Source organism: Pseudophryne corroboree, chromosome 7 (assembly GCF_028390025.1).
Source record: "Pseudophryne corroboree isolate aPseCor3 chromosome 7, aPseCor3.hap2, whole genome shotgun sequence".
Lineage (NCBI taxonomy): Eukaryota > Metazoa > Chordata > Amphibia > Anura > Myobatrachidae > Pseudophryne > Pseudophryne corroboree.
The window spans coordinates 53162236-53306414 of NC_086450.1; the positions used below are offsets into that span (position 1 = coordinate 53162236).

At 44.8% G+C, this 144179-nt stretch overlaps 1 protein-coding gene, 1 non-coding gene and 1 pseudogene across 6 annotated transcripts; all 3 read right to left on the reverse strand.

The window, feature by feature from the left end:
* Nucleotides 1-12681: 12681 nt before the first annotated feature.
* LOC134946948 (U6 spliceosomal RNA) lies at nt 12682-12788 on the reverse strand. The gene has a single exon (XR_010182494.1). It is a non-coding gene; the product is annotated as a U6 spliceosomal RNA (small nuclear RNA).
* A 3431-nt stretch (nt 12789-16219) lies between these two features.
* On the reverse strand, nt 16220-86293 carry FN1 (fibronectin 1). Of its 5 annotated transcripts, none has more exons than XM_063933161.1 (46): nt 85960-86293; nt 79243-79371; nt 78227-78364; nt 76497-76628; nt 75247-75384; nt 74117-74275; nt 73537-73704; nt 73138-73317; nt 71852-72028; nt 70115-70267; nt 66020-66148; nt 61378-61518; nt 59973-60094; nt 59267-59441; nt 56893-57066; nt 55812-55940; nt 55513-55602; nt 55207-55401; nt 54229-54501; nt 53721-53987; nt 52162-52256; nt 51004-51172; nt 46366-46452; nt 45275-45466; nt 41753-42025; nt 40075-40257; nt 39051-39140; nt 36465-36734; nt 36260-36376; nt 34964-35128; nt 34724-34879; nt 34359-34472; nt 32463-32732; nt 31532-31719; nt 31122-31209; nt 30676-30852; nt 30470-30559; nt 30169-30348; nt 29493-29582; nt 28412-28839; nt 27545-27683; nt 27275-27442; nt 26902-27021; nt 18969-19075; nt 18558-18659; nt 16220-17964 (listed from the first exon to the last, which is right to left on the reverse strand). In XM_063933161.1, exons 1-46 carry the CDS (start codon nt 86093-86095, stop codon nt 17884-17886), a joined length of 7344 nt encoding a protein of 2447 aa, XP_063789231.1. In that variant the 5' UTR covers nt 86096-86293; the 3' UTR covers nt 16220-17883. The 5 variants fall into 5 exon arrangements, with proteins under 5 accessions (XP_063789231.1, XP_063789232.1, XP_063789234.1 ...); XM_063933162.1 differs by having other exon boundaries at nt 28412-28695; nt 85960-86292; XM_063933164.1 differs by lacking the exon at nt 41753-42025 and having other exon boundaries at nt 85960-86292.
* A 46211-nt stretch (nt 86294-132504) lies between these two features.
* On the reverse strand, nt 132505-132577 carry LOC134946713 (U2 spliceosomal RNA; annotated as a pseudogene).
* Nucleotides 132578-144179: the final 11602 nt, after the last annotated feature.

Below are 144179 nucleotides of genomic sequence, written 5' to 3' on the forward strand. Positions count from 1 at the left end.
TCCTGTTGGAGAAAGAGCGCTATATAAATAAAATTATTATTATTATTATTATAGACAGTCTGTGGTGCAACGTGGTGTTGGTGGATGGAGCGAGACATGATGTCCCAGATGTGCTTAATTGGATTCAGGTCTGGGGAACGGGTGGACCAGTCCATAGCATCAATGCCTTTGTCTTGCAGGAACTGCTGACACACTCCAGCCACATGAGGTCTAGCATTGTCTTGCATTAGGAGGAAACCAGGGCCAACCGCACCAGCATATGGTCTCAAAAGGGGTCTGAGGATCTCATCTCAGTACCTAATGGCAGTCAGGCTACCTCTGGCGAGCACATGGAGGGCTGTGCGGCCCCCCAAAGAAATGCCACCCCACACCATTACTGACCCACTGACAAACCGGTCATGCTGGAGAATGTTGCAGGCAGCAGAACGTTCTCCTTGGCGTCTCCAGACTCTGTCACGTGCTCAGTGAGAACCTGCTTTCATCTGTGAAGAGCACAGGGCGCCAGTGGTGAATTTGCCAATCTTGGTGTTCTCTGGCAAATGCCAAACGTCCTGTACGGTGTTGGGCTGTAAGCACAACCCCCAACTGTGGACGTCGGGCCCTCATACCACTCTCATGGAGTCTATTTCTGATCGTTTGAGTAGACACATGCACATTTGTGGCTTGCTGGAGGTCATTTTGCAGGGCTCTGGCAGTGTTTCTCCTGTTCCTCCTTGTACAAAGGCGGAGGTAGCGGTCCTGCTGCTGGGTTGTTGCCCTCCTACGGCCTCCTCCACGTCTCCTGATGTACTGGCCTGTCTCCTGGTAGCACCTCCATGCTCTGGACACTATGCTGACAGACACAGCAAACCTTCTTGCCACAGCTCGCATTGATGTGCCATCCTGGATGAGCTGCACTACCTGAGCCACTTGTGTGGGTTGTAGACTCCATCTCATGCTACCACTAGAGTGAAAGCACCGCCAGCTTTCAAAAGTGACCAAAACATCAGCCAGAAAGCATAGGAGCTGAGAAGTGGTCTGTGGTCACCACCTGCAGAACAACTCCTTTATTGGGGGTGTCTTGCTAATTGCCTATAATTTCCAACAGTTGTCTATTCCATTTGCACAACAGCATGAGAAATTGATTGTCAATCAGTGTTGCTTCCTAAGTGGACAGTTTGATTTCACAGAAGTGTGATTGACTTGGAGTTACATTGTGTTGTTTAAGTGTTCCCTTTATTTTTTTGAGCAGTGTATTTATAATTTTTTTTGCATAAGTCTTTGCTGTGTTTGGGGAATACTTGCCTTTCTACTAGGGTGTGGTCTAAATTGAGAGTTGCAGCTGAACAAAAAGCCAGAAGACTCCATGACAGAGGTAACTCCAAGTTGCACCTACACCACATGTCCATATTCTCAGCTCTCCAGGGTACTACAAAAAGCAATTTGGGACCTAAATACAGTACTAAGTGCAGTCTAGTGACTTTAGTCTACAGGTTGGGTATGGGTAACCAGTGATTGGGATCCAGTCAGTCACCATACAGATGCCAGGATCCCGGGGATTAGAATGCAGGTAGGGTGTGGGGCCATGAGCATAACGAAGCCTTTTGTGGGCTGAGGGAATGGTCCCTGTTAGTTGGCATGCTGAGGGGGCAGGATGTAGGTGCCAGTATTGTGACTGGTGGTCTCATAACTACTTAGTGTAGATCAGTGATTGGGCACTGACAGCAAACTGTGTGGAGTTTGTATATTATCCCTGTGCTTGCTTGGGATTCCTCCCACAATCAAAAATATAATTTGTAGGTTATTTGGCTCCAAATAAAATTAACCCTAGCATGAATGTGTACATGTGGTAGGGAATATAGATTGTAAGCTGCACTGGGGCAGGGACTGATGTGAATGGCCAAATATTCTCTAAAGCGCTGCAGAATATGTACGCTGTATAAATAACCGATAATAGATCTGAGATTTTATTGATGTCCGTACTTTGCAGTAATCACTGCACATGGTAGACCTGCAGACAACCTTCTTGGCGAATTGTTCACAAGTTCCTGAGCAACAAGCGGTATGCTGTGCCATGCAGCCTTATCTACAGGGACCAACAGCGGTCGAGTTCTCAATGGGGGTTAAGATCTGGACTACCAAATTTTCTGTATACCAGTCCTGCATCGCCCTGGAAACATGACAGTGCGCAGGCTACAATGATCCTCTTTTCAAACTCGGTTAGCGCTTTCCAGCAAGCCATTTCTAATCGGTACCCCTCTACTCGTTTTATACATTCACGAACACGTGTCTGTTCCAGGAGCACACCATTTCTTCTGTGTGTGGTTGGGGGGTCCAATCCCTTGTCTACATAGTATACAATCAAGGGAACATTAGTGACCAATACACAAGTCAGAGAACAGTCTAGGGCAGAGGTTCCCAAACGTGGTCCTCAAGGCACCCCAACGGTCCTGGTTTTAAGTGTATCCATGCTTGGCCACAGGTGACTTAATTAGCACCTTAGTCAATTTGCTTTAACCATCTGTGCTGAGCCATGGATATACCTAAAACCTGGACTGTTGAGTTGCCGTGAGGACCGCGTTTGGGAACCTCTGGTCTAGGGACCTCTATACAACACGGCATATTAGTGACTACTATTTGCTGCCCTTTTACTGAGAGCCACATTAAAATGGGATGGCATTAATATTCACCTGTACTGTGAAGTACAACCCTTTCTTATATTAATTTTAAAAAAAACCCACGTTAGTTGACGGGTGCATGTGCACACGTGTGGGAGAGTGGTGCCTGTGAATGGGGAGCGGGTGCCTGTACCAGAGAGGGTCTGGTGCTGGTGCTGAGCGGAGCAGCAAGAGTAGGAGCTGCTGCTACAACCTTGAGAGTGTGATGGGCTGTGATATTGGCCCGAGTTGATCGCTCGCTGGCTACTTTTTGCAGCCGTGCAAACGTATAGTCGCCGCCCACGGGGGGGGGGGGGGGTGTATTTTCGCTTTGCAAGTGTGCGATCGCATGTGCAGCCGAGTGGGACGAAAAAGTTTTTTTTGCAGTTTGAGTAGGTCTGAACTTGCCCTTGCGATCACTTCAGCCTGTCCGGTCCCGGAATTGACATCAGACACCCACCCTGGACACGCCTGTGTTTTTCCAACCACTCCCAGAAAACGGTCAACTGACACCCATAAACGCCCTCTTTCTGTCAATCTCCTTGCGAACGGGTATGCGAATGGAATAGTTGCTAGAAGCATTGCACAGCAACAGTGCAGTTTGTACCCGTACAACACGCATGTGCATTGTGGTGCATACACAGTAGTAACCTGATCGCTGTGCTGCGAAAATCGGCAGTGTGCGATCAACTCGAATTGAGGGCCATTGTGTGAGGGGCTGTCTTTGTGTGTGTGGGTGAGGGCCTGCGTCTCTTGGGTGGGTTGAGGGGCTGAGATAGTGTGTGCGCGTTTTGGTTTTTGTGTAAGTGGCTGCGATTCTGTATGTGAGTTAGGGGCTGTGTTTTTGTGTGAGTGTGTACTAGGGGCTGCCTGGTGACGCTGCTTCGGCTGAGCTGCAAATTGCTGCCCCCAAAGCCTGCCTGAGGGATCAGAACTTATTACTGCTGCCACCAGTAGGAGCTGCACAAGGGGACCAGAGATTGCTGCTGCGGCTATCCGAGAAGCGTGACGGAGGGGACCGGAGACTGCTGCCGCTGCTACTACTACTTGAGGAGCTTGCTGCAGAGAGCCGGGGACTACTGCTGCGATAAAGAAAAAGAGCAGGGGTCGCACAAGGACAGATAAGTATAAAGCTTAACTACATTACTGTATAAGTGACTGGTTTTTATTTCTCTGACGTCCTAGTGGATGCTGGGGACTCCGTCAGGACCATGGGGATATAGCGGCTCCGCAGGAGACAGGGCACAATAATAAAAGCTTTAGGATCAGGTGGTGTGCACTGGCTCCTCCCCCTATGACCCTCCTCCAAGCCTCAGTTAGATTTTTGTGCCCGACGAGAAGGGTGCAATCTAGGTGGCTCTCCTGAGCTGCTTAGAATAAAAGTATAAGTTAGGTTTTTTATTTTCAGTGAGTCCTGCTGGCAACAGGCTCACTGCTACGAGGGACTTAGGGGAGAGAAGAAAACTCACCTGCGTGCAGGATGGATTTGCTTCTTAGGCTACTGGACACCATTAGCTCCAGAGGGAGTCGGAACACAGGTCTCACCCTGGGGTTCGTCCCGGAGCCGTGCCGCCGACCCCCCTTGCAGATGCCGAAGTTGAAGAGGTCCAGAAACAGGCGGCAGAAGACTTTCAGTCTTCTTAAGGTAGCGCACAGCACTGCAGCTGTGCGCCATTGTTGTCAGCACACTTCACCAACAGTCACCAACTGTCACTGAGGGTGCAGGGCGCTGGGGGGGGGCGCCCTGGGCAGCAATGTATAATACCTTTTTATGGCTAAAATACATCACATATAGCCCTTGAGGCTATATGGATGTATTTAACCCCTGCCAGATCTCACAAACTCCGGGAGAAGAGCCCGCCGAAAAGGGGGCGGGGCCTATTCTCCTCAGCACACGGCGCCATTTTCCTGCTCAGCTCTGCTGTGAGGAAGGCTCCCAGGCTCTCCCCTGCACTGCACTACAGAAACAGGGTTAAAACAGAGAGGGGGGGCACTTATTTGGCGATATGATTACATATATAAAAATGCTATAAGGGAAAACACTTGTATAAGGGGTTGTCCCTGTATAATTATAGCGTTTTTGGTGTGTGCTGGCAAACTCTCCCTCTGTCTCCCCAAAGGGCTAGTGGGGTCCTGTCCTCTGTCAGAGCATTCCCTGTGTGTGTGCTGTGTGTCGGTACGTGTGTGTCGACATGTAGGAGGACGATGTTGGTGAGAAGGCGGAGCAAATTGCCTGTATTGGTGATGTCACTCTCTAGGGAGTCGACACTGGAATGGATGGCTTATTTAGGAATTACGTGATAATGTCAACACGCTGCAAGGTCGGTTGACGACATGAGACGGCCGGCAAACAAATTAGTACCTGTCCAGGCGTCTCAGACACCGTCAGGGGCTTGTAAAAACGCCCATTTACCTCAGTCGGTCGACACAGACACAGACACGGACACTGACTCCAGTGTCGACGGTGAAGAAACAAACGTATTTTCCTTTAGGGCCACACGTTTCATGTTAAGGGCAATGAAGGAGGTGTTACATATTTCTGATACTACAAGTACCACAAATAAGGGTATTATGTAGGGTGTGAATAAACTACTTGTAGTTTTTCCTGAATCAGATAAATTAAATGAAGTGTGTGATGATACGTGGGTTTCCTCCGATAGAAAATTATTGGCGGTATACCCTTTCCCGCCAGAAGTTAGGGCGAGTTGGGAAACACACCTTAGGGTGAATAAGGCGCTCACACGCTTATAAAAACAAGTGGCGTTACCGTCTCCAGATACGGCAGCCCTCAAGGAGCCAGCTGATAGGAAGCTGAAAAATATCCTAAAAGTATATACACATATACTGGTGTTATACTACGACCAGCAATCGCCTCAGCCTGGATGTGCAGCGCTGAGGGGGCTTGGTCGGATTTCCTGACTGAAAATATTGATACCCTTGACAGGGACAAGATTTTATTGACTATAGAGCATTTTAAGGATGCATTTCTATATATGCGAGATGCGCAGAGGGATATTTGCATTCTGGCATCAAGAGTAAATGTGATGTCCATATCTGCCAGACGACCGTGGTCAGGTGATGCAGATTCCAGACGGCACATGGAAGTATTGCCGTATAAAGGGGCGGTCCATCGGACCTGGTGGCCATGGCAACAGCTGAAAAATCCACCTTTTGTTACCCCAAGTCACATCGCAGCAGAAAAGGACACAGTCTTTTCAGTCTCAGTCCTTTCGTCCCCATAAGGGCAGGCGGGCAAAAGGGCCAGTCATATCTGCCCAGGGGTAGAGGAAAGGGAAGAAGACTGCAGCAGGCAGCCCATTCCCAGGAACAGAAGCCCTCCACAGCTTCTGCCAAGTCCGCAGCATGACGCTGGGGCCGTACAAGCGGACTCAGGTGCGGTAGGGGGTCATCTCAAGAGTTTCAGCACGCAGTGGGCTCACTCACAAGTGGACTCCTGGATCCTACACGTAGTATCCCAGGTGTACATTGGAAATTCGAGACGTCTTCCCCTCACAAGTTCCTGAAGTCTGCTTTACCAACGTCTCCCTCCGACAGGGAGGCAGTATTGGGAACAATTCACAGGCTGTATTCCCAGCAGGTGATAATCAAAGTACCCCTTCTACAACAAGGGAAGGGGTATTATTCCACACTATATTGTGGTACTGAAGCCAGACGGCTAGGTGAGATCTGAAATATTTGAACACTTACATACAAGCGTTCAAATCAAGATGGAGTCACTCAGAGCAGTGATAGCGAACCAGGAAGAAGGGGACGATATGGTGTCACTGGATATCAGGGACGCTTACCTACATGTCCAAATTTGCCCTTCTCACCAAGGGTACCTCAGGTTCGTGGTACAGAACTGTCACTATCAGTTCAGACGCTGCCGTTTGGATTGTCCACGGCACCCCGGGTCTTTACCAAGGTAATGGCCGAAATGATGATTCTTCTTAAAAGAAATATGGACGCTTTCCTGATAAGGGCAAGGTCCAGAGAACAGTTGGAGGTCGGAGTAGCACTATCTTAAGTAGTTCTACGACAGCACGAGTGGATTCTAAATATTCCAAAATCGCAGTTTTTTCCGACGACACGTCTACTGTTCCTAGGGATGATTCTGGACCCAGTCCAGAAAAGGATGTTTTCTCCCGGAGAAGAAAGCCAGGGAGTTATCCGAGCTAGTCAGGAACCTCCTAAAACCAGGAAAAGTATCAGTGCATCATTGCACAAGGATCCTGTGAAAAATGGTGGTTTCTTACAAAGCGATCCCATTCGGTAGATTTCACGCAAGAACCTTTACGTGGGATCTGCTGGAAAAATGGTCCGGATCGCATCTTCAGATGCATCAGCGGATAACCCTGTCTCCAAGGACAAGGGTGTTTCTTCTGCGGTGGCTGCAGAGTGCTCATCTATGAAAGGGCCGCAGATTCGGCATTCAGGACTGGGTCCTGGTGACCACGGATGCCAGCCTGAGTGGCTGGGGAGCAGTCACACAAGGAAAAAATTTCCAGAGAGTGTGATCGAGTCTGGAGACTTCTCTCCACATAAATATACTGGAGCTAAGGGCAATTTACAATGCTCTAAGCTTAGCAAGACCTCTGCTTCAAGGTCAGCCGGTATTGATCCAGTGGGACAACATCACGGCAGTCGCCCACGTAAACAGACAGGGCGGCACAAGAAGCAGGAGGGAAATGGCAGAAACTGCAAGGATTCTTCGCTGGGCGAAAAATCATGTGATAACACTCTCAGCAGTGTTCATTCCGGGAGTGGAAAACTGGGAAGCAGACTTCCTCAGCAGGCATGACCTCCACCCGGGAGAGTGGGGACTTCATCGGGAAGTCTTCCACATGATTGTAAACCGTTGTGAAAAACCAAAGGTGGACATGATGGCGTCCCGCCTGAACAAAAAACTAGATATTGCGCCAGGTCAAGGGACCCTCAGGCAATAGCGGTGGACGCTCTGGTAACACTGTGGATGTACCAGTCAGAGTATGTGTTCCCTCCTATGCCTCTCATACAAAAAGTACTGAGAATCATAAGAGGGAGATGAGTAAGAATGATACTCGTGGTTCCGGATTGGCCAAGAAGGACTTGGTACCCGAAACTTCAAGAGATGTTCACGGAAGACCCGTGGCCTCTACCTTTAAGAAAGGACCTGCTCCAGCAGGGGCCTTGTCTGTTCCAAGACTTACCGCGGCCGCGTTTGACGGCATGGCGGTTGAACGCCGGATCCTGAAAGGGCATTCCAGATGAAGTCATCCCTACCCTGGTCGAAGACAGGAAGGATGTAACCGCAAAACATTTTCACCGCATTTGGCGAAGATATGTTGCGTGGTGTGGGGCCAAGAAGGCCCCTACAGAGTAATTCCAACTGGGTCGTTTCCTACATTTCCTGAAAACAGGACTGTCTATGGGCCTAAAATTAGGGTCCATTACGGTTCAAATTTCGGCCCTGTCGAATTTCTTCCAGAAAGAACTGGCTTTAGTGCCAGATGTTTGTAAAAGGGGTACTGCATATACAGCCTCCTTTTGTGCCCCAGTGGCACCTTGGGATCTCAATGTTGTTTTGAGTTTCCTAAAGTCACATTGGTTTGAACCACTCACCACTGTGGACTTAAAATATCTCACATGGAAGGTGACGATGCTATTAGCCCTGGCTTCAGCCAGGCGTGTGTCAGAATTGGCGGCTTTATCATATATAAAGCCCTTACTTAATTTTTCATTCTGAATTTTGTAATACAAATTCAGTTTACACATTCTGTGGCAGGCCTGCCACAGCCAAAATCGGTAAAAGCCCATTCCAAAAGGAAGGGGGCTCATCTTGGGCGACTGCCCGAGGGGTCTCGGCTTTACAACTTTGCCGAGCAGTTACTTGGTCAGGGGAAAACACGTTTGCTAAATTCTACAAATTTGATACCCTGGCTGAGGAGGACATGGAGTTCTCTCATTCGGTGCTGCAGGGTCATCCGCACTCTCCCGCCCGTTTGGGAGCTTTGGTATAATCCCCATGGTCCTGACGGAGTCCCCAGCATCCACTAGGACGTCAGAGAAAATAAGATTTTACTTACCGATAAATCTATTTCTCGTAGTCCGTAGTGGATGCTGGGCGCCCATCCCAAGTGCGGATTGTCTGCAATACTTGTACATAGTTTTGTTACAAAAATCGGGTTATTCTTGTTGTGAGCCATCTTTTCAGAGGCTCCTTCGTTGTTATCATACTGTTAACTGGGTTCAGATCACAGGTTGTACGGTGTGATTGGTGTGGCTGGTATGAGTCTTACCCGGGATTCAATATCCTTCCTTATTATGCACGCTCGTCCGGGCACAGTATCCTAACTGAGGCTTGGAGGAGGGTCATAGGGGGAGGAGCCAGTGCACACCACCTGATCCTAAAGCTTTTATTATTGTGCCCTGTCTCCTGCGGAGCCGCTATATCCCCATGGTCCTGACGGAGTCCCCAGCATCCACTACGGACTACGAGAAATAGATTTATCGGTAAGTAAAATCTTATTTTTTTCTGTCCTTCTGTATCTCCCCTTGTCCTTGATTACATTATAGGGGCTCACCTATTGGACGCAGAGCACCGCCAAACTACCCCAGCCATACCATCCCAAGACAGCACACAAAAAGGATAAAAGTTAGAAATCGGTGTTAGCAGCTTCTTTCATTTGTCTGAGTGTTAGAGGACAGCAGTAAGGTGTCAGAGTGTTAGAAAGTGAGGTTAGCTGATCAGTGTTACAGGTGTAAAAGATGGGTGAGAAAATAGGATTTTGGTACTTACCAGGTAAATCCTTTTCTTTGAATCCATAGGGGGCACTGGAGTACTCTTGGGGATATGGACGGCGTAGCAGAAACAAAGGCACTGAATATTTAAATTTAGAACTCCCCACCCCTCCATATCCCAGAGTACCTCAGTGTACGACCTCAGTGTTTTTTACTGAGCGAACAAGACTATAGAGAGGTTGACAATGGAGAATTCCTATCACATAACGGACAACAACAAAGTTGACCCATAACGTTACTGTCAACTAAACAGTTGACCCCATAACCGATAATTTGAACCAATCGGTGAAAATTTCTTACCATAAGCTCCTCTGAGCTTAATACAACCCTGGTAAACTGTGTTACCATAAGCTCCTTTGAGCTTAAACCAACCCAGGTAAAACTGCTCTGGGTGGGCGTCCAGTGCCCCCTATGGATTCAAAGAAAAGGATTTACCTGGTAAGTACCAAAATCCTATTTTCTTTTTCATCCACTAGGGGTCACTGGAGTACTCTTGGGACGTACCAAAGCTTCCCTCGTGGGCGGGAGAGCTGTTTGACACCTGTGACAGTAGACGGCCAAAGCTAGATGCTGATGCCGCAACCGTTTCATAACGTGTAAACGCGCACAAACGTGTGCACTGAAGGCCATGTATCCGCGTCGTAGACGCTGCACGACCAGCTGGTCATGACATTCCCACAGAACCTGTGGGATAAGCTATTACTGACGTAGGCGACTGTAACTTAGCTTTAAAGTAAGCGTGACTTGTAGTCATTTTTATCGAACTAGATAATGTTTGCTGAGAACCTGTCTAACTCCAGTTGGCAGCATCATATATAACAAACAACGTATACGTATTACGTACTGTATAAGCTCGGGACATATAGACGCGTAATGCGTGTACCACATTCATAATTCTAGAATGTGCTGTCAACACAGGAACCACTATTGGTTTATTGATGTGAAGAATAAGAAATCGGAATTGGTCCGAAGTTCTGCTTTGTTATGATAAAACTCAAATACGGTGGCTTGGAATACAAGGCACCGAAATATGAAAACAAACCCCTTGCCGAAGCTACGGCTAGAAGAAAAAACGTTTTCCAATTGAGAAACTTAATTCCCATTTGTTGTAAGGGTTCAAAAATATGAAAACTGTAAGAAATCTGAACCCAGCTTCAAGTCGCCTGGCGCTGTAGGTGGGATAAATGGAGGCTGCACTTTGATGACACCTTGTAGAAAGGTGTGTACCGACGCAATAGATTCAAACGTCTGTGTAAATAAATTGACCACACAGATACCTGCACCTTTAGTGCAGATAAACGCAGTTCTCCATCCCACCCCGTCTGTAAATAACAGAATACGGGTAACTTAAAAGATGATGTCGGAAACTTCTGAGCTTCACACCCACCTATATAGGCACACCAAATTGTGTAATAATGAGCTGCCGTAAGCGGGTTCCTAGCTCATAACATAACATGGTTGGTATACGAATACTGTAATGCCCTATGTATTTTCGTAAGAGGGTGGTCTGAACCCCCACCCCATCAACCGCAGCCGCGGTACATGAATAGGGGTCAACGAACGGTCCCTGTTGTAACAGGTTGGACGTATTATGAGGGGCCCAAGATCGTGTGCAAGTATTCTTTGGAGCTTCAAGAAACAAGCTCTCCGAAATCCATGAGATATCACTAGTATGACTGTGACGAACTGTCTTATGATCCGTTTTAGCAACGGAGAGAGAGAAAAAGAGCAGAGGAAAATGGTGGAGGCAGATACACGAAGCTGTATGACCACACGAATGCGAGACCTCCACTGCCACTGCTTTTGTGATCTTTCGCTCTGTACACATACTGAGCGTTTGTAATTGTGGCGAGATGCCATCATGTATACCTGAGGATAACCCCACTTGTGGATTCACCTATGAAACACCTGTGGATTAAATGCCCAGTTTTATGGATAAAAATCCCGAGGGGTGAGATCATCTGTCTAACAGATGTCCACTCCCGGAATGATCCCCGTAGACAACATCACCTAATGGTGTTCTGGGCAATTTGAGGATTCGAACTACCTGCCGTATTGCCATGCGGCTTCTCGGTCCTCCCTTGTATGCAACTCCCGTTGCGTTGTCTGACTGCACTTGGACAGACTGAAAACGAAGCATGTAGTGCATTGTAAATTGCACGGAGTTCCAGGACATTTATAGACCGCAATCTGTCGTGATCCGTTTTAGAACCCCTGTCGCTGATCTTTGTCACTACAACTCCTCAACCTCTGAGACTCTCGTCCAGAGTACAGTATATACACCCTCGCCCTGAAAACCCAGCGAACTAAAACGCTGTGAAAAAAAAAAAAAACATCATTGTTGCAGCGCTTTGAAAACACATCATTGTTCCTAATAGGCGAATACACCAATGTACCGCTAGTGTGCGTGGCTTTTGCACGAATTGTACTAGCTGGTATATTTGTTCTTGCTGGTGTAGTAGGTAAATCTCTTTGATTTACCGTATTTATAATCTTACCTACAGGTAGGACTGAAGTCGTTTAGACGGAATTAGATGCGATTGTTTTCGAACTTGACCTGCTACCGTGGTGTACGTTAGTAGCGCAAGTAAGATGAACTTCTGTTGAGACAGAGTTCTTATGAGCAGATCGTCTAAATATGTAACGATTGTCACCGCTAGGGCTCTGAAATGAGCTATTGCCCCAACATCACCTTGGTGAATACCCGAGGCGCTGACAATGGGCCAAACGGTAGAACCTGAAATGGATAATGGTTGTGGCGTATTGCAAAACGCAAGAACCTGTGATGCGGTGACCAACCCGGAAATGGGTAAATACGCATTGTGAAGATCAAGCATAATCCTGCAATCTTGTGGCTTCAACTATGCAAGTACTAACTGCAGTAAATCCATTTCCAACTGTAGTAAGTGACTTGCTGATTGAGACTGCGACGGAGCCCTTCGGCCTCGCTACCCCAAACAGAGGGGAATAATTAACCCTGACTCTGTTGGTGTACCTGGTGTTGAAATAAAACACAGCTGAAACCAGCAGATGTAAGTAGCTGATACATCCATGAGTGGATGTTTGGAAACCCGGCAAATGTCACGTGTAACGGCGCGCTTCCACAATTGGAAATGCTAAATGACCTAATGCTAAATGACCTAAGAGGCCGTTAAGCCACTGGCTTGTTGACCTTAGCACCATGTCGTTACAAGTCGTGACTGTTTTTGTACCACAGCCTTGAAAAAAAAACTGAAGTCTAAAGGAATTATACGTCGGGTAATATTTTGTTATGGAACGCTTCACGAATTTGCGTGTCATCCTTGCGCAGGGGCTATGCTAATATTCTCTGTAACGTTCCAATTTTAGTATATGTGCTGCCGAAGCGAGCACTGTGAATATCAAATTAGCATTAAACAAGTTCTAGCCTTGTTTTGGTGAAACTAACGACGATGAAAAGCTAGATTCGTGTTAGCCGAAGCTTTACAGAGATACTCTTTTATTAACAGTGATCGTCATTGTTTAGATACATAAAGCGTCTAGTGACCCATGTTTATAATGTTTGTCACAGACGAATTCACCAATGACGTATTGTCCCATTTAGAACGGGTAAATAGAGTTAACTGTTAGTCAGATATTTTAACTAATAACTCATTGAAAATCTGTTGTTTGGGAAAATCGACAGATTAGATGTTAGTCTTCTGCTATTAGCAATGTATGGTTGTCAAACCCCCGCACTATCTGACTGCTGGTTTAATGTACCCTTCTCAGTGGTAGGTACCGCTGTGAGGTTTGTATAATTGTCAGATTAAATTATAAGACCATATAAAGTAACAGGACTGAAAATCCTTTGTTAGAGCTTGCGGAGTAACTTTGGAGACTCCGCTCTTACCGCTCGTCGAGATTATGCTTAACATAGGATCTGATTGGACACGTACAAACCAACAGACTTTGCGGTAGATTTATGTACCGATATTATAGTAAACCTTATATTTAGTCTGTGTTGTATGCTTATACAGACAGACACCACAATAGCCAAAGGACAGACTTAAAGTACGTAATATCTATATATATATATATATATATATATATATATATATATACATACATACATACATACATACATATACACACACACACACACACACACTTATGGATAAATATATTTATGGCTAAATACAGTTTACATGCCTATGTGAAACCTGACCCAAATTTTTTTCCACTAACACCCCTGCGCCTCCGGTGGCGAAGAGATGTAGTGTAGGAATGTTCTGGAATTATGGCAGCAACAGGAAACATGATTAAAAATGGCCCCCATGCCATGCTTCCCTTGTAATTCATAGGAGAAAATACAATATCTGCTGCCCATGATAATCAGTCTAATATACACTGATAATCACAGCACATGCAGGTTACAAGAACATCACAGGCAGATGACCTTTAATATAAGCCCTGCCTTTAATATGTTAATATTAATAACTTTTATACATAAATATATATATATATATATATATATATATATATATATATATATATATATATATATATATATATATATATATATATATATAGGCTCAACAGCCTATTACACTTATTGCCTCTGGCAGCTGCAGCCATGCAGTATCTGCCAGGTCCCCCACTCCCTCCCCCTTCTCCTGTACTCCCTGTAGCGCTGTGTCTCAGCGGGGAGCTGGGGAGTTATTGCAGGGAGGCTAAGGACCATAACACCGGGCAGCAGAAATCGGCTGGCCGGAGTGTTGCTAGGCAAGCTGCCCGGGTTTCTATGTGAGAGCCCCGCTGACTGGGTCTCCGTCTCTGATGTTAGCGGTGAGCTGGGACGCTCACTGCAGGGAGCGATGCCGGCGCCCTGTTGGCGCTGTACTGAGCGGTGTAACGGACCCCACCGCGAGAGAGCTGCGGCGGCCGGCGGCCTCTGAGCAGATCAGCGGGGGCCTGCACTGAGGATTTCACCGACTGCTGAAGACTGTGGCCGTGCTGAATGGGGAGACCAGCGGCGGAACGGGCGCTAAGTGGAGCAGCGGCGTGCGCTAAGCGCTACAATGTCCCCCCACCTCGGGCGGCAGCGGGAGCTGACCACCCCTTTCTGAATCGCACACCACACAGCGGGGCGGCCGCCTGCGCTGACCGCCCCGTTTTCCCCAGCATACCTTATGCGACGTCTAAGTTCAGAGCTCTCCGGGCGTAGCTGCGACGGGGCTTCTATCTGTAAGCTCCGTCCAGCTTGATCCTTTCATGGCTGTGACGGGGCTTCTTTCTGTAAGCTCCGTCCAGCTCTTTGATCACTTTTTTATGGCTGTGACGGGGCTTCTTTATGTAAGTTCCGTCGAGCTGTTGCAGGCCAGTGGGCCTGTGAGGGTGCGCTTTGTGAGGACCGACACGCCATGCGCTGTTGCAGCGGCACTATCCCGGACCCATGTTTTTCAATAAACTGGGAAGGGATGTATAGTAAAATAAAAATTAAAAAATAAAAATGAAAAATTAATAAAAAATCTTCCACCAAGTGTGGGAATCCCACAAGCCGTTGTTAGTGCTTTGAGCACGGAAAAAACACTGGGGTCGTACACTGAGGTACTCTGGGATATGGAGGGGTGGAGAGTTCTAAATTTAAATATTCAGTGCCTTTGTTTCTGCTACGCCGTCCATATCCCCAAGAGTACTCCAGTGACCCCTAGTGGATGAAAAAGAAATGCTACATAAATAGAAAACACACAGTCCAGGCCCCCTCTCCACAATATATTCTATATTATGTGTATACACACCTGAGGGCTTGGGACACCCTCATTCTGGATTTGCACCCTACTCCCTGGCTCTCAGGCTTTTTAAAACAGGGAACTAGCACATGCTGACTGCACAAAAGCCGTAGGTAAAATCCTTTCAATTATATAGAAAGGAAGTTTGGGGTGAACTTTTGGGGCGTGGGGCTCCTTGGATTGCTCTGGCTGGACCACTTTGGGGCATCACCACCTTAGTTATTTTTAACACGTTTAGTTATGTAGCATTTTTCACACATCTTTTACACTTGTAACACTGATCAGCCTGACTGATGCCTATTCACCAACCTCCTGCACGCAGCTGTCCAGTCACCTCACTTCCAGCATGAACTCGCAACACAAACCAATGCAACGGCCACTCACAGGCATCCATGACCCCTGATTTGTCAGAGCACAGCCAAACAATCCGCCCCACACCCAGGTGATTAGCATGGCAGGTGAGTGGCTGTTCAAACCCGCTCAATCTGCCGGGTACTCGTGTGTGATTGGCAGACAGTTACTGGCAGATCAGACTCCAGACCACCCTTATACCCCTTTCACACCGCAGCTTTAACCCGGTAAATTGCCGATTTTTCAGCCTTCCTAAACGGTTCTAGCTGCGGTGTGAAAGGGCCACCTTGAATTTACAGTTTTCAAAATACTGGTATTTTGAAACGGTTAAAAAGCAGGGTCCTACCCGGTTCAGAACCGTTTCACTGCAGTGTGAAAGGCTCTGAAACGGTATTTCCAAGCCACAGGAGGTGATAGGCTGTCTCCATGTGTGATGTCACCAGGCAGAAGCAGGAAGCTGGAGGAAAAACACATGAGACACATGAGAGTGGGTTTAGAAGCGTTTTCTTACTGCAAATATATTATACAGTGGCAACTTGGAGTGATGAAGAGGTGAGGGAGCTGCTAAGAATCAGAGGGGATGAGGAAATCTGCAGACCAATAACTGGGACAGTGAAGGATGCACTCATATATAAAAACATGGTTAAAAGGCTTCAAGCTGCTGGGTTCCATCGTACTACTATCCAAATTATTAATAATTCATTATTTAATAATTAATAATTTAATAATAATGTGTGGGCCAGAAAAGTCCATTTATAATGACAACCACTGTTTTCTATGAGTGAAACGGGTTCAGTGTGAAAGGTACCAAAACGGTAATGAAATGGTAATATACTGGTTACAACATGCGATGTGAAGGGGGTTTAACTGCTCAGACCCGTTTTAAGAACCGTTTAAAGAACAGTTTCAAAAGCAGGTTTTGCGATGTGAAAGCAGCATTAGTGACCGCAGCCACCTCTCCCCACTAAACCAGGACATTTGGGTGTCCCAAAGAATGCATTCAGGAGACAGACCAATTCCAGTACAGTCCCGGGTAACTGGCCATTTTAAAGAACCGTTTCTTTACAGCAGTGATGGGGAACCTTTGGCACTCCAGCTGTTTAACTACATATCCCAGCATGCCCTGCTACAGTTCTGCAATTTGGCCATGCTAAAACTGTAATAGGGCATGCTGGGATGTATAGTTCAACAGCTGGAGTGCCAGAGGTTTCAAATCACTGCTTTACAACATGGGTCTTCAACCTGTGGCCCTCCAGCACCTGGGTAACCACACATTCCAGCATGCCATGCCTCAGTTTTACCATGCCTTAATAGCAAAACTGTGGAGGGCATGAAGGGATATGTAGTCTTGCAGCAGCTGGAGGGCCACAGGTTTAAGACCCATGCTTTACAGTGTGTAGAGATAAACTATGCGGTTTCCAGAAAATTTGGACTCAAGAAAATTTATGAATTTGTATCGATATTGCATAAAAACAGACTAAGCACAGGTGCAAGAAAAGCATCAGCTATGAAAGGATTTAACATTTATGCAGAAGTATCTGTGTGGAAATATACAAGCATTGTAATTAGCATATTTAAAAAAAAAAAAAAACCACTACACCAGTAGTTTTAAAGATTTTTATTAAAAGAGTAATCTTTCCACAGTAGTAAAAGCTTTGGCACACAGTAAAAAAAAAAAAAAAAAAAAAAAAAAAATTATCGGAAAAAAAAAATAAAAATTAATTACATCAGATTCAACTGCCATCACTTTCTAGATTTCAGAATTATTTTTCCATAGTAGAGGAGAGAGAATCATTTCAAAGATGCAGCAGACATTGATAAATAACACTGAAGGAAGGTCAGGTATTAGTAAGGATTGTGCAGGGGGGAGGGGGATTTTAAAATTGTGCATACGGTAAAAAGACAGTGTCAGAAGCAGCAAGTTTTATGCCGCACTAGTAACATAAAATATGCAGAATTGGTCCCTTTTGGCTTATGGCATCTTTAACCCCACCGATGCCAAAGCCCCTTGCAGTGCATCAACCACCGGAATACACTGCAAAATTCCCTAGATTAAAAAAAAAAAAAAAAAAAAAAGGGGCACGTTCACACAGGATCTTTTTCCTTCTTGCCCAGTATTAAAAACACAATAAAAACCATTTAACAAAAAAAAAAAAAAAAAAAAAAAAAAAAAAACACATAGTATTTCCCTTTTGTTTCCCAGATCAGTTTAAGCAAAAACATTACAATCATTAAATACTGAACGGAATGAAGTACTTCCGATGAATTTTGAAGCGTTCTGTATTATTTGCCAGTCAGAGGAGGCATCCAATTTGCTGCTCCGCTAGGTCAGCTTAATGCATTCTTTTGTGGTATGAGACGGCAACTTAGTTGTTGATCCTCTTGGAATGTTCTGCATCTGCTTGGAGGCCGAGTGGAAGGAAGCACTCAATGGGACATTTCACATTCTGCAGGAGGAAGATTGGGACCAGGACAATTAAAAATTTAAGAGAAAATGTAACAATGTCACAACCTCTTTTAAAGAATAGTAGGCCTCATGTCAAGCAGAAGCACAGAACTGAGAAGTGAATAGTAACGGAAGCAGAGGATGAGGGAGAGTCCTTTATACTATTCAAGTCCTCCTCATCTGATAAGAGAAAAAACGCCTCCATATAAAATGCTAGCTCACTTTTCCTTCTGAGATGTGGCCTTACTTAGATTACCTGCATAGCGTCTGTATAGCAGGATCACGTCAACACATCTCATGCACTTATGCCGATTTTGGCAAGACAGTCCCACGCACAGGTCGCAATGTCCCGGCGATGGGGAATGGGTGGGGGCAGTTGTGAGACCCTCTCTGACTGAATAGACAAGACGCTGTGTGCATGCGAGAACGAGGAAGTTCTGCGACAGAGGGCCACGTCCCCCAAAATTCGTGAGCACGACTTAGGCATGTGCATTGGTCACTCCTCCCAGCCTGCAAAAGTTGTGAGGTGTGCGGTGTGGTCCCATGGGATGAAAACGCAGTGATTAAGGTCTATAATACTCCAGTAATACTTACGTAGTTTGAATGGAATGTTTTTGTGAATTCTGAAACGGTGTGCCCAGCAGTATTGGGAGTAACTGCGGCACCTGGTCTTCGGCAGTTATCACAGCGCCATCCCTGTTAGAACAAGCAAAAAAAGGTTTCTTTTAAAACCAGTGAATCAGCCTTCTAGCAGGTCATCCTCACGACAGCAGTTAGGATTGGAGATTAACAATGCAAGAACGTAAGCAACAAAAATATATATATATATATCTTTACTCCAATGAGAAAGGCTGAGGCTCAGGATGCGCTTTAGGCGTCATTCTGGCTTCACTGCAACACTGGAGACCATACCTTGGCCAAATGGACCCGCACTGCTCACAATTGTTTGAATAGAAAAGAATGCAGCATTTTATTATACTATTTATTCAAGTGCAAAACACTCACCTGTTGTCCTCCGTAACAAGTACATGAGCAGATCGCACCCAGGTATTCCTTTTGCCACTGCTCCCCAACATTATACATTTTCCCTTCATCATAGCAGGTAGCTTCATCTGTAAGTGGAAGAGACAGGAAATAAGCTCTCTAGTAAGGAGTTACAGGCAGGAGCACTCAGAGTGGTCACAGGCATATACTGTGAATATACAGAGTGGTCACAGGCATATACTGTGAATATACAGAGTGGTCACAGGCATATACTGTGAATTTACAATCTACCTATTTCAGACATAAGCCAAAAAAAAAAAAAAAAAAAAAAATGGGTTTTCGCACCTGAATGCACATCCACCCAGCGCCCTGGTCGCTATTAGGATTTTTCCAACGACTTACAACCAGTCTTAAATGGGTGGTCTTCAGTATGCCAGCTGTCCGTATCCCGGTGCACAGTATACCGGCGCCTGAATCCCGACAGCCGGTATACCGACACTTATTCTCCCTCGTGGGGGTCCACGACCCCCCTGGAGGGAGAATAAAATAGCGTGGCGCGCGCCACCGTGCCCGCAGCGTGGCGAGCCCGCAAGGGGCTCATTTGCGCTCGCCACACTGTCGGTAAGCCAGCGGTCGGGCTCCCGGCGCCGGTATGCTGGTCGCCGGGAGCCTGACCGCCGGCCTACCATACTAAACCAGTCTTAAATATGAAAGGTGCGACCCAAGTCTTGATGGCAAAAAAAAAAAAAAAAAAACACACAACAACCCTAAAAGAAAAGCATTGGCAGGGAACAGTAGCGCTTGGAGATAATTTAGGGGTATATTTACTAAGCCCTGAATGGAGATAAAGTGGACGGAGATAAAGCACCAGCCAATCATAAGCTGTGTTTGAAAAATGACAGTTATGAGCTGATCGGAGATAAAGTACCAGCCAATCAGCTCCCGTCATTTTTCAAACACAGCTCATGACTGGCAGTTAGGAGCTGATTGGATCCAGATAAAGTTCCAGCCAATCAGCTCCTAACTGCCAGTCATGAGCTGTGTTTGAAAAATGACAGGAGCTGATTGGCTGGTACTTTATCTGGATCCAAGGCTCAGTAAATAGACCCCATAATCTCCAAACGCCCACGTAAAGCTGGAAGACTAGGGTCCGGTGTGAAGGGTGATGACCCCAGTGTGTAAAATGACTTAGTTGTCCAGCTTTATTTGTATAGAGTCACAGTTGTGATTGCAGACACGCATGGAATAGTACATTGAAAATGTACTGTGTATTCCCGGTTGTTGATTGGGAGGTGGCTAAACACACAGACAGGCTGCCTTATGGTAGTGTCTCTAAAAAGTCTATTAAAAAATAAATTAAAAAAAAACAACAACAACAACAACAACAACAACAACGTGACATGCACCCTAGCTGCAACTCAGTATGACTCAAAAGAGAAGTCAACAAATCCTGCTAGTGTAATACACAATGTCCCTCTTACTGTATCAGTCCCAGGAGTTGTGTCAATATCCTATATTCTCCAAGGATATAGCAGAGGATATTATGCTACCAGAGATCGGGACTGCTCTCCTTTCTTTTTTAAGTGTCTCTACAGCCTTTGCATACACAGACACTTAATCGCTCACCTAGGAGGCCACAATCCAAGAGAAAATCTCCCCCTGCCATAAGGCTGGCACAAGTGTGGACATGGCATCTAAAAGATGCACCAACTGGTATTTCCACGGACGTTGGAAGTGGGAGACATGGATGTACAGAGAAAGGCTTTGCTGCGGCGTTTGTATCAAGTCACAGATGTGCGTCTGGCAAAAGACACTTCCGCATCAGACTCCGAAACGAGCTCCTAAAGTGCTAAAATACCAATGGCTTTTTTATTGCACCTTGCAACTAGGCACAAAGCCTGAGGAATAGTTAAACTTATGCCTGTTTGAAGAGGGGAGTTAGCACAGCGCTAGAAAAAATTGGGATTTTTGTTTACTTACCGTAAAATCTCTCTCGGAGTCCATCTGGGGGACGCTGCGCCGTTACTTGTGGGTTAGAGGTGTGTGGTAGTGGAGTTTGGCACAGAACTATCAAAAGCCGACTCCTCCCCCCTCTAACCCCTCCCATCTCCTTCCTGCTCAGCCCTGTTCAGTTAACGTTTAGCCAAGCCAAAGGAGATAGACCAGAATAAAAAATTAACCAATTAAACCAGACAAACTATGGGAGGGATCGCAGCGTCCCCCAGATGGACTCAGAGAAAGAGATTTTACGGTAAGTAAACAAAAATCCCAATTTCTCTGTCCTCCATCTGGGGGACGCTGCGCCGTTACTTGTGGGACTTCCCAAAGCAAGCTAATGAGAGGAGGGAGACGTTGACGGCATAGCCGTCTGTAAAATACGACGCCCAACAGAGGCAGTCTCCAAACCAAAAGTATGAAACCGGTAAAACTTTGAACGTATGGACTGACGACCAGGTCGCCGCCCTGCATAGTTGCTCAACAGATGCACCACTGCGAACAGCCCAAGACGCTCCAACTGCTCTAGTCGAATGAGCCCTAATTGAGTCAGGAACCGAAACGTTTGAGGACACGTAAGCCTGTCTGATGGCCGAAGTTACCCAACGGGCCACAGTGTTCTTAGAGGCAGGCCAACCTCGTTTGGGAGCATCAATCAATACCAGCAAGGAATCCGTACGACGGAAAGACTCCGTGCGAGACAAATAAATACGTAAGGCCCGAACAACATCCAAGAGAGCCAAATGGGAATCCTCCCCCTGAGATGACGACGGATTAAAAGCTGGAAGAACGATGTCCTGATTTAAATGGAATGCTGAAACAACCTTTGGAAGAAATGAAGGCTTTGTCCGCAGCACCACCCGATTTTCATGAAACACTAACAAGGGCGGCCTGCAAGAAAGAGCCGCCAACTCAGACACTCGTCTAGCTGAGGCAATCGCCAAAAGAAAAACAACTTTTTGTGTTAGATAACGTAGTTCCACAGATTCTAGAGGTTCAAATGGAGACTTTTGAAGAGCCTTAAGTACCAAGTTTAAATCCCAGGGAGGAATCGGAGGAACAAAAGGTGGTTGAATTCGAAGTACTCCCTGCAGGAATGTTTGAACCTCTGGGATGATTGCTAATTTCTTTTGAAAAAGGACCGACAAGGCCGAAACCTGACCCTTCAGGGAAGAAAGTTTTAAACCTTTGTCAAGACCCTCCTGGAGAAAGGAGAGCAGGCGAGGAAGTCTAAACAAATGCGGAGTCAAGTTCCTTTTCTCGCACCAAGCAATGTAAATACGCCATACTCTATGGTAAATGCCAGAAGTCACCGGCTTTCTAGCCCGAGTCATTGTCTGAACAACCGCACGAGAAAGACCCTTTGCCTTCAGAATGTTGGATTCAAGAACCAAGCCGTCAAAGCCAGCCGATTTAAATCTGGGTGGCGACAAGGTCCTTGAAGAAGAAGAAGATCTGGTCGCAGAGGGAGGCGAAAGGGATCTCCGACGACCATGCTGCTTAGAAGAGTGTACCACTGTCGGCGCGGCCAATCCGGAGCCACCAGAATTACTGCAAGGCCTTCTCGCCGAATGCGTTGGAGTAGACGTGGGCGCAGTGGAATTGGTGGGAACACGTAACCCAGCTGAAATTGCCACGGAGCTGTTAGTGCATCGATCAGAAATGCTTGAGGATCCTGAGTTCTTGATCCGTAAACCGGAAGTTTTTTGTTGAGGCGTGACGCCATCAGGTCTATGTCTGGCATTCCCCAGCGATCCACTAGAGAAAGAAACACTTCCTGGTGAAGTTCCCATTCTCCCGGATGAATCGTGTGACGACTCAAAAAATCTGCTTCCCAGTTTTCGACTCCCGGAATGTGAATTGCTGAAATCACGGGAATCCAATGCTCCGCCCACGTGAGAATCTGAGCAACCTCTCTCATTGCGGACCAGCTGCGAGTTCCTCCCTGTTTGTTGATGTAAGCCACTGCCGTGGCATTGTCGGATTGCACCCGAACTGGATGGCCCTGCACCATGGTCTGAATCCGAATGAGAGCATATCGGATCGCTCTCAATTCCAGAATGTTGATTTGTAGTTTTGACTCTTGATTGCTCCAGCGCCCCTGTAAATGATGAGTCTGGAACACTGCTCCCCAACCGCTGAGGCTTGCGTCCGTGGTTACCATCATCCAAGACCAGACCGTGAACGGCGCACCCTTCCTCAGATTGTGACTGTGAAGCCACCAGTAGAGCGACTGACGAGTTCTTATCGACAAGCGTATCAACTGCAGTTCGAGACGTGAATCCGTCCGAGTCCAACAGTGGAGAATCTGAGCTTGAAGAGGTCGGGCGTGGAATCTGGCGTATGGAACTGCCTCGAATGAGGACACCATCTTGCCCAGTACCTGCATGCATCCGAGGACTGACACTGCCGGCAATTTTAACAGGGTTCTGATTCTGGCTTGTAAGTCCTGAATCTTGTCTGTAGGAAGAAACACCTTCTGGCTGTTGGTGTCGAATAGAAGACCCAGAAAAACCATTTTCTGTGACGGGAGTAAAGACGACTTTGGAAAATTGATTATCCACCCGAACGACTGTAGAGTCTCTATCGTTAGACGCAGGTTCTGAGTGAGAATCTCCGGTGACGGGGCCTTGATCAACAGGTCGTCCAAGTATGGGGTGATGTTGACCCCTTTGCAACGGAGAACTGCGACGACATGACCCAGGACCTTCGTAAAAACCCGGGGAGCCGTAGAGAGACCAAAGGGAAGGGCCCGAAACTGAAAATGCCACGGACCTACTGCAAATCTCAGAAGGGATGGATGTCCTGTCCAAATTGGAATATGTAGGTATGCGTCCTTTATGTCTATTGAAGCCAAATATTCCCCTGGCTCCATGGCTGCGATAATGGAGCGAATGGATTCCATCCTGAATTTTTGGGATGAAAGGTACGGATTGAGAGCTTTTAGATTTAGAATGGGTCGAAACGAACCGTCCGGCTTGTCTACGAGAAAAAGACCCGAGTAAAAGCCCCGACCTCTCTGAGGAGCTGGGACCGGAAGGATTACTCCATTTTGTAATAATGTTGCTGTTGCCTGAAGGAGAGCTTGACGTCTGGAGGGGTCGTCTGGGAGAGGTGTGACAAATAGTCGGGTTGGGACTGTCTCTTCGAAATCCAACATATATCCTCTGGAAATGACCCCTATAACCCACCGATCTGGTTTCGATAGGAGCCACACTTCTCTGAAGTGAAGTAAACGAGCCCCAACCTGTATTGATCCCTCCAGAGGGCCCGAAGCGTCATGCCTCAGGCTTGTCGGCAGGCTTACTGGCCGGTCTGCGAGTAGCCTGAGATCCTCTACCTCTGAATGATCCCCTCCGTGGAAATCTGGAGAAGGGTCGAAAGGACTGGAAGTTACCTCTGCCCTGCGTACGAAAGGACCGAAATCTTGTAGGTTTTGGTTTGTTAGGAGCCGACGGAAGGAAAGGGCTCTTTCCTCCCGTAGTATCTGAAATTATCTTCTTTAACTGATCCAAAGAGAAATTCGCCTTCAAAAAGGAACTGCCGTCAAGGTCTGCTTTGAGTCCGAATCAGCATTCCAAACCCTAAGCCAAAGAGATCGTCTTGCGGATACTGTTAAGGCAGAAACACGGGACTGTAGCGCCACCGAATCCAATAAGGCTTCACCCACGTAAGTAAGGGCCTCAGAAATCTGTTCTGCTAATTGAATGGCCTCCGACGGATCGTCTGACTGCATCCCAGATACAACCTGTGCAAGCCACTCATCAACGGCTTTAAGCACCCAGGCACTCGCCAGAACTGGACGGAGAGAGACACCTGATAAGGAAAACATAGATTTTAGTAATGCTTCTATCTTCCTATCGGTAGAGTCTTTTAAAGTCACAGACTGTACTGACGGAATAACCGTAGCTTTTGCTAAATGCGAAATAGGAGCGTCTACCTTTGGGGCAGTTTCCCAAAATTTTGTATCCTCCTCTGTAAAAGGATATAGAAATTTTAACTTTTTAGGAGCTTGGAAACGCGAATCCGGTTTTAGCCAGGGTTCTTTTAAAATATCCGCAAAGTGCGAATAAGAAGGGAAGGCAGTAACCTGTCTCTTCTGTCGTTTGAAGAAAGAGGAAGAAGTCTCGGCTACTGCCTCATCCTGAATATTAAGGGTCTGACGAATGGCTTCGATTAGTAGCCTAACACCTGAACTAGTAGATAAATCCTCATCTTCCCAAGCCGAATTTTCGTCCCATTCAGGATCTACCTCCCCTTCTTCCAATGGAGATGTCAGAGTATCCAACTCCTCTCCCGGAAATGCAATAGCGGGCAACGGCTGCGTTCGCTTAGAAGCCGCCGAACTACTGGCCGAATTTACAAATTTATTTACAGACTGAGTCAAATCAGTGAGACACTTTCCCATATTCTGGGCCCACAGCGGTTCCACCTGAGTCTGGGCCAAAGCTGCTTCCGACCTTGACGGACGCAAATCTGAAATTGCATCCACCATGGCCTTGACCCAAGGGGGCATTGACTGATCTGTGGATCTGGCCTGCTGATCTGCCGCTGGTGCACCCGAGCATGATGTACAGAGGGTCCCTGCATCAGCACTCCCCTTAGCCAGCTTTGTGCCACATTGTGAACATGAGAAATAAACCACTGAGGTTGTTTTTCCCTTTGTAGGTTTCTCTGGCTTGCTGGTCATCCTTTACTCTGGTGTACTATGTCCTGTCCCCCAAGTTTGTTAACAAATATCTCTGAGATTCAAACCCACGAGAATGTGCTTATGTTTCTGTTAACATGCTGCTTTAGCCCACCGGACTAGAGGAGACACTGTGATCCCCCCCCCCTTTTATACTTGCGGTTTTGTGTATGTAATCCCCCTCCGTAGCACAGCGTCCCCCTGTCTGCAGGCAGAGAAGATGGCGCCGTGACCAGCAGCGCGCGGGCAGAGCTGAGCGGGAAGACGGCTCTGCCCGCCTGACATCACTCCTCTCACTCTCCGTCAAAACCGGAAGTTCGGCTCCCGTGCGCCGCTACACAGAGCGGTTGTCACGGCAGCACAGCCACGGTCCAGGGAGTGAATAACACCCTCCCGGACCTAACCACAGTCCTCCACATCACATTCCACCCCAGTTCAGCCATCCGGGCTGTCTGTGGATGGTCGCGCGCTCCGGTGGGGGGGGGGGGGGGGGGGGGGGCTGGTAGCGGCGGGGGAACAATGTTTAGATAAGAATAAATTCTCCATTAGTAATAGGAAAATAGGGACAGCCCAATACTGTCAATGACAGATTGTGGCTGTCCAGTACCTGATGCTGCTTTCTTCTCTCTCTGAAGGCCCCAGTGACCAAGGTATAGTGGCCTCCATGCAGCAGTCTGGAATGGGATACTAACCCCTTCCACTGTTATACCCGTCACCTGTAAACAGGGACTAGGTATTTGTGAAAAAAAAAAAAAAAAACCTAAAGAGAAATAAAAACTGTCTGTACCCCACAGGCACAAAACTAAAACTGAACAGGGCTGAGCAGGAAGGAGATGGGAGGGGTTAGAGGGGGGAGGAGTCAGCTTTTGATAGTTCTGTGCCAAACTCCACTACCACACACCTCTAACCCACAAGTAACGGCGCAGCGTCCCCCAGATGGAGGACAGAGAAAAAAAGACAGAAAAAAAGAAAACGAAAGAAAGAAAAAGAAAAAATACCCCAAACCAGAAACATACATATTTCAAATCACATCTACTTAACTGGATTGTAATGGAGAGATTCTCATAAGCAAAGCTAAGGCAAATGTGGGTTACTGAACGTAAAGCTGGACATAAAGAAAATAAGCCTGTTTGAAGATCTATCTTCAATGGTGACTAGTAATAAGCCAGAAGCATCTCCAGATTCATAGAACTCCTTGTTCCTGTTTAGGCTCCCTCTGTGCAATGTACTGTATGCCCGATTTATAACACTGCGTAGTGTTCAATTACTTACGAGGTTCACAAGTGGATTTTCCGTTTCCATGGCATGTGCAGCTCATCATCTGTCCGCTCTCTGCCTGGCGGTCCCATTTCTCCCCAATCCTGTAGTTAACGCCATTGTCATAGCACCATTCTGAAACAATGGCAGCGGTTTAAGGTGTTATATTGATAAAACAAAGTTCTTTCTCCAGATCATGAGGCACAAGTAAAGTGTATTACAGCAGGTGACGTTTGTCTTCTCGCTCTAGAAGCCACATCATCCATTTTGGATTGCTAGGATTTTCACATCAGGAAGACCAAGTCATCATTATTTAACGTAGGGTACCAGTTGACAGTGCTATGTACAGTTCAGCAAAGCATGATAAAAAACAGGCTCTCATACTCACTTGATGAATCGCATCTGAAGTGTCCGCTTCCGTATCCCAGACACTTACACCACAGCTTAAATCCAGACTCTGACATTCGTTCCCACTCCTGTCCGACTGAGTAATAGGCCGTACTGAATGGGTCGTAACAGGTATCCTCAACAGGTTGCAGTACTCCATCGGTGACAACTGATCCAGAACATACAGTCAGGAGATACATCCTAATCAACAATTGTAACCTAAATACAATAGCAGCACTTCTACTTTAGAACCAATTCCTTATATGCTTACCAACATTGCCAACCGTCACCAATTCCTCCAAAATCTTGTGCCTATTTAGTCCTTTCAGTGCCTCCACAATAATATTATATGTTGATCCACGGGTGAGACCATTCAGGGTGGCACTGGTGGAGGTACCAGGGACCCTAAACTGTAAAGACAAACAGGAATGTCAATATTTCACTGGCACAGGGTCACATAGGCAAAGGGTCAGAACTTTCTACTGGATGCAGTAACTGCAGACTGGGTTCTGTTGACCCAAGTGGCATATGTGCCGATATGAGAAGTCTTAATATCAAATCTGCCACTTGGACTCTTAAATAGAAGATGTAGTAAGCCTTGGAGAGAGGCAAATAACTTCGAGAGAAAGTACCGGCTAATTAGCTCCTAACTGCCATGTTACAGGCGGTGTTTTAAAAAGGACAGGAGCTGGTTGGTTGGTTTTTATCTCCCTCCAAGGCTTAGTACATCTGCCCCTAAACGTACTACTGAAGCTATATACTGTAGCATCACTTGTCTGGCTAGCACAATTTCTTGGAGGCAACCCCCATTTTTTTACGAAACTGGTTTCCGTGCCCAACTTATGACTTCTGGGAAGAAGGCAAAAAAAATAAAAATACACACCACACACTCTGAAGGGAAAAAAAAAATCAAAACTAAAAAATATGAAGTTTGTGACAGGAGTGTTCTTGGGAGTGCCTTCTCTATGCCTAGGTTGTGCTTGACCTAGTACACCCTGCCTTAATGAAAGAGAATACATTTTGTCCAGAATCATCCTCAGGTCATTTAGGACCAGCAAAAAAAAAATCAATAAAAATTGTACAGCATTATTGAACAGTGCTTGTGATCTGTAGGTCACTTATACGCAAACAAAATTACCTCTAGAGGAGCTTCTTCATGACCTACAGGATGGCAGGAGATGACGTATTCAGATGTCTCCAGCAGGGGTCTCCATGAAATAGTAGTTTGTGATGCCACCTCCTGTATTCCAGTGTCATTGTGCAGAGGTCCAATACTATGAGGGTGATGTCCATCCATGTCTCCTCTGTTCACAGGGCGTCTACCATCCACATGTCTCCCGGGCACAGGAGTTGTGGGCACCAAAGGTCTATTAGTGTAATATTCCTCAATGATTTTCCATTCTTGGTCGGTGCTGGGTGGTCCTACAGAGCCAGGAAGTTTGATACCATTACCATTGTCAAACGTTGTCTGGGAGATGAATGGTGTTCTCTCTACTTCCGAGGGTACATCGAGAATTTCGGGGCCTTGGCCAGGGTGAGGGAGGGTTACCAGTAGGGGAACCTCATCTAGCCAAAGCGTTAGGAGCGATAAAAGCAAAGCATTAATTAAAAGCATGCAGAAGCAATGATTTGTTGTATGCAAACAGTTGATTCCCTGGCCTTTCAAAATCTATCCCCTAGGAAAAGTCATGTGCAACATGTCAGTTACTTAATGGTAATTGATCCTTCAGATGTGTAAGCACAAATTAATATTTAAAATTACAGTGAAATAAAGCAGTTAAAAAAAATATAAGTTACTTCATTAGAAAATCCAGTTTAGTATTCCGCAATGTATTAAGTTTCATACAATTGGAAAGAATGGCCTTTTTTTTTATTTTTTAAATGCTTGGTTTCTTTATCAGAAGGAAATTATTCATGACTTGTCTACGTTTCCATACCAAGTTATGGAATCCTTTAGAATAATTAGAAAATGTACTCCTGTAGAAGCAACATATTTTAACTATAGTCTTTCCTTTAAATACATATAAGCCATCATTACATAAAATTAGGTAGCAAGACACCACACACATCATTTGTTTTATGTTCAAAGCCGATTGGTGCATGAGTTAAGAAATTAAACCACAAGCTGTAGCTAAAAGCGACTGCAGTTCTTCAGGAGTATAGAAGTAAAAAAAACAGGTTTAATGAAGGGAAAATAACTTCCTCCTATTATAGTATACCTGTCCTTTTCCGTCCAATCAGAGGCTCACTCTTCTGGTTATTCCTCACAGCAATAATATGAATTATGTATTCTACACCGGGCTCCAGGTCTAATGAGAAGGAAAAAGAAAAAAAAAAAAAAAAGAAGGATGATGATTGTAAGCATAAGACAAATGTAATACGTCAATGCAGCTCCTGTATGTTTGGGCTAATAAAGAACATACATTGGCAGCGATCCGAAAGCTAGTGCCCGTTTGTTGAACTTTTGCAACTAGCATCGGAACCGCACACATTATCTGGTCAGGATAACCTTGCACTACTAATTCCTCTTGTACACTATACAGGTGTTAGCAAGTAGTGAGTGAGGTTCTCTCCCAGAATAAACTGCAATTTAGGCAGCATGAGGTTCCAAAAAAAAAAAAAAAAGTACAAAATAAAATACAAATTATATATATATCTATCTCACAACCTGTCCCCTGACCCCATTGTGCAGATCACAATATGGCCACATGTAAATGGTTTTAATAAGAGTATCTGATCTCTTGCCGTTTAGTTTCTGTACTTTATGCCATTCATTATATAGTAGAGTCACAAAAAAGTTATGCTCGCATAATGAGCCAGCCCAATAAAGTCTGTTGATGCACAGACACAATGTTCCATACAATGTGTGTTTACTAGCAATCCTAAAGCACTCACTGGTGATTGTGGCTTCAGTGGTTCCCGCTGGTAGGCGGGGCAAATGTTCTTTAGGCACGCCTCCAACTCGCTCATACTTAATGATGTAGCCTGTAATACGGGAGCGGGGAGGTTGCCAGGAGAAGAGCAGGGAGTTGGGTGTGCTGGTCAAGAAACGCAGGTTGTAAGGGCTGTCCACAGCTGGAAAGATGAAGAGGATAATGATAGGGTTTTAAACAAGCAAATATAGTGTAATTCGCAAGACATATCCACCTTAATGTAGAGGTCTGCAGTACCCCCCTGCTTATAGTGAGACATTTACCTGTGGATGCATCAACTACAACAGGAGAGCTGCGTGTGTTGCCATTCAGTGTGTACAGAGAGATCTTGTAATCGGTTCCGGGCTGCAGACCTGGAAACACAATAGAGCGTATTGTAAGCCAGGGACATCTCTATAGACCCAGCAGTACATCTGGTAATCCTACAAGTGTGATGGTGTAGAACGGTTAGCGAAGCTTGCAATCCTACCGGTGACTGTGAAAGTCCTCACATCCGGTTGAATCACTCTTTGGATGGGTGTCTGCCCCCCACTGGGAAGAGCCTCAATCAGGAAGCCAGTGATAGTTTCTGTTTTTGTGCGCCAGGTAAGAGTAATGGTGGTCTCTGTAACATCTGTGACACGTGGACGGCGAGGAGGGCTTACATCTATAAGAAGTCCAAGAGGCCAGTAAGACAATCATGGATCCATTCACAACAGGAACATAACTAATTATGGGGGGAGAACCCCAACCACCAGGACTCTGCCATCACCCCCTCACCCCCCCCAATAAAAAAACAAATACACACTACAAAGGCCCCCCCCAAAGAAGTACTTTCCATACAGATCTATTTGAAGGCTCTTCAAGTCCAATCAGGTCATGAAATGTCTTGAAGCAATGCGTTATGAATTATTATAACTGGTGTCTGTTACTTACTCTCGCTGGTAGATATTATGCCTTGCAGTGGTGGACTCATTAGGCCATCCTTTACAGCATATACAGTCACATCATACTTGGTGGCAACCTGGAGAAGAAATCGGTACACAATGTATTTTAATATATATATATTTGGTTGACCTAGATAGAAATGGACCCAAAATCTCCCCAAGTCTACTTTCAGTTTGTATAAGTGCAGGTGGTCTTAGAGGTTCGTTTCTGGGCATTCCACCCCCTGTGCACATGCACTTGTGTCCTTATTGGCATATAAGGAACATACATAATGGAAAGGAGCCTTGCTAAAATTTTTGACCCCCCCCCCCCCCTCTTCCAAATCAAACAATCTGTACTCTGTTAGACTGGTCATAAATGCACATTTTGTTCTAACAAGACTTCCTACTGGCACTCACCATCAGGCCAGTCATGGTGGTGACAGTTGTTCCAGGTAGTAGATCAACCTCTTTCATGGGCCCAGTTTTCTCCTTGGGGCTCACATGCACACGGTAACCAGTGAGTTGTACGGTTGGTGCGTGCCAGCTCACTGTAAATCCACTGGGAGATATCTGGGTGAACTGTAGATTTGTTGGAGCAGGAATTGCTGCAAGAAGCAAAATCATTAACAAAGATACCAGAGAATTAAAAAAAAAAAAAAAAAAAAAGCCAGACGATCCAAGTAACGGAGTGTGAGATTTGCGCAGTTTAATGCCAATTTTTTTGCAGTGGAAAAACCAGGTTGCTTTTGCTTTGCAAAAAGATTGGCACTATATATTAGTCTGTAGCAAATCGAATAGAGAATATGTGGACATGCATTACACAAGACAAAAAGCGTAATATACCATGCAGTGAAATTCCAAATGGAATACACAGAAAATATAGGTTCAAGGAAGCCTTCAATAATGTTCCTTCAGTTATTTGATACAAGTTTGATGGGCAGACGTACTAAGCCTTGGAAAGTGGTAAAAAGAGAGAGGGGGAGAGAGAGAGAGAGAGAGAGAGAGAGAGAGAGAGAGAGAGAGAGAGAGAGAGAGAGAGAGAGAGAGAGAGAGAGAGAGAGAGAGAGAGAGAGAGAGAGAGAGAGAGAGAGAGAGAGAGAGAGAGAGAGAGAGAGAGAGAGAGAGAGAGATTCAGCGCCTGTCATTTTTCAAACACAGCCTGTGACATGGCAGTTTGGAGCGAACTGACTGGTACTCTCTCTCTATGCCTTAATACATCTCGTCGGAGGAGGAAGGAAGAAGAAGGAATATGCAGAGATAAAAGGGCAATTGGACACCAGTGAAGACATTTAATATACACGACCTATAAAAGGTGATGAAAAATGATCGTGCCATGCGCCCCAGATACCTGTACTGTGGACTCCAATCAGGGGCTTGCTCTCCATGTCATCGTGCAATGCCACGATGCTTACAGTGTACTCTGTGCCTGGCCTGAGGCCATGCAGTTCCGCAGTGTCATCATCTCCCTCTGGGGCAGGAAACAACTCTCGGATGCCATCCACGGGGCTGGAGTAGGTCACTCTGTAACCAGTAACCTGCCCCTCTGGGATTTCCCAGGCCAGTCTAATTGAATCAACACCCACTTCTGGGAATGTCAGTCCTTTGGGTCGGTCAATGTCTGTTAGGCAAATTAACCATGAAAGCAGTTAGCGGCAAAGACAAGCAGCAGAAGCGGCAGCAGGGAAAAGTGGCAACGCTTTCACAACCAGGGGGCACGGCTAATACTTTGCTCGGCCTCCTGGCAGTGAACAGGTTCCACCTTTGCTTAATCAGCTTTTTAGGATAGACATGAAAGCAGCGTTTAGAGCAAATTTGGCAAAATCTCATTTAACCCCTCCAAATCCTGATTACACTGCACAAGGTTTCCGTCCGTGTGCCGTACTTTTTCCTGTAAAGCAGGAAGACCATAAGAAATGGAGGAGTTAAATAACCTTATCATTCGGGTGCCAGAAAAGCAATCTAAGGCTGCTTAAAAAATCAATAAAACTAGAGATTAGAATCACCGACTAAATATTCGTTGCAAGCGCTCTAGAAGAGTTCAGTCAAACACGCCAGCTGTTGCTCTAAACCAGTGTATCCAGGTTCCGTCCTCGGCACCCCCCCCCCCCCCCCCCCCCCCCCCAATACACCTTTTACACCACACAAATAATCCGGCATGGACACTGTATATTGCCGGGTCGTCGCTAATCACTGTGCGGTGTGAAAGGGTCAGTCCCAAATTCCCAGGTCGCCTGACCTGGTAATTCAACCCGGGAATAAAGAAAGGTTATTCCTGGGCTTTTAACCGGGTCAGGGGCAGTGTGAACGGGTTTCCTGGGTTGATTCAACACGGTACCCGTTCACATCATAGAGAGAGGCGGTGCAGAGATGATTTCATCTCCTGGGGCCACTCCCGATGACATCACGGTCCCTGCCACCGATGGCAACCAAACCAGCAATATGCCGGGCAGCGAGTTCTCAGGGTCCAACGCCAGGTCGCACCCGGGAAGGACCAGTTTCCAATTCCCGTGTGCGGCCCAGCATTACAGATCTGAAAGCGGTGCAGGTCCGGATCTTTAGCACAGATCACTTAAATAGTCGCTGTCATTTTTATTTAAACATCTGTGCTCAAACAAGAACTGTTAGGGGGCCCTGAGGACAGTTTGGGGAACCCTACTCAAAACCTTCCAAGCTAAAGGAGGCGTCTGCAGTTCAGCAACAGCTGGCTTGTCAAACACCCAAATAGTTGATTAAATCCAGAACAGCATCAATACTGAATGCAATTAGCAGCTATATTCAATGAAGCAAAGACAAATTAGTTTGTAGAAAGCAACAGCTAGTACTAACCAGAGCTTGGACTACAGTGTAATAATTGGAGATTAGCGCACAGAAGACAGCTCAATCTATTGAGACCTGCCACACCAATGGCTTTGCCATGTAACTAGAAGCATTAGCGAGGACGTGGTTTCATTGATTAAGGCAAACTTATAAATGTATACCAGAAGGCTGGAGAGATCTCCATGTGAGGGAGGAGTGGCAATGCATGTTTCATAAGTGAATTGCACACACGTCTCAGATACTGTTTTTGGAGAACAAGGTCAGTTTCAGAAGGCTGGTCTATTATGCTCAGTATCACTGTTAAGAGAATGTCATTTTATTCCATCTGGAGGTAGCTAAATGTGGAAACCTTATCCTAGATGACAATCAAGAATATAAAAAAAAAAAAAAAAAAAAACACCCATCCCCAACAGGGAGGCAAACGTACTTGTGACAGCAGTTTCCACTAGTGGCTCACTCTCTCCATTTGCACCTTGTGCGTACACGCTCACCACATACTCAACGGTTGGCTGAAGTCCCACAATGGTCATCTCTGTTTGGTCTGTGAAAGAGCAGAGAAAGTCCATATTAGGGGCTCTTTCCCCACAGCTTAACTGCTTTGCATTTAAAAGATCACTGTATTGGTTTTGTGAAACTCAATTCCTGCACCTTTACAAAGGACCAAGAGACTAAAATGATCTACTGGCACCAGAACTTCTCCCCACTGTGAAGGACATGAGTGTCAGGCCCTCCCGTGGAGACACAGGAAGCCCATCTCTGACCAACACGCACACAAATATACTACGTACTTACCTGAAGGTACAACATGGGTAACAGTTTCTCCATAACCACTTTTGGGTACACTAGTGACCCTATAACCAGTGACTGGGCCTTGGGATGGAGTCCACTGGACGTGGATGCTTTGATCCTGAACTTCAATCACCTTCATCTCAATAGGCTGGTATACTCCTGTAGAAAGTGTAGCCACATTTAGGACATTTTACTTCAAACAGAGGTTCCAGGTCTGCAAGGTACATGCTTGACCATATCTACCTGTGGAATAAGTGATCGTGACTGGCTTGCTTGTGGCAGGACTATCTCCTCGGCCAGTTACAGCATATACAGTGATTGTGTAGTTTATGCCTGGTTTCAGATCTTTGATAGTTGCAGTGTTGACAGTCCCGGGCACTGTAAACTCCTCAACTGGACCGTGACCATCTGTATATAGAACGAGATCAAAACATAAGTTTCAGGTATATAATTTTATAAAATCAGAATAGGATATTCATGTCAGGGCAAGTCAATCAACATTGTTGTCAGCATCAGGTGCCATTTTGATGGAGTTTGAGGTGTCACAATATATCTTAACAAATGGAACTTGGTTTTTGATTATACAGTAATGTATAGGCACAATGTTAACTATTGTGGTGCATCGGGGCAATATTAAAAAGCTGGAACTGGAAGGTACCCAAGGCAGATGCAACAATCATCTCTCTGAAGTGACTGCATATATTTTGAATGTGAAGCCATTTTGGGATAGTTTATTCTTTTATACATAAATATAAACTCGCTCAGGCTTCACAAGGTTATAAATTGATAATATGTTCACTATATTCTGATAATCTGTTTGAAATCCCTTTTGTTTGTATTGTTATGGCATCCATAGAACCTTCATAAACCCTGATCTGTTTAGCTGCGATTGGATGTACAATTAGCCTACTAAATGCACCAAGATCAAGGAACCATCCCTAACAACCTTGCTGGGCAAAACTCGTTGGTGGTAGGCTCCATCTTCAGAGAGGTACGTCCACTTGGAGCACGCATCCGGAACCAGATGAAGTGCTGACTGTCCACTTTCCATCAGTTTACTAGAGGGTCCACCAAACAAGCATTAAAGACTTATATTCCTTTAAATGTATGGAGTAGTGATCTGTATGTAAATTGAATCATTTCATTTTAAGTTGCTACACTATGGAAGGCTTTGGGACTCTTCTCTTGGTTACTTTTTGGTGCCTGGTGAGATTTCAGTAACAAGGAGGGGGAGGAGGATTTACCACGCTACCTGCTCCATCCTTGGGCCAAAGTGATTGGAGGAAGAAAGCCATAAGTCTGATTATTTATAGAAGCTCATTTAGTCTTGTTTAAAGTGAGCATAGTCAAGGTTTTCCATAAACGGAGACATGACTCCTACACTACATAGCACCTTGCAGAGAGAATTATCAGTACTCATTTTTCAGTTCTCGAACAGCTTGAGATTTGCCGGAAGAGCTGCTGATTTAGTTGGTTGACTCAGTCACAATTTACAGTGCAATGAGGGCGTGTTATGTTTTAAATCTACTGTTGGCATACCTGTCTCCGAAGAAGTGATTCTATAGTAGCGCACATTAACTGCAGGTGCATCCCAGGTAATGGTGATAGAATTTGGGGAGGTAGACGACACATGTAGATCAGTTGGAACATCAGACACTAAAATTAAAAAAATAGTCTCATTAGGAGATGGAAGACTGGGACCATGGAGAAACCATCCATGGCCACCATATAAAGCCATGCATACCTGTAGCTTGTTGGCCTACAAGCGGTAAGCTCTCCTGAGGACCACTGACAGCAATGATGCTCACAACATACTCTGAGCCTGGAACAAGATTAGTAAGGGTGATAGAGTTCCGTGAAGGGGGGAGTTTCTCCTCTCTGGGTCGTCCAGCTCCACTCTCCAGCTGGTAACGGATTTTATATCCACTGATGGTTGCACGGGGAGCTATCCAGTGTACAGTGAAGGAGGTTGTTGTGATTTCAGAAAAGTCAATTCCAGATGGGGAGTCCAAGGCTATAAGAAATACACATACTTGTGTTACTATTCTTTAATTGTAATAACCAAATAAAACAGCAACTAAAATAAAAGTCCCAGTGAGGCTAAGAAAATATTTCTGAAACTTCGATTTAATGCTCTAGGTCACAGCCAGCCATTCACTGAGATTATAGCCTATCTGAACTGACCCTCTCCGGTCAGATTATGGTACCCCACTTTTTTTGCTCTCCCATCCCCCATTCTGTATGAGCCCCTTAACTGGATGGATGGCTACCTGGAATCAGAATACTCCAGTTTTGCAGAAATTTCACAAATATACTTTGCATAAAGTAGGACGCCTTTTCAAGTATAAAAGGGCAAACCTTTATGGAGGAATAACAACGACTGGGGGGATGGACACTACGCACAACCTACACTAAAGGTACACCTTTTACTATCTAACTTTTCACAACCTGCACTGCGTGAAGTTATCTTTAAGGCCAGTACTCCCTGGCCGATGTGGGAGAGATGTGTGCTGAGCGAACCGCTCAGCACAGCGCGATGTGTGCTGAGCGTACGGGGGGGGAGACGGGGGGGGGGGGGATGGATGCACGGCAGGCCAATCTAGCACCAGCCATGGGGATGCACATAGCCATCGCTGTAGGGGGTACACACGGAGCGATCAGGTCAGATTGCTTAGATTTTAAGCAGCGATCACTCTGTGAGTACCCCCCTTTACACTGCAGTTTGGGTAAAATAAACAAACATTCTCAGAAGAGAAAGAATAAAGTGGTTCATTGAATTTGGAGCAGTGGCGTGTGGTGGGGTGAGGCAGAGCCTTTCCTGTCATATTAACGTTTGTGCCAGAGTTTTTACTGTATAAAGTATATGAAAAATGCAAAGAAGATATTTCAAACATATTCTTTGTATTATTCTAATCATTTTTATAGCCAAAACTCTGGAGGAAACAGTCTATGACAGGTGAGGCAGTGCCCCCACCCTCCCTATCTTTTCCTCACAACTCTGACCAAAAATCACCAAATTTACATGAGTTTATACAGCTGCACCTTTGCATACTGCCCAGAGCAGGGACGTGCGGTGAGCTAAAAGGCTCCAGAGGCACTGGCTAGCGCCAGAGACAGATTTACACGCAATATATGAGCCAAAGCGTACATCTGGGCATTATACACAGGTGTAGTAGTATAAACTCCTGGAACTTTGGTGAGTTTTGATCAGAGATGTGCGGAAAAGATTGCCAGGTGAGGCACTGCCTCACCCGCCATAGACTTTTTACTCCAGAGTTTTGGTTATAAAAATTATTAGAATAATGCAAAGAAGATATTTCAAACATATTCTTTGTATTTTTCATATACTTTATACAGTAAAAACTCTGGCACAAACGTTAGTATAACAGGAAAGGCTCTGCCTCACCCCACCGCACGTAACTGGCCCAGAGGTACCCCTTAGCTCATATTGCATGTAAATCTGGCTCTTGTGCTAGCCAGTGCCTCCTTGCACGTTCCTGATTTGGAGTGTAACTCCTTTAAGGAGGATTGTTGTGTAATACACTGGAATGTTTTCCCAGTTTTCCCGTAAAGATTCACAATCTAGAAGTGCTCTATAAACAAAAGACGATGTAGATTGCAGCTTCAGAACACTAGACTTCTGATAGAAATGCAGGAATCTACAGCTCCCAGGAATTCAACTACCGGTTGGGAGCCAACATCCGTTATTTTGCGCTGGCAAGAGGCAGAGGGACAACCAGCTCTGTGCAAATTACAGACAGCAGCAGCTGTTGCCACATCAAAGCAATGTGTAGGCATCTGGGCACAGATTAACCCTGGATACAAATTAGACAGATTTTTATTTTATTTTTTACATTCGATTGACATAATGCAGTCTTACTAATAAGCATTCCCTTTTTAGAATTCATTTTCCATTGATAAATCCAACCCGGATTTGCCTTTACATGAAAAGTGGAACATGGGTGTCATGATTACATTTCAGTAACCAGACTGCGTTCACCTGGAGATTAGTATACTCCTACCATATTATGCAAAGAGCTACATTTACCTATGGAATGATCCACATGGTAAGTCTAACTGGCACATATACTGTCCAAGATATAAGAGGCATAGCGGTGCATTGATGGTTCAAACTTATCTACACAGAAAGGATTGTGCTCGAACAGTTATTTTACAGTATATAAAAAAAAAAAAAAAAAAACCCAACAACAAACAAAAAAAAAAAAAAAAAAAAAAAGGCTTATACTGGCCATGCTGCAAGATATTAATTTATAATCCATTTTGTTCGGAAACAGGTAAGCTGGAAGAGCCGACAGATGAGAATACTCACTAGTCCTTTGTACATCAGTAAGTTCAGTGCTCTCCCTTTCTTCATAAACAGAGTAGACATTAACCCGATACTCCGTAAATGGCAAAAGATCTACAAAGGGAAACCATAGATATATATATGCTTGTATTTTAATATTTATATTTATTACGTTTATATTATGCAGCATGTTGTAGATTATATGTTATCATTCACATCAATCCCTGCCACAGTGAAGCCTACGGCAGGATTTCCCAAACTTGGTCCTCAGTCCTGGTTTTAAGGCTAGCCATGTTTAAGCACAAGCAACTTAATTAGTATCTCAGCCAATTTGGTTTAAAAATCTGTGATTAAGCATGGATATCCTTAAAACCTGGACTGCTATGGTGCCTTGAGGACCGAGTTTGGGAATCCTTGGTCTAAGGGATAGATTAAGCTGCTGCTTTCGCAACCCATTGCTTTTCAGATGGTCTGGCCTCAACATTTAAAGAGACACTAATATGATGCGCAAAACACGCCAGTCCTTGTAATTAATATTAAATGCAAATTTCAAGTTTGGAGGTCAAAGCCTCAGTTATAAAAAAAAAAATATACAAAAATAGTACCCCTAAATTCTCTACCACTCATAGTAGGGTTAGTTTACCCTGAAGACCATTTCCCCAGTGGGAGAGAACATGAAAACCCCAAAAAGGGACTCAAATGTCCTGGTCCATATAGCCCCATTGCAACAGCAATGAGGGTGGTTTCAAAGCAAGCAGTGGGGTGGAAATAAAAATTCAGCACAGAAGTCTGGGGGAACAATGCAACAATTTCTCCCGTTTCTAGTGGCTAACCCCACATGTTCAAAGGTCCACCACCAGGGAGAATAAAAAGAGTAATCTAAAAGCATTCAAATATACAAATGTTAAACTTGCTAAAAGGAACGTTAAATATGAAACAGATCATAGAACATTTATATAGAACCAGGTCTCATATTAATGACCTAAACAAGCCATCATGTGTTAGGGTCACCCAGTAATATCCATTTCTATACCAGTTCCAGTCTTACTTGTTAGAACAACCATATTGTCTGTTGGGGATATGGTCAGTTCGGTAACATCATCTGGCTTCTTCACGGGGAAATAGCGCACAAGGAAACTGGACAGTTCCATAGATGTAGGTGGAGCCCAAGTGATGCGCATACTGTCCGAGCGAACATTGGTGAAACGCAAGTTTGTTGGTGGTGGAACAGCTAAAAAAGGACAACAGTGAAATAGAATGTTACATTAAGTTAATATTCCAGACAATATCCATGCACAATTCAATACATGCATAGACACAGCAAAGTATGGTAGTCCAACAGGAAACCTACTGTAGTAGTCAAATGAAACTGCAGTAAAAAGTGCCAAACTACGCTATATAAAGCTACTTTGGTAGAACATGTTAGGTCATATCTTAAACCAATCCTTGAGTCAGGGCAGCTAAGTAGGATTACAACAAAGTGAGCTGTTCTAGGACCTACTTTTTGGTGAACACCTGATCTATATGAATGTACTTAATGGTTTCAATTTAGCCACTCAACTCATCAAGCTATAGAATTTAATTATTTTTTTATTTATAGACACAAGAGATGGAAATGGTTTTGTGATGATCTAATGAATGGACAAAGATCTCGTTTAGAAATAGTGTTCTGAGCTCCAGGTATTTAGACATCTGGCATTCCTACTTTGTACTTGGGAAATGGGACAGTAAGACCTCATTAATGAACTCACATGATCAACTGAGATTTAAGGGATTAAAGGTCAGGGAAGCCTACGATTAGCAAAGCTGTCTGAACATGGATATATGGGATCATTTAAGAACCACGGTTTGTGAAGCTTGTGAGAAGGTTTTTGGGTGACGCAACTGGGGGATAACTAGTTACCATACAACCAGATATAGTACACATTTTAAATTAAAATCATCATATGCAAATTCAGTATTCCAAAATAGGTTTGTATATATACACACACACACTATAGCTTGCATTTAGAGTAACACAAATACTCTATGCAGTTAAATACTTTATCCAGAAGACAGCAGCTAGCATTATTCCAAAGAGAGGCATGCACGGCAGAGAATGGACAGCGCTGCAAGCAAGTCACCAGCAGCAACACTTGTGCAAGACACGTAAAGGGCTATAATTTGTACAAGTGTTGGCAGCCTATGAATAATCAAAATTTTACAATTTTAAACTTTTTTTTTAAATTTAAATTGGTGGAAGACCACACAAAGTCTTAATTTCAAGACACTGTATAAGCATTCTGAAATTTGCTAGGCACAGCAATCAGATGACCGTAGCATAAGATAACAGCTTTCTTTAGGAGCTTCTTTTATATACCATGCTCTGGATAATAGGTTTATCTATAGGGCGATTGAAAAGTCGCAGTACACCCTTTCGTTTCAAAAACTGTACAGTAAATGGGAAAACGGACTTCGATTTAAGATGGCCGATTTCAAGATGGCACCCATATTCTGTACATACTCTAAAAAGATAGCCCACCTCACCCATACCTTACTGGAGTATTCAGTTTCACCATTTCCTGCACAGTTTTTGAAACAAAAGGGTTTACTGCGACTTTTGAATCACCCTGTATAACCAGGCCCCCTGATACCAAGTGATGAGCCCGAATTACTGAGCCTCTCCTGCTGGTGAACACCTACAGCGCAGTCCCACCTCTATGAAGTGGCAAAGATTGTACAATCACCCGTCTGTTGCACGATTGTGGTCGGCGCACTCTCTCCACCATTAATGAGCGTTATCACGCTGATCTCGTAGTCAATGCCGGGCTCCAGTCCTGATACCCTGTAATACCCCTGTGAGGGGTGCACAAACTCCTCGTAGACGGGGACAGACTCTCCTGCAGCAACCACCGTGATTCGGTAGCCGATAATGGTGGTGGAATTAAGCGGCGTCCACCTCAGATCAATGCTCGAATCGGTTACGTCGACAAACTTTAGGTCAGTGAGCTGGGGGATCTCTGGCAGGGCGACGCAAGGAAGCAAGGAGTATGGAGCAGGGGGGGGGGAGGAAGCAAAGCATGTCAATTAAGGTTTGCACAATCACCGGTAATTACGAGAAAGCAACACAAAATTAAAAGCACTTGATACTCAAAGTGTGTCTGATTGAATTAACACGAGTGGAATTGATGATTTACTGCGAACAGATTGGCAAAGCTTGCCGAGAGTTCCCATGCAGTGAACAGCTGCCACCAATGTGCCCGGTTAGCAATTGGTATCGTAGAATCGGTTATCAATTGACATCTTGCTGCAATTTGTAGCCCATGTCATGTTCAGTTTGGCAGGACAGAAGGCTTCGAATGATGGTTTCGAGTAGAACCTTCTCCTACACATTGTGAAGGCAGCCCTTCCGTAGGGGATAGATAAGTATATTGACATTCATAGCGTTAAAAAGAGAAGAAGGAGACAGCAGTATGATACCAAGATGCCGACATGGCTGTAATGTGACGTAGGGAAGCACAACTGTGGCAGTTCTAGGAATTTAAAGCAGTCATTGAGAGGATGCTTTACATCACATTACGGCCATGTTGGCATGCTGGGTCGACATACCACTGCCCCCCCTTCTCCCCATCTACATTCTCAATGTAGATAAGCCAACTATATCCCTACTGAAGGGCTAAACCAATATTCAGCCTGTACTAAACGCTTAGGAGTATTGGTGCAGTTCCCAAATATTGGTTCCTCCACTGAGAAAGTAGGTATTTTATCAATTAACCAACATGGTAAAATACTGACATTTTGTAGACCCCTTCAAACAGGATGAACCGTCCTCTGCACAGGCTGTGGAATAGCTATGACCATTACCCATAGTCACTGCAATACTTCTGTGCATCAACCTTAATATACATTAAAATCTCAATAGGAACTGCACTGGGACTTGCAGGTCAAGGGCTGACAGTGGTAATATCCTCTAGCCCAGGGGTAGGCAAAAGGTGGGCCCTCCAGATGCTAGGGAACTACAACTCCCAGCATGCCCCATTACAAACTTCTAATCAGAGCATGTCAAAAATGTGTCAGGGAATGCTGGTAGGTGTAGTTCCACAGCAACTGAAGTGCCCATGCTGCAGCTAAAACTGCTGGTTACCTTTTTCAAGATCTATCCTTACTCATCTCTAATATAGTATTGTAGCACGTTCCAAAACTTTTTTTTTTTATATGTTATGTTGTACATGTACACAATGCAGATTAAAAACATCCCGTTTGTTGAAGAACAAAAAAAATAAAAAAAATCTATATTATAATAGAAAATAAATAATTAAAAAAATAATAATAAAATAAGTGTGTGTGTGTGTGTGTGTGTGTGTGTGTGTGTGTGTGTGTATTTCTGCAGAGGTTATGTTGTATCATTTGCAGGTAGATTTGTATTGTACATATTAGTACAAATAGAACAGCTATTCTGCCTCTGCCAAGCAAGTTGCGTAAAGCACTAGGATTGCAGCAGATGAGGGATTATCTCTTAGGGTTAAAAAAATAAAAAATCCAGACACACGTTGGCACATTTCAGTTTGCAGAAACGCAGCAGCAAGGATTAGTAAGGTACATCTTTTTTAACAGTAAACGTCAATTTTTACCTAAAAAAAACAAAAACCATTTTAGGAAACCTGCCCCCTTCCCAACTAGGACACACAGAGCTCCCCTGCAGTTCAGGAGAACCCTCAACCTGTCTCCCCAGCACTGTAACGTATATAATCCAACAGTGAACTGTCAAGGAGAGCCAGCCCCAAAAGCGCTACAATTAGTTTAGATCAGAGCTGCAGGATCAAACCAATCAGCATCTTGTTAGGTACTGACACAGCTCATACCAGTATGTCAACGCAGAGAGAAGCCATTATAGAGCTTGCAGGGTTATTTCTTTAACTACAGGGCCCATCTAATTACCACCACCCTCAAAACATACAGGGAAAAATTGTGGGATAAACGCTACAGTGACCATTACATGTAAATTTCATAACATTGATGAACGAGAATCTAGGAGACATTACACAGTCACACCAAAGAGAGACTACACAGTGGCACAATAAGATACAGCGCCACCTTCTGTCCCTCCTGTAGAATTTCTCAAATAATGCTTAGCCTGTAGCCGTTCTACTACCAATACTTATCAACTAGAATCCACCTTTCTAAGCAAGCAGGATTGCATCTATAGCTGCGGGCTCGAAGGCTCACTGTCCTCGCCACAGGACCTTTTCCCACTCTATGGGTGTCGTGGACACCCACGAGTGGGAAAAGTCATGTTTTGCTGTGATTCCAGCTGGCGGCATTGCTGGCCGTCAGGATTCTGGTGTCGGTATTCCGACAGCCGGCACACTGAACAGATCCCATAGCAAGGGTTGTCAACAAGCGACACTCCAGCTGCTGTGGGACTACACATCCCAGCATGTTCTGCCATCAGGGCCTGCTAAAATGGGCAGAGCATGCTGCGATTTGTAGTTCAACGGTAGCTGTAGGGCTGCTGATTGCCCACCCCTGATCTATAGACGTCGGGATTCCAGCGTCGGTATCCTGACCGCTGTAATACAGTCAGTTGGCACATTGAACGGATCCCATAGCAAGGGTTAGCAACAAGTGACCCTCCAACTGCTGTGGGACTACAGATCCCTGCATGTACTGCCATCAGGGACTGCTAAAATGGGCAGGGCATGCTGCGATGTGTAGTGCAACAGAAGCTGTAGAGCCGCAGATTGCCCACCCCTGATCTATAGACGGATGCACTACATTTTATCAAGTAATCTATAAAAGATTGCTTGCTCACAGGAATATAGAAAAGCCACCCCTCTACAAAGACTATAAACCCAGGAACATTGTAGTTTGGATAAAATAGGGGCTTAGAACTGTAAAGGGGGCAGGGGGAGGTTAGGTCTGATGAATAAGACGTGCTCATTTGTGCAAGGCAGATAGTCTCTGTAAGACATGTTATATGCTTTGAGAGCTTTGATACTGCATCAGTCTATTATTAGAAAGTGACTATGGTCAGTATAGATGCATAGTGCAGATACAACATATTTTAAGCAAAATGAGAAAGCACTGAGCAAAAAACGATGAAGTAAAAAAGACATTTGTTAATATCTGACAGACTTAGGACCAGGACGAGTTTCATGTTAGGAGCTGCAGTAAACAGACCATCAATACCAAGGGCTATTCATAAGTAATTATAGAGTAGATAAATAAAAAAACATTTTTTTTTTTTTGACAGGGCAGTGCATGATTACCTTGCGTGATTATCTTAGACAGGGGTGTACTCTCGTCATCTCCTTTAACTGCGTATACGCTGATATTATATTCCACACCAGGACTCAGACTCTCAAAAATGAAGGAAGCCTGACTAGCGTCAACGTCTTCCTCGGTGGGAAATCCCAGCAGCCTGTCTGTGGGTGTGGAGGTTATTCTATACCCTGTAACTCCTGGAAAGAAGATTGGGTACATATTGTAGATCATGTTTTCCAAGCAATCATATAAGGACGTCTGGCAACTCTGCTCTTTTCTCAGTAACATTGATCAGCCCTGCACACCAAACGCCTCACCAGCTATCACTATACTATAGGTTCCTACACCACAAGCTTCAGGTGACCTGTACGTGGTTTCCATTCAGTTTTAGGTTAGCCACTTAACTGGCAATTTTTTTCTCCAAAAACTGCTCATAAATGGTCAGGTTTTTTTTGGTGAATTAGGTCAAGATCATTTACTTAAATATCTAAAATGATTGAAAAATATATATATATATATATATATATATATATATATATATATATATATATATATATATATATATATATATATATATATATATATATATATATATATATTTTTTTTTTTAAACATTGGAACACTGCATTCCCCATCGGCCCATGGGGGCTGAGGGGGTCCTGCCGTGCTGACCGGTGATTGGCAGCACAGCAGCCACTCAGGGAGGGCGCAGGGATGCAATGGGACCAGGAGGTCTCTGTGGCTGGCAGCTGCTAGAAGAATATCTTCCGGCTTCTGGCCACCCTGTGTTTACGACCGGTCACACTGTTTTCAAAGGGATCAGATAACATACAGACTAGTGTGGTTGCAAATGATGCAACCAGCCAGGCAAGTGGTTAAATACATTTATAAAGAATCTATGATCATAGTCGCAAGCAAAGTGGCTGTAGTTGTGGTCATCCGTGGAAAGCAGATGTACTACCTTACACTAATGCAAGCATCTATTCAACTAATGCAGGGGTTTCACACAGAAACCAAAGATCTGGGGGTCTAAAAATAAGCCCCACAGTGCACAAAATTAACACAGGAGTGCAACTGCTGAAACTAAACCCATTACCTGGAGATGTACTTTTGTCCCAAAAGATTTTCAGAGTGACAGAATCTGGGTTTTTGACCAGGCGCAGGTTGGTTGGAGGGGAGAGCACTGGAACACATTAAAGAGACCGTTAACATTAACATGTGAAGAGACTCTAAAGAAAAGTAATAAAGCACCAAAACCCAATGTGAAGCAATACGAATAACGAAACACGCCACCAGAAGCTCAGCATTACCTGGACCCAATAGGCATACACATTTATTTAAAAGCACCAACATGAACATTTTGCCGAAATAACTTCTCAACCAGAAGAAATGTCCAGTTGCGATTCCCTGCAGTAAACCAGGACGATGGGGGAATCAGAGATCCCCAGGCAGTGGGGAGAGACGCAAAGAACTTTACAGATGGCCAAGCTCCTCCACCTTTATACTGGCACGGAGTTGGGGGACGGACTATTGCACTAGTACATGCCGATCATAAACAAGGGGCTGATCAGAGCTGGTCCCTGGCAGCGGATCACAGATCACACTCTATCGGGGGTACAAAGCACTGCAGACACTGAAGCTCCAGGACACCATCACAGTCACAGAGATCCAGCTATGAGAGTATCCATGACTCCCCTCAACTTTTTTTCACTGGAGGCTTATATTTAATGCCTACTTTAGGAATATGTTACAATGACTGCAGATTCATTCATTCATTATTTCCTTAAGCCAATGGTCATCAGGCTTGATTATAAATCACACCAACAATTTGACTATAATTGAGGAGTCCGACTATTATTGATAACCGCAGAAAGTATTTTACCATCACCAAATAGATTGTTACAGTACCATAAACCACGCAACTTTCCCAAGTACATGCATATAACATAACTACACAGGCAACATTAGAAGACTTTTCTTCGACTTTTGAGTACAGTGTGATACCTGCAATATTGATATACAGTAATTATACAGCGATTACCCGTTTATTAATACACCTTATTTTATTTAGATTATAAATCATGATCATAACATTTGTTTTAGAAGTTTTACGTGACTCAAGCATGGGTTATTCGACTGACCAAGTAGAGCGTGGATTTTTTTTTTTTTAAACTAACTTATTTGTTCAACGAAACTGTAAAAAGCCACATCTTTACTTATTTAGATATATTTGGGTCAGTTACAGCTGCCAGACATCACATTTTTCTGCTTAGCGCCCAGTGAATTTTTTAAAATTTATTAATTTTTTTTTTTTTAGACATGGGGATACAGAAAGGTGCCAAACAAAATCCAATAAACCAGTCCTAAACATAGACCTGGGACTGTCTAGTCAAAAGCCAAACCAACCTGCTTTTAAGAATATGGACCAATACCCTAAACCTCTACAAATGCATACATGGTGGCCCAAATTTAGTTACCGATAAGCTTTAGGAGCTGGTGTGATTTGCAGATTTAGCCGCTAGCTTTAAAAGCCTGGTACCTAAAACTAAACTTGCAGGATATAACACTTGTGCCACTGACTCCAGAATGAAAATAAAATCCACGGACATGCAGGCAATTCTGACCACCATACCATTCTAATCCATAGACGCACAGATTTACAAAAAATAAATAAATAAAAAATAAAAAAACACAAAACACATTTTTTGTAACCTAAAAAGGGCAGATACCCCATCTGCCCTTTTAGGTTACAAAAATGTGTTTTGTGTTTTTTTTTTTTTTTTTTACTTACTACTAAAATTTAGTCATTTCATAAGGCGCTTCAGAATTTAATTTAGTTCTTTTTATGTATATGAAAGAATAAATAAATAACTTTTTGGGAGTCCGAAATCAAAGTATTTTTAATCCCGGCAGGGAGTAAGAGGTTTTTTTTTTTTTTTAGGTTTTTTTTTATTTATTTTAATTGTAAATATGAGCTCAGACTTTATAAATTTGTGGAGTTTAATTATTATTATTTTTTTTATGTGATTTGTTTAAGCTTATGTGCTTTAGGTGAATTAATAAATAAAATTATTAACGCCAGATATGGTGATACATACTGCGCTCTTTATAAGGCCATTTTTAAACCTTTTCTATTGTGTATCTGAGTAATGTAGAGATGCTCATCGTAAGCGCTGCAGTTCTATATAAATAAGTAGATGACTGGGAACTTTGCTTATGTTTATTAGAAATGCAGTTTGTTCCCGAATAGCTATATTTTATTTCTGTTTCATAAGGGATTTTGGAGAACGCAGAATTCAACATGGAAGTTTTTTCTTCAACCTTAATACCCAATAACCACAAAACTAGTGTAACCCCCCTTCTAGGATATGGCGCTTGTATAAGGGATGGGTACTTATTATATGGGCCTCCACCCAGACCTTGTGTTGTATATAATGAGTATCTAGGAGTGTCTGGGTAAGCTTCCTATACCATGCATTAACAGTAGTATAGTTATGCGGTCGCCTCTATACTCCTATACCTGTTCAGGTTATCCTGATCTGCTCCCTCACCAGTCCGGTAGATGTAGATGGCAAGTATAACTTGTTTATTATATCACTGAATAGGTATGTAGTACAGGAACTACTTTTAACAATTACCTTTACAGATAAAGTCTTGCAGATTTCACAGTACACCTTTATAAAATAGGGCCTATATATTACTTAGGCATGCAATACAAAAAACAAACAAAACATTTCAAAAACAAACCTTTTACAAGTTAAAGTCGCCCAGGTACTCGTGTCTTTGTAGTGCACTGTTGGGACCCTTTAACACCAATAGTTAATAACCTGATAGTAGGGACTGAGTCACTTCCCTCTAGGTCGTAGTCCTAGCGTCCAGTATGCCCTATGCTGTAAAATGTCTTCTTTAGCCCCTCTCTAACCGGCTCTAATGCTGTAGTCTTCTGCCGATTGCCCTTCATCTATACAAACTTTTATTTGCATCACTTGGCAGTAATAGATGAATTACATTTCCTGTGTTGCAGACACATTAATCCACTGACTTCCTAAATTACCCTTACAGTGGGTAGACAGTGGCCGATATATCGGCCGTTCTCTGGAACGGCCGATATATTGCGGGTTCGTCGGCCGATATGTCTGAACTCAGTCATTCACAGACATATCGCGTCGGCCCCGCAGCACAGCCGACGGCCAATATATCTACTGATATAAATATTGGCGCGTCGCTGTGTGTGTACGGGCAGTCGGCCGACCGCCCATACACCTGCTGCGGCAGCCGGCGGTGATTGACAGCTGAACTGGGCACGCCCGCCCAGTTCATGACGTCAGTCCCCGACTGATCGGCCAGTGTATATACTTAACACACTGCCCGATCCGTCCATAGATATATCCGCCGATCAATTGATCGGCAGATATATCCATCAGTGTGTACCCAGCTTTAAGGTGTTGTAGATCTTAATTCTCTTGTAATAGACTTATACAGTTTCTATTAATTAGCTGTTGCTGCTGCCCATGGGTGATGTTTCTCAGAGCTCCTATCCTGTTTAGGCAATTGATACAGTATCTATGTCCAGCAGTCCGACTAAGGGGCAGATGTATTAAGCCTGGAAAAGTGATAAAGCAGTGATAAGTGCAAGAGGATAACGCACCAGCCAATCAGCTCCTGTCAATTTACATATTGGAGCCGACTGGCTGGTGCGTTATCACCTTGCACTTATTTTCCAAGCTTAATACATCTGCCCCTAAATTACTGCTTAGTTGTAGCATACAGGGAGATTGCGGTCACGAGCCTAAACCTCGAGAAAAAAAACTATTAAAGGCCATAGTAATATAGAGCATAAAAGCCAATCCTATCTTGAATGAGATTATACTATATCAAGCATATAACAGAGTGGGTTACCTGCTTAGCATCAGTCCCTGCTACGGTATATTTCCATATTAGTCAGAGGAAGTTCTTGGTTAGAGAAATTTACCATTTAAATGGTAACAGTTCTGTACCATTTACATGCAGGGAGCCTACGTAAGCTCATCCACTCATCCTCTACTCCTGCCAGGTTATTCCCGCCTCCGGTACCCCTCTGAGCTTTCTAGTCTGCTTGACTCAACCTCACACTGGCAGCATAATATTAATGGGCAACTAGAGCTGCCTACAGTCACTAGGAATCCCACCTGGGTCTCTTACACTGCACAGCGCTGGGAGTATAGTCTGTTGATTATACTAGCTTCGCAGTGTATGGGTTAGAAATAGCACTTACTCCCTCTCCATCGCTGCATCATTATAACACACTCCCGACTCCTCCTCCGCTATCTAGTTCATTACGACGTCCCTTTCTCTTTCCAGTGACGCGGCCTCCTGCATCCAGAGACCCAGCTCTGCTTTCCCGGAGACTCCAACGGCCGTCACAGCAGCCCCTGGACCTTGCCACTAACAGCGCTCCCTCTGCCGCTTACTAATCCGTGGGAAGCCTTTTCTTACACTGGTAAGGCTGCGCTTCAGCAACTTTCACCGTTTTACCCGCAGCGGTCGTCCGTAATCGGCCCTACGTCAGAGAGGCAGCGGAGAACGCCCTCGGTCCTTGCACTCCCCAGCCCTCCAACTGTCACTGGGGCCCTCTCTCCCTCCCCAGTGAGGGTGCTCGTGGCTCTCTCCTCCTTTCCCCAGCCATTTACACAGGAGCATGGGGGTACCCTGGGGTAGATGCCATACGCAAAAAACAAAAACAAAACCCACTTACATGTTGTTACAGTCTTTGTTATGGGAGATTCGCTTTCTTCGCCATCCTTAAGTACAGAGATGCTGTAAATATATTGTACACCTGGTGTAAGGCCAGAGATCACAATGCTACCAGATTCGGAGATTACTTCCCTGGGTGCTTCCCCGCCTTGACTTGGACGCACATCCAACTGGCAAAGGAAAGGGGGGAAAAAAATAAATATATATAATAATAATAATAATAATAATAATAATAATAATAATAATAATAATAATAATTTACAAATGAACAAACCCCTTTAAAAGTGTAAAACACTTTAACCACCAGACAAATGTGAAGGTGTAACGCCGTACTCACCATCCTCCTAGACCAGAGAGCGTGAAGAAAAGAAGCACTGTGTAATTATTGCAGGGATCTTACATTATTCCCAAAATACCTTTATAAATGTTTCACTATGAATTGTATATAAACTATGGGGGTCATTCCGTGTTGATCGCTAGCTGCCGTTGTTTGCAGCGCGGCGATCAGTCTAAAAATCAGCATTTCTGCACATGCAATGCGCACGCGCAACGTACGGGTACAAAGTCCTTGTGTGGTTTTGCTCAGGTTCTAGCGAAGCTTTCAGTCGCACGGCACAACGCAGGAAGATTGACAGGAAGGGTGCGTTTCTGGGTGTCAACTGACCGTTTTCTGGGAGTGTTTGGAAAAACGCAGGCGTGCCAGGGAAAACGCAGGTGAACGCTGGGCGGGTGTGTGACGTCAAAAGCCAACCCTTTTGGCTTTAGACGTCACACACCCGCTAGAATCAACGCACACGAAGAGTAAGTACATGGCTGGTCTTGTTTTGCACAAAACGATTTTGCAGGCGCACTGCTGCACATGCGTTCACACGTCTGCAAAGCGAAAATACACTCCCCGGTGTGTGGTGACAATGCGTTTGCACGGTTGCTAAAAACTGCTAGCGAGCGAACAGCTCGGAATGAGGGCCTATATGCATTGATCATATGTCACGAGGATGGATTTATACACCTCACCATCATACAAGGAAGATTGCAGTAGACAAGTGAATCCTCAGAAGCCCACCTGCCCTGGGCCTCACATGGCTGCCTTATGAACTTAGACTGGCCCCAAATGCTACACACAGATCCTAATCTATTTTAAGAAACATTTAGTCTTTACCTTGAATCCAATCCTGGGCACAGGAGTCCATGTTATGACTATGGTGCTTTCTGTAACATCTGTGCTATAGGGAGGTATTGATCCAACAGGTTCCACTAAAATAAAATAAAGGGGGATACAGTAAGAAAGTACAAGTATTCATTATATAAAGGACACAAGTGTTTCTGCAATACAAGGTATTTCCCACTGCAAGATGGCCAGAACATAACATCTGTCTAAGCAGGAAACCACGGTGCAACCTTTGAGAATTCTAGGAGACCACCGATGCAGCCTGACCTCAGAAACTTGTTCCAGGGTCTGTGCTCGCAACCTCACAGGAACCGAGTTCAAAACGACGGCAGTTTGCCGAACACACATCCTTGCAGACTGCTTGAAGTGGTTACACAGCGGCGGCCAAGATCACATGAATATACTGCTATGGTTTGCACTTCCAACAGACCTTGCAAATATGTAACCTGTGCAGCTATTTCAAGTAGTCCGGTGGCGTTTAAATAAATACTCCATCCTCCCAACTACTAATTAACACATTGAAGATGAAAAAATAAAATAAGGGAGATGTTTGTTTCTTGTTAGAAGACCAAAAAGGACTTGTGAACACGTAGCTGGACAGTGATACATTCCTAGAATGCAGACTGCTTTAACCTATTCGCTGACCATCTACCATAGCAGTGGGATAAGAGGAGAGTAGGGAATTCATAAATGGGCACAGGATAGGATTTGTGGTAGGTTTATCGGATTAAAGGAATATTAGAGAAAAATAAATCTCAAACATTCCATCAAAGCTTGGAGAGATAAAGTGGAGATAAAGTACTAACCAATCTTCCATCATTTTACAAATGGTTTGATAAATGACAGTTGCTAAATAAGGGATAACTACGCCTGCTCTAAAATGTATTAGAAGGTTGTCCATAAAGAAATCAGATTTCACCTGTGTAAAAAAAATAAATAAAGTGTGATGGGGCACTTACTATAGGAAAACAAATCTGCACTTTTGTCGCTTGTTCCGACACATGACACCATCTGAGGCTGCCACTATGTGTCACTAGTCCCGCTGCCACTTCCTGAAACTCTATGCGCATGTGCAATCAGTCCAGAATAAGATCTTGTGGTTCCACCAGATCTCACGCATGTGTAGCACAACTGCTGGAAGATCATCTGTATCACACCAGCAGTAGGCTGAAGGGATACAGGCAGGGCAGAGAACGCTGGAGAGGCGGTTTATCGTACCGCCTCTCCCGTGACTCTTTAATACTCAGAGTGCCAAGGCATCCTGCTTTGCTGTGCTAAGTGCCATGATGACACATCTCCCCCAAATGACAACACATGTATTTCTCTGGTAGGATAGAGGGAGATCAAGGAACATATTTATCAACGCTTTAAATTTTTAAAAAAAAATAAACAACCAACAAGCTGAGGTGTAACCCGTAACAACCAATCAGATTTAAGCTATCATTTTATAGAAAATTGGATACAAATAAATACTGTAGCTAGAATCTGACTGATAGCTATTGTCCTCTTAAGAGGGAGATTTATCAAACCTTCTGGAGATCTTAACTTACAGGTTGAAAACACTTCTGTAGTTGGTTTACTCTGCTGGCTTCCTTTCAGGGCAATCAGAGAAACTGTGTATTCTGTCCCAGGAAGAAGGTTCTGAAGTTTGTAGCTTCTGACTGTGGAATCCACGTGAAACTGGCTGGGCTGCCCGCCACGGGTCTGACCCACCGAAAGAAGGTAACGGCCAATCTTTGATTGGGGTGGTGTCCAGACAATAAGCACTGACGATTCAGTCAAATCCTTAAACTTCATGTTAGTTGGAGAGTCCAATTCTGGGTAGAAAGAAGGTTACATGCTTAATATGTAATATTTTTCTCAAATGCTTTACACTGTACTGGGCAGATTAACTGGTATATATTGTGCAATGCCTTAAGTCCATCCTGTGTTATGTAAGAATGGTTATTAGTGCAAATATATGCAAACAATATATCTGTACGCTTGGCAACTTTAAAAAATAAATAAATAATGGGCTTGCAATTTAGCAATAATCTAATACATGAAAGCTGAACTTACTTGTTGGGAACTCTCCTACCAGAGGCTGGCTCTCTTGTCCACGGCTGACAGCATAGACTTCAAATCTGTAGATGGTGCCAGGGTGCAGATTAATGACCTCTGCAAAGGTGCTTCTGCTGACTGGCAGATTCTGAGTGTCACGGCCTGAGGGCGAGACTGGCGTCACCACAACACGGTATCCGGAGACCTCACTTGGAGGAGCATTCCATGAGATGGTGATTTTTATGTCAGATGCCTCGATCAATTGCAGTTCAGTGGGAGGTGGAATAATCACTGTGCAAAACATAAGAGACAAAACCATATTATGGATATCAGTGTGTGCAGTACAGCGGAACAGTAGTGCAAACTTAATATACCTACAGAAGACAAACTAACCTTATGGGAGTAGACAAGATAGACAAAACTTCACTAATTACTCAGCAGAACATTTACTTAGCAATAAGACAGGCCCCTGTAGTCAGCCTCAAGTTCTTTGCCAGGGACAATAACTTCACGCAAGAGTTATAAACACATAGTCAAGACACAGAAGCGCTCATCTCTTTCCACCTCGCCATGGACTAATAAAAAGGCTAAGCATTCATCTTACAAGGATTTTCCCTTCATTACTACAGAAACTCGTATATAAAAGTGCAAGAAGTTCTGCAACTTTTCAGCCACCACAAACACAGGAAACAGAGGAGAGTTGGGGCAAGCAGCCAAATACAATAACGCTGAATAGAGGTCCTACGGAGCGGTCCCTCAAATCCTTCTCCTGTTTTGGAAAGGAATAGGATAGAGAAGTATTTAAGAAAGTTACACCACACACACACACACACATATTGCAGAAACCTTTATATGTAATGAGCCAGAAAAAAAAACAACAACCAGATCTTGGAGGGCAAACACCACTGGGTGGAATGTTCTACCTATGATGGATTCTAGCTTTAGGCGCTTGCAGAATTTAGCATTATAGGTGTAATAACCTCCCTGGTCTTTTACCCATTTGTGGAGTCCCAGTGGTTTCCTTCTGGATGATGATAGGCGTACTCTCTTGGCTGTCTTCTACGGCGTAGATGGTTATGTTATATTCCACACCTGGGTAAAGGTCTGTGAGGGTCACTGAAGTGGCAGTATGAGGGAGAATAAGTTCCGTGCTGGTTCCTTCTACTGTAGGAGTATAGACAACTCTGTAGCCTGTGGAAGATTAAAGAAACATGATCAAAACTATTCAGAAATTCCTTTAAGACCAAGGACAAAAGAGAGAGGTGCAAAAACATTCTAACAGTAGGCTTTCAAGATCCTCACCTGTGATGGGAGCTTGAGGTTTGGTCCAGGAAATCAAAAGAGAGGTGTCATCAACATTTTCTATGTTATATTCTGGAGGGGTATCTGGTGCTAGAGGACAAAAAAATAAATACAAATTAAACTGCAAATCAGACATTATATTAACCCACCACCAGCCCCCCAATCCCAACTGTTCCTTTTAAGGTTGCAGCATCTGACTATCTGTTTACCACCACACACAGCTCCTCAATCACCGAGCTACCCGAATAAATACACACATCGCATTGGCACAAATTGTCAACCTGACTGGTCACACTTACCGGTTGTCTGAGACGTGGACAAGATCAGGCTCTGCTCTCCTTCCTGAGTGATCTCATAAACATTGATGTTGTATTTACGGCCTGGCAGAAGGTCTGGGATACTAACCGACGAAACACTATTGGGAAGATCTGAACAAAAAAAAAAAAAATTAATGCACAATCCGAGATCTTAGACTGAAGGACTGATGTTCCCTTAGGAATCTTTACATCCTAACATTACAATGGCTTTCACCCCAATTGTGCCCTCAAGTCAAGACCAGGTGAGCAAGATCATGACTGAGGTCCTACAGCTCAGGGACGTGCGGTGAGCTAAATGGCTCAATAGCCACCGGCTAACCCCAGAACCAGATTTGCATGCAATATATGAGCCAAAGGGTACATCTGGGCATTATACACAGGTGCAGCAGTATAAACTTCTGGAAATTTGGTGAGTTTTGATTAGAGATGTGTGGAAAGGATACACAGGTGAGGCACTGCCTCACCTGCCATAGACTTTTTACTCCAGAGTTTGGGCTATAAAAATTGTTAGAATAATGCAAAGAAGATATTTCAAACAAATTAGTATTTTTCATATACTTTATTCAGTCAAAACTCTGGTTTAAACGTAAGTATGACAGGAAAGGCTCTGCCTCACCCCACGTCACTGCTACAGCTAGGCAAGCCTTTCTGGCACTTGAAGTCTATCAATTCTAGGGGGGGTGGGGAGGATCAGAGGCATCAAACCTTTTAGAAGACTAGTGGAGATGTTGCACATTGCAACCAGATGATTCTAGCTATCATTGATCAAGAAATTTATGAAAGCATAGCTGGAAGCGGATTGGTTGATATGGGCAACTTCTCCACCTATCTTTAGAAGGTTCTCTCACACGAAGAATTGAAGCAAAGCACTGTCATTGTAAGGAGCTTAAGACACCATATAAAAAGGTCCTTCAGGGATGCAGATGGAAGGAAATGTATTCGTACAACATTAAATCCCCTCCCACGTGCAGTTTCTACAACTATGAGGTCCGTTATACCAGCCAGGAACATGTCACACCACTAGTCTGGCTGTAATGCTTGGACATCAATTGCCAGCACTCACCCAAGTAGCGCTTCTCATCTCCTTCCTCGCTGAGCTCATATTCCACACGGAATCCAGAAACAATGTCAGATGCGGAAACCCAGGACACTACAAAGCTGCTGGAGGTGATCTCAGTCACAGACTCAGACGTGGCCACCAGCGGTGGAAGACGGGTCTCTCCAGTCTCCGTGTGGGCTGTAAAAAAAAAAAATATATATAAAAAGGGAGCAGGAGTTCATTAATGCACATAAACATAAATGTAGGTTACTGCAATTTGTTCTAGACAAGTTTAGTATGCAATCACTTTTCCGTCCCAATATTTGTGGGTTAGGGAGAGCTGAAAATTAAATAGAGAGGATAGAGCACTCAAGGGGATATGTATCAAAGCGTGGATGCAGCAGTCAAACTTCCAAAAAATAAGTTTTCTGAATTTGGCAGCTTCTCATACACACCACGCTCCAGAAGATACATTCTGGAGCTTTGATGTGGTTACCCTATAGAAGACAGGGGGCTTCTATTCACATTTCCCCCTGAAAGGGATCCAATCGGATAGAAAACCAAGGCTATGGTAAAAGTCCCCACTTGTTCTATTAAGAATGTTTGATACAATTCCCCCTTGGACCTTACAATCTAGAAAGATAGAATGGGGAAAACCAATAAAAACCCCAAGTTGATGGAACACATCACATGTGATAAAACATCCATTTGAAAAGTCTGTATACACTGTTCAGCTGCCTTGGTTAATAAAGGTGGTTGTATTTATAATCAATTTCAGTGGTTCTCAACCTCACCCTCATGATGTCCCAGCAGGTCATGTTTTGTGGATTTCTGTCTGTGGATACAGGTGGGATAATTACTGACCCAGCAAGCTAGAATACCTCACTTGTGCATGATTTCAGACATCCAGAAAACATGACCTGTCATTGGTACTGGAGAATCCCCCTGATCCACTTGGTTATAATTTGGTGCTTCGGCTATGCACTGACATTATGCATAGTAAGAAAATAACTTCAACAGCACTGCTGAAGGAGTTAATGTAAATATTTATCTCCCTATCATAGTTTCTCTCCAATCATACACAGGGGTGTGTGGGGGGGGGGGGGGGGGGGGGTCGTGGTTTGAGCAAAAGCCAGCTTAGCTCCTTATCTGCAAAGCAAACATTTAGACAGACCCTATCTGTGACAGGCTTACCAAAGTGAATTCCTTCCCTGAAAGCTATAAATTATTCAACTCTTTGATGGTTGCTCTATGCAACTGCATGTCACATCAGTCTTTGATCCAAGTACCTTCAACCCAAGCAACTGCTTAATGACCTACAGAGTTGTACACCAGTGCTCTTTCATAACATGGGGAGCATATAAATGGAGAAGTGTGCCCCAGTGTTATGGACTTTACCACATTCACACAATGTAGCTCCACAACAAATGTCAAGCCACACTAGAAGACAGATAGAAGCAGCTGGCAAGTGTTCACTTTGCGTCCTATTGCAACTGCAAATCAGCAGATTGGCCAACTGAACATAAATTGTTTTTTTTTCCGGCTCTGATCAAGCGACTGGCTCAATCTGTGTTGCCACTAGATCAGGTGTTTCCAACAATGTTCTGCAAGGCATGCTGACAGAGCAGCTTTAAGAATACTCTTAATGGTGTAATGGTTAGCATTACTGCCTCACAGCACTGAGGTCATGGGTTAGATCCCACCATGGTCCTAACTGTGTGGAGTTTGTATATTCCCCCCATGCTTGCGTGGGTTTCCTCAGGTGCCCCAGTTTCCTCTTACGAACCAAAAACACACCGGTAGGTTAATTGGCTCCCAACAAAATGAGTGAGTGAGTGAGTGAGTGTATGCACACACGTGGTAGAGAATATAAGCTCTACCAGGGCAGGGACTGATGTGAATGGGCAAATATTCCTATGTGGTGTGTGTTCTATAAATAACTGGTAATAAATACTTGAGCACATGTGACCTAATTAGTACTTCAGTTATGTTCAAGCATGGATATCACCAAGACCTGGACCAAGGTTGGGAAACCCTGCACTCTCCTCCCCTCCCCTTAAATCAGTGAAATTGTTATATCAGGTATGCCCACATATGATAGGAAGACTGCCACTATTGACCCATGTCCGATTATGTACTGACTGCTCTATACCAAACCCCCCCACCACCACGCCATCTGGAAGAGTTACTACTGCTCAGTCCAGGTGTCTACCAGCCACCCGTCAGTGCCTACATGTAGTAGGTAGGTAGATACAGCAATTTGGGTGCACAGGTCAGCAGTCTTGTGAATGGCCACTTTAGACCATGCAGAAGATTTGCTAGGTCCTGGAGGCAACATCCATACCGGGGGTATCCAATTGGCCAATAAAAACAGAAAGAATGGAGGAGGAGAACTCACTTCCCAAGGTGGTGGAGGTAGTGGTGAAATCAAATCGGGTGACCTCCTTCTGACCATAAAGCAGAATGCTGATGAGCTGTCCCTCATAAACCACTCCAGGCTTCAAACCGGAGATTGTATAGGAATTAAGGTGCCCTGGAACGGTTGCTTGTTTCCAACTGACTTGCTTATTTTTCTGAGAAAAAAAAAAAAAATAGTGACAAAATATATGCAATCCATATATTACACACACAAGGACACAAACTACAGCAGACATCCAATGTTTGACCTTGTGTTGCCTCTACAACAACCCCAAAAAGTATTCGATTGGGGTGATCTCAGGCCATGTTACCTTAATTACGTTCCTATGATTTACCAAATATGCATAAATATTTTTCTTTCACCGTAGACACTACAAAATTACGCCTTTTATAAAGAAAGGTCTTTACATAGCGTCAGGAGAAGTACGTGGCATGCCACACACGATAATGCCTGTTCTAAACTCATTTATATGCTCCTAATGACCTGCAAGCATTGACATCTGTCCATCAAGTCATGCTACATAAAAAGTGATCTTATACATTTGACTATTGGTCTATAAAAGAACTTCAAAATAGATTGGGTTCATCTTTCCAAAACACATCTAAACACATTATAGTTATGGAAACACCATAGTTCTTTCTTTGTATCAACAATTCTGAAGAACAAGCATGGAGGCGAGACTTACGGGCTTCCAGCGCAGAATGTACTGCTTGACGTGGGATTGCTGAGGTGCAGTCCATTGAATAGGGTGAGCGTTTGCATTGTTGGAACTCTCTGTGATGATCACCTGCACAGGTCCGGTTCCAGCTGTTTGAGAGAATAAATCCCCCATGAGTCCTTAAGCATATATTATGTTGGAAGCTCAACTAGAAATCAAGCAATGTCAGAGAAAACATTAAAGAACATTTATATGCCAATTGTCCCTTGGTAACAAGAAAATTGTAGACACTAAGCTGAAAGCTTTGTTGGGACAATAGTGGTTGGTAGACACTAGCTATGAGAATATGGATTCCAACTTCTTTAAGAAAGCGGTGACTCCATAGTTACTGGATAAGTTATGGCTGTAGTATCAGCATTTGCTTTGAACCCAAGTGCAAAGAACAGACTTCTGTCCATTATGAAACAGGCACTTGCACCTCTGAAGGATCTAACATGCCATAAGAGCATGTAACGAAGGACACGTTAACTGAAGGTTTCTTTAAGAGTCAATGGGATGTGCAAATGACCAAGCTGTGAGACTTGAGATAGACCAGCTTGTCTGGATTACATTACATTCATATATAACATTCTGTGTTAAGGTTCTTAAAAACACCCCTCATTCACATAGTTTAAGAACGTCATTTAGACAGACCAGGAGAAGAGTCAGGTTTATGGCTTGAGTCATGGGTTTAGATTTACAAGAGACACGTGTTTCATACATCGATTGCTGGACTATTATAGGGCAACACCTGGAGACTATAGCTACAGACACACAATACTGTCTGGTGTTCTATCATGCTGCTTTCACACAAGCGACTGGGAAATTTGCCACGTCTAGCAAGTCGGCAAATTCCTATGTCTCAGCTACATGACCCTGGTCGGGAACAAGGTTCTGGACCTGGGATTTAGGTTAGTGTTAGGCTGCAGGTAGTTAGGGATTGGAGTAGCATCCTTACCCAATAGGTGTTGGGATCCCGAGCATCGCTATGTCACCATCTGTATTCTGGCTGCCAGCATCCAAGCTGTGGGATCCTGGTACCATTCCTTACTTTGATTAGACTACAAAAATCCCTTCTCCATATTTACTCAAGGAGACTCAACAGCTGCCATATTAGCTCATGAAATATATTACGCGATACTTTTGGGCTCTGATGAAAACATTAATGGATGACTAATTGTGTCAGTTTATACAAAGCAAAGAGAACAAGGTGGGCAGCTATGTGCAAATTTGGTTTACAAGTTCCTGGAAGCACTGATTGCAAAGCAGGACAATAACCTGAACTTTGTCCGTTAGTTACAGCATCAGACGTGCAAGTTAACTACTGTACAGTGCCAGTTCTGAGAAAATGTGAAGTTGTAAAAATATGCTTATCCCCTTAGAGATTAATTACCTGGGGAGGATTGAGGCTGGCAGTGCCATTCACCAATTCCTTTGCCGTAGCAATAACACTGGTAGCTTACACCGTTAACATTCTTCTCCCAAGAATCACCAATCTGGTAGAACTTTCGAGATTCGTTCTCTTGGCACTGATCTGAAACATCACAAACACCAGGGTTAGACTTTCCTTATACCATTATCTGCATTTCTGTAGCAGAGCTGGATGTACACAGTGCGGGTTCAACACTACAGCAAGATTGTGTTGTGTGCAGCCAGTTGCTGGACATTACTTGGACCTGACAAAGAACATGGCAAATGACCTTCATGAAGAATGCACAACGAACACTGGGACAGTCCTTAACTTAACATGGGAGTGCAGTCTTCTTATAGCCAAGTGTTATGGGCCCTACACACTTGCCGATGTTTCCAATTTGGACGATGGTTGATTTCAACAATTAACAACCATAGTCCAAATTGTCTTACTATGCAGAATGAGAGGGAAAACCAAACGATGAACAACCACTGGGATGCACATTGTTGGTGCATACACATTGAGCGATATGAAATTGTTCATTACTGAACGAGATCGTTCATATCACCCACACATATCGGCAAGAGTGTAGGACCCATTAGAGATACTTAAAGGATAATTTATACCCATATTGCAGTTTGTTATATCGGTTCACAACATGTTTGCTCATATGGCTAACTACTGGTGTATCAATCGTAAAATAGATGGTCTATTAGTTGGAACCATGGCTTTGTGCATCGCCTTTTAGCTATGCTAACCATGGAGCAATTCTAATCCTATACCTTGCGTTGGATGCTTCCACTGTTGACTTGCGAGCTGTAAGTGAGCCAAAGCTTTCTAGGACCTCAGAAGGTTCTTCTGTATAAATTCACATCTACTGGAGCGGTCGTATTATTCTGTTCATTGTGTTAGGCAGATTGTGGCTGCACTTCCGCAGGCTGTGAGCAGAATCAACCTCTGTCCGTTAATGTGCAGAAGCGGTCAGAACAGGTTCCAGAAGCTAATGGAATCTATCCTTAGCGTGGCTTTTATTTGAGAAGTACTTAATGAAAGATGCAGAGTGCAAGAGTGCGAGGTAAATTTACTAAGGTAGGAGGTTTTTTTTAGAACTGGCGATGTTACCCATGCAACCAGATTCAATATATTATCTTCTAGAAGCAGCCAGATAAAGGTTTAGTAGAATGTGATAGGTTGCTATGAGCAACATCTCCAGTTCTAAAATACTGCCACCTTAGTAAATTTACCCCTGTATACGGGTGTGGGACGTTGGATCGACAGTAATTAGGTCAAGTGTCATTAGTTTGACCACTATTGGGCAACAGCGATTCGATCGACACATAAAATAGGTCGACACATTCATTAGGTCGACATGGAAAAAGGTCTACATGGGCAGTTTTTTTTTTTTTGAGGGGGGGGGTGGGGTCCTGTTTGCAAAGTGACCAGGAACCCCAATTACTGCACAGTGTCCCCTCGCATGGCTTGCCATGCCTCGGGCAAGGTGCCTCGCTCCACTACCGCTGTGCTCGGCACAGGTTACTATTCCCAATAGTCGGCCACGTGGATCATAAAGTATGAAAACGTTCAAGGGAATAAATAAAATAGAAAAATAGATGTGAAATACTCATGTTGACCTAGTGACCATGTCGATCTAATAAGGTTTTCGACCTTGGTGTTGTGGACCTAAAGACCGGATACCCTTTATACACACACACTTCAGGACTGATAGAGTTGATGAATGCCTTTTGTGAAGAGCAGTGCTTCCCAAACGCTGTTCTCAAAAAACACTATGGCTACACCTCAGAACGATGTGTAGCCGGCTTATCCGGCAAGCGGCATGACCTTGCATCAGCGAGTGCATACACACTTACCAATGCAGGGGGTGGTTGAGTATGCCCTGGTGCATTGCCAATGTCATCTTCTGGTTGACCCTGCAGCAGGGACAACCAGAAGACATTAACAACTGTGGGAGCGTGTAAAACAAGGGTACACATTAAACGATCTGACCGGAAACATCCCGGCTTTAGCCACACCCTCAGTGCCCAAACTCGCATCAGCTTGATGGCCCTGCAAACCGTAACCAATAAACATCTAGCTATCATTTATCTAGCAGTCTATAATGATAGCTAGAATCTGACTGGCTGTTATGGGCGACTTCTCCACTTGCCCAGTTTAGCAGGCATTGCTTGGCTCCACTACGTTACGGACCATTAGTAAAAAGGTAGATTTAAGCATTTTCTAGTCAACTTGAGAAAGTAACGTGTGTCCATGAAAGTTTGTTTCTAAACACTTTTAGCGGCCTCTTTGTCCTGTGTACCGAGAGAAACAAACTCTCTGAATTGAAGCCAAAGAAAACAAACTGAAATTCAGAGTTTAGCAAGCTCCGATTGAACAAACAGATCAGGACCTTATCAGAGATTGCCCTCATCCACCCCAGCTGTGCAGGGAGACGCCACCTAAATTATTCATCTTCAAACATTTGAATGAAAGTGCACTGTAATTGTACTTAATGTACCAGAAGCATATAGGAAATGCACATTAATGGGCAGCAGCTACTTAGCAAAAGGGGTAATTCAGAGTTGATCGCAGCAGCGAATTTGTTAGCAGTTGGGCAAAACCATGTGCACTGCAGGTGGGGCAGATATAACATGTGCAGAGAGTTAGATTTGGGAGGGTTATATTGTTTCTGTGCAGGGTAAATACTGGCTGCTTTATTTTTACACTGCAATTTAGATTTCAGTTTGAACACCCCCCACCCAAATCTAACTCTCTCTGCACATGTTATATCTGCCCCACCTGCAGTGCACATGGTTTTGCCCAACTGCTAACAAATTTGCTGCTGCGATCAACTCTGAATTAGGCCCAAGGACATAACCAGGTTGGAGACTGTATAAAAACATTCTTCAAGTAGATATTTATTAAAAGACACCTTGTTTTATACAAAGGCTTGTTTATGAATCTTGTGGGGTCTAAGCCTTGGAGAAAAGCGCAGAGAGATAAAGCACCAGACAATCAGCTCATAAATGCCATGTTACAGGCTGTGTTTGAAAAAGAACAGTTAGGAGCTGGTTGGTACTTTATCTCTGTCCAATGCTTAGTACATAGACCAGTGCCTGCCAGATCCAACATCCCAAGCTCCGACTATGGGGTACATTTACTAAGCAGTGATAAGAGCGGAGAAGTGAGCCAGTGGAGAAGTTGCCCCATCAACCAATCAGCACTGAAGTAACATCTATAATTTGCATACTATAAAAATGATACAGAACTGCTGATTGGTTGATGGGGAAATATCTCCACTGGCTCACTTCTCCGCTCTTATCACTGCTTAGTAAATGTACCCCTAAATCCTTACATCTGTGTGATTGCTTTAATCTGCCAGAGACATGTGCCACTCACTTCTTACAATGCTCCTGTACAGCCACTTGAGTTACCCAGGAGAGCCTTGATCTGGTGTGTATATTCTATACGTTCTCACACCTTATGAGGTTTGTGTGGTAAACAATAATCGGAGACTATGGGGGAGATTTATTTAGCCTTGGAGAGCAAGTGCAGAAGTTGCCCATAGCAACCAGCCAACATCTAACATTCATTTATCTAGTGTAGAAATTACAGTTATAAGCTGACTGGTTGCTATGGGCAACTTCTCCACTAACTCTCACAGAGACTTGATAAATCTCCCCCTGTGTACTCTAAATACTAGCACTGTACATATATAGAGACAGCACAGGACTTCGGTGGAGATGTACTATGCAGTGAAAAGAGTGGACAAGTTGCCCATGACAACAAATCAGGTGCTCTGTATAATTTTATATTATGCAAATTATAAAGGTTACTTCAATGCCAATTGGTTGCCACGGCTTAGTACATACCCCACTATACAATTATTCCGGAGTTCGACAGTTATTACTTGGAAAGGTCTGCCATTTTAATGTGAAAAATGAATAAAATGAAAACTAAAATAGTTAAAATGAAAACATCCTTCATGATATTTAAAGATTTACTAAAGTTAGCGTTCATGTGCCTAACAGAAATGTGCAGTTTGCTTCCACACCCAGCCGGTTTTGTGCATCCGAACCAAACAGACTGTCCAGATCATTCAGAGGTTCAGATTTTAAATCAGAATTTTGGATTGAAAAATAAATAAAAATTGCATGATTTTATCCATTGTCAAGATATCCAAAACCAGAAATGTTAAATCTGAATACAAACCAAAACAAGACTATGAAGTTAGAACCATAACCCTATACTCCGCACACATTACTACTAATGAAACCAGATTCTGTATAGAGCTAAGGGGCAGCAAATGGACAGGAAAGTAATTATCGTAACGGTCATTTTAAGGGATGCGGTCAACATCCCGCTGGACGGGATCCCGGCGGTCGAAATACAGACACCGGAATCCCGACCGCCACAATCCTGACATTCTCCCTCCGTGGGTCTCCACGACACCCATAGAGGGAGAATATAATAGTGTGCCAAGCATAGCGAGGCACTGTGCCCGCAGTGTGGCGCGCGAAGTTAGGAGCGGATTGGTTGGTACGTTTTGTTTCCAAGCTTTGATAGACCCCCCACCCCAATCCCCCTCTCTCCTTTGATCTGTTCAGGAACCATTAGAATCCTTTCTTACCAACGGCATCGCACTTCCACCTGCCACGCCCCTGGCCAAAACAGGTGCAGTTCATCAGGTGCCCCTCCTCGTGATATTTGTTGAAAGATTGGTTGACATCATATGTGGTGCCGTCCACAATACACTGATCTGTTAGGAGAGGGAGCAAGAGAAATAAATATGAGCATACATTACTTTAAAATACCTGGAAAGCTATCGGGGAAATGTGTTAACATTTCAATTAAATCTGCATGAATACATCCCGTTTCACAGCTCAGAGACGTAGGAAGTCTTAGAACCGCAATACATTAAAAAAAATAAAAATAAAAAAAAACACACACCCCACCACACACACCAACCAACAACCAATAGAGCAAATAAACTGCACAAGAAGCACTTGGTAGCAACGCCAGAACATTTAAGCAAGCATGGTGTGATCTAACGGGAGCCAATGGTGTGTAATATCTGGGTGCAGCAGTTACACGCCAAAACAGACCAGACAGAGGCAGAACTACCGCCAGTGCATTGCACTGGGGCCCGCCACTGTCCAGGGGCGCCAAGCATACGAGTCAAACCGACTCATTACATGCCGCTGTGTGCTGTGGGCAACCGCTGCCCGCAGCACACAGCCACCCGCAGGACACAGGATTCGGAGAGGAGCGCAGCGCATCGGTCACGGGAGTAAGGAGAAGGAGGAGGGAGGTGGAGGAGGGAGCCGCAGCAGTGCTTTGCTACTGGTTGAGGCACTGCTGCTGCTGTCCCTCTGCTTCACTATAGGCTGACTTCCGAGAACAGCCTATAGTGAAGCAGAGGGACAGCAGCGTCTCCACTAATAACACAGCGCTGCTGCGGCTCCCTCCTCCACCATCCTCCTCCTTCTCTCCTGCCCGGGATCTCTGCCAGAAGCTTCACAGAGGAGCCTGAGCCAGCGGAGAGGGCAAGTATTATTCTGTCTGTATTTCCATGTGCAACAAGGGCACGCTGCCTGCCGCTATGTGCAACAAGGGCACGCTGCCTGCCGCTATGTGCAACAAGGGCACGCTGCCTGCCGCTATGTGCAACAAGGGCACGCTGCCTGCCGCTATGTGCAACAAGGGCACGCTGCCTGCCGCTATGTGCAACAAGGGCACGCTGCCTGCCGCTATGTGCAACAAGGGCACGCTGCCTGCCGCTATGTGCAACAAGGGCACGCTGCCTGCCGCTATGTGCAACAAGGGCACGCTGCCTGCCGCTATGTGCAACAATAGGAATCTGTCCGCCGTAAGGTGTAAAAGGGTCTCTACCTGGTGTAGTGGTGCTACTGTGCGGCGTAATTTGAATAATGGAGACTACTGTGCACCGTTTTATGAATTGGTATTATTTTGTGGCCACACCTCTTCCCCACGAAGCCACGCCACTATGTATTTTTGCACTGCCCCTGTTTTGCATGCAGGGGTGGGGCTCAGATGACGTTTCTTGCACACCGTGCTAAAATGTCTAGTTACGGCACTGTTGCTAGGTATCCATTTCTCTGGCCCTGAGCAGGTCCCCCCTCAGCAGATCCTCTCCAGGGGTGAGGGGACTTGGATGGGATTGGGGGGGGGGGGGGGGGGGGAGGGCAAAGCATTTTGTCGCACCTGGGCCCACCGCTCACTAGTTCCACCACTGAGACAAGCCATCAACAGAACAGCGTGTTGGTGGCTGCAACATGCACAGTTGAGACCAGGGACATTGAGGAATGTAACTCTGAATGGAGTGAGGTGCTGCATGTCTGCTGAAAGAGTCAAGAGATTTTGCACAATGTTCTAGCTGAAGTGGCGAACGTGACCTAAGCCACTGGGTACCCGCTGATGGTGCGCTAATTGACTGCTGCAGAAATGCCAGAAGAGACAGAGCCATAGAACGGATGTCAGCCCCGGGAGCTGCTGCAGAGATCTGTGGTGGCTGTGAGCGAGCAGAAGAGAGTTGTAAAACATCCAGATACTGAAAACTATTGACAGATACTGAGAATTCTTGAGATTCTGAGATCTGCTAAGACACTGAAAGCATATTAAGAAGCATGTTTTAAGTCTGTAATCCTAACTTGTGCAAGAGACTGTAGACAAACCAATATTAATTTTGTTTGAGCTATTAGTGCAACAGTGTGAGTTTACCAGAGCAAAATGCGGAAACAATTTTGTATTAATTGCAAACTGATGTGAGAGCAATGTGGGAATGAATTATTGTACTGAGAGGTGCTGAAGAGAATTGCCATATTGAAGGGGGAACGGTTTATTGTGCCTTATTGAGAATCCAAAGCTATTGTTCCCTGGAAACCAGAAAGAACAGCGTTCAATGCTAAAATGAATGCCATCACCTAAGTTGAATTGCACCCTCAGATGGCACTGTGTGTTATTAGGCAGGTGATGAAGCGTCAGTCATGTTTCCCCGCCATAGAAATTTATGGTGCTGCTGGAGAAAGCTCAAATGTCTACTTGGGCTGCCTTTTACTACATTTTGGGGAAGCAATAGTAAGCTCTGTTTTCTGCCAAATACATCGGGGGAGGTGGGGGTCATCTGCTTGATGCATTGACCTGACACTTTTCTATAGTGTAACCCATGGCTCCTAGTTTTGTAGCAGTGAGCTTTGGGGTCCTAACTGAAAACATGGAGTGCATGCCCTTTAGGCATTTTTGGCATAAATAAAGATTTAAAAAAAAAATAAAAAAAAAAATAGTAGCATCCCAACAGGATGTTCCTGCCAATTTCAAGGAGACCCAGACTGATTTACACATTAAAGTTTTACATGGAGCATAATCTGGTCCAGCACATAAATCTTATGCCAATCTCTACTGCTTGTACGTCTCTACATAAGACTGCCAGCATTTTGTATAAACAGTTCTTTCAAGTGGAATCTGTTCCTGCCAAATGTTATGTTATTTGTAGGAGAGGAGCCAGGATATTCCTCATACCCAACGCTGACAAACTCCGAATTAAAACATATTGAATTTGGCTACATACACATCACTAGCAAGGGAATAGAGATTTCTCTGGAGAAATCAGAATGTGCACCATACATTCGTCATGATCAGCCCAAAATGCATATTTCAGAAGGAAACTGCTTCCATTTCTGCAGCTTTAGATATTCTTAGGGGTATATTCAATTGAAGTCGGATCCATTCTGACATTCATTTGTCAGAATGGATCCGACCAGGGCTATTCAATGCCATCTCAATTTGACTTTAAAAAAAAAAAAAAATATCGAATTGAGATTTGGGAGCCAAGACGTGGGAGAGCAGCACCACAGCAGCGGCTACAGCAGTGTAGCCGGAGGATGTGTCACAGCCGCCGCTCACAGCAGCATCCACCCAGCTCCAGCAAGCGAGGTCTCACTTGCTGGAGCTTGGTGGACACTGCTGTGACATCCTCCGGCTACACTTGCTGGAGCCGCTGCTGTAGCGCTACCCTCCTCCTCCACCCCGTCTGTGCTCCCGCATCTCAATTCGGCTTTTAAAGTCGAATTCAGATGGTCGAAAAGGGGGACAAAACGGACCCGTTTTTGACAGAAGCACGCGGATTGGCAGCTATTCCGCCAATCCACGTGCTTTTCGACAGGTCGAATGCCTCGACTTGTAGAATAATTTGGGGTTAGACTGAATAGGTCAGAACCCCTTCAGACCTAAAAAATGTGAAAACTGTCGTCTTTTCAACTTCAATTGAATATACCCCTTAGAGTCCTATTGAATGAAGACGCATATTAAAATAAAAAAAATAAATAAATAAAAAAAACCACCACACACAACCCCGCACAACTCAAATCAGGTCAGCCAGGGAAGCAACACTAAATTCAATCCAGATGCTCTTCCACATACTTCTCCCTTATCCGAATGATTGCTGGGAAAAGCTCTGGTATGTCTATTTATAATGGCAACCAGCTTGTGATTTGAACAATGCTGCAGGAAATGCACTGAATAGATGTCAAATTCAGTTGTCTGAGCTGCTGCCTATAAGACTCCATAGAGCGAAAAGGAAGGGAGTATAAAGTAAAATCTTTGAGCATAAGGCACAAGATTTAGCCAAATTTAAAAAATAAAATAATCAAGATTAATACATAGGCATTTACATATATACAAGCAATCATAATAAACCTATAGTTACCTTTGAGCTGGGAATAAGCAATGCAGTTCCATTCCCCACGGCCATTGCCAACACAGGTGCACCTCATCATGTGTCCCTGGTCATGCATCTTGTCCCACTGATCACCAACGCGGTACATAACACCCTCATTGGTTGTGCAGATTTCTTCATGAGCTATAGTTTGGGGGAAGGTGGGGAGATGAATATATACATTACACATACTGTACACAAAACACACAACTGACAGGTTGTGGCAACTAGATACCAGTTAGAATACATGGAATACCAGGCAGTAAGTGCCATTGCTTGTATAAAACAGGACCATCAGTGATAGGCTGGGTGTGGTTCATCAAATCGACAGTGTCTAGGTCGACAATGTTTAGGTCGACCACTAAAGGTCGACAGTCACTAGGTTGACATGGATGGAAGGTCGACAGGGTTCTAGGTCGACATGTGCTAGGTCGACAGGTCTAAAGGTCGACATGAGGATTTTTTTTGTGTGTGTGTCATTTTCTTCGTAGAGTGACCGGGATCCCAAATTAGTGCACCGTGTTCGCTCGCCATGCTTCGGGCATGGTGCCTTCGCTCCGCTACCGCTTCGCTCGGCACACTTTACCGTTCCAATCGTAGTCCACGTGGATCGTTAAGTATGAAAAAATTCAAAAAAAGAAAAGAAAAAAAAAAATGTGAAAAACTCATGTCGACCTTTAGACCTGTCGACCTAGAAACCCTGTTGACCTTCCATCCATGTCGACCTAGTGACTGTCGACCTATACATTGTCGACCTGGACACTGTCGATCTTCAGACCGGATCCCTGTTTGGCTATAGGAGCGATGTGTTCATTAAGCAGATTTTGACTCCATGAGATCACACATTAGCATCATGAGATCTCTGCCTCATACTAGAACTATTGGGATGTAGTCATCTCAATTATCACAATGTCAGTCAAAAGGTCACCATAATATTAAGTCAACAGGGTTAAAATATCAGCTTCTGCAAAAATGTAGTAGGCATTTTTAGAGGTTAGGGTCGGGGGTTAAAATAGGGAGTTGCCATACTGGCTGGCGAAGTTTTTAACATCTTGATATTTTCTCAAGGTGTCTATATAATGACCTCCAAACCTACAGAACTAGGCTACATAAGGGAGAGGGAGAGGGAGATCAAGTAACAGCCAATCAGCTCCTGCCATGTTGCTGGCTAGGTTTGCAAAATGACAGTTTGGAGCCAATTTGTTGGTACTTACCTCTTTCCAAGGTGTGCTACAGCTCCAAGGTCTTATGTTATTTTAGCACACAGTGCAAGATAACACAGGGGGTATATTTACTAAAGTGCAGGTTTACAGAAATGGAGAAGTTGCCCATAGCGGATTCTAGCCATCATCTTCTAGAAAGTGCTAGATAAATGAGAAGTAGAATCGGATTGGTTGCTACAGGCAACATCCCCACTCCTATAAACCCGCACTTTAGTAAATATACCTCACAGTGCGGAATGCAAAGTCTCTCTAGGTTCTCAGATACACATCACGTCCAACCCAGGCTCCATTTACAGCATGGGGAGATCCAGATTTCCTGGTACATGGAGAGGAGGTCTTCTCCAGGTGCTGGCAGAAGGATTCCACTGCACACTGGTACAATGTGAAGGGCGCCGACCTGGTCGGTGCCATGATGTGAAAGGGGTCTGTCCTGGTTTGGAACAGTGTTCCAAATCCAAGGTCAGATCCGGGACTTTGGTGTAAAATGGGTTCAAGGAGTCCTCACCTGCCATGGGGCAGAAACCAAATTTCTGGTCCACATCATAGTTTGACGTAGTCCCGCACCACTTCATGTTGTCACGACGTCCCTCTGATGTGCAGTCAGTGTAGTTCCGGTTATTATACAGGAACGGGAAGTAGCAGAGTGCACCATTGGAATTACCACCTCTTGTTTGAACCATTGCTAAACATAAAATAAAACAATAGAGTTAAAATAAATAGATGCACAGGCAGTCATTGAAGATAGAGATTTATTATTAGGTGTGCACTCATTTATTTACTTACAGTTTCTTATATAGCGCAGCAAATTCCGTTGCGCTTTACAATTGGAAAGGATAACAAAATTGGGTAATAACAGTCAGAGGTAGGAAGGCCCTGCTCGCAAGCTTATAATCTATAGGGAAAAAGGCATGGATACACAAGGATAGGTGCTATCTATTGCCCAGATTGCAAAGGTTCTTGGTGGGCTATATGATATGGGCATACAGCAATAATGAACAGAGTTGAGAGGAAGGATGAGAAGACCTGTGAGGATCTGTGTGGACTGTGCAGAGTGGATGCGATTTGATAGGAAGGTTTATGAAAGTTATGTGGGCGGTTCTGAATTTGATACGCTTGCCTGAAGAGGTGAGAGTTTTCAGGGAACACTTGACGGTTTGAAGACTAGAGGAGAGTTTTATTGTACGTGGTAGGGCATTCCACAGAGTGGGAGCAGCCCGATGAAAGTCCTGCAATCGTGAGTGGGAGCAAGTAATGAGTGTGGATGAGAGACGCAGGTCTTGTGAAGAGCGAAGAGGTCAGGTTGGGAAATATTGAGATAAGCGAAGTGATGTACATGGATGTAGTTTGGTTAATGGCCTTGTGTGTGAGTAAAAGTATTTTATATTGAATACGGTAGAATACAGGTAACCAATGGAGGGACTGCAGACGATGAACGTCTAGCGAGGAAGATTAGCCTTGCATCTGTATTCAGAATGGATTGTAGTGGTGGGAGTCTCGTTTTGCGAAGACCAGTTAGGAGACTATTGCAATAATCAATGCGGGAGATAATGAGAGCATGGATTAGAGTTTTTGCTGTGTCTTGTGTAAGGTATGGTCGTATTTTGGATATGTTTTTTTAGATGCATGTAACATGATTAGGAGACAGATTGAATGTGGGGAACAAAGGACAGATCAGAGTCAAGGATGACACCTAGGCAGCGGGCTTGTGGGGTAGGGTAGATTTTGAGGGAGTGTAGTGCTATGAGGTTGTCTGCTCATCACCTGAGCTGCCGGTCTATAGGCCCCACTCACCACGCTGTTCTGTGCAGAAAGAATACTTCTTGTCCTGATCATAATTAGAGGTGGTGGCACACCAGAGCTTTCCATCCTGACGTCCTTCTGTTGTGCAGGAATAGTAGGTCCTACCGTCGTGTATGAACGGGATGGCACAAGAGTCACCATTAGAATTTCCTCCATATATTCCAACGGCAACTGTTAGCGAAACAAAAAAGTCCGATATGCAAGATATCAAGTTTGATGAGAAACAAAGGGGCTATGTACTAAGCCTTGGAGAGAGCTAAAGAGGACAAAGTACCAAGCAGTTTCTGTCATTATTCAAACACAGTATGTGACACAGCAGTTAGGAGCAGATTGGCCAATACCATCTCTGCCCACTTTCTCTCCCCCCTATAGAAGAGTAGATTTACTTACCACTTTCTTCGCAGCTGACACCATTGCCCAGACATGTGCAGAGCATCTGCTGATTGCCCTGGGCTTTGATCCATTTCATGCCCATAGAGTAGAGGGTGCCACTATCCGTGACACACTGCTCAATGTCTGTCGTCAAAGCTGGGAAGATTTGTATTTGGGCACCACCTCCTACAACGAAATAATAAATCAATTAAGTATGGCTATAATGTCTAGTTACACATCCTGCCATATTCTGGATCCTATAAACACATTTGTAAGAGAAGACCAAGGGAGATATTTAAATAAAGTGGTGGTTCTGCCCACAAGCTTTAAAATGCCAACATTAAATGCCAGGCTTTGTATTTAATATTGCCATTTTAAATCCCGCAGCCAGATAAGCTGGAGCTTTATGAAGCCTCCGTTTAGTCAATATACCCCCAAAATTGTATCAAAAGCAAGTTTCAGCCACTGCACGGACGCAACCCTTCGTAATGCCAACACCAAGTCCGTTCTTAATACATTTAATATTTTAACGAATGGCAGGTCCATGAATTACTATAGAGCAGATGGCTCTACAAGTGGGATGTCCCACAGATCTCACCTGTACCAGACGCAACTACGGAGGAGTGTCGCTCGCACTTCCACTCGCCACGACCATTGCCGGTACAGATGCACTGCAACAAGTTGCCCCTTGAATCAGTCTTGCTCCAAGTATCTCCAATCCTATAGGAGGTTCTGGTGTCCTGGTCGTTACACCTGTCTGTATGCGAGTAAAAGGACAGAAATCAGGAATGTTGGTCATGGTGTCTGTATACTTCACAATACAGGCACGTACATAAAAGACAGTTTATTAATATATAAACTATATATAATTTTTTTTTTACATAAATAAATAAATGTAGTAGTGAATGAGACCCATCGTAACAACCAATAGGAAACCGCTTCAGCAAAGAATATATTTTGCAATGCAACAGGGGTGGCGGGTTTACACGTAATCAGTACACCGTCAACAACTGTAACAGATCCCAATTCCCTGGGGATCATACAGAAGCCTCTACGACTGTACTAGGGGCTAATTCAGACCTATTCGCTTGCTAGTTTTTTTTTGCAGTCCTGGTTCGCAGAGTCGCCGCCCACAGGGGAGTGTATTTTGGCTTTGCAAGTGTGCAAACGCAAGTGTAGCAGAGCTGTACAAACCGATCTTGTGGAGTCTGAGTAGCCCAGGACTTACTCAGCCGCTGCAAACACTTCAGCCTGTCTGGGACCGGAATGGACATCGGGAACCCTGCCTGCAAACACTTGGACACACCTGCATTTTTCCAAACTCTTCCAGAAAATGGTCAGTTGACACCCACAAATGGTTTCTTCCTGTCAATCTCCTTGTGAACGCCAGTGCGAATGCATTCTTCGCACAAACCCATTGCTGAGTGGTGTTCCGCTTTGTACCCGTGCGATGCGCCTGCCCATTGCGGTGCATACACATTTAAACTCCAGGGAAACCATTGGCACTCTAAATGGTTTGCAACGGTTATTGGAAGCTTCTAGCCAAAGTTATTTCTGCCATACAGCTGTAAACGTGCAGTCATGTCGGAGTGCCAATTAATTGTTGTATTTTTAAGTCTTATAATTCCCTACATCCTCAGGGATCCAACTGGCCAAAGAAGGGTTGTTCAAGTCCATTGTCGGATCACGGTACAGTATGTGCTTTGGAAATGCCACAGTCAAACTTACTTCTAGAAGAACATGTAATGCGTCCACTGCCTTCTCCCAAACAGGTGCAGTCCACCATCATCCACCCCTGGTATGGCTTCTCCCAGGTTTGTCCCACCACATAGGATGTGCCAGCTGTATTGTCGTAACATCTCTCAGCTAGCCAGATGGAAACAATGCAGATTTAAAGTTAATGCTTTCAGTTCTGTTAAAATAGTTGTTCTGTGATATCTATCAGTGATGGTTACTGTAGACAACGCGTTTCACTTCCCTATGTGCTGGGAATACTAGGTTGGTGAATTATCACCGGTTAGTTAAGAAAGGTTATCTATATCCAAAGCTGGCTAATTCAACAGTCAGAGATGACTACTTAGCCGTCCTACATTTAAATCTGGTTTTCATTAATTGCCTATAGCAACCAGATTTTCAGATTTATAGCAGATACCAGATAAATGATCGCTACTATAGAATCTGATAGTTTGCAATGGTGATCTTCTCCACTTGTCCTCTGTAAAAGGTTCAATACATCTCCTCCTCAGTCATTTAAAATGATCAAACTAAAAGTAATACAATTGGGAACATGAATCGTGTTGCAAGCTCATTTAGAGTGCAAACAGACTGTCAAAGCCTAGAAAATGTAATTCTAACATGGAATGTTTCAAACAGAACTAGGCTACACTCCAAAGGATATGAATCTAAAAAAAGGTTTCCAGAGAGGTCTTTGTACAGCTGACGGATTACACTATACATTACATACGTACAGTGGGGGTTTCAGAGGTGGGGCTGCAGCACAGTCCAAAATTCAGATAGGGGAGCTACACCAACTGCCAGTAAGTCCCGGCCTTTGATGTTTGGCAGTGTTTGGGGTGACCGTTGCTGTGGCTCCCCTATTTGAATTTTGGACTGCTCTGGAGCCACCACTACATACGTCGTTTGACAATTGATCTATCCAAGGCATGTTTAGCAATTTAAGCACTCCCTGCTTACGAATCTAAGCCGCTTGAACAAACAGAGGTCATTGGGCTCCCACCATTATAATAAATAATTTTGTAATCTTGACAAACCATGTTACATTGCAGGTGGGGCAGATTTAAAATGTGCAGGGAGCTTTACAGCTAGGATGGGGTGTTTCCTATATGAATTCTGTATTCAGTGTAAAAATAAAAACTGCCCAGTGTTTGATCACTGCCTGCAAAAGTTAGTATTAACCCTGCATGTAACAAAAAATAGAAAATGATGCATTTATAAAGCTTCTTTTTGAACACACTTACCAATAGGCTTACAAGTCCATTCTCCTTTACCATTACCAAGACACACACATTCTAACATATAGCCGCCAGTCTCGTGAGGCCTGCGCCAAGTGTCTCCGATCTTATAGGACTGTCCTCCTTCATGACATCGATCTGTAATGGAGGTAAAATTAATGGCTGACCACTTCGTAGCCTTCCACCGCCAGCACACACAGACATACGTTTATCTTTGAAATGACAAAAGGTCTCCAGAGTTAAGTGTGGTTTATTGGCATTCTACTAAGACTTCCAAAACACTAGAAACAAAATTCCGGTTTTACAGAGGTGTCTAAGCCACCACCCTGAATTAGACGCCCCCCAATAACTTCAAACCATCCTAGCCATTTCCGGTCTAGATTTCCCTTTTCTATATACATTCATGAACCAGCTCATAATTTGGAACTGTAAATCCTACCTAGCCAGCCGCTGTAGAGTGAGCCAATTTTAATCACATTCCATTTGGCACAGCCAGCTAACCTTACTGCAGTTTAACAGCAATTAGTGTTCGTCAAACCTTTAACTATCCCCGTGCAAATTAGGGTGTTTTTATAAACACAGCATCTGAATCAAACCTGGCAAATGAAACTGTTGGCTGTGAAACGAATCTAGTTAAACCTCTGTTACAGTTTAAATACAGTACAATGGGAGACGTATGAAAAAGGTTAAACTTCTCTGAAGTGTGTGGAGGAGGTGTGTGCGTGTGTGTGTGTGTGTGTGGGGGGGGGGGGGGGGGGGGGGGGGGGGGGGAAGTGTTGGGGGAAACATTTTCCACCTTCCAATTTACACTATATCGGCACTTGTGGCCACAATAAGAAAAGAAAAATATCTTGTTGTACAAATATAAAAGCCCATTTTACTTCCCCATTAGAATTTTTATTTAAACCACACCCTGTGTGCATGAATATAATCAGATAAGTATAATGAGCTGATGCGTATGTAAAATGGTTTAATACATCGCATGAATTCACTCCATATAAGTTCATATGCGGACCATAAGATATACAGCATGTTGACCGCGGCAAATCACTTATCTTGGCGATATTGGAGTCATAGGGTTTAAGTCAATGACATGCAATGTAACGCTGAATGTCACAGTGCAATGTACAGAGCACATGATACATAAGGTAACCTGATATTGTGCATTTTACTGCACAACCCCATTAGGGGGGTGCGACGCAGGGGCACTGAAGGGTGCCTTAATCTGCATTTTAACACCATCATAATGGCACATTGCCTGTATCACAATTAAATCACCCCCATAACATCAGCTGACGCTTTAGTCTATCATGTAACCATGCTTGAAACCTCACTATGTGACGCAAGATCATAGACTGCAATAACTGTATTTACTAGAGTCCAAGAGAATAAACATTTGGCACGTTCTATTTGCCAGTTATTGGGAAAGTAGATCATAAACAGACTTGTGTCCTTATTCCAAGTCTAGTCTGTCATTTCCGCAAACACCCTCCCCCTGTAGAGAAGAACATCTGCTTTCACCCCTTAAAATTGGTACATTAACACTTATGCTCTTGGCTATACAAAAGGACCCGATTTACATGTGACACAGGAATGCCTTGACTTGCATTTACATGCAGAAAGAGGAACAAATGGCTAATGACACAAACAGGCAATAGAGAATAGAGGATTATCCAGAATAAAAATAAATAAAAAATAAAATAAAATATATGATTGAGAGTATGAAGGGTCATTACTTGCAATCGTGCAGCTAATCCGTCCTCTTCCAGCTCCAATGCAGGTACAGTCCCAAATCATACTATCTTTAGGTCGCTCATAAGTTTCACCAACACGATATGTGGAGCCAGTGTACTTGTCAAAACAAGTCTCTTCCGCTGTTAAGGAATCAAAACAAATGCATAAGTCATCATCTGAAAACAAAACACATGTAAGCGGGCCATACCCTAAACTAAGGGAGGCAATTCTTGGCAACCGTACCACAAAGTAGCGCTCAAGCAAGTTTTGAGTGGCACCCGTCACTCTCCTAGGAGCACACTGTGCTGGCCCCTTCACTCACTCATGAAAACCCTTCTAGGGTGCTATTTACTCTCCAAACTATGGGGCGCCCTGCACTGCCAGTGAAGCCTGGGCTTCTAGCAAGTGAACCCTGCCACAGTTTTAGTTCTGCCCATAAACCAATGACAGTGAAAAGTTCTGAGTTATAGCTTCATCTCAGAAATTATCAACCTTACCAAAGCAAAGTAACTAAAGGACATGAAAGCCACCAATCGTTTCAGCACCCATCTATTGCTATAGTAAATGATTGTTTGGTGTATTGGTGGTCTCTCTGGAAACTTTTTTTTGGCCTGTAATGCTGACCGTTTGGCACTCAAAGAGAAAAACTTTATCTACCCCTACGCTAGAGCAACTTTCTTGGAGCCATCCAACTTGTTTGTCTAACTAAATGGACTGAAGCTCCGCTTACTGCCAATGAAGGAACCTCATTTAATATGATTTATACAAGTACTTGCTAGATAGAAGAAAAAAAAAGAAAGACAAAAAACAGCTTTCATTCGGAATCACACCACAATAAACATTTCAGCCAATTCCCGAGACATGACTATAATAAGAGCACAGTAAATCATGTTACTGGACATTCTCAAGAGTGTCTCCTGGTCTGAAAAAGGTACTAAAGGGGCTTCTTTCTGGTAGAAGACAGACAAGTCAACACACTACAACCCCAGACAGAACACGTCCCTGTCTATATACCCACCTTCCGGTTTACTTTCACAATTGAAGCCTCGCCCTGCACCATAGCAGGTACACACCAGTGTGTTGCCCAGGTAAGTCCGTTCCCACTGTTGCCCAATGCTGTAAGTCTTTCCTTTATCAAAACAACCACCTGTTAAAAGGAAATGGTTAAATGTAAGACACACATAGCACACTGAACAAGCAACGAAAGGATTCAGAATAAATATCCTTTATGAATCTGGGTATACACTATACAATTATCGGGCAGATCAAAACTGACAAAAACTGTTGTTCATACAGATTGGTTAAGTCCATTTTTCAGTGTTTCGGAGCAAATGGTCAATTGTCATTTGCTCTCATCCATTTCCAGATTTTATTCAAACCAGCCAGATCTGGCAGATGATCTGCCAGATCACTGTATGTCTAGTACTTTAATAGACGTATTATTCTAGAGACACCAAGGTATGTTATAATAATTAATAATAATATTATTTATATAGCGCTCTTTCTCCAATAGGACTCAAGGCGCTTAACAGATACATAGCATAATATAGTACAGAAAATAATGAAGTACAGAATATCTTTTCATAAAATACAGAAGCATGGAGATCCTAAAGGGACAATTATGGGAATGCTTGAGTAAAAAGGAAAGTCTTGAGTCTACTTTTGAAGGATTCTATAGTTGGGGCCTCTCGCACTGTGCGGGGAAGCGAGTTTCATAGAGCCGGAGCCGCATTACTAAAAGCTCGAATTACAGGAGATTCTAGATACTGCTAAAAGTCCTTCATCTACAGATCGCAGTAACCGAGTGGGGCAGTATGGGGTCAATAGCTGCTTCAGGTACCTTAGGCCCTGGTCATGTAATGCTTTGAAACTCAGTAAGCCAATCTTGAAGATGATTCACCATCTTACAGGCAGCCAGTGAGTGGAGTAGAGTATGGGTGTTATGTGGCTAGAACGGGGCTGGTCGGTTAACAGCCTGGCAGCTGTGTTTTGTGTTAAGCGGTGCAATTCTTTTGCTGGGAGACCAAGGTAGAGGGCATTACAGTAGTCTAATAGAGATGATACAAATGCATGGATGACTTCAACAGCAGGGCTGGCCAAACAGGCCCCCAGATCTACCAACAGTTCACATTTTCCAGACCACTTAGCTGCTGCACAGGTGCAGTCATTATTACCCGTCACATTTTCAGACATGTGGGGCATTCTTTCCTAACAGACATTCTAGATATCCACAGGTGGCCTGGAAAACATGAACTGTTAGATCTGTTTGGCCACCCCTGTTCTGCAGTCTACAGCCTCAAGGATGTCAGTGAGGCCACAGAAGGGACATTTACCTGCAAGAGACATTGAGATTGCAGGTGGAAAGACACCTCACACAGGCCAACAAAGTGGTCAACTAGACCACTGAAAAATACCGATGCATTTTAGCATTACATTTCTGGACAGGTAATTTATTAACAGGCTGCGTTTGAAAGCCAGTTCTGAGCCAATTTGGTTGGTACTTGGGGGGTCTATTTACCAAGCCCTGGATGGAGATAAAGTCTATGGAGATAAAGTACCAGCCAATCAGCTCCTAACTGCCATGTTATAGGCATTGTTTGAAAAAGAGCAGTTAGGACCTGGTTGGCTGGTACTTTATCTCTGTCCACTTTATCTCCATCCAAGTTTTAGTTAATAGACCCCCTGGTCTCTACTTTCTCTCTTTTTAAGCTTTGCTAAATCTCCTCCATAATATGAAACCACTCTGCTCCCAAGAACAAAGGTCAGTTGACATCATTCTTTGGGCTCCGGATGTCAAGATTACCGGCTGATAGACTTCTGTCTAAAGAGATCGGGTGGTGCTGGCGTCCTAACTATGACGGCTAGACCAATTCACCTGCATCCAGTCAGAAGATTGATGTGCCTTTACAAAATGATGTCTGTAAGCATTATGAAGCTCTGTTGGCACTGGATGTGCTAGGCATATTCCTGTAAGTGTAGTAGGCAGGCGCCTGCAGAAGGCCTCTATAGACCTATGCATGAAGTAACCTAACAAAACATTCCAATGGCACCAGTGACCTTGCAGTCTGCAATCAATCATACATCACTCACGAGCAGATTTAACGTTGGTCAAAGCAATTAAACGATCTTGAGAGCTTTCAATTTCGAGTGTACACACTAATCATTTATCGGTCCATTCCGAATGGTTATGTCCTTCACTGTCACAACGGTGACAATGAACTTTCAGCGGGAAGGTTGGACAGACGATCGGACATTCTTACAGAAAGTGTGTACAATACGAACTCATCGTTTTGGACAAACGTCGCACAGCAGCTCTGATCCAATCAGATGATCTGACTGGTTTTGGAACGATTAATCGGCCCAGGGTGCTGCATACACCTCAAGAATTATCGGCTGATCGGCTCGATTATTGCCTAGTGTGTATCTACCTGAACATTCATAAGACAAAGGGCAGGATGCATCAACAACAAAAAAAATGCAAGTCAAATGCCATTTTACGGGTGTTTGACAGCATTCCCTACACTACAATCCCTAGGTCTTCAGGACACAGCAGTTTCTTGGTTCTCATCCTACCTATCTTATCGCTCTTTCAGTGTCCATTTCTCTGATTCCACCTCCTCTTCGCTACCTCTCTCAGTTGGAGTACCGCAAGGCTCAGTCTTAGGTCCTCTGCTTTTCTCTATCTATACCTCATCTCTTTGCAATCTAAACAGCTCTTTTGGATTTCAGTATCATCTATGCAAATACTCAAATCTACCTATCCTCCCCAGATTTGTCACCATCTGTATAAGGCCGTGTCACTGAATGCCTTTCTGCCATTTCATCTTGGATGACATCTTGCTACCTTAAACTTAATATTTCCAAAACAGAATTAATTATATTTCCACCGGCCAATAATAGTTACCAACCTGATATCTCTGTAACTGTTGATAACTCCGCAATCATCCCTACCACACAAGCTCGCTGCCTAGTTGTCATTCTTGACTCTGAACTGTCCTTTGTTCCCCACATTCAATCAGTCTCAAAATTCTCCATTGGTTAATCAGTATTCTACCGTATTAAATCTAAAATACTTTCTTACATACAAGGCTATTAACCAAACTGCACCAACATACATCTCTTCGCTCATCTCAAGATATCTTTCTAACCAACCTCTTCGCTCTGCACAAGATCTGAGTCTTTAATCAACACATATTACTTGTTAAAACTCAAAATTACAGGACTTTATCCGGGCTTCACCCACTCTGTGGAATGCCCTCCCACGCACAATAAGACTCTCCTCTAGTCTCCAAACCTTTAAAAACTTTCCCTGAAAACTCACCTCTTCAGACAAGCCTACCAAATTCCAGACCCACCCACATAACCTTCAATGCTTCCCTATTTAATTACATCCTCTCTGTACAGTACATATAACATCACATATCTTGTCTTTCTTTACTCTCACACCCTCCTGACCCTTTGCCAACATTGCGGGGTGATCATATCATATAACCCATTAAGAACCTAACAATCTAGTGCACCATTATGCAATAGGTAGCATCTATCCTTGTGTATCAATGCCTATTTCCCTATAGATTGTATGTTTGCGAGCAGGGCCTTCCTACCTCTATTTCTGTCTGTCTTTACCCAGTTTTGTTCTATTACGGTTGTTCTAATTGTAAAGCGCAACAGAATATGCTGCACTATATAAGAAACTGTTAAATAAATTCCCCACAAGCACCAAGCTCCGGAAGACAAAGCTTTCTGGACCCATTAAGCAGTGTCATCGATAGATGGCGTCCCCTGATAACGGCCTATGGGCTTCTCTCCGCATTGTTCCTTAAGCGGGATCCAATCTGATCTCTCGCAGTTTACCTCACAGGTCACATGCGCTGAAAAACGGCCCACATATGCGCAGTTAGACTTCCGAGTCATAAACCCCGAAGTTTTTATATCACAAAGGACCGCTCTTATCAGGAGAGCTGTCCTTTGCAATTTTACTCGCAACTGTACAAGCATACACAGCTTGTAAATGCAGCTAGGCTTGTGACCAGTGGCGGGATGTATTGCATTCAAAATGCAAAGTTTGATGGATCCAGCCCAGAGTCGAATTCTTCATTGGATGATGCGGTTTCAAATAACCTCCAGAGAAACACTTCCCAAACACTTTATAGACTGCACTTCATAAAGGACTGCTTTAATTTGACTGCTAGGGGTAACCCTTCCACTTCTCAGTTTTAAGTTTAATAAATCTCTCCATATAGGGGCAGATTTATTAAGTCTGGTGAAGTGATAACGTGGAAGGTGATAACACACCAGCCAATCAGCTCCTAACTTCCATGTTACAGGCTGGGTTTGAAAAATGACAGTTAGGAGCCGATTGGCTGGTGTGTGATCACCTTCCACGTTATCACTTCACCAGGCTTAATAAATCTTCCCCAAAGTCTCACACTAACTTATTTGTTGAGATCATGGTCTTAGACTACTGGGTGTCTTCACTAGCGCACTAGCCACTTCATGTAGAGGTATTGGGAGTGGGGGAGGGGGGTGGGGGGTATACGTAACAACCAATAAGATTATAGCTAACATTTTATAGTACTAGATAAAAGGACACCCAAAATTGGATTGCTTGCAGTGAGCAATAGCTCCACTAGCCCACTTTCAAACTTCAATAGATCTCCCTCAAAGAGCATTAAAAAAAAAAAAAAAAAACCACACACCTTAGGATACAACCTCATAAAAGTAGAGATCAGTCATTTTTATTTCCCCAACAGACAGATAAATTGGCTCTTTGTATTATATCTAGTCTACTCATTATGTCAAATTAAGAGGCGGCTTTGGTGAAGTGGTGAAAGAACAAAGGGTTTACTTGAATTTCAGCGCCTACTTTGTAATTACATTTAAACCTGGTGTGTCGAAAGACAAAAGGTGCAATAAGTAGCAGACTTTAGCTAGCCTCAGGTTATAGGGAGCAAATGACAGGAGAGCGGACAAAGCGGTTTATAGCTGCTGGCTGCCACTCCACTACAGTCAGCAAAACAGAAAGGATTTCTAGGGTTTTTGTTTGGTCTTACAGCTTTCTGTTAACTGAGGTCCCTCCTTAAGCAAGTTTCCTCCTAGAGTAAAGGCATTTGGCAACTGCTAAAGTCACAAGAAAAGTAATGAAGGGCGTGGTCTATAATTTAGACATTTGGCGCACCATTAACCATTTTATCCTATATAATCTAGATCACCATACGACCTGGCACACCATCAAACAATAGGAATATCTAATATCTGTCAGGACAGCACATTAGTGTCGGTTATGACAAGAAAACCCAAACAGGATGTAGCAATAGCCCTGTGCTGGAAAGATAAAAGCAATACATTGGTATTTAAAGATCTATATATAAATAGCCCGTCATGTTCAGAGGATAAATGCGGTTAAACCAAAAGTAATTGGCCAACATATCAAGCATTAACCCATCCCTTAGGCAACTAGGAACAGTCATTAGATGTCTAACGGCAACTTCTATTAGGACAATTACTATAAGTACAGGCTACTAATTACTAAAAGTACAGGCTACATTATTATATTCTGGGTGTAACAACTCTGATCATTATATTTGCTAAATTATCTCCGATGCAAAATTGCCAGAGATAGGTATTCGTCATAAACACAAACAAAGTGATACATGATCTGAGAGAGGGATCACCAGCCACAGAGAACAAGAGGTCACTAGAGAGCTGAAACAATACAGCTTTCGAGTATAAAAGCCACATCAATTTGAGTAGGAGTGCTAAAACCAATTGTTTCCGGAACACAATACAAAATGATGAGTGGGGGAGCCTGATTATTAATTTTTATTTATTTATAGGGTGCCACAAGTGTTTTGCAGCACCGTACGTATTATAATGGAATGCAATACAAGTACAATGTGTGATAGAGACCAAAAAGGCTCAAAAACACACTCATAGGAGCCACAAATAAATAAAAAAAAATACAATAGGTCCCTAATCAGTATTACTACATCAGGGCTTGCAATACTACAGAGTGGTAATCTGTAGACACAACTATGACTAATCAGCCCAATGTGTTCCACACAAACGCTAACTGGTTGTACAATATTAGGACAATAATGGATGATATAATCCTATAACACTGTACTCCATATAATCAGTGGGGGATGGGCAATGCAGACACCAATTTCTATCCTGGGGAAATTCACCTATTCAGCCCTGGACAAAACAAAATAAAAATGACGTAATTAGGTCCCCCTAGCTGTTCCCAGATCAACTAACACACATTCCAGAGCACAGTAAGGAGCAGACCTGGGAAGTGACGCACAAAAATAAAAACCATAATATTTAAAATGCAAAAATAAACACATGCAAATTGATCTAAATCAGCTTGATGAGACCCGAAACAGATCATTCCAAACCAATTCTCAAAAATAACCCCAAAAATAAACATCAATTTGCATAACCCCAGTATATATATCCATGTGATATGGAATATAGATTGTAAGCTCCACTGGGTTAAGGACTACTGTATGATTGACAGTCTCTGCAAACAGCTGCAAATCAAAGTGTGTGTGATAATAATAATAATAAATAATAATAATAATAGTTAATAATCTTGCCATGTCTGGTTGCAGAGCTTACAATTGCTCGATAGTATGATATATGTTTTGGGGGACACAGACTAGATGAAAGAGCTGGCCCTACTGTAGGATACAACCCCAAGCTGCAAACAAAAGCCACAGCCCATCCTTACCGTGAGAGTTGTCCACGGCTACCGTGACCGCTTGCTGCCCCTCAGTGAAACTTTTGGTCTGGTCAGCAGGATCAGCTTGCACCGCTGCGCTGGCGCACAGGGTCAGGAACAGCCCTGCCAGGGTCCCCCGGGGCATCTTGGCAGAGATGAGGGGGGTTAGTTAGTGGAAAGGAGCAGAAGCCTCGATGCGTTTAGCAGCAGCCGATCCCTAGCGCATTTCCCGATGGAGACTGTAGTGGGGAGATCAGACGCGGGCGAGGGAGCGTCAGCAGTGTAGCCAGGGGCTGCGATATCGCAGCGGCGCTGTGCAGGAGATGATAGGGAGCGCAGAGCAGGCGTGCAGAATATATATACACACACACTCCGGAGAGTGGCCGCTGGGGGAGAGGATTGGCTGATGGCGTCACTACTTCTCCCCCCCCCTGCTATATAAGAGGTGGGAGGTGCACGGATTTTGGGATATATGGTCAGGGGAGAAATGTGTGTGCAGCATCTGCCACAGGCTTTGCCAGCTATAGATTCCGAAATTGCTGGGTTCTCAGGAAGCACCTCCGCATAGCGTTAGCAGACTTCTTTGGAAATGTATCAATTACTCTGTGGAGTGGAGTTCTTCTGCATGCAATCTACTGCAGTTGTTACTTTATTCCTAACGAATATTGTCCTTCTATTTTTTTTTTATTGTTATTTTCTTTCAAATACTCTTTTTTTTTTTCTTCTTCTTCTTTTTTTTCAAGAAGAACATACTAAAGAACAGATGTTACCAAACCCAAATTGCCCAGGAGATAAGTGTAATTAGCAGAATGGGGATCAGATGGGTTTTATTTATTTTTTATTGATCTATCTAGTAACTTGATGTAGACTGACACCTCTTTGTCATTGTGGCTGTGTTATACAGTATATAGGATGATGGACTTTTACAGAGTTTGGTGTTTGTTTGTTTTTTGTTATTGGAAACTTGATTAATGATTATCCTGTAAATATACATGTTGTGGAATCCTGTCATAGGTTATGTTCCAGCATTAAACAACAGGTCAAGGCTTTGCATTCTTGCCCCAGAGTACATACTGCATGCCTCTGAAGTTTGTGGGCTATACACCAGTGTTGCTAATGTGTTCCTCATCTGCATGGCATTCTTAGGACTAATCACACTGATTGCTTATTGTACCATTCAGCAACATGTTCCTAAAGTAAGTGCTTCAACGTTTAACAAAACCTTATTGCAGCCTCTTATCAGCATCTACTCATAGATCAAGTTATTATTGTCCTGTGTTCCAGTGAAATCTGGGTGCAGTGGTGGCAAAAAAAAAAAAATAACCGCATTCCCTGAAATGCTCATAATTATTTGTCTGATAGTTACTGTGCACAGGAGAGCTCACAGCCTGCAACTCTAATGAACAGCAAGGACACAGACCCAAATTGATTGGGAAATACCAAAAGTCCCTCTTTACCGATCAATTGTCAGTGTGTTCTTGCCTGTGCTTCAGTGGGGCAATCCTACCCCCCTTCCTTACTACTGATGTTTACCATGTAGATATATGGGGGGAGATTCAATTCTTTTCACCCCTTTTCACACCCACTCTGTTTCTGCCCTCAGGGGCGTGGTATCATTATTTCAGCTTGCTACCTTCGGAGTAGGGAGGCACCCAACCTTTTACACAGCTAAACCTGATCACTATGGGCGCAATATGCGCAATAGCGGAGATCATTTTAGAAGGAAATTGGGCGTGATATGTCATTTGAATCTCACCCATGAAGTGAAATCCGTGAAGTAGACTAGGGCAACCAATCAGATTCTACCTATCATTTTATAGCATGTACTTAATAAATGTTTTTCTCTGTGCTGATTGGTTGCTATCGGCAACTTCTTGTCTGGTTCACTTCTCTTTTCACGGTTTGATACATCAGTCCCTAATAATCTATCACTGTCTGGGTGGCTAGTATTGCAATTTGACTGAATTGCCTAAACAAAAAAACTGCAGTGACTACAGTATTTGCTGCATTCATTTCCAAATAAAATGCAGATTCTGAACAGTATTATAGAAAGGGTGTGGTATGGAAGGTAGATAGTAACTAGGTCGACAGTGTCTAGGTTGACCACTATTGGTCGACAGGGTCTTTAGGTTGGCAGGTCAAAAGGTCGACATGAGTTTTTCATGTTTTTGGTGTTGTTTTCGTCGTACAGTGACCAGGAACCCTACTTAGTGCACCGTGTCCCCTTGCATTTCGGGCAAGGTGCCTCGCTCTGCTACCGCTTCGCTCGGCACAGATTACCGTTCTAATTGTAGAAAAGGTTCAAAAAAAGAAAAAATTGTGAAAAACTCATGTTGACCTAGTTATTGTCGACCAATAGTGGTCAACCTAGATAGTGTCGACCTAGAGACCGGATCCCTCCTGAAGTGATACCCACTCATGTCTGACACACTGCCTCAGTGTTTATACCAAGGATCATGTATAATTGCTGCTAAGACGTAAAAATAGTGACATCGATCCTTAATATCACACCTCACAACTGTCCCAATTTTTTGGGACTGTCTTGCTGTCCCACCCTTGGGCTGCAGCGTCATCCCTATTAAGCCACACCCCTTTCCATGGGGCTACACCCCTTTTTGGGTGCTGGTGCGAATATGTCGTGCAGAAGTCCCAATTAAGCAATGTAGGAAGGTATGCCTTATGATTGGATGTTGCATATCCTCAAGTGGATGATGGGCAATACAATCAGCATACTGTTGAGGATGATGGAACATTCTTTGTAAAGTGTTATATAACATTGGCACTATATAAATAAAGAATACATTTAAATAAAAATAATTATTTATTAAAACCTTCCAGCGCTCACCCTAACTCATTGTTTGCTGTTTCTCCCTTCTGTGTTAGCCCTGTCTTTCTGTAGGGGGCTTTATACACCAAGCTTTTGATCTGGGTTATTGCTGTGTCTACAGCTTGGTGTAAAAGGGTCCTTCAAAATAATACAGGACGAGTGACCGGGGAATCCAATCCTGGTAGCGGTGCAGCAATGCCGGGTCACACCCGGGAATTGGAAACTGGTCCTTCCCGGTTGCCAGCTGGACCCTTACACATTGGATTCCTGACCCGGCAATATGTTGGGTCGGGTTGCCACCGGGGCGGGGACAGCGACGGCAGCACTGGGAGATGACATCATCTCCGCACCGCCTCTCCCTATGCAGTGAACGGATCCTGGGTCATATTGAACCGGCAACCCGTCCTCACTTCTTTGTTCCCGGGTCACACCACACAGCAACCCGTGTTAAATGGGTATAAATGGAGCTGACCCAGGAATAACCCAGGACCAATGTGCAGTGTAAACAGGGTCTGACCCAGGTTGGAACTGTGTCCAGAAACCTGGGTTTTTGGTGTAAAAGGGGGTAGATTGTAAACTCTCATTGGCAGGGCTCTCTCCACTCATGTTTTCCCTCTCTCACTTATACCTAGGGCTGGGCAAAGCAGTAAGCATGCGTATGCAGAGCTGGCCCTAACCAATATGATACCCTAGGCAAGATTTTGGCTGGTGCCCCTTTGCACAGACGCTAGTTCCACCTCTGAGCCTTCACCCCTTTCCCAGCACCATCACACCTCACCCATAGCAGTCCTCATTTTGGTGCTCCTACCCCCTATATTTTCAATAGTAACACTGTGCACATTCGGTGCACAGCCCAAAACGGGGCGTGTTCTTGCTGGGAAGGGGCATGGCCACACAATAATACCCCCAGTCGAAATTATGCCATACAGTACTGTAACTTTATTCACATTATATCATGCAATAGTGTCTCTTATTCACGTTACATCACACAGTAGTACCATATTACTCCTCACATTATTCACATTACACCACACCATATTGCTCTTTATTCCCATTAGACCACACAGTAGTGCCCTTTCTATACGTTATGCCACTAAGTTCTGTAGTACACCTTATACACATAATGCCACACATTAGTAATGCAATTCGTATGCAGATACAGCTGCAGTCACACACAGAATATAGGCATGCCACATATCATTCACACATCTGGATTATACTCATCACCACCAGTGCCATTGCCATGTGGTGTCCCACAAGGTTCTATACTATCCCCCATGCTTTTTGCAGTATACATGCTCCCATTGGGCGAAATAATCAGGCGCCATGGCCTGGTCTACCACTGCTATGCAGATGATACACAACTGTACTTGTCCTTTGCTCCGGGCACTGATAACCCAGTAGCAACCCTGAATGGCTGTCTAGCTGAACTACAGGAGTGGATGAGCGCCAGTTGGCTGCGACTGAACCCGGATAAAACAGAGGTCCTTATAATACGACCGCAACATCAAAGGACAAGACTGCAGCATAGCCAACCAACTGGTCTTACACTCGGGGATTCAGAATTACAGACCAGTGATCATGTGCGGAATCTTGGCGTTGTCCTGGATGATGGCTTGACACTTAAACATCAGATATCAGCCACAATCAAATCCTCATTCTTTCACCTGAGGAACATAGCCAGAATCAAGCACTTAATTCCCTCAGATGATATGCCAAAAGTCATACATGCATTTGTATCATCTCGATTAGACTACTGTAATGCCCTCTACCTTGGTCTACCAGCAAAAGAATTGCAACGCTTACAGCTGGTGCAAAACACAGCTGCCAGGCTGTTAACCAACCAGCCCCGTTCCAGCCACATAACACCCATCCTCTACTCCCTTCACTGGCTGCCTGTAAGATGGCGAATCCTCTTCAAGATTGGCTTACTGAGTTTCAAAGCATTACATGACCAAGGCCCAAGGTACCTGAAACAGCTTCTGATCCCATACTGCCCCACTCGATTACTGCGATCTGTAGATGAAGGACTTTTAGCAGTACCTAGAATCTACCGTAATTCATCTGGGGGTCGAGCTTTTAGTCATGCGGCTCCGACTCTATGGAACTCACTTCCCAGCACAGTGCGAGAGGCCCCAACTATAGAATCCTTCAAAAGTAGACTCAAGACTTTCCTGTTTACTCAAGCATTTCCATAGTGTCTCTTTTAGTATCTTCATGCTTCTGTATTTTATGAAAAATGTACTTCATTATTTTTCTGTACTATGCTGTGTATCTGTTAAGCGCCTTGAGTCCTATTGGAGAAAGAGCGCTATATAAATAAAATTATTATTATTATTATTATTAATCAGCAGAAACTGCTTGTGCCCCTAGGCATACCAAATGCCCTAGGCATGTGCCTAGGGCCGGCTCTGTGGGTATGCACTGTGGTGGGGCACCTGGACTGGAGCGGTGCCTTCTCTGCTGGCAGCCAGCTATCCACTGTTGCTGCCCTGCCGCATTGTATGGCAGGTAAGGTTCATGGATCCCTTCCCCTTATCTGTGCTCACCAGCCATCTGCCTCCTCTCCACTTAGTTATTAGGTAATCTTAGCCTTCTCATATGCCACTTTATATCATAAACTTTTAGGATTAGGGAGACTATTTCATTATTATTATTATTATTATTTATATATATATATATATATATATATAATTTCATTTATAATATTTACTATATGCTAATCACCATACCCACAGTATTCCAAAATTGGGCGCGAGGCCTGCAAGGTTTTATCACAGGCAAAACCTTGTGCCTAATTGGATACCCCCTTAGAGTAAAGGGCCCTACACATTAGGCGACATCAATGAAAGATATGAACGATCTCGTTCATTAATGAACGAGATATCGTTCAAGTCTTTCAGTGTGTAGGCACCAATGATGTGCAGCCCCACGCTCGGTCATCGTTGGTGCCATGTCGCACCACATACACGCAGGCCAATATGGACAATCTCGTCCATATTAGCATGCATTGCTATGGGGCCGGGTGACGTCACTCCCCCTCCCCCCTCCTCTGCCACCGGGTCGCCCGCTGGCCATATCGGCCGTCAGGCACCTCGGCGGCATATCGCCTAATGTATACGGCCCTTTAGCTATCGTTCATATCGTTCAGTGTGTATGCACCAACGAACGATGCGCAGCCCCGCAATCGTTCATCATTGAATGATCATAGTTTGTACATGCAAGCCAATTTGGTTGATATCAATGTATGTAATGTCATATTGTCCAAATCGGCCATAGTGTGAATGCAAAAAATCAGTGCCGTAACTAGGTATTTTAGCGCTGTGTGCAAGAAACGGCATTGGCGCCCCCCCTACACAAGATAGGAGCAGTGCACGTCGCAGGCGCGCAAAAAATGTATTGGGGCGTGGCTTCATGGGGAAGGGGCGTGGCCACAAAATAATGCCAATTCATACTACGGTGCATTGTAGTCTCCATTATTCAAATTACGCTGCACAGTAGCGCCACTACACCAGGTAGAGCCCCTTTTTACACATTATGGCAGACAGCGTCCCCCTTTTTACACATTACGTCAGACAGCATCCCCTTTTCACACATTTTGGCAGACAGCATCCCCTTTTTACACATTACGGCAGACAGTGTCCCCTTTTTACACATTTTGGCAGACAGCGTCCCCTTTTTACACATTATGGCAGACAGCGTACCCCTTATTACACATTACAGCAGACAGCGTCCCCCTTTTTACACATTACAGCAGACAGGGTCCCCTTTTTACACATTATGGCAGACCGTCCCCTTTTTACACATTACGGCAGACAGCATCCCCCTTATTACACATTACGGCAGACAGCGTCCCCTGTTTTACACATTACAGCAGACAGTCCCCCTTATTACATATTACGGCAGACAGCGTCCCCTTTTTACACATTACGGCAGACAGCGTCCCCCTTATTACACATTACGGCAGACAGCGTCCCCTTTTTGTACACATTATGGCAGACAGGGTCCCCCCTTTTACACATTATGGCAGACAGCGTCCCCCTTATTACACATTACAGCAGACAGCGTACCCCGTTTTACACAATACGGCAGACAGTCCCCCTTATTACACATTACGGCAGACAGCATCCCCTTTTTTACACATTACAGCAGACAGCGTCCCCTTTTTACACATTATGGCAGACAGCGTCCCCTTTTTACACATTACGGCAGACAGCGTCCCCCTTATTACACATTACGGCAGACAGCGTCCCCTGTTTTACACATTACAGCAGACAGTCCCCCTTATTACATATTACGGCAGACAGCGTCCCCTTTTTACACATTACGGCAGACAGCGTCCCCCTTATTACACATTACGGCAGACAGCGTCCCCTTTTTGTACACATTATGGCAGACAGGGTCCCCCTTTTTACACATTATGGCAGACAGCGTCACCCTTATTACACATTACAGCAGACAGCGTACCCCGTTTTACACAATACGGCAGACAGTCCCCCTTATTACACATTACGGCAGACAGCATCCCCTTTTTACACATTACGACAGACAGTGTCCCCCTTATTACACATTACGGCAGACAGCGTCCCCTTTTTGTACACATTATGGCAGACAGCATCCTCCGTTTTACACATTACGGCAGACAGACACGAGAGCGAGCGAGAGAGAGAGAAAGACAGAAAGAGAGAGAGAGAGGCAAAAACAAAAAATTGCCAAAAAGCGCCTTAGATGACAATGCCCAAAGATATGGGTATTATAAATAAGATTGCTCTGCCACGTGCGCTGCCACAGAACACTGTGTGCGTGTTCAATTAGAGATGAATAAATTAAGAAAAGAAAGATGACTGCGCAATGTGTTAGAGCAAATTAATGCTAATTAGGAGCTGACGTGTAGAAATTTAAAATGTTTTATTGTATTGATAACATTAAATTTAACACATAAAAACAATAAAGGTAATATAATAAAACCAAGATTAGAAGCAAGACACCTTGAGTTTATAAATATATATACTGGAAATAGAACCCTCCGATTTTGGTGAGGAAACAGATCCAATTAAATATCCATATGGAAATCCACAATCAGGTGAGCAGCTGATCCACAAGTGTCAATTATTGGTTGCCGTAGTGAGGATCTAAGTGCGGAAATACAAGAAACTGCTGTATGAATGGATATGTACCTCTCCGTGGGCTGGTCCCGACCGAGCGTCCTCGGTCGTATGTTCCTGCAGTGCCCAGTGCTTGATAATGCGGAAGAGGAGAGGACGTGCTTATCCCTGAGTTGGTGGATGCAGTTTATCAGCGGCGTGCTGGCAAGGGTCACCGGTGGCAGTTGGAAAAGCCGGGACGGGAGCCGAGGTATCTCTGTGGCTCAACCTGATGGTAAAGGTCACCAGCGGCAGGTGGAATAGCCGGGACGGGAGTCAAAGTGTGACAGGCTCAGCGTACAGATGGAAATTACCGGCGGTGGAAGGAGAATCCGGGGCGGGAGCCAAAATGTCACGGGCTTGGACAGCAGCTTGCTACCTGTGTGGTGGATGAAGTCAAAGTGTGCAAATAGGCGGGGCTAACGCGTTTCGTCACAGACCATGTGACTTTATCAAAGGTGTATAGAGAGAGAGAGAGAGAGATACTTACCATCTCTCCCGCTGGCAGTCAGGCTCCTCGTGCTGGCAGAGATCCCGGGCAGCCGCAGGGGAGAAGGAGGAGGAGGGAGGGGGACTTGAGCCGCAGCAGCGCTTTGTAATTAGTAGCGGCGCCGTTGCTGCTCCCCTCTCCTTCCGCATTGGCTGCCCGCTGCTGAGAATGCTGGGATGAGGGAACCGCATCACAGCATTCACAGCAGCGCCGGCAGCCAATACAGAAGGAAAGGGGAGTGCTGCAGCGGCGCCGCTACCAATGAGACAGTGCTGCTGCGGCTCAAGTCCCCCTCCCTCCTCCTCCTTCTCTGCCTCCAGAGTCCGGCGCTGCTCTCTCCTACACAGCGCGGCGCACGGCACCCAGCAGAGGCAGCATGTAATGAGTCAATTTGACTCATTACATGCCGCTGGCCGTGCGCCCTCAGTGTAACTGCGCTGTGTGCCAGGCACACCTGGAACATAGGTAGTTACGGCGCTGCAAAAAATCGCTCATCTTTCAGATCTATCATTGTGCATATTGCACAAATCTATCAGTGTGTAGGGCCCTTAAGATGTTACCAATCAGACATGTTTCTGAGTGGGATGATGTTCAACATGTCCACACATGTCCTGCTAGTGTACCACTGCATCACCAAGATAACATGTCAGGTGTTTAGTAAGGGTGTGTGAGGTTCCTACTCCAGATGCAGCCCCGAATCTCAGTAGTCATTCCCCAGCTGAGTTGTAAGCAGTGTAGTAAATAATGTGATCATGGAGACACCTCTGTAATAGCTGGTCACATACAACATTACAGGACATTTGTATTCAGAAGAAGCACCAGGAACTTTCCCTTCTTCAAGGGGAACAGAAAAAATCCAGACTCTGCCCAACCTTCAATATTCAGCCCGCTGTCTATGTACTTGTCATGTGTTTATGTGTAATTGTAATCCTCTAACATCTGTCCCATCTCTAACATGTAATGCTAGAAAGAGGAAACATGACAGAGGAGGAGAACCGTCCAGGTGTCGGAAATGGGATAAGTATGGGATGGAGCAGTGGGGAAGAGCCTCAATCAGAGTTTGGGAAAGAGCAGTGAACAGAGAAGGGGCAGGAAGAGTAGGATGTGGGGCACAGTGTGTGCTGCAGGGGGATGCAGGCTGAGGTGTCCCGGGTCCGTTTACTAGTTTAGTATGACTCTGTCCTGCGCTGCAGAGTTTGTGGCTCCTTACAAATAAGTGATGATGATGATGATGATGCTAAATATTATCAACAGTGTATCCTATATAAGAAAATACTAAGGCTGCTCCTTACCTCTATGGGGGGAATACAAGTGTTTTGTGCAGCGGCAGCCACTAAATTACTATATTTCTGGTGTTACACAGCAGGGGCTGTGGCTACAATGACTGCTCATGTTCAGCTCTATGGGGGGTAATTCCAAGTTGATCGCAGCAGGATTTCTGTTAGCAGTTGGGCAAAAGCATGTGCACTGCAGGGGAGGCAGATATAACATGTGCAGAGAGAGATAGATTTGGGTGTGGTGAGTTCACACTGCAATGTAAATTGCAGTGTAAAAATAAAGCATCCAGTATTTACCCTGCACAGAAACAAAATAACCCACCCAAATCTAACTCTCTCTGCAAATGTTATATCTGCCTCCCCTGCAGTGCACATGGTTTTGCCCAACTGCTAAAAAAAATCCTGCTGCGATCAACTTGGAATTAGCCCCTATGTGTCCAACAATGGTCGCAGTCAGGGTCGGACTGGCCCACAGGGGTACAAAGGAAACCACCGGTGGGCCCCACTGCCTGGGGGCCCCACCCCCTCCTCTAGGGATCACATTTTGCACTTGAATTACACATTATGCATATGTTACATTATACTGCACAGGGCTATGGTGTTCTTTCTATAGTGTCATTAATCTGGTACATTATCATGCATGCAGTAGCGGTATTTGCTATATATATGTATCAAAGGGCCCAGAACATGCACTACTGGTTAGCCAAGCCTCTAAGCATGGGCCCCTATCACTGCATTTCCCCCGTGTGCCCTCCATTCCCCAGTTCGACACTGGTCGCAGTGCCCCCGTTTGGCGATGGGGAAGGGGCAGCGATAGTGTTCCAGAAAATGGCTGTGTGCCGACTCTGTATTTTGGGCATGCCGAGGCCAGCGGCTGTGTACTTAGACACAGCTTCACTGGCCCTGGCAGCATGAAAACACTGGCCATCCTGATAACCTGAGGATTACTCAGATAACCAACGTTCGCGCAGAGTATCCGAGACTGCGTCTTCTGACACAGCAGCGGATTACAGATCCCGGCAGAAGGCTTCTATTTACACAAAACGCTTCCTGCCACATTAGCATATTTCCGCACAGCGCCCGTGCTACTGCATAGTGAAACAGGCACAGTATCCTTTGGAGCTCCTATCTACTATATATAGCAAAGAATGGTGATAGTGCAGGTGAAAACTGGTATACAAAAGGATAACGGAAATATTCATGAAGGTAAACATATAATCAAAGTAAAGATAAATAAAAAGAAGGTAAATAAGAATAAAATGAAAGCAGGATGGGTACCAGGGTAGACCAGGATCTATGAGTACGCAGACAATGAAGATAAAGAAAAAATTGTATTCAACACATAATATCAACGGTCACTAAGATTTGTGAGCAAGCGTACACAATGGGGGTAATTCCAAGTTGATCGCAGCAGGATTTTTGATAGCAATTGGGCAAAACCATGTGCATTGCAGGGGAGGCAGATATAACATGTGCAGAGAGAGTTAGATTTGGGTGGGTTATTTTATTTCTGTGCAGGGTAAATACTGGCTGCTTTATTTTTACACTGCAAATTAGATTGCAGATTGAACACAACACCCCACCCAAATCTAACTCTCTCTGCACATGTTATATCTGCCTCCCCTGCAGTGCACATGGTTTTGCCCAATTGCTAACAAAAATCCTGCTGCGATCAACTTGGAATTACCCCCATTGTGAAAACGTCAAATGCCTTTCTCAATAACCATGAGTAATGCACCATATACAACTTTCCAATGTCATAACATTATTACGCAATATTCATTTCATTCATATTTCATTTGAAAAGGACATAGGGGGTCATTCCGAGTTGATCGCTCGCTAGCTACTTTTTGCAGCCGTGCAAACGCATAGTTGCCGCCCACAGGGGAGTGTATTTTAGCTGTGCAAGTGTGCGATCGTATGTGCGGCCGAGCGGTACAAAAACAGTTTGTGCAGTTTCTGAGTAGGTCTGAACTTACTCAGCCGCTGCGATCACTTCAGCCTGTCCGGTCCCGTAATTGACGTCAGACACCCGCCCTGCAAACGCTTGGGCGTGCCTGCGTTTTTCCAACCACTCCCAGAAAACGTTCAGTTGACACCCACAAACGCCCTCTTCCTGTCAATCTTCTTGCGATCGGCTGTGCGAATGGATTCTTCATTAAATCCATCGCCCATCAACGATCCGCTTTGTACCCGTACGACGCGCCTGCGCATTGCGGTGCATACGCATGCGCAGTAGTGACCTGATTGCTGCGCTGCGAAAAACGGCAGCGTGCGATCAGGTCGGAATGACCCCCACAGTCATATATGCATTGCCTGGCCGGCATCAATCACTCATACTTACCTACTCTCCAGAAAGATGTGGGAGACTCACGATTTTTTGGGTAGTCCCCTGCACCCATGGAAGAGAGGTACTCCTCCCGCATCCCCAGAGGGCAGGATAGGCAGATAATGTTTGGTCAAAATGGAGGGGGTGGGGCTAAAATTATGCAATTTGCTGTAACCTTAGCGTCGCCCCCTCCTCATGGGGGTTGGGTATGGCTTACCTGCGCTGGGGATCCCGGTGGTCAGTATACCGACTGCTGGATCCCAGCAGCAGAATTCCGGTAGGGGTGGAGGTGAGCGCAATGATGCCTCTTGGGGCACTCTATCAAGTGGGAATAGTCCCTGCTAGTTGGCATGCTGACTTTCGGGATTCCGAGCAGACGATATGTAGGTGTCAGTATTGTGACCACGATTTGCAGGATTTACCATCATGGAGTCGAGGCCCAGGGACGGACTGAGGCCTTAATTCAGCCCTGGCAATCGTGTACGAGCGCGCGTCACGGGGGAACGCGCATGTGTCACAGGGGGCGTGTCGCACACATATGGGGGCGTGCCACGAGTCATGGGGGCGTGGACTCATGGCACGCCCCCCCCATTACCATGGTGATGATTGCTGGGGGCAGTGGGCGCGCTGCAAGTCCAGGGGCTTGTACCCATGGCACGCCCCCATTTCCATGGAGACGATGGAACCAGAGAGCCGGAGGCTGCGCTGTGCGCAGCCTTCCCGGCTCTCAGAGTGACCAATTCGGCCCACCTGCCCATCGGCCCTTCTGGCATGTGCCAGAAGTGCCAGATGGCCAGTCCGGGCATGGCGAGGCCTAATGACGTGGATGCCTGGACCCACTCCCTGAAGTACCCAGCTGCTTCTCCTCTCCGGGCTTCTCCCCGTGAGGAGTATTAACATGTAGGCAAGGATGGTTAAAAACTCAGAGGTCCCCTTTAAAAACACATTATCCAGTTACCAGCTAACCAGCATTTACATTCATACATTAGTATAGTTGCTATGAAATGTCCCGAGACCTGTAAGATCCTTCAAGCTTTGTCAGTGGTTTCCTGATTTTACATTGAACACACTACCAGTAGCTGTAAGTGAAGCAAAATTGTTTCTGGAGCCAGGGCAGCCATCAGGGGGGGACTGAGGGGACTGGAGTCCCGAGCCCTTACAGAGAGACGGGCCCACCCCTGGCTCTTACCCAGGGGCGTAGGGAGGGTGGTTCTGGTGGAGCTCGAGGCGCCCAAGACAGTACAGGGCGCTGCAGCTTGACTCCAACTCCGCCTGGCCGGACGGAACTCACAGCTGTCAGTCACTGACAGCTGCGAGCCTGAGCAGCCTCAGCTCTCTACCTCCCTCCCCTGCTTCGTGATGCACGGGCGGCTGATGTCATGACGTCAGACGCCAGACGGGTGGAGACGCGTCACAGCCAGACTGGACAGGACTGCGGAGACGGAGCAGCAGCAATGTCAAGCAGAAGCGGGGCAGGTGAGTATTGTTTTTGTTGTTGTTGTTTGTGTGTGTAATTAGGGGGCACAACTACTGGGGGCAAATATACAGGGGGCACAACTACTGTGGGCAAATATACAGGGGGCACAACTACTGGGGGCAAATATACAGGGGGCACTACTACTGTGGGCAAATCTACAGGGGGCACAACTACTGGGGGCAAATCTACAGGGGGCACAGCTACAGAGGGCACAACTACTGGGGGCAAATCTACAGGGGGCACAACTACAGGGGGCACAACTACTGGGGTCAAATCTACAGGGGGCACAGCTACAGAGGGCACAACTACTGGGGGCAAATCTACAGGGGGCACAACTACAGGGGGCACAACTACTGGGGTCAAATCTACAGGGAGCAAATCTACAGGGGGCTCAGCTACAGGGGCACAACTACTGAGGGCACAACTACTGGGGGCACAGCTACAGGGGCACAACTACTGGGGCAAATCTACAGGGGGCATAACTACTGGGGCAAATCTACAGGTGGCACAGCTACTGAGGCACAACTACTGAGGGCACAACTACTGGGGGCAAATCTACAGGTGGCACAGCTACTGGGGCACAACTACTGAGGGCACAACTACTGGGGGCACAGCTACAGGTGGCACAGCTACTGGGGCACAACTACTGAGGGCACAACTACTGGGGGCACAGCTACAGGGGCACAACTACTGGGGCAAATCTACAGGGGGCATAACTACTGGGGCAAATCTACAGGTGGCACAGCTACTGAGGCACAACTACTGAGGGCACAACTACTGGGGGCAAATCTACAGGTGGCACAGCTACTGGGGCACAACTACTGAGGGCACAACTACTGGGGGCACAGCTACAGGTGGCACAGCTACTGGGGCACAACTACTGAGGGCACAACTACTGGGGGCACAGCTACAGGGGCACAACTACTGGGGCAAATCTACAGGGGGCACAACTACTGGGACAAATCTACAGGTGGCACAGCTACTGAGGCACAACTACTGAGGGCACAACTACTGGGGGCAAATCTACAGGTGGCACAGCTACTGGGGCACAACTACTGAGGGCACAACTACTGGGGGCACAGCTACAGGGGCGCAACTACTGGGGAAAATCTACAGGGGGCACAGCTACTGGGGGCACAACTACTGAGGGCACAAGTACGGGGGCACAAGTACGGGTGGCACTGCTACTGGGGGCAAATCTTCAGGGGCACAGCTACAGGGGACACAACTACAGGTGGCAAATCCACTGAGGGCACAACTACAAGGGACAAATCTACAGCTGGCACAGCTACGGGGGGCACAACTACTGGGGGCACAACTACTCCGGGCACAGCATCAGGGGGCACAACTACTGGGTCCATAACTACAGGTGGCATAACTGTGGCGATGCCCCTTCCCTATGAAGCCATGCTCCTTTTTTTTGCCGCGTGCCTTCGGCGCACACTATGTTTCACCTACGGGTGTGTGTGTGTGGGGGGGGGGGGGCGCCAAAGGAAACTTTTGCTCTGAGTGCCACAAGGTCTAGAACCAGCCCAGGTGGCCACGCCCCCAATTCAGTACAGGGGAGGGGGGCGCCGAAACATACCTTGCTCCAGGCACCATGACACCTTGCTACACCTCTGCTCTTACTGCCCATACCTGGAGATCTACACCAGGCTGCGCAACAGCAGCAAGCTAGTGTGCAGGGAAGACTTCTTAAAACAAGCCTTCTCTGTGCATCAGCTCTCCGTGAATCATTCCTGCAGATATGCAACACTACACTTGTATGTAACATCACAATGTATGACATCAAATAGTGATGGAGTGGTGTGGCAGAATCTTTTTTTTAGGGGGGGGGGGGGGGGCTGTCTATTTAGTCAGTCCCAGGCCCCACAATTTCTGATGGTAGTCCTGTCTGGAGCTGTTAATTCTTTACTGCAGGGGTTCTCAAACTCAGTCCAGGGCTTGCGCTGTGCAGCTTCACCTCTAGCACTATGTCACACTGCACAGTCGCACAGCCGGGGGCAAGGGTGGCCGGGCTGTGTCTGAGCCGTATGCTGAACCGGCTCAGATGCGTCCTGGCATTATAAAAAAGCAAAAGCCAGTTTTAGGCCAAAATCCTGGGATCCTGTCGATCCCAGGATTGGCCACCATAGCTACATCCCATGGATTTGTAAGATTTTAAACTATTGTTCACTATTTCTTTGTAGTTTGCCTGATGTTTCTCTAAGACGTTCCGGCAAAGACGTCCATGCTTTTCAGGCTGATTCAACTGATCATGAAAGCTCTCATCTTGAATCAGTTCTCTTATTTCAGGTCCCTTCTTTAATCTTTGCATCACTGGTTCTCAGAAATCTTTTTCTTAAGTATGTAAATCCAAGTGAACTTCGATTCATTGCTTTAATAAAGTTCTCCATAAGACCAAGCTTTCTGCGGAGTGGAGGTAGATATACTTTCTGCATCAAGTGGTGTACGGACAACATTCTTCTGTCCTGGGGTTAGCGAAGTTCGCATTGCCCATTGCTTCTCAGCGTAATGATACCTTTATGATACTTCATGAAACCGCAAGGCCACACCCCCTCCAACAGGCCATGCCCTCTTATTGTCCACGAGCGTGCCTCCAGCGTGCAAGAGGGTACTGAGTGCGCACCGGGTGTCACCAGACTCAGTGACGCCTCTGGTTAATCTATTGCACTTTGGCTGGAATCTCTGTCTCTCCTGAATCTTGGGCACAGGATTTCCCTATTTCCTGGACATCGGAACATTTTACCTATTTGGGAGTACAGATTCTTCGAAATTCCCATAGTTTATATGCCCTTAACTTTACACCTGTGATAAGATGTTGATTAGGGGGCCCCACCTTCCCCTCCAGAGATAAAGGTTCCAGACTGTGCACTTGAATTATACATTATGTGTTACCTTATACTGCACAGGACTAGTTTGTATTTTCTACAGTGCATTGCTGTTAATAATCTGGTGCATGATCATGCATGAACTAGCAGTATTTACTATATAACTATATTAAGGAGCCCAGACCATGTACTCCCTAATGGTTAGCCAAGCATATATGGGGGCTGGACACACACCCTCTGGAGAGTGACCATACCCCTAAACATGGACCCCTACAACTGCATCCCCCCGGTGGAACCTTCATGCCCCAGTCCGATACTGGTTAGATAGGAGGACCCAAGGATACTGGGTCTAATTCTGATCTGTATTGCAGTACTGCAAATAACATTCAAATCTTGTAGGACAGAGGTTTCAAGCTCTGCCATTACAGCTCAGGTTTTATGGATATCTATGCTTGAGCCCAGATGGTTAAATCAAAATGACTGAAGTACTAATTAAGTCACCTGTGTTCAAGCATGAGTATCTTTATAACGGGTTTAGTATAAATAAAACCTACAATCAAAATCCCGATGGTCAAAATCCCGACAACAATTGACCGACGGTCAAAATACCGACATTTAAAATACCGGCAAGGTGAAAATACTGACATTTAAAATGTCGACAGGTCAAAAAGTCAACACAAGGTTTTCATTTGTTTTTGTGTGTGTGTATGTCGACATAGGTCGACATGGACACCGTATAAGCGTACCGCATCCCCTCGCATAGCTCACTGCATTCGCCATGCTTCTGCACTATTATATTCCCCCTCCAGGTCCACTGTGATGGTAAGTCGGTTTCAATGAAAAAAATCATGTTGACTTTTTGACCTGTCAACGTTTTAAATGTTGGTATTTTGACCTTGTTGGTATTTTAAATGTTGGTACTTTGACCATGTCGGAATTTTGACCTTGTCAGGATTTTGCCCGTCGGTCAATGGTTGTCGGGATTTTGATTGTAGGTAAATTGACCACATCCCTTTAAAACCTAGACTACAATGACGGGTATCTCTTCTTTTTGGAGGCGTCTATTTGAAACAGACGCCTCCTGCAACTTCTTATAAGAATGCTACATCCCCTAGGTCTTCGCGACACTGTCCTACCCTGGTTCTCGTCCAACTTACCAAAACAGCTCCTTTCTCTGGTTCCACGTTCTCTTTGCCTCCGATAACAAAAATATAAAAAAGCCAGACTCATCACTGTGATGGGGGCTTTCTGTAATTTATGGTCCCAGTCATGAGCTAGAGATAGAAGTATGGATGCAGTTTATGGCCTGCCAAGAGAGAAACAGCTTGACGTGATCCATTACACTCTCCAGCTTGCAGAATGTTCTTGTTTATAGTGATTTGATGGACTCCCAGTGACCTAGCACTTACAGGCATGCTGATCAGCAGAGAATTCACCTCAAATAAAATTTATGCCGCTAGAAGTGGAACCAGACCAGGCAGATTACAGCTATGCATAATCATAGAGCTAAACTATCTGAAAAATGTCAGATTTTATTTGAATATTTGCTCAGTTAGAGGCTGATTCTGAGTTAGAAACAAAATAAGTAACTGTGCGTATTGGTAAAACCATGTTGTTCTGCAAATGGGGCAGATATAAAAAGTACAGAGGAATTTATTGCCCTTATTTATTAATGAGTGATAAATTTCACTGTGAGTGATAAATTGCACCACCATTTGAAAGGTTTGAAAAATGACAGGAGCGGATTGGCTGGTGCAATTTATCACTCACAGTGAAATTTATTACTCATTGACAAATGAGCCTATATATTTAAAAAGGATGTGTCCAAACTCAGGGCATGATTCAGAGATGGCCGCTAACAGGGGCGGATGGGGATGGAAAACCAGCCTGTGAAAATTTCTGGAAGCAGCCCTAATGGAGGCGGGATCTGCAGAGAGGGTGGAGTTGCGTGTGCCCCGGGCACCAGATTTGAGTGGGCACCAAGATGATTGGAGACAAAATGCAGGAAGCCAGTAATGAGTCTGAGAACACAGGATCGGATCATCTGCGTGAACATTGGTCATCTGAGTAAACCTCAGGTTACTCAGGATGGCTAACAAATTCACGTAGCTGAGGTCAGCGATGCTCCTGTTGCCACCCCCACTTCACCCCAAAATGGCATTGACAGGCTGTGGCATCCTGGGCACTGCAGGCAGTCTTGCAGAATGAGATCTGCACATTCCTAATGCAGTATTTACCCTGTATGCATGCATAAAAAAAAAAAAAAAAAAAAAGTATTTGGTTTGGCATCCCGGCGGTTGCGATGCTGGAATCCTGGCACCCCTCAGGTGACCGCCCCAACATCCCGTAGGTGAGTATCGGGGTGGGGGATAGGGTTAGGGCCCGGTGGGAGGGTTAGGCACTATGGGGGGGTTAGACACTGGGGGGGGGGGTGAGTTTGCCATAGCTGACACTGTGATGTTAGTGTATTAGAATGCTTAATATTTGTAGACACTCCCTTACTAATCTGTGTAAGCCTGAATCTTCAGTGATGGTCCCTGGGACCAGGGGGATGCTGGGAAGTGAGTGGTCCAGTGGGCAGTGTGCCTGGGGTTGGTGATGAAATAAAACAGCACAGCAGTGAACTCACATGTGTCTGTGTCCTGATGACTGGATTTACAAACATATGAACAAAAAAGACACCCCTTGAGGGTTAGCCCTAGCTGACACTCCTGGAGGGTTAGGGTAGGGGAGACGGGTAATATACTTACCCCCATCCAGTGTCTGGATTCTCACTGTCGGGATGCTGTGGTTGGTCATGTTGTCGCCAGCATCCCCGACCGCCGGCATTTCATGCCCAGCTTGTATTTGCACCCCTTGCATTGCAACATGATTTGTTCCAGGTGCAAAGTTACTTGATATTTATATTTTAAGCTCCTACAGTAACTCAGAATCAGTCCCTTACTTGTGTTTAAGGTAACAGTATAACAGTAAATGAGTCATAAAAAATAATTGTACAGTACGCTCTACGATACGATACATTTATTGTCATTATCAAATAAAATTTGACAACGAAATTCAATTGTACAGCACACCAACAATGATAAAAGCTTGACTATAGGAATATAAAAGCACACAGTAACATGCATTTAAGAGATAAAACATTATTCCCATGCGCACAGCAGTTGGGAAGAAGCTATTCCGTAGGCGATTTGCCTTCACTGATCTGAGACGCTTTCCAGAGGGTAATTCAGCAAAGAGATAAGCAGACGGATGGTTTGAATCAGACATTATACACCTAGCTCAATTTGTCAGTCTAGCTGAGAGATCTTTAACAGTCTGCAGCTGGACCCCAATATTTTTACTATCTAAGCGTACCAAGCGCGCTAACTCTACTTGCTCACGGGCAGAGCTGGCCCGCCTGTTACGCGCACGGGTAAGGCGCCACAGTGTAGAAGGCGTTGGCAGCCTGGACCACGCTCCATCACGCTAGGGCAGGGGTGGGCAAACAGTCGATCGCGATCGACTGGTCGATCGCAGACATGCGACCAGTCGATCGCGATCCGCCGCCCATCCACACGAGGCAAGGAGAGCGCAGCGCGCACCTCTCCTGCCTGCCGCCCTGCCCCTCAGTCTGGTCTCCAGCAGTGACGGCAGAGTGTATAGCTCAAATCAGGTGCCGGTTCAATAGCCAATCAGAGCTTGCGGACCGGTGCCTGATTTGAGATATACACGCTGCCGTAACCGCCGGAGATCAGACCGAGGAGCAGGGCAGCAGGCAGGAGAAGCGCACGCTGCGCTCTCTACACAGCAAAACGGTGAGCAGTACTATGGGGGCATATCTGGCACTGTGGGCACATGGCACAGTGGGGGCATATCTGGCATTGTGGGCACATGGCACTGTGGGGGCATATCTGTATCTGGCACTGTGGGGTCATATCTGGCACTGTGGGGGCATATGTGGCACTGTGGGGGCATAGCTAGCACTGTGGGCACATGGCACTGTGGGGGCATATCTGTATCTGGCACTGTGGGGGCATATCTGGCACATGGCAGTGTGGAGGCATATCTGGCACTTTGTGGGCATATCTGGCACTGTGGAGGCATATCTGTATCTGGCACTGTGGGGTCATATGTGGCACTGTGGGCACATGGCACTGTGGGAGCATATCTGTATCTGGCACTGTGGAGTCATATGTGGCACTGTGGGGGCATATCTGGCACATTGCACTGTGGGGTCATATGTGGCACTGTGGGGGCATATCTGGCACATGGCAGTGTGGTGGTATATCTGGCACTGTGGGGGCATATCTGTATCTGGCACTGTGGGGGCATAGCTGGCACATGGCACAGTGGGGTCACATCTGTATCTGCCACTGTGGGGGCATATCTGGCACATGGCACTGTGGGGTCATATCTGTATCTGGCACTGTGGGGTCATATCTGGCACTGTGGGGTCATATCTGGCACTGTGTGGGCATAGATAGCACTGTGGGCACATGGCACTGTGGGGGCATATCTGTGTCTGGCACTGTGGGGGCATATGTGGCACTGTGGGGGCATAGCTAGCACTGTGGGCACATGGCACTGTTGGGGCATATCTGGCACTGTGGGGGCATATCTGTATCTGGCACTGTGGGGGCATATCTGTATCTGGCACTGTGGGGTCAAATGTGGCACTGTGGGCACATGGCACTGTGGGGGCATAGCTGGCACTGTGGGGGCATATCTGTATCTGGCACTGTGGGGGCATAGCTGGCACTGTGGGGGCATATCTGGCACATGGTACTGTGGGGGCATATCTGTATCTGGCACTGTGGGGTCATATGTGACACTGTGGGGTTATATGTGGCACTGTGGGCACATGACACCCACTATCTCCCTGTCACCCACTATCTCCCTGTGACCCCAGCCTCCTTAGTCATCCACTATCTCCATCACCTCTGCCACCCAGTCACGCACTTTCTCCCTATCACAGACAATCTCCCTGGACCCCTGGGGGTACTATTGTGTGGCCACGCCCCTTCCTTGTGAGACCACACCTCTTTTAAAATTTGATCCCATCAAGGGGCGCTAAATTCTAAATTCGCTTACCAAAAAAATTAAGCTCGGGCCGGCCCTGCTCATGGGCGGTACAGTTTCCATACCAAACTATTATTCCGTAGGTTAAAACACTATCAATTGCATATCTGTAAAAATGTATTAACGTACCAACGCCCACACCTGCAACCTTAAGACAGCGAAGGAAAAATAAGCATTGGTGTATCTTTTTAACTATTTCCTGAGTATTAACCACCCACCATAAACTGGAGGAAACATGGATACCTAAGAATTTAAAGGACTGAACAGTCTCAATATTTAACCCATTTATGGATAATGGGAGTAGCGAAAAATCAGTACTACGCCTAAAATCCAACACCAATTCCTTGGTTTTGTCCACATTTATCAAAAGGTTATTAACCTCACTCCAAATCACCAAATTCTCAATTTCCCTATGATAACTTGCCTCATTCTGACTAGATATTAATCCGACTGCAATGTCATCCGCAAATTTGATAATTTGCACACAATCAGAGAAAGACACGAAGTCGTGGGTGAATAGCGTGTAAAGAAGAGGGCTTAGGGGGTCATTCCGAGTTGATCGCAGCTGTGCTAAATTTAGCACAGCTACGATCATCTTCCCTGACATGCACAATTCCGACCCGATCGCTGCGCTACGATAAACTGCAGCGAGCGATCGTGTCAGAATGACCCCCTTAGTACACAACCTTGTGGAATTCCTGTACTAATAGTTACAATCTTAGATAGAAGGTTACCTAATTTTTCCTGCTGGGATCTATTTGATAAAAAGTCTAGTAACCAATTACAGATAGGTATACCAGTACCTAAGTCAGATATCTTACCTATTAGTGACCGGGGAATTACAGTATTAAATGCTGAACTAAAATCGATAAAAAGGATCCTAATATAACACCCTCGCTTCTCCAAATGACTGAGAGATGAGTGTAAAACTGTAAGAACTGCATCCTCAGTACATCGGTTTTCTCGATAAGCAAATTGGAAGGGGTCGAATATCCTAGGAATAAAGGATTTAATATGCTTCAATACCAGACATTTGAGGCATTTCATAGTAAGAGAGGTCAGCACAATGGAACGATAATCATTTCAGCATTGTGCCGGACCTTTCTTGGAATAGGAACTATTATAGTGGTCTTTAGGCACGCAGGAACAATAATTAGTTAGGGAGAGATTGAATAGTATAGTCATTATCCAGCTTAACTGGTTAGCACATCCCTTGAGGACCTTACCAGGGATCCCGTCTGGATCAACAGATTTTTTAGAATCCACTCGTCGCAGACAATCTAAAACTTCACTTTCTGTAAGCACCAAGGTGGAATCATAAGTGCCAATAAGTAAAGGAATAGAAGGTTCTGTATTGTCCCTATCAAACCTTCAGTTTCTAGTGGATCGCCTCAGATTTGGCATGCCTAATACATGATTTAGTAATGCTTATTACAGAATAAGGACAGAAATAGTGTTCTGCGCTTATTTGTAGTATAAACATAATTAGTAGAGCATATACTAACAGTATACGGGGAGGTGACTGAACTAAAGAAACATTAAGTAGGTCATTGGGGGACAATTGTCACAGCAGTCCAGATCTCTGGCATTAGTGCTGTTCAGAACTGTAAAAGAAATATCTGCGATTGATAAGTGCAGCATTAGTCCCCATTGCACCCCCATCTATAAGTGTCTTCAATAAAATGTTAACGTGAGATCTATGCAGAAAAGAATATTATAGAGTCTATTTAATAAACAAAAATATGGCTTTTCTCCAGCATTTTAGCTGACGATAGCTACACATTTGTGTTCTCTGTAATTAGTTACATTAAAAGTGCGGAGAAATCACTGATATCTCTTTTTCCTTACACATTCCTGCAGCTACCATTGGTTATAATGGAGGCTGTGCAGGAACTGTATATATATATATAGATAGATAGATAGATAGATAGATAGATAGATAGACAGACAGACAGCGTTATGTGCCTTATTACCAGCACAAATGGAGAATAGCAGGGATGAGGTGTTCTCTCACTGCATTTGTCTGTTGCCCGGGTAGGCTTCTCTACTCCCCTGGTGGTTCCTGCTCCCCCTGTTTGGCTTCCTCTTCTCTGATCTCACCTGGCCGCTTCTCCAATCAGCATAGGTCTGACCTCACCACAAATACGAAAGTTGTTTAAAATCTCACCCTTAAAAAAAAAAATATATATATATAAATCTGGAGATAAAAGCCAAGCAAAAAATGGCGATTTTTTGTGCTGCTATGTTTTTAAATTGACCCCTATGAAAGTCAAACAAAAAAAGGTTGATGGCGGTTCTGAGATGCCAGAGTAATGAAGCACTAGGGGTTGCTAAGCATACGCACATAAGTCTACATGCTGTTTTATAGCAAAGTCTTCTGGTAGAGCTGCTTTGTGAACTAGTCACCAGGAAGAAGTTCGCTTTGCAGATGAGCAGCCTGTTTTGTTCATATGTTTGTAAATCCAGTCATCAGGACACAGAGACATGTGAGTTCACTGCTGTGCTGTATTATTCCATCACCAACTCCAGACACACTGCACACTGGACCACCCACTTCCCAGCTTCCCCCTGGTCCTAGGGACCATCACTAAAGATTCAGGCTTACACATATTAGTAAGGGAGTGTCTACAAATATTCGCATTCTAATACACTAACATCACATCCTCTTTTCTTTAAAGATAAGCCATGTACGCTTCAATGCAACAATTAACAACGTCATATTAAGAACATCATCTAACACGTTTCAATGAGTCTCTCAGGTCTGCATATTTCGCTTTTGGGTCTTTCATACACAGTCTGTGTTTCATCGACCATGTTGGACCTTTCTAGAATCGTGGTTGGTTCACCATTATCAGGATCATCATACATGTCAGATGAAGGGAATTCTTCAGTCATGTTGTCTTCATTACGGTTAGGTTGAGATCTTAAATCCACCCGATTTCTTCTTACTTCCGTTCCACGCTCTGTTCGTATAGTATTAGATCTTGGTGCTACTTGTGATTGCACAATACCTTTCTGCACCCAAATACCTTTATCGTGATCTCTGAGACGGACTAGGTCACCCGATTTTAGATCAGATAAGCTTTTTGTTCGCCTGTCATGGAACAGTTTCTGTTTCACCTGTTGACGTTCCTTACTCAGTCTGACCAACGCTGAGTTATGTGTATTAAGCAGTTCATCATGTATCGGGAGATTTGCTCTAATCCTCCTTCCCATCAGCATTTGTGCAGGAGAAAGTCCATTCTGTAAAGGTGTACTGCGGTAGATTAAATGACTTTTGTAGAAATCTTCTTTACATTCTTGAGCTTTTTTCATGAGACTCTTTACAGTTTTTACTGAACTTTCTACCAACCCATTTGAGCGTGGATAGTGGGTACTTGACGTAGTATGGACAAATTCCCACTCATCAGCAAATTGTCTAAATTCAGCACTGGAAAACTGAGGACCATTGTCAGTGAACACTTCCATAGAAACACCATGCCTTGCAAAGATTGACTTCATGCAATTGATTACGGCTTTACTAGTAGTTGTATGTAGTGTCTTCACCTCAGGGTAGTTTGAGTAATAATCAGTCACGACAATGTATGTTTTCCCATTACAATCAAACAAATCTGCGCCAACTTTCTGGTACGGTCTCTCTGGCACTGCATGAGGACTCAGTGGCTTGACTTGTTGTTTTGGTCTATACATAAGACATAATTCACATGTAGCTGTAGTCTGTGCTATGTCTTGGTTCATTCTTGGCCAATACATAACTTCACGCTGATAATGTTGATATTATCTTAGACCGCAAAGCTATACCTCTAAATACACTTTTACCGTTGAGCCGCTATGGCCGCTAGACTGCATGCACGTGCTACGCACTTTGTACGCTATTTGCGTACAGAGTCCTGCTCGTGGTACGCACTTGGCGTACACATGCCGCGCTGAGTGTACGGAGTACACACAGCGAGCGCACACACAATTGATAACCTTTAAACTTTGTTAATGATACAATGTAATGATATGCTTACACTTTAAACCCTTAACAGTAAAGTACTGCAATGATGTTATACCTTTAAACCTTATGTAGCGCTGGCGATACAAAGTACCCGCAGTGCGTACACCTTATCAATGCTATACACCTTATACAGATAAGTCTACTTTAAAAGCCCATGCAGGAAAGTGAAAACACAACACTGATTTGTAGTTGCAACCACAGGGTTCTAAGGCCTCAGTGGATTAATTCCAAAAGGTAAAAACAATACAAATCATACACTACAGGCTAACAAGTAAATCTAAACAGAATAATGGCTACAGAGAATATACATACGTGAGAATGTTCGCAAGCGCAAACCGGCTCGGTCCTCCGCTGGTCATACAGATAGCGTTTAGAGTCTTCTGACCGGCCAGGCAACAATGGTCTTTTTATACACAACATGCATACACAATACAATGGTCACTGTAATCTCATTGTCCATTGGACACAGGGATGTGTCTCTACATTACAGAAAAGGTCATAGGTGGATTTGAATAGGTGGGCGATGTCTTTCCCCAACTGCTCTTGTGGGTGGTTTCCTCTGGATTCCCGCCGCATACATAAAATACAGTAAATACAGTTAATGTTCATATTCTACTTTTGTACATAACTATACGCAGGAACAAGCGATCTTTCTCTAACTAACACCGGAATGTTACCCTCAAAATACCCTACAGCTGGATACTAGACATCACCTTCCAACCTTTACCTGACCCTTCCTATCATGTAAAGGCGAATCTCTCTGTCCAGGAACTGTTTAAACTAATAATACTCGCTGACATGGTCTAGGGGAACTATATCTACAATGTACACTATTTGGGTTAAATACGTAATGTTCTAATAACCCTCTATGCGCTCACAAACTCTACCGTAAATGCGCATACCACGCGCTGAGGCGCTTGGCCGTGGAAAGCTCTGTTACGCAAATTGTGAGTGCACGCGCAGCGGTCATGTGCATGGGGTTAGTACAAGGCATATGTATTACAATATTTTTCGACTTTGACAGTCCACCCCTTGGCAGTCAATAATAACTGCCACTATCTAAACATTAAACAGAAAAATATACAATACAATATCTATAAAATAATTGGATAGTAAGAGGAGAGGTGTAGGCGGGAAATGTATGGCCTAGTGGGATAGTAAAAACATGTATGTATGAAATCCATGTCTGAGGGGCATGTATCATTGTGCCGTACATGTTCTAGATAAGCTTCGAGGCAGAGCCGGCCCTAGGCATATGCAAACTAGGCAATTGCCTAGGGCATCTGGTATGCCTAGGGGCACAAGCAGTTTCTGCTGATTAAAATGATATGCAGCATGCCTATATTCTGTGTGTAGCATTTCATATGCAGATACAGCCACAGTCTCACACAGTATATAGGCATGCAGCATATCATTTTAATCAGCAGAAGCTGCTTGTGCATCATAGCCACATAGCAATGCAAATAAGATGCATTTTCATAAAAGATAGGCACCCGACATTAGCAGAGATGCCAGTTGACTCACGCCTGGAACTATATGTGTCATTATGTGTATAAGGACATTAATAATGTGTAACGTATGTGTAAGGGGCACTATGTGTGTCATTATGTGTATAAGTGCACTAATAATGTGCAGCATATGTGTTAGGGAAATTATGTGTATAAGGGCATTAATAAGGGTTGGCATAATGTGTAAGGCGTATTATGTTTATAAGGACATTAATAATGTGTGTCATATGTGTAAGGGCCATTACTGTGTGGTATTATGTGTATAAATGCATTACCAATGTGTGGCATTATGTGTATATGGTGCTCTACTGTGTGGCGTAACGTATAGAAAGGGCACTACTGTGTGGTCTAATGTGAATAAAGAGCAATATGGTGTGGTGTAATGTGAATAAGGAGCAATTCAGTGTGATGTAATGTGAATAAGGCGCACTACTGTGTGGCCTAATGTGAATAAAGAGCAATATGGTGTGGTGTAATGTGAATAAGGAGCAATATGGTGTGGTGTAATGAAAATATTGAGCAATATGGTGTGGTTTAATGTGAATAAGGAGCAATTCAGTATGATGTTATGTGAATGAGGAGCACTACTGTGAGGAGTAACGTATATAAGGTAAAGTGGTACTACTGTGTGATGTAATGTGAATAAGGGACACTATCGCATGATAAATTGTGAATAAAGTTGCACTACTATGAGGCATAATTTGAATTGGGGGTACTATTGTGTGGCCATGCCCCTTGCCAGCAAAAACACATACCTTTTTGGGCTGTGCGCCGAATGTGCACTCTGTTTTTTTTTAATTACAGGGGGTAGGAAAAAAAAAAGGACTGCTATGGGTGGGGGGTGATGGTGCTGGGAAAGGGGTGCAGGGTCAGAGGCGGAACTAGCGGTGGTGCTAGGGGGCACCAGCCAAAATCTTACCTAGGGCATCATATTGGATAGGGCCGGCTCTGCTTCGAGGTATTGCGAAGTATACATTAATTCCTTCTTATCCCGTATTAAGGGTCTGTAAGTGGGCCAACAAACACTACCGAGCTCTTTTCGGCTTCTTGTTCCAACAAATGGGGTGCACATTTAGTTGATGATACATGGAGGGGGAACATATGTGAATGCTAATATGTGGATATCACCTGTCGACTATGTGTGATACTACCTGAAGGTTGTAGAGATGAAGATAAGACACGTAACACAAATACATTCACATAACATTTGTGCAATCATTCTTGGGTGTTGGTTGAAGTCTTGTCCGGATGGGTGTATTCTTGCTGTCGGTGTTAATCAAAGTCTTTAGAGTGTCCATAAAAGTCTTTAGAGTGTCCATTAAAGTCTTTAGAATGTCCATCAAAGTTTCTTCCAAATGGATGTATTTTTGCTTGAGGGAAAAACAAAGGAGAAACGGGTGAAAGAAACGGATCGTGGAATCACGTCTTATCACAACATTGTCTCAATTGATGGGTCATAAATTAAATCAGTTGTTGTAACAATGCCCCCGCTCCTCAAACTCATCACTTTGGTACTGCGCTTGCACCGCGTTAAAAATCGAACACATCTAAATATCAAACCAATCTTTACGACAACTCCCAGGATACAAAGGAGAAACTTTCCTGCACTCACGATAACATTTTGAGCCCATTCTCCTAAACCTGAGAACCAATTGCGTGGGTTCAACCATGAGACCCAGCCGGTCAGTTCATTACTCACAGCAGTAAGGGTAAGGTTGTGTCTCCTTCGGAACTCCCATTTCAATTGCAAGATATCGTCCATCTTTTGATCTATGACCTCGGTTGGGTCATCAGTGATGTTTGTAATGTACGTGCAGCACTTTACACCGTACTGAGTTGCTAAGGTGACACAGTACCCGCCTGTCACCGCTGTGATATAATTGAGAACCATCCTGTGCTGGATCAGTTCCGTTTTGTAAGCTTGCAATTCCCTCCCTGTATACCTGAAGGTGTCATCATACATCTCGGTGATATTATCTATCAGGTTCGCTAGCGCATGAATATACCTAAAATGTATAATTCCTCTGGCGGTACGGGTGATATCTAACGCGAGTAGGAATTGAATCCCGGTGGATTCGTGGATCAAATCAGAGGCTGCGTGCTCTGTCCTATCTATAAGGTGTCTCTTAACGATGTGTTCATAGTGAGTGTGAGTGTAAGGAGCTTGAGCATTGCGGTGAACGTCTTTCATCTTATTATGGGTTATGGTCATAACTTCTGGCAACACTCTTCCAATGTAACACAATCCCTCTGAGTTTGGGGCAAGCCACTTATACGCCTTCCTCCCGCATATGAAATATGCATCATCGGGGAGAACATATGGGACAGAATATGACATTACCATATTGCAAACCTTCCAGGTGAAAAATCCTATCCCTAACTCTCTCATCTGTTCAGTACACGTATCAGGCTGTATGATATGCGCACAGTACCCTGGAGATACTTCTCCAACCCGCATGGTCCTACTTCCTAGGGTATACCTGTACCGAAAATACCTCCCACCATCGGTTATTTGGCGTATAAGTTCAGTGTCTACGGGCATTCTATCGGCTCTGTGTGAAAATGCCATGGTTTGATTATTCCATGTCACTTCCCAATTTCCCGGCTTTCGGGGATTGGAAATGTTGAAACATACTAAGGATCTATCCACATGATATTGGTGGAGCTTCAAACTAGGGGGCCTAGAAATATTAAATTTCTTGTCCACCGGTCTCCCACCCCTTAATTCAAGTACCTCATCTATTGTTAAGGGATACGGTACTAGTCCTGACTTGCTCTGCCCTTGAGGTACTTGTGAGCACACCCAGCATTCTGTTTGGTTTAAAACCTTACCCACTAATGAGTGATAGTCACTCAATGGATGACGGTCCATGTTGATGTTAAGACTGGACTGACATCTCTGGATGCACCCGTCCTCAACTATGTTTTCACAGTTTCTACAAATACAATTTTCCTCAGCCAATAACCCTTCACAGTGCCTCCTAGTTTCTTGACTACCAGATCGTTTTCTGATACTCGCCTTTGCTCGGTGAATGTGTTGCTCTTGGAATTCTACAAATCCGTCCTTGCCATCAGAACCCATTCCAGATCCTTTCTCGACCTCTCTGGTACTCTCACCGAAACAGACTGCTCTGGTCAACAACAGGGTCAACAGGAAAACCCGGAATGCAGTCTCTTGGGGTAAGTCCATCTTGCTAAGGGGAGATAAAAAGGAGCAAGGAAGGGGGAAAAGAGAATAATGGGAGATGGAGAAAATAATAAAAAGGAAAAAGAAATTTGGTGCGACAACCGCCTCTGGTCTTGTAGTTCTCTGTTCTCAGGTGCCGTGACAACAGTCCTGCCTCTCAACCTTCCCGGAACAGGCACTCCAGTGATACGATTTCCTCCACACTCTGCTTTTTGTCACGGGCTTTCTCTGGGTCAGCGACCTTCTTACAGTGGGACGAGTGGACCCAAGTCTCTCTCTCTGCAACCTTTAATGCTGTCATACTGGTCAGTAAGACTTGGTACGGTCCTTCCCACCGGTCAATAAGGCAACCTGAGCGTAGAAAATTTCGAATCATTACATAATCCCCAGGTTCAATGTCATGACAATTACTGTTTGGTAGGTCAGCTTTAGATTGCTGTTTTGATTCCTCAACTGCTTGCTCATCTTAACCAAATATTTCACAGTCACTTCATTATTGCATTTCAAATCATCCTGGGGGTCAATCATTACATGGGGTTGTCGACCAAAAAGAATCTCAAAGGGTGATAGGTTAAGGGGGGACCTGGGAGTGGTTCTGATGCTGTACAATACAAGTGGCAAAGCTTCTGGCCTGCACCAGACCCTAGAGAGTGCCCTTGATGAAGTGGCTCCAGCTACCCATCACACTTTACGTAGGCTTAGATGCCAACCATGGCACTCTAAATCAACAAGACACCTACAAAAACTGTCACGTAAAGTAGAACGTCAGTGGCGGAAATCTCAGAATCCAAGTGACTTTCTCACATATAAGACTACTTACCATTCCTATCGTCAGGCCCTGGACACTGCCAAACAAACATATTTCCAATCTCTCATCTCTTATCATGCCAACAACCCCAAGCGACTTTTTAATACATTTAAATCACTTCTTTACCCTCCCTCACCTCCCCCACTAGCTACTATCCGTGCACAAGAACTTGCTTCCTACTTCAAGGATAAGATTGATAAAATCCGAGATGAAATGGTATGCTCTAACTCAGCCAGTGACCTGCTCAATTCCCTACCTGAACTCTCTGGCACTTTCTCTTCATTTGATCCCACAAGTGAAGATGAAGTATCAACACTCTTTTCATCCTCCTACTCCACTACCTCTCCTCTTGATCCTATACCCTCACAGGTCAGTAAAACTTTGTCTCCTGTGCTTATCCCAACCTTAACTAAAATCTGTAATCTCTCTCTCTCTACTGGTATCTTTCCCTCTCTGTTTAAACATGCAGTCATTACTCCCATTCTAAAAAAACACAACTCTGACCCAAACACACTCTCTAACTACCGTCCCATTTCTCAGCTACCCAGTCCCTCCAAGCTACTTGAGAGGCTTGCCTACACTCGCCTTACACACTTTCTTAACTCGCACAACTTATTGGATCCACTTCAGTCAGGCTTTCGTGCCCAACACTCCACAGAGACGGCACTGACCAAAGTAGTGAATGATCTAGTCACTGCTAGATCAATAGGCCATTACACACTACTTATTCTTCTAGATCTCTCTGCTGCTTTTGACACTGTTGACCACTCTCTTCTCATACAAACACTACAATCCCTAGGTCTTCAGGACACAGCCCTTTCTTGGTTCTCATCCTACCTATCTAATCGCTCTTTCAGTGTTCACTTCTCTGATTCTACCTCCTCTTCTCTACCTCTATCACTTGGAGTACCGCAAGGCTCAGTCTTAGGTCCTCTGCTTTTCTCAATCTATACCTCCTCTTTTGGTAAACTAATCAGCTCCTTTGGATTTCAGTATCATTTGTATGCTGATGATACTCAAATCTACCTATCCTCCCCAGATTTGTCACCACCTGTATTGGCTCGTGTCACTGGATGCCTGTCTTCCATTTCATCTTGGATGTCATCTCGCCACCTCAAACTCAACATTTCCAAAACCAAATTAATTATTTTCCCACCAGCTAAGAGTAGTTACCAACCTGATATCTCTATAACTGTTGACAATGCAACTATCCACCCCACCCCACAAGCTCGTTGCCTAGGTGTCACCCTTGACTCTGAACTGTCCTTTGTTCCACACATTCAATCTGTCTCTAAATCATGTTACATGCACCTTAAAAACATATCCAAAATACGCCCTTATCTTACACAAGACACTGCAAAAACTCTAATCCATGCACTCATCATCTCCCGCATTGATTATTGTAATAGTCTCCTTACTGGTCTTCCCAAACATAGGCTATCACCACTTCAATCCATTTTAAATGCAGCTGCGAGGCTAATCTTCCTCTCCAGACGTTCTTCATCTGCTGATCCGCTCTGTCAGTCCCTCCATTGGTTACCGGTATTCTACCGTGTCAAATATAAAATACTTTTACTTACATACAAGGCTATTAACCAAACTGCACCATCATACATCTCCTCACTCATCTCAAAATATCTCCCTACCAGACCTCTCCGCTCTGCAGAAGATCTGCGTCTCTCATCCACATGTATTATCTGTTCCCACTCAAAATTACAGGACTTTACCCGGGCTTCACCCACTCTGTGGAATGCACTCCCACGCACAATAAGACTCTCCACTAGTCTCCAAACCTTTAAACGTTCTCTGAAAACTCATCTCTTCAGACAAGCCTACCAAATTTCAGACCCACACACATAACCTTCACAGCTTCCCTATCAAGTTACATCCCCTCTGTACAGTCCACATAAACTCACATTTTGTCTTCCAACATTGCTGGGTGATCATATCATATACAACCCATTAAGAACCTAGCAACCTGGGGAACCATTATGTGACAGGTAGCATCTATCCTTGTGTATCAATGCCTATTTCCCTATAGATTGTAAGCTTGCGAGCAGGGCCTTCCTACCTCTGTCTGTGTGTCTGTCTGTCTTTGCCCAGTTTTGTTCTATAATTGTTGTTCTAATTGTAAAGCGCAACGGAATATGCTGCGCTTTATAAGAAACTGCTAATAAATAATAAATAAATAAATTCTGGCCACAACAATCCAGTTTCAGCCATCACTTTGCTCAGCTTGTTCTTAATAGTGCTGTTTACTCTTTCCACCTTCACACTCGCCTGTGGGCGGTACGGAGTATGCAGCTTACTATTAATTCCCATTAGTTTGCACATAACCTGAAAGACTTCACCTGTAAAATGGGTACCCCTATCACTCTCAATTATCCTAGGGATACCATATCTGCACACAAATTCCTGCACAATTTTCTTTGCAGTAAATGTAGCAGTATTTGTGGCAGCGGGGAACGCTTCTACCCAATTTGAAAACACATCAATACAAACCAACACATATTTTACATTTCTGCAGGGTGGCAACTGTATGAAATCAATTTGTATTACCTGAAAAGGGCCGTCTGTTGGCGGGATATGGGATGGTTCTGTTGGTATTGACTTTCCAATATTCTTCCTCAAGCAGATAAGACATGTCATTGCTCTCTTACCCGCATGAGAAGAGAATCCTGGCGCACACCAGTAGGCTCTTACCAGCTTACACATACCCTCTTTGCCCAGATGAGTCAGACCATGTGCCGCCTCAGCTAAACTTGGAAGGTATGCTCTGGGGGCTACTGGCTTACCCTGTCCATCTGTCCAGAGTCCTGAGGACTCCTGGCCATATCCTTTTGACCTCCAGACTGCCTTTTCCTGTGGCGAACACAAATTTTGCATTTCACGTAATTTTTGTGTGTTGACGGTATTGAATACCATCAGTTGTGTGATGTCTGTCTGTATGGGGGTGCTGGCTGCTGATTTAGCAGCTTCGTCTGCCCGGCTGTTACCAAGTGACACTGGGTCTTGACTGTAAGTGTGGGCTTTGCACTTGATAACAGCCACTCTGTCAGGTTCCTGTATCGCTGTTAGAAGTCTTTTTATGTGGGTCGCATGCGCCACGGGTGTGCCAGCTGCCGTCATGAAATTTCTGAGGCGCCATAGGGCCCCGAAATCATGCACTACTCCAAAGGCATACCTAGAATCTGTGTAGATATTGGCTGATTTACCCTTAGCCAATTCACACGCTCTGGTTAGGGCGACCAGCTCAGCAACTTGTACTGAGTGCGGTGGGCACAGGGGTTCAGCTTCTATGATACCTTTGTCATCTACGACTGCGTATCCAGTACACAAGTCTCCCGAGTCCGTCTGTCTGTGGCAACTACCGTCAGTGTAAAAAATAAAATCTACGCCTTCCAGTGGGTTGTCACTAATGTCAGGTCTTGCAGTGAAAGTTTGGTTCAGATATTCCATACAATCATGTGTGTCAGTGTCTGTACTAAATCCTCCTTCACCATCATTCTCATCCTCCACCCTTTGTGCCTGTCCAGGCACACCTGGGAGATACGTTGCAGGATTTAGTGCGCTGCATCTCTTTATGGTGATGTTTAAAGGTGCCATTAGTGCTAATTCCCACCTTGTAAACCGTGCTGATGAGACATGTCTGGTTTGGGCAGAATTCAGTAAGGCTGACACTGCATGAGGTGTATGGATGGTCAGGTTGTGTCCCAACACTACATCTTCGCTTTTACTCACTAGCAAAGCCATCGCTGCAACACTTCGCAAGCATGTGGGGAGAGACCGTGCTACGGTGTCCAACTGTGCACTGTAGTAAGCTAACAGCCTGCTGGCATCACCATGTTTCTGTGTTAGAACACCTGCCGCACACCCAGCACTCTCTGTACCGTACAATTCAAAGGTTTCCCATAATCTGGCATACCTAATGCAGGTGCCTGTGATAGGCACTGTTTAAGTCTCTCAAATGCCAGTTCGGACTCATCTGTGTGCGAAATCCGATCTGGTTTGTTTGAAGAGACCATCTCTTGCAAAGGTAAAGCCAGTATGGAGAACCCTGGGATCCAGTTTCGGCAGTACCCACACATTCCTAGGAAAGTGTGGATCTGTTGCTGGGTTTGTGGCAGAGTCATGTCACGAATCACCTGTATTCTATCAGCGGTGAGGTGTCTCAGTCCTTGTGTTAAGCAATGTCCCAAATATTTCACCTTGGTCTGGCATGACTGTAACTTATCCTTTGAAACCTTGTGTCCCGTATTAGAAAGGTGAAACAGAAGCTGTTTCGTGTCTTTCAAGGAAGATTCGAGTGAATCAGAACACAGCAGTAAGTCATCTACATACTGTATTAATACTGATCCGTTCTCAGGTTGAAAGGATTGTAAACAGTCATGCAAAGCCTGGGAGAAAATACTTGGGCTGTCAATGAAACCTTGGGGTAAGCGAGTCCAGGTGTACTGTACTCCTCTGTATGTAAATGCAAACAAGTATTGGCTGTCAGGGTGCAGAGGGACCGAAAAGAAAGCAGAACAGAGGTCAATGACAGTGAAAAATTTCGCAGTAGGAGGAATTTGCATGAGGATGACAGCTGGATTTGGCACTACGGGGAATTGGCTCTCAACTATCTTGTTTATCCCCCTTAGATCCTGCACTAGCCTGTAAACCCTCCCCCCACTCTTTTTCACAGGGAAGATGGGACTATTGGCAGTGCTGGACGTCCTAACTAGGATGCCCCGTTGTAGCAAGCGCTCTATGACTGGGTACACTCCTAATTCCACCTCTGGCTTCAGAGGATACTGTGGGATTTTTGGAGCTATCCTACCATCTTTTACTTGCACTACTACAGGAGCTACATTTGCCATCAATCCAGTGTCTTGTCCATCTTTGGTCCAGAGGGATTCCGGTATCTGGGAGATCATTTCCTCTACCTTGGATGGACACCTGTCTATAACAGCAGAGTGTGACATTAATCTTTGTGGAGTGTCTAACATATCCTGCACTTCCTGAACGTGATTCTCGGGTATATCTAAGAAGACACCCTCAGGAGTACAATATATGACACACCTCATCTTACACAGTAAATCTCTCCCGAGTAGATTAGTCGGAGCTGATGCAGCTAGCAAAAAGGAATGCTTGGTTTGCAAAGGCCCTATCGTAATCTCTGCTGGTCTACTTAAAGGGTAGTGTTGCACTACTCCTGTTACCCCCATTGCTGAAATTGTTTTACCCGTGGTCTTCATACCTACCGTTGAATTTAACACTGACCTGGCCGCCCCTGTATCTACAAGGAAAGGTAGTGATCTACCAGCTATATCAACTGTAACCTCGGGTTCATTTCCAAGGCTAGCAATCAACTTTACTGGCTGCAAACTACAGGTGTGGCCTAGCCCCTATTGTATGTTGTGACCCTCCCGCAGCGCGCTGGCAGCTACAATATGTGAGGGGGGTAGCTGAGAATTTCCAGAGGTCTGCCAGTCCTTCCTAGGTGGGTACCTCCTTGTTTCCCCTGCATGTGGCTCGTAATTCCTCCTATGCGGTCCCTGATCCCAATTACGTGTGTCATACTGTGAGTCATGTTCTGGTCTAGGGGGTCGATATACCTTATGTGAGTCTTTAAAATTACAGTTCCGTGCGTAATGTCCTTCCCTCTGATATTTATAACATTTTACCACATACGACTTACCATCAGGGGTCTGGGGTTTGGGCTGATGTGGCTTCGTTGTCAGGGCTTTTATACTTACTGTCATCAGCTTATCCCCCTGTGACTCCCTGTGCCTAATGATGTTCCGATCATGCTCAATAGTGGACTCTCTTAATGCAGCCACCGAGATACCTCTCCAGTTAGGTTGAGTGGTTTGTACCCTTGTTCTCAACGTTTCCTTCAAGCCGTCCATTAATACGGACACCGCTACCTCCCTATGATGTACATGTTCCTTAATATCCTCGACCCCAGTGTATCTAGCCATTTCCTGCAGTGCTCGATGGAAATATTCAGAAGCAGTTTCACCTTCTTTTTGTCTAATGGAGAAGATTTTATTCCACTTGACAACAGTTGGGAAATATACTCCTAATTGCATATTGATCTGTCGTACATTCTCCTGAGTGTATTCATCAGTGAGAGGTACCTCTGCGTCTAATTTACAGTCAGCAATGAATTTCACAGGGTCAATATTAGAGGGCAAACATGCCCTTAGCACTGTCCGCCAATCTTTGTTTGTGGGTTCGGTGGCGTTACCTAGTTCTCTAATAAACCTCTGACATGCGGCTAGATCCTTCCTGGGATCGGGAAATTCAGACATAATTGTCCTCAATTCTGTTCGGGACCAGGGACAATGCATAGCAATGTTCCTAATGGGAGTGATTCCCTGAGCGTCAGTCTTCCCATTGGGGACTGCGATCACCCTGACAGGATTTAGTTCAATTACATAATTTTGGGTTGCTTCTACAATGTGAGGTGCAATTGAATCTGCATAATGTACTGTACCGTACTTACCTGTGGACACGACCTCACCTGTCCCTCCGCTAGGGGCCTTTGCTACTGCTCTTACTGGTTGGGCCGTGCCTACTTGTGTGTCTGGTATGGTGGCTGCTAGAGAGAGTGCCGATATCGTGCTGGGCTCATCTTCTTGGTCGTAGTCCTGAGGGAAGTTTAAGATGGGATACAACTTGCACGGGTTAGTATTAATACATTTATCAAGTTCACTCTTATCATATATAGTATGCCATTCTCTGTAGCCACTTTCTCTCCTGTAATGTACGGTGGTGGTGGTGCAGTTGCTATCAGTTTCCTGCTAGGGTTGGAACCAGCTGTTTGAGCTAATCCCCTTTGCATATCACCCTCCTGCTGCCATAAATGTAAACAATCTGTATGTCTAATCCTTTGTTTTCTGGATTTTATTAGACATATCCTTCTCCTTAAATTTTGCAACACCTCTGGACTATAACTGCCTACCTTAGGGAATGGTTCCCTATCTTCCGCAGTCATACGTTCCCATTCATTGCATAAAACCTCTGCGTGTGATCCATATTTCTCGCACATTATGTACCTCGCCGACCCTTTGGGCCGCGGAATACCAACCTGAACCCTGGTTGATCATCCCTTACTTGAGCAACTGGCCCCCATTCTTTTGCAGGTATTGCCTTCTCAGCTAATTCCTACACAAAACCAAAATACTCAGTGGTAAGGCAACGGTGAAAGTTCTCAGAGTGCTCTCACCCACTCACGCCCACGTTGGCCAATACACCTAAGCACTGTCCTCAGCACCGGTCGTACCCAACCTAGGGCCCTATGTAACCTCTATTTACTGAGAGTGTGTGGGAGTGACTTACCCTTCCCAGTAAATATTGGTCGTTGGAGATTTCCTGAGTGACCAGCGAAACTCCCTTAAAATAAAAAAACTGTTACACAAATCACGTTGCATGTGCTACAATTAGCGTCTATGATCCCGCGATTTTATGCAAATGGCGTAATGGGTATCAAGTTGAACTAAATATTGCACACACGAACGCGCGGTACAATCGCACGGCGTATAAGTAACTGTTACTTATCCGCTATACGACCAATGGAATCGTTTTTCAGGCTGCAAAACCTCAGCCGGAGCTTTTCAGAACAGGCCTATATGGGTACTACGCCAACCCCTGGGGCTGCACTCTCTATACAACTCACCGCTGACCTTTTAGGCCACAATATTCAGAGCTTCGCTTGACTTTGTCAGCGGATTTCTGACTTCGCTGACCTCTTGGTCTGCTGTTATACTAATTGCTCCTTTATACCTTAATCAATGTTAACGTGAGAAAGCCACTCCCACGCCACCAAGTGTCCACTAACCTGATGTGGTCTCCTACGGGATCCCGAATTCTCTGGGTCCACAAAACCTTTATTGTTTGCACACTCACGCTCGTTCACTCATATACACTTTGGTTTTTCTGTACAGAAAATTAACTTTCATTCAGATAAAACAGCCTTAGTCCCAGAGGTGACACAGAAAGAGAAGGTTCTTTTAAACTAAATATTGGAAACTGAACAAATTTGTGCTATTATCGCGTGGCTACCGTATCGCCTAAACTGAAACAATGCTATTGTGTGATTTGAATTTAGTGGGCGTACCTGTACGCACGTTGCGTAAACACGCCACGTGTGTAGGCCTTTACGTTGCGTACGCAGTCCCGAACGTTGTCCGAGACACGTGTACAAAGGCCGTACGTCCGCACTACTACAAATCCCACACTTCTATAAATGTAAGCAAATATTTAACTATAATCACTTACTTAACACACACACAGTTTCTACTGTATAAACCTTTACAACTAGGCCAGGCTGCGTGTGCGTCTTACACTTACTCCCTTAAATATTAACTCTATATGTTAACTAAATAGCAACAAATTTTCCAGTACAGGTCAAAATAAATCTAGTAATCAGTGATTATGGCAATAGTGTGAGCAGATATGCAAAGTACAAAATACCGGTGTGTGCGTGTGTTGCGTGCGCATTTGGCGCCAAAACAGAAATTTACAGATTTTAAAAAGAAAAATAGCTTTTGCGTTCTTACCTTACGGATCCCTCCAGCATCCCTTCAAACTGTGCAGGGCAGACGCTTATCTAATCAGCACTTATTATATCCCCCGACCAAGAGAAGGTTTACAGGGGATACCTCTCCGCCCTTTGCTGATAGATAAAGTCTGCGAAAACTCTGCTAGGCTGCGGGTATGAGAAGGAACCGGACGAGCTCCCAATTGATAATGTTGATATTATCTTAGACCGCAAAGCTATACCTCTAAATACACTTTTACCGTTGAGCCGCTATGGCCGCTAGACTGCATGCACGTGCTACGCACTTTGTACGCTATTTGCGTACAGAGTCTTGCACGTGGTACGCACTTGGCGTACACACGCCACGCTGAGTGTACAGAGTACACACAGCGAGTGCACACACAATTGACAACCTTTAAACTTTGTTAATGATACAATGTAATGATATGCTTACACTTTAAACCCTTAACAGTAAAGTACTGCAATGATGTTATACCGTTAAACCTTATGCAGCGCTGGCGATACAAAGTACCCGCAGTGCGTACACCTTATCAATGCTATACACCTTATACAGATAAATCTACTTTAAAAGCCCATGCAGGAAAGTGAAAACACAACACTGATTTGTAGTTGCAACCATAGGGTTCTAGGCCTCAGTGGATTAATTCCAAAAGGTAAAAACAATACAAATCATACACTACAGGCTAACAAGTAAATCTAAACAGAATAATGGCTACAGAGACTATACATACGTCAGAATGTTCGCAAGCACAACCCGGCTCAGTCCTCCGCTGGTCATACAGATAGCGTTTAGAGTCTTCTGACCGGCCAGGCAACAATGGTCTTTTTATACACAACATGCATACACAATACAATGGTCACTGTAATCTCATTGTCCATTGGACACAGGGATGTGTCTCTACATTACAGAAAAGGTCATAGGTGGATTTGAATAGGTGGGCGATGTCTTTCCCCAACTGCTCTTGTGAGTGGTATCCTCTGGATTCCCGCCGCATACATAAAATACAGTAAATACAGTTAATGTTCATATTCTACTTTTGTACATAACTATACGCAGGAACAAGCGATCTTTCTCTAACTAACACCGGAATGTTACCCTCAAAATACCCTACAGCTGGATACTAGACATCACCTTCCAACCTTTACCTGACCCTTCCTATCATGTAAAGGCGAATCTCTCTGTCCAGGAACTGTTTAAACTAATAATACTCGCTGACATGGTCTAGGGGAACTATATCTACAATGTACACTGTTTGGGTTAAATACGTAATGTTCTAATAACCCTCTATGCGCTCACAAACTCTACCGTAAATGCGCATACCACGCGCTGAGGCGCATGGCCGTGGAAAGCTCCGTTATGCAAATTGCAGATATGCGCACGCACGGCAGAGCGAGTGCCCGCGCAGCGGGCATGTGCATGGGGTTAGTACAAGGCATATGTATTACAATATTTTTTTACTTTGACAACGCGCTCTCCGCTTACATTTTTTTTCTCCTAAGTGGCCTTCATGTATCTTGCACAGCATAGTTTTTCTTAGTCGTGCAGGTATGACAAACCTATTGCCTTTGTAAATAATACCATCGACAACTGTTAGGTCACTGCGGTACATCCAATAATCATGAATAAAAAAGCGGGCAGTCATTTTTTTCCTGCTGGCCAACCTTTCAGAATGATATCTTTCAACACTTTCATTGTGTCATCTTTCTCAGTTTCTTTCCTAATCTGTTCTTGTCTTGCAAGAGACACTGGTAGAGAAGCTACGATCAAATTAACATAGGCTTCGATCTCTTCATCCATCAGACTTTTGGAACCTTCACTTTTGTCCACAGCACGAGAAAGTGTATCAGCAATGTACATGTATTTGCCGGGACAGTACAGCAAGTGTACATCATATTTCTGTAGTCTGATAAGCATTCGTTGAATTCTCATGGGACAGTCATGTAATGATTTAGTCACGATAGCTACCAATGGCTTGTGGTCAGTTTCCACTGTAAATGTTTGACCATACACAAATTGATGAAATCGCTCACATGCATATGTGATCGCTAGAAGCTCTTTTTCTATCTGAGCATACCTTGTTTCAGCACTTGTCAGTGCTCTTGATGCATAGATTACTGGTTGCCATGTATCCTCATGTTCTTGTAACAACACTGAGCCTATGCCAAATTGCGAAGCATCTGCTGAAATTCTTATTCTTTTTGCAGGATCAAAGAATTTTAGCACTGGTTGCTCTGTAATGATCTGTTTCAAGTTTTGCCAACTTTCTTCTTGTTTATGTGACCACATCCACTCGTTATCTTTGTCCAATAACCATCTAAGAGAGGCTGTTCGTTCAAGAGAGTTGAAAAATAAACTTTCCTAAGTAAGTAATCATTCCTAGGAATCTTCTGACGTCATCTTTGTTGTTAGGATGTTCCATGTTCACTATGGCTGATATTTTCCTTGGGTCTGGTTTTACACCTTGATCCGAGACCACGTCGCCCATAAAGGTAAGTGTATTCACACTAAATTCACATTTGTCCTTGTTTAGCTTTAGATTCACTTTATTGACAAGTTCCATTACTTGTCTCAATCTAGAATCATGTTCATCCTTTGTTGATCCCCAGACAATAATGTCATCCATCATTGTTTCAACACCTGGAATATGTTCAAAAATCATGTGTATCTTTTTGTGATATACTTCTGGAGCAGACAAAATTCCATATGGTAGTCGAAGAAATCTGTATCGACCTTCTGGTGTATTAAATGTACAAAGCTTTGAGCTAGCCTCATCTAGCTTCATTTGCCAGAATCCTGAAGATGCGTCCAATTTACTGAACCATTTTGCTCCTGCAAATTGCGACATGATTTCATCTCTGGTTGGTAGTTTGAAATGTTCTCGTTTAATAGCTTTGTTTAAATCTCTGGGGTCTAGACATATTTTGAGTTGTCCATTTTTCTTTTCAACAATTACTAAGGAGCTTACCCATTCAGTAGTCTCATCAACTTTCTGTATCACACCCAAGGCTTCCATGCGATTTAACTCTTGTTTCAGTTTTTCTCTCAGCGCAAACGGCACTTTTCTACAGGGGTGTATCACTGAAGAAACTTGCGTGTCTATATTTATTTATACAAGTCTCTGTATTCTGTAAACATTGATTTGCAGTCATCTTCTACTTGTGATGTCACCATAAAAACTTTCTTTAGCAAGCTTAGTTTCTCACAGGAACTTAATCCTAGAACCGGTTGCACATTTTTATCCACAATCAGTAGAGATGTTTTAAACTGTTGTCCCTCATATTTCAGTGTCACTAAGCATGTACCTTTCACAGGAATTTCCTCCCCAGTGTACCCTGTAACTTTCACTTTGGCTGGATGAATTTTAGGTTTTACTGTAAAAGTCTTATAGTCTTGAAACGATATTAACTTCACCTGCGCGCCAGTATCAAGCTTAAAGGGAATGACAATCTCGTTCACTGTTAAAGGGACAATCCATTCTTTCTTTTCTGCACTGCAAAGTTCAATGCAATCCACAAAGAACTCCTCTGTTTGTTTAACAGCATGCACTTTGGTTGTTTCACTTTTCATTTTACAGCATTTGGCAAAGTGATTAAGTCTACCACATTTCATGCAGGTTTTACCATAAGCAGGGCACATTTTAAGATTATGAGCATTAGACTGCTTCATTCTTGAGAATGGAGGTTTGCTTGGCTCTGTTTTCTGCACTACATGTACAGCAGCATCAGCTTCCTTGTGTAACTTTTTGGCTTGAAATCTAGTTATTTCTGCAGATCTGAACATAGTCACTGCCTTGTCTAGTGTTAGGTCTTGCTCTCTCAGCAGTCTCTCTCTGAGTCCATTATCAGGTATTCAACAGACAATACGATCTCTAATCAGTGAATCCTTTAAATCACCAAACTCACAGGTTTTACTGAGTGATTGCAGCTCTGTAACATATTGATCAAATCCATCTCCAGGCTTCTGATCACATGTGAAAAACTTATATCTTTCATATGTCACATTTTTCCTTGGCACAAAGTAATCTTCAAACTTTTGCATTATAGAAGATAGCACCATATTCTGCCCCTCATCAAACTGAAAACTATTATAAATGTCCAGCACATCCTTTCCTATCACATGGAGGAAAATGGATGCCTTAGTTTTGTCGGCATCTGTATCAGCTCCACATTCAGCAAGATATATATTAAAGCTTTGCTTAAATATTTTCCAGTTTTCAGACAAGTTACCAGACATCAGCATGCCGGTTGGAGGAGCTAGTTTATCCACGGTTACTCACTGTTTGAAGAGAGGAGCACACGGCAGGCTTTGCAGACACTGAGTATCACAGCCTTACAGACTTCTGCAGGATTCTTTCACACTCTGAGAGCACTAGCAGTCCAAGTTAAACTTCTTCTGATACCATGTTTTGTTCATATATTTGGAAATCCAGTCATAAGGACACAGAGACATGTGAGTTCACTGCTGTGCTGTTTTATTCCATCACCAACTCCAGACACTTTGCACACTAGACCACCCACTTCCCAGCATCCCCTTGGTCCCAGGGACCATCACTGAAGATTCAGGCTTACACATATTAGTAAGGGAGTGTCTACAAATATTAAGCATTCTAATACACTAACATCACACAGCCAGGGTTTGCATGTTACTGTATGCTACTAATGAGGGTATGTGGTGCAGGTGATGCAAAGGTCTGGAGCTGTTCTTGTATGGTTTGGCCTGAGCCCCTTAGTTCCGTTGGAGGGAAAGCTTACTGCTACAACATACAACAAACATCCTAGAAGAGAAGGGTGCTTCAATACCTCCCAACTTCTTGATCTGTTGAGGAGGGACATCTGCGTGCACCAGAGTCTTGTGTCCAAAATTAGGGGGTGTGGCCTCAAGACTAGGGGGCATGGCCTCACGACAAGTGGCGCAATCTCAAGCCATGCCCGTTTTCGCCACACTGATCTGCTGCCCATGTTCCCTGTACCTCTCTGCAGGCGAATAGACGATGTGCCCCCCCCCCCCCCCCCCCCCCCCCCACCGTGGGACAATGCAGCCTGTGGGTGGGATAGCGGGACAGACCATAAAAAATGGGGCTGTCCTGCCAAAATCTGAACAGTTGGGAGGTAAGTGCTGTTTGATGAGTTGGGAGCATCTTAAATGTTCTGCAGAAAACCCTCTCCACAACCCCAATTAACACATTTGGGATGAATTGGAATGCTGACTGCGAGCCAATATCAATGCCTGTTGTCACTAATGCTCTTGTGGCTGAATGGATGTGAATCTCTGCAGACATGTTCCAAATTCTAGTATAAAATGATGAATTAACGCTTGGAGAGAGATAAAGTTGAGAGACATAAAGTACTAACCAATCAGCTCCTGTCCTTTTTCAAACTGTAATATGACAATTAGACTCTGAGTGGTTGATACCAGTGGAAGTTGCAAAACTGGGACTACAGCACAGTCCAAAATTCAGATAAGGGAGACACACCAACTGCCAGTGAGCCCTGGCCAGTGATGTTTGTTAGCATTTGGGGTGGCAGTGTTAAGGGTGCCACCAGGGTGGTACTAGGTGGCGCTGTTGCTCTTGCCCAGCAGTCCTTTAGCCTCCTGCAGCCAAAGACTTCGCCTATAGCAGCTGCCTTTCCCAGGAGGATTAGGTATGCCCAGTACTCAGATGCCCCCAGGTTTTTATGATAGACAAGGCTGCTGTGGGAGGCTGGGCAAGTACGGAACTGGAGTCAGACTGGGACACAAAAGGAAGGACCAGACACACAGGACAAACAATAACTTCAGCACACTACCATGTATGACTGGCACGGGATCACTGCGGCAGATGGTACTCACTAGCGCCACAGTACTGGAGATGGGAAACCAAGCATTGGGTTCCTGAACCGTAATGGCCGAGGTGATAGCAGTGCAGTCCCTGGTAGCGTCTAAATATAATACAGGCAGACAGAAATACAGGACCAGATAGCACGTAATACAGGAACTCGCAAATGGACTTGCTGGACCGGACTACGGATGCAGCGCCGGCACAGGCAGACAAACAGGCAGGGCTGGAATATTGAAGTTACTGCTAATAGCGACACCAACGGTACATGTATAACATGGTGGAATAGATGCTACGAGTGACACAGAAAGACATACTGCGGGACCAGACTGACAAGACACGGGTAATAACACATGGTACAAACTAAATTTTTTGGAAAAAAAAATATTTCTTGAAGCTCGAGGTGCGTGACTTCATCACCCAGTGTCTTGTGCAAAAACGTGCTGGGGGGTAGGACCTTGGACCCTCTCCAAAAGGAGAAGGGCCCTGATACTCCCCAACCCCTCAGAGCCAAAAGGCCTACTGAGGGGAAAAAGGGTCTGTGGGTCCCTCCTTGCCAAAGCGCAGAGAGACCCTCGAGTATCCCCAGGGTTGGCCAAAGCTTCCCCCTGGGGAACGAAACAGTCTACAGCCCTCCCCAAAAGGAGAGGGCCTCAACAACTAGGGGTGAGGGTGGCCCATAAGGGTCTCACCTAAACCCCACCAAAAACATGACAAACACATGAAAAATACCAAAAAGTGTAGTGTAAAATAGTGCAAAACACGTGAGTGAATAAATAAATAAATAAGCCCCAGCCCGAAGGCTGGGGGAAAAATAAAATTGATCCTTGTCCTAGCCAAAAGGCCAGGGCAAAGGAAAGTGGATGCAGACAGGAAGAACGAGGTGCTTAGTACCAAAGTGCCGTACTAGTGCTTGGTGTGTCAGACCACCAGTGCATTTTCAGGCACCCCTGGTTCTCCCCGTACCAGTGGCACATAGCAACCTCGGGCTTCAGGCTGCTCCCGACCTCCAGCCAGACCAACCTGCATACCCACTCTGTGCCAGGGTCAACCCCCAGTACGAGAGTGGATACTAAACCAGGCCGTTCCCTCTCCACGCAAGGGGTCCTATTTCAACCCCTTCTTAGGGCGACGGATACTAAGCCCAGATTTTCTCCACTCTCGACCAGAGGCCTTGCCACACCCCGGCATGGTACTCCACAAGGTGTTTCTCCATTCCACACTAGGGACCTCTCATGCTCCCAGTGTAAGAACAGGTACTCCACCAAGTGTTTTCCTCGAGCAGGTACTACACTTGATCTTAGCCAAAAGGCCGAGAAGCGATACAGGGTACAAACTAAAGCTCTAGTTGAGCAAATAAAGACTGGAGTACACCGGATTGTGCACAGAATCAGGTACATAAACATAAGCTCATAACAGAGACCGTGTAGACTGGAACACCCAGGATCAGGCACTTGCAGGGAAACAGCAGGCTCAGAGCATGACAGGATCACACAAATTGTTCAGGGTTCATGAGGGAATGTCAGGATAGACTGAGTAGATCAGGTTTCTACAGAATCAGGATAAGGACAGAGTATAACCACCAGCTAGATCATAGGCAGGGTGGGTAATAAAAGACACAATATCCAATCAGAACAGCCAAAATGAACAAGCCCCCGTAATGAGGAGAGTCACTGCAAGTGACAAGGTCTACAGTAGCGCTAATGGCCTAATTATGCAGCAGCTGGCCTGCACACAGAAGACATAGGAGTCAGGCTGCAATTACACAGACTCACCAGAGGTGGCTTGTAACAGGCAGTTGGACTGCACACAGAAGACATAGGAGTCAGGCTGCAATTACACAGACCCACCAGAGGTGGCTTGTAACAGGCAGTTGGACTGCGCTGCAGCCCCCCCTCTGGAGCCACCACTGGTTGGTACTTTATCTCTCTCCACTTTATTGCTCTCAATGCTTTGATAAACCTAGTCCAGTTTTGGAAAGAGATGTTCAGCAAGCACATAAGGGTGTTATAATCTGGTGTCCACATTCTTTTAGCCACATAGTGTGTGTCAAAATACGTTGTCTCACCCCTATCCTGTCACAAAAAAACCAAGTGACGTGTCAGCGTTGGAAAGCCGGAACCTGCACAGGAACAGCCAAACATATCAGTGGAAAGGTGGTGCCGCCGAGAGCAGGTATGGAGCACGCCAGCCCCCTTCTCCCTTAAAAATATACATTTTACAGTAATATCTCAGAAATCTGAGTATTCATGTGTAAGTATTATGTGTATATAGGGTAACGCAGCCCCATTACCAGCCATACACTATACTGAAATAAACTCTTTGCTAGCTCATTGCACAAATATATTTGCTTTGTAGGAATTCTCTCCTAGCCTGGTACACATTGTACAGTGGCATCTCACACTGCCTCTATAGGGGTTGGGAATGAAATGCCGGCTGTCGGGATGCCAACGGTCAGGAGACCAACAGTGACATCCCGACAGTTGAAATTCCAAAATGGGGTGTTAAGGAGTCTAACCCACCCCCTACCCTACCTTTCCCTTTTAGGTGCCTAACCCTAACCCCCCCCCCCCCCCCCCTCACAGGTGTTCTCTAAACCTAGCCCCCCTCCCCGAGGCCTAAACCTAACCAACCCCACCCCTCGCAACCTAACCCTACCCCCCTGGTGATGCCTAACCACCCCCCCTTCCCGCACCTTAAACCTAACCCCCCCACCCCAACCCTAAGTCCCCCGGGGGGGTTGCCTAAACCTAACCCCCATCCCTGGCATAGTACGTACCCAGGCCGCTGTGTTCATGCTCAGGATCTTGATGGTCGTGATTCCAGCATTGGTGTTCTGTCCCCTTTCGGGATACTGGAGTCGTCATTCCGTCGTGTGTCGGGATTCCAGCACCAGGGTCTCATGCACCGTGATCCTCACCGCTGGGATGGTAACCGCATCCCCTCTATATAACTGTTCAGAGATCTCAGTCTGACACGTAATGGTGTTCCACACCTTTGGTCAGCTGTCTAACATAGAATTGAAGGTGCTCAAGTTCAGAAATCCTGACACACATGCAACCGGCAATAATACAGACAGTTACTAAAACAGATCTAAAATCATAGGGGTATATTCAATTCAAGTCGGATCCTTTCCAACAAGCATTGTCGGGAAGGATCCGACAATGCACTAGTCAATGAGCAGCCAAATCCGACTGTCGGATTTGGCCGTTCCCAGTGTCCCGTCCGTGCTGCCACACAGCCCAGTGATGGGCGGGTTTCCTCATTATCCCCACGCTGCTGCTGCTCCCCCCGGCGCTGTGCACCACCCAGGGTGGCTCCCCCTTTCCGGGCCCGGAGCAGCAGCCCCTCATCCTGGCCTTCAAGCTGGTGAGCAGGAGACCGAGCTGTCAGAGAGCGGGGAGCTGCAGGTGACCAAGGGCAGCTGCATCCAGCTGCGCTGCTACAGTGTCACGCCCGTCTCATCTCCTCAATCCGACTCTTTTAAAGTCGGATTGAGAATGTCGGAAACAGACCGAAACCTGTCGGATTTGGGCGCATTTCCGACAAAAGCACGTGGATCCCCGGCTATTCTGCCGATCCAAGTGTTTTCCCACAAGTCGGGAATACCCGACTTGTCAGAAAAAAACAGTCCATACTGAATAGGTCGGAACCCCCTTTGATAAAGCTGCTAGACAGCAGCGAAACGTGTCAGGCTCTGGAACCCTTGCTATCCCGTCAGCAGACATCTACAATTGCATCCTGCATCATCCAACTGGCCTAACAGGACATTTGTATCTATGGACACCGCCAGTCATTTGGCCCACCAGCACCTTTGAAAGTAATGCTTGGATTGGATCCCGCACACTAGAGAGGACAGCTTCACTTCCAAACAAGCTCCATTGGATCAAGCTACAGATCTTCCTCCAGCAGATATTCAACTTGGTAAAGTTACCTACACGAACAGTGGCCCTCATTCCGAGTTGTTCGCTCGGTAATTTTCTTCGCATCGCAGCGATTTTCCGCTAATTGCGCATGCGCAATGTTCGCACTGCGACTGCGCCAAGTAAATTTGCTAAGAAGTTTGGTATTTTACTCATGGCATTACAAGGTTTTTTCTTCGTTCTGGTGATCGTAGTGTGACTGACAGGAAGTGGGTGTTTCTGGGCGGAAACTGGCCGTTTTATGGGAGTGTGTGAAAAAACGCTACCGTTTCTGGGAAAAACGCGGGAGTGGCTGGAGAAACGGGGGAGTGTCTGGGCGAACGCTGGGTGTGTTTGTGACGTCAAACCAGGAACGAAACTGACTGAACTGATCGCAGATGCCGAGTAAGTGTGGAGCTACTCAGAAACTGATAAGAAATTTCTATTCGCAATTTTGAGAATCTTTCGTTCGCAATTTTGCTAAGCTAAGATTCACTCCCAGTAGGCGGCAGCTTAGCGTGTGCAATGCTGCTAAAAGCAGCTAGCGAGCGAACAACTCGGAATGAGGGCCCGTATCCATGATTATTGTCCAAAAGGTCTTAAAAAGTTATATCATCTGTGGATGCTCATATTGAAGTCTGCACAATTATACGGGACATTAATATTGGGAAATGTATTAGCATGACTGAACTTTTTTTACTATCTTACACATTTTTAATTATTGTTCTATGTTGAATATATTAAATATAATACACTTTTATTTATGATACCAGGTTGCAAGTTTTTTAGCGCTGCTAATTTATTCTTTATTGTTGTGTTTCCTTGCATTGGCTATTCGTGTATAGTAGCAGCTATCAGAGACAAGCCCCTGGGCTAGCGCCGAAGCAAATTTCCTTTTGGAAATTATACTCCTTTTCGGAACCCCTTCCGAAGTAAATCAGTTGGTAACTTCCGTCTTTCCGACAACACAGCAGTTTCGACAGCAATTGAATATACCCCATAGTGTTCTGGAGAGTACAGAATGAATGAAACACATATGGTTTGTGCCCTTTCATTGATGTCATCTGCCAACGTACTCAACAGGCTGGCACTGACTCCACCACTCTGATCCGCCCCCAGCACTTGGTGTCCAGATGCCTACATGTGCCTAAATAGTCTGCTGAAAGCGAGCACAAAGAATCTATTTATTCATTTGCGTGGCCGGGCCGAGAGGTGGGGATCACTGCTATCCAGGCTTTCTTTTCGTTAGCGCTTCAGTGCTGTGTCTTGTAGAACATTAATGTTCCCTGTGGTGTGACCAGGGGTCGCTGCATAGCGATCCGACAGTCTGCATGCGTTTCCTCTTACTAAGCTTCCTGCTGAGGTATATTATATATTACACATTTAATGCATCATACTGGGTAAAGCGTTATATAACACAGAGGTTTCCAAAACACGTACCTACATAGATCACCCTAAATAAAAATGTAATTTCTCTTTTCAAAATATTTACTCTGCCTTAACAATAGTTCCAATAATTCCATACTATCGTTTAAATTGAAATGTTGCTAACTATGGGGGTCATTCCGAGTTGATCGCTAGCTGCCGTTGTTCGCTGCGTAGCGATCAGTGAAAAAAATGGATAATCTGCGCATGCACCGCAATGCCCACGTGCGTCGTACGGGTACAAAGTCCATTGTGGTTTTTCACTGGTTCTAGCGATGAGTCCAATCGCACAGCCGATCGCAAGGAGATTGACAGGAAGACGGCGTTTCTGGGTGTCAACTGACCGTTTTCTGGGCGTGTTTGGAAAAACTACAGGGCCTGTCTTGTTTTGCACAAAATGTGTTTGCAGGCGCTTTGCTGCACAGGCGTTCGCACTCCTGCAAAGCGAAAATACACTCCCCCCATGGGCGGCAACTATTCGTTTGCACGGCTAGAGAGACACATCTCAGTTGCTAAATAATTTTATGCATCATGGTAGTGCCCAGTGGTGTAACTAGGGGTCTGCAGCCACTGCGAGCACTTGGAGGCGCACAGGGCTGCGGGGCCCCCTAGTCGCCGCCACTGATTCGGTTTTGGCAAGGAGGGACATGGACGGCACAGCGCGCGCCTCTCCTGTGTGTCCCTCTTGGGTCTCCGGCGGCAGCGGCGTGTCTGTTAAATGAAGTGCCCGTTCGTGAGCTCTGATTGGCTCACGAACCGGCACTTCATTTGATAGACACGCCGCTACCACCGGAGATGCAGGAAGGACATACAGGAGAGGCGTGCGCTGTGCCCTTCGTGTCCCTCCTTCCAAAAACAGCACAGCAGCGGAGCCCGGATATTGCGGGGTGGGGTGGGGTGTACCTGGCACTGGGGGAGCATATTTGGCACTGGGGGGGGGCATATTTGGCACTGGGGGAACATATTTGGCACTTGGGGGGCATGTTTCGCACTGGGGGAGCATATTTGGCACGGGGGGGGCATATTTGGCACTGGGGGAACATATTTGCCACTTGGGGAGGCATGTTTGGCACTGGGGGAGCATATTTGGTACGGGGGGGGCATATTTGGCACTGGGGGAGCATATTCGGCACTTGGGGGAACATATTTGGCACTTGGGGGGCATGTTTGGCACTGGGAGAGCATATTTGGCACTTGGGGGGCATATTTGGCACTGGGGGAGCACATTTGGCACTGGGGGGGGGTATTTGGCACTGGGGGAGCATATTTGGCACTGGGGGGGGCATATTTGGCACTGGGGAAACATATTTGGCACTTGGGGGGCATGTTTGGCACTTGGGGAGCATATTTTGCACTTGTGAGGCATATTTGGCACTGGGGGAACATATTTGGCACTTGGGGGGGCATATTTGGCACTGGGGGAACATATTTGGCACTTGGGGGGGCATGTTTGGCACTGGGGGAGCATATTTGGCACCTGGGGGGGGGCATATTTGGCACTGGGGGAGCATATTTGCCAATGGGGGGCATATTTGGCACTGGGGGCATATGTGTACCTGGCACTGTGGGGGAATATCTGGCACTGGGGGCATATGTGGCACTGGGAGCACAGCTCTAGCAACAAGCATTACCCCCTGGTTACAAGCACAACACCCAGTGCATGAAACCCCTGGCAAGAATATTACCACCTGGCAACAAGCTTGAAACCCAGCACATGATACCTCTGGCAACAAGCATGACACCCTGAGCATGAAAACCCCTGGCACTGTGCATGGAACCAAGAGCATGATACCTCTGGCAACGAGCAGGTAATTTAAAAGTAATTAGCAGCCTCACTGTAGGACTTAATGTGTAATGGGCATTGCGGTGTGTGGCATAATGTGTCACAGGCATTACGGTGTGTGGCATACTATATCACGGGCATTGTGGTATAACGTCTCAGGAGCATTGCAGTGTGTGGCATAATGTATAACGGGCATTGTGGTGTGTGGCATAGGGTATAACGGGCATTGCTGTATGTGTCACAGGCATTACGGTGTGTGGTATACTATATCACGGGCATTGTGGTATGTGGTATAATGTCTCAGGGGCATTTCAGTGTGTGGCATAATGTTTAATGGGCATTGCGGTGTGGCATAGGGTATAACGGGCATTGCGGTATGTGTCACAGGCATTACGGTGTGTGGTATACTATATCACGGGCATTGTGGTATGTGGTATAATGTCTCAGGGTCACTGCACTGTGTGGCATAATGTATCACGGACATTGCAGTGTGTGGCATAATGTATCACGGACATTGCGGTGTGTGTCATAATGTGTCACAAGCATTGTATGTGCTATAATGTATCAGAGGCATTGCACTATGTAGCATAATGAATAACGGGCATTGCGATGCCTGTCATAATGTGTCACAGGCATTACGGTGTGCGCAGCGTCTATTCACAGGGACAGATGGACTGGGGGCATGCCAGGAACTCATTGAGTGCCCGCCATGCCCCGAAAGTGATGGAGAATGGGAGCGTGGCTCGCAATTGTGGGCTATACAGCAAAGCCACACACCCTTTCTATGAAGTCACACACCCTTGTTCCGGCAGGCGCGGCTTCACCGCACAGGAACCCCTCTTCATTACTCAGCAAAGTTGGGAGGTATGCTACTGTACAACTAGCAGAGGCAGGGAATGTCAGTCCTTTGATGCACAGTCCAGTGTATGTCAGCAGTGGAGCATCACAGGCAGACTAATAACAAGTTACTTCTTTCAGGCTCTTACTTGTTGGGAGATCAGTTGAGACCTCTCTGTCATCGGGTCGCAGTTTTGTGTGTAGACCATTCCAGTGTGTACAGTGTGGCGTTTCCCGGTTAAATATAGACAAAGCTAGGATTGCCTGAATCCCACATGTGTTTGTGTGTGTGGCCCTGAAAGGACCCTCTTTCCTTTGCAGACAGAAGATGTGTATTTTCCACCACATGCTAAAATCATCCAGATTATTACAGAAAAAGCAAAATCACCTTCCCCGCTGCCGCCCCCCTTTATTGGGAAATCTCTCCAGTGGGATGGAAAAGTAATTGCTCTGGCATGCATGTGGGGTACAAGTCATGTGCAATTACCATGGGATCTGCAATGTAATACTGCAATATACTTGTAGCATCAGAATGTATTATATCAGTCATCTATTATTAGAGGGAAATCTACCCTCCACTGGGCTCCGAAACATTGTCACAGCTGCACTGCGCACGGGCCGCGATTGATTAGCGACACTTGGTACACAATCTTGGTGCAATCCATACTGTGGGGCAGATTTATTAAGCCTGGTGAAATGATAAAGTGGAAGGTGATAAAGTACCAGCCAATCAGCTGATAACTTCCATGTTACAGGCTAGGTTTGAAAAATGACAGGAGCTGATTGGCTGGTGCGTTATCACCTTCCACTTTATCACTTCAACAGGCTTAAGAAATCTGCCCCTGTATTTGAGAGCCGGATACCTCATGAGATAGCTCTAATAGAACATTATATTATAAATATGCTTTTTCCACTAGGAAAGTGTGGTTGAACTTGTTACGACATAAATATAAAATTCACCAAAACTTCTCCATACATCTACACTTTTTACAGAATCCAAACTTCCAAAATGGTAATGCCGCTCACCCATTTTCTCTGTGGAAATCAGAGGGTCTTTATAGAATAGGTCAATTATTTAATTCTGACTCACACAAACCGCTCTCATACTCAGACGCTGTGACTAAATTCACTTTTCTTGGTCCTCACAATCTTGCGTTTCTCCAAGCTCAACACTATGCTAGTCAGATTTCTAAACTAATCCCGGAGGGTGATTGGGGCAACCCTCTGGATACCAATTTGCTAAAATCGCCCCTAACTAAGGGAGCTATTTCCTCTTATTATAATTGTCTTAGAACCTTAATGGAACATTCTTCCCTCAAAACTGGTATTGCCAATTAGTTGGAACATTTCCCATTCCTTACCGTGGAGATTTTGTTAAAAATGTTACAAACCTCCATTACCACATTCCCAGCGGCTAAATATACAGAGATGTATCTTAATATTTTTCATCGTTCATACATTTCGCCGCATAGGGGTTATATAATGGGCCTCTAGGATAATCCTTGTTGTCCTAAATGCGGACAACAGCCCGCTGACCTTTACCACTGTTTTTGGGCATGTCCCTCCCTTAGACAATTTTGGCTAATGGTATGGCGTTTTGCCTCTCAACACTTGGTAAACTATATTCCCCATACGCGTGAATGGGCAATCTTTGGTCTATTACCACCAAATACTCGTGCACCCAAAGAGGTTAAAAAATTATTTTTGGCAATATCATCTACAGCCCGTAAATCAATTTTACACATGTGGATACAAAGCTTGGTACCCACTTTAGATATGTTTAAAGATAAACTGTTCTTTATCTGTCACATGGATTGGTTGAAGGCTTCTCTCCAACCAATCCCGTACCATATGGTATGAAACTCAAATCTTCCATCAGGATCCTCCTATTTCCATTTGATGATATTAATTGAATAGCCGTGGTCTCTGACCCTTTTTTACCACACATATAAGTATTTTTATATATATATATATATATATATATATATATAGAAAGACTGTGAGGACCGGCACTCCCCCTCCAAGACTCAGTGCTTAGGTGCCATCTCAGATAAGGATGGGTAGAGAGAACAAGTAAAGCGGCACTCTAAGTCTGTCAAAAGGTCAAATGTATTTCACACACAAAGTGATCCAACGTTTCGGGGTCCAAGCGCCCCTTTGTCAAGGTGAACAATACCATACATAGTGAAATTCATACCTTATAAAGATGAAGAAAACCCGCCAGTGTCCGTGCACGCCCGCCCGGCCGCGTGTGGTCCATCCCCTCTTCCGGCTCCCTTGATTGACGTCATGCACAGCGCGACTCGCATGTGCGTCATAACCATGGTGACCCGATGCTGTAGCCGGTCGGGCTGCGGCGCTAATGAAAGATAGAATAAAGTGCATGATGCTTATAGTACAGAAACCCACACACCATAAGGGTAAAACAGATTGAAACTGATTGAAAGACATTCAGTTTGTCTGAAGTGGTAACTAAAAGTGCACATAAAGGAAAAAACAAAGCAGAACAGCTATATAGATCCCCCTGATGCCCGCTAAGATGCCGCCCTCTGCCACCGGACGATCTAGCGGACACTCTGCTAGTACAATGTTAATATTGTTGTTCATTTTAATATTCTATATTGAGCTCCCCAGGCCAAATCCGCCTAAAGACCTCCAGGTACCACCTCAGTCAAAACGTAATGTCCCCTAGATAGAATACCTAGTACATACATGGGACTATCCTCAAGTAATTGATACTACTATGGAAGTAAAAGTTGCATTCAGAAAAAACAATCCCTCTTTTCTGTATGCATCTAAAGCTTATTTAAAAATGTTCCAACTCGGTTTCTCATTCAGTCCATTGGGGTTGGTCGTATTTAATTCAAAAATCCATTTGGCTTCTCATTGTAGGAGCCTGCCATCTCTGTCCCCTCCTCTTATGTGCTTAGGGACATGGTCAATGATAATATGTCGGAGATCATTCATGGTGTGCTTGATCACCGCAAAGTGTCTTGCCACTGGTTGCTCTGACTCTTTACCTGCCAATGCTTGCTTGATGGCCGAGCCATGGAGCGCCATCCTCTCTCTCAATGTTCTTACTGACTTTAACTCAAAAGTCCACAATGTCATTTACATACCCCAAAGCCTTTGGCCTAGAAATGAAGATGCCTCATTTGCATAATTTATTAAAATATGATTAAGGGGTCTATTTATTAACATTATTCTTACTAAAATAATGTGAAAAGGGGAATTTTCACACCCTTTTCGTATTATTTTAGTATCACCTGAATGTATTAAAGGGCTTTTGGAGCAGTGTTCATGAAAAACTGCTCCAGACCCTTTAATTGTCATTTTTTTAGTAACCCAGATCGCATTGCTCATACTTATAATGGGAAATGCGATGTGGCCGAATTTACTAAAAATAAATGTAAAAGAACACCGCAGTGTGATAATCTGATCAAAGTGTAAAAAAAAAAAGGGGGGGGGGGATAAAATCATACTTACCAGCCCAGGAGCCGGTGTTCGCTGCTCCGGTGAGCACTGCCGGGCGCCGGGTCCCCCGTATGCTGCGCTTTGACCCCGGTGCAGTAAAGTGATGCTGCAAAATGGTAGCTCACTTTACAGCACCGCAGGTCACAGCGCAGAAGAAGGACCTGGCGCCCGGCAACGCTCACCGGAGCTGCGTACATTGGCTCCTGGGACTGGTAAATATGAATACGGTGGGGTGGGTGCTTTACCCGGGACGGGCGCAGTTGCGACAGGGGGACGACGACACCCAGCGGTGGCAGTTGCGACGGGCAAAAAATACCCCGATGATGCTGCAAAGAGGCATCACAGGTACAGAGCTTGACCCAGTGGCGGAACTAGCGAGCGGTGGGCCCAGGTGCCCCCCCCCCTCATCCCATCCAAGTCCACCCCCTCACCCCTGGAGAGAATCTGGTGAGCAGGACCTGCTCAGGGCCAGGGAAATGGATAACTAGCAACAGTGCCATAATTAGACATTTTAGCGCTGTGTGCAAGAAATGGCATCGGAGCCCCCCTCTCTATGTAAAACAGGGGCAGTGTGCGCGTCCCAAAAATAGGGGCGTGGCTTCGTGGGGAAGGGGTGTGGCCACAAAATAATACCAATTCATATAACGGTGCACAGTAGTCTCCATTATTCAAATTACGCTGCACGGTAGCACCACTACACCAGGTAGAGACCCTTTTACACCTTACGGCGGACAGATTCCCCTTTTTACACATTACGACAGACAGCATCCCCTTTTTACACATTACGGCAGACAACGTCCACCTATTACACATTATGGCAGACAGTGTCCCCTTTTTACACATTGCTTGCACTGGCAGTAGTTCCTCCACTGGCTTGACCGCATGCTCTGTGCCTGCATGCGATAATAGATACATCCATGCGAATGGTGATAAATAGATCTCTAAAACTCTATCAACCATTTTAATTTGTTCAGCGAGGATACAAATAATTTGTTCAATGTAACTGGTGAGAAATCTTTCAGTGATAATGCCTTAATGGCTAAGGCTCCATATATTAACGACATTAATTACCGTGGCTTATTTGGTTCAGTCTCACACTGATACTTCCGAATCTGCCATCGGTATGTACCATTACTTACCTGGCCGGAGAGGTCCAACATCCTCCTTGCTAGCAGTGTCCTCTACCCAGCTCCCGCAGCCTACCTCTAACAGTGACAGGTCGTTCACTAATGTACATGCGTTTCCACTCAGCGGGGAGTCAGCATAGCCTGGAAAGCTTCACTGAAGCTGGAAAGGTTTTTGCTAGGTCCCCAGTCTGTGGTGCAATACGATATACCGAGGTCATAATACCAACACCAACCTCCCGATGCCCAGAATCGGTATACTTACCCTTACAACCCTAACCCTCCCTTCCTGCACCCTAACCCCCCCCCCCCCACCCCACCCCACAGCCTATCCCTAAGCCTCCGCGGGGGGTACCTAAACCTAACCTCCGCTCCCCGTAG

What these genes read in the sequence shown, in the direction of transcription:
- FN1 (XM_063933161.1), bottom strand. Translation starts at nt 86,095, where the DNA reads ATGCCCCGGGGGACCCTGGCAGGGCTGTTCCTGACCCTGTGCGCCAGC. An exon ending in CACAATCGTGCAACAGACGG is followed by an intron (nt 40,258 to 41,752) that starts GTGATTGTACAA and finishes GTCCTTTTTTAG; the next exon opens with CTGTTCCACCACCAACAAAC. An exon ending in AAAATCCACTTGTGAACCTC is followed by an intron (nt 19,076 to 26,901) that starts GTAAGTAATTGA and finishes TTCCACTTACAG; the next exon opens with ATGAAGCTACCTGCTATGAT.